The sequence below is a fragment of the Trematomus bernacchii genome, unplaced genomic scaffold (assembly GCF_902827165.1).
Source record: "Trematomus bernacchii unplaced genomic scaffold, fTreBer1.1, whole genome shotgun sequence".
Classification (NCBI taxonomy): Eukaryota; Metazoa; Chordata; class Actinopteri; order Perciformes; family Nototheniidae; genus Trematomus; species Trematomus bernacchii.
In genome coordinates, this window is record NW_022987724.1 from 134,880 (window position 1) to 279,058 (window position 144,179).

Sequence of the window (144,179 nt, forward strand, 5' to 3'; positions counted from 1 at the left end):
CAGTAATTGTGAAACTTACTGAAACAGTTTCTCTACAGATTATTAAGCTGCTGTGAGAAAGTTCATCATATTTTTGCATCGACTCCCACATGTGTGTCAAATAATTAATTTCAAATCGCCAATGTTTGTTTGTAACCCACTGATTTGAATGCAGCCAAGTTGGATTACATTCATGCAGAGGTGGAAGAAGAAGCAATACTGCATTCAAAATCTTACCACATATACTTTCAATATCAAAGTATACTTAACATACAGTCGTTAGATCATAATCATTGATGCTTTTATTTTGTTAATCACTAAAATGTTGCAGGTGCTAAAGGGTTAGCCAGTTTTAATCATTTTATATTCTGCCGGGTAGCTTTTGAATTTTACTCCCAGGGATCAATAAAGTCTAAATGTGATCTAAAGTTATCAAGTAAATAAAGTACAGTAAAAAGTACAGTTTTTGTCTCTGAAATGTACTATAGTAAAGTATGAAGTACTACTGTAAAAAGCTCCTGTGCAAGTTAAAATGACACTTCCAATGAAAGCAAGTTTAAAAATACATCATCACAGAATTTAAATGATTGATGAAAATAATACTCTATCATATGACGAGCACTTTGAATTGCCTTGTGGGAAAGTGTTATATACTGTAAACTTGCATTGCAAACAGTTCACAATTTAAGGAGAGGGGAGAGTATGCACTAGATTTGAACCAGCAACCCTCATGAGTTTGTGCTCATGTTTTCTGGCCATTTTTGTTTCCTTCTTCTTCCCATGGTTGGAAAGTGTCTCCTACATATTTCAGAGCGTCTGTGCGAGAAGTCAGAGATGGCAGACAAACTCAAGCCTTGTTTGACTTGGATGCCTTTCAGTCGTGGGCCCTCAATCAAAACAAATACTCTCATGTACACACACACACACACACACACACACACACACACACACACACACACACACACACACACACACACACACACACACACACACACACACACACACACACACACACACACACACACACACACACACACACACACACACACACACACACCCACACACTTAAACAGATTCATGTAACCCAAACACTGTTGGTCGGGGTAAGAACAGGTCAAGCATCCGAATCTTTATGGGAATTGTCAGGGGAGGAAAGCCCAAATTGGGCACCATTAAGGGAAAAATGTCGCAGCAGACCTTTTGGATAAAGAAAGGATCCCATGAAAACCAGTAAGATTGCACAGATTCAAAACACCCAATCAGAGCAACTGTGCTACGGTAAACCATCGTCATTAAGGCTAACTTACTGTTGGGACCTGGCACAAGCTCAACTATTTAGGAGGAGAAATGTCAGATAAATAAACACTGTGGTAAGCTGCAATTTCCTTGGCAACTGGGTAATTGTTTGTCAGGGAGTTTGTGTCCGCTGCTATGGAAACCGTTAGTTCCTCAAAAACAGGAAATGAAGAGGCCGCGTGTTTCTGAGGATGCCGTGTGATCATTTCCTTTCAGAGACATGAAAGAAAAGTCTCTTTCGAGTCACTTAAAGTCAAATGTGATTCGTAAGACACATGTTGAATACATCAGAAAGAAGAAACGGATTATAGATAGATCAGTGGGGAATTCACAACGTGCGCATTAGTGTCTGCCTCAGCTTAAATTCAAAAGTTATGCGTTAATGATATAACAGTGCAAGCATGCCCATAAAGTTTTGCAGCTGAGTGCAATTTGCCCTTTTTTTGTGTCTGATTGCAATTATCAATGTTGCAAAGTACTGTGTAAATGTTGCCTTTGCCTCAAAAATGCACAGTCGTGAGAACAATGGGGTGAAAAAGAACAATTCATATTTCAGACCAAACTACAGGTGCTGACAGACAAGGTGCAGAGGCATTCCCCAAAATGTTAGCCAGCCAGACAAACCGTAAATATGATTCCTATTATGCTTTTTGGGGTTTCTCTTTCCTGATTTTTCCCATATCGGTTTTTGTGCATGTAAACGGTCTGCAAAGGCTAAAATCTCAAAGTTTCCTCCAGAGTGAGTTGCTCTCCCACACACTGCCGGCCTGAACCGCCTCTGTTGGACTCCTTTTTTTACTTTTGGGACATAGGGAAATCATAATGTAACACTCATGCTCCTATTGGTTAGCGCTCCAACACATTGTTTGTGATAGGCTAAGGGGCGGGACATCTCTAAGCGGTTGACCACAACAGAACCGGCCAGCTAACCAATCAGAGCAGACTGGGCTCTGGTTTCAGATAGAGGGTGAAAAGAGGTGCTGCAGCACAGGCAGTATGAGTAAAGCATGGAGACATGTCCCAGTAGAGACACAGACACATATGAATCTGAAAATGAGCATAATTTGTCCTCTTAAAATATGTTAGGTCCACTGTAAAGTCTTGGTGTCACCCTCCTTGTGTCTTTGTTTTTAAAATGAGGCAGATTTGCATAGAAGGAAACCAATTTTGCACCAAATACATATTTTCTTATTAAGGTATACGTGCATATAGCACAGGACCAAGTGCTTAGTTTTAACAAGGACATACTGTAGGACTCAAAACATTCTAGTAAATTATCAATTGAAACCTCCACACTGTTCCAATGTGGACATTTTGACAGTCATCTCCGTGAATCAGCACAAAACACAGACAAAATACAGACTCTGAAGGAAAACCAAGTAAAAATGTAGTTGTGTAGTCGAAATATTTTCCACCATAAATCTGTGAAATAAAGAATTGGATGTGTGCTTCAGTAAAACAAGTAGCCTGCTGCTTGGGTGCTTTAGATAATTTATTTTACCCAGGAGGGCCTGTATGTCATTAACATCTGGTTTTACCACTGCAGTATTTATCTTCCCTGTTTTCCCCTGACCCTCATTTGGCGCTTTAAGATTTGTTGAACATGCGTGCCTATACATCGCACCGTAACCTTCACATAGTATGTTTTCTGACTAAGAGAAACATCATTTTTCACTCTTAACTACGTCTTTTTCTTGGATCACTGCAGCATCTTAGTTCAAGTGTTTCTCACACAGTCTGATGTTTTGCTTGTTGACAGAAGGTTTCTTGTGATCATCTGCGTTTATTCTAATTGTCGACATACTACAGACCTGTTTATTTGCTGGTTTTTGAACCTCAGTTGTACAATATCACCTTGAATTCACTGTCTAAAGCGGCCTTTGCTGGAACTCATTTGCTGAATCGTTACCAGGCATGCTGGATGAAAACTAAGGGTGTTTTATTCTGAAGAGCATGACTCAAAGGCAGACCATTTTCTTTATATAAAATGGCTGTGAGACTTAAAGTGGGATATTATTTTGAATCAAAGCAGAAAATAAAGACTGTGGATGTTTAAATGATGTTAGATGTTTATTCTTGTTTTTTTAATCACTTCATCAAAGGGATTCCTGCCTCATGTTTGCAAGATGGCTTATTATCATGCCTTTCTTTTTGCATTTTATGTTATTTTATTCAAATATTTCTATTCTTTTTACCTATTACTTTCACTTTACGCAGCTCCCTTCAACACCATGAGCGTGTTCAGTGTCTTCCAACTCAATCTATACCACCACTCTCATCTCTCATCTAGTTTTCAGCTGTTTCCAGCAAGAAACCCACCTAGTATTAAACAGTTGACAGCAGAGTTAGCAACTAGCTAGTCAAAACAATGGATTTAGCAGCTAAAAAGCCAGATATTCTCCTCACGAGTCGACCAGGACAAGTAAATATTGAACTTGGATTCATCAGATCGACACCAAAGCGACTTCAAATCAATGATTATATTGCACTATTTCATGTTTGCTACCTTTACAACAAGAAGCTGATCATATCTCAATGCTGTGTTTACAGCTTGTTGCCCAGGAGCAAAACATCAAAGCTTTAATGACATGTCTGGTTAAATAATTATTACCATTTTATTTATTGCCACTTGGACACAGTTGCTTTAGTATCCTGCCATGAAGCTTTCTCTTTTGGCTTCTTTTTCTGATTGCAAATCTGAGCTTTGGTTTTCCACTTGAATGAGAAAATAGTCAGCAGAAATATGTCCAACACTGTTGGTTAAATATTTACACTTTGTTTAACTTGGCAAGGGTTTCCTCCCTAACCTCAATAAATGATCAAAAGACTCAATCGCCTCCTTGTTTCCTGGCGTCCACAACTTCTGCTGCGTACAGCCGGTAAATCAAGGTTCTCCTCGGCAGCCTTGGAGGCGATTCACAGCAGAGCAGAGCAGCCTTCTTCCATTAACCTCCATCGTCACTGTAGATCAAACCACTTTTGACTGAAAGGCGTCAAATATCTCTTGACCACGGCCCTGTAATGTTGCACCTGTTGACAGTCTCTCATGACTTTCCCTCTGAATGTGTTAAGATTTCTGCTCATTAGAGCGCAGTTCTGGCTGTGATACCAAGTCACGCTGCTTTATTTCAGCACCATCGGGCCTATTAAGAGTAAGAGAAATGTCAGGAGAGAGATTTTAATATTTGTTGGCACATGAATGGCGATACTTTAATGCAAACAAGGGGCTTGTAGTTGCTACATCAAGAGTCATTTGTCAGTTTTGAGGAACTTGGTGGGATGGTATCACCTCCTTGTAGACTTGGCACAGAGCCAGAACAAACAAGTCGAAAGATATTTCCCACTGAGCAGCTACAAGCATGCTTTATTTTCTATTTCTTGGCCAAAGTTTGCAGTCTGTGGGCATGATGGACTGCTCCAGGTTTAGACTTGTACAAAAGATGGCTCGTAAATCTATCTTCTGCAACACTGGGCTACAATTTCTATGTCCAAAATCTGTTATGGTGCCAAGTTGGACGTCATGATTAGACTCTGTGGAGAATACTAAAAACTTCTGCAGGCTTCTGCAATGGTGACAAAAGATTGAGCATTGTTCTTCGAATGGCTGTTACCTTTATAAGTTTGGCTAAAAACTGTCACCTGCAAACTGTGATGGGTCTATGTTAAAATCCAACATTACTTTATAAAGAATAAATGGCATTTAAAAAATATTACTCTCAGCAATAAAGTGTTTGACAAAATGTTGAAATAACTTCTAAGTGGTCCAGGCTTCAAGTTCAGGTGGTTACTAATATTTTTACTGCACTTTAAGGAGTGGTAACCACACACATTGACTTTCACAAAGTTAGCAGGTCTTAAAATTACTCTTCCAGACCAATTCAAGCAGCTCGCTTCGTCCACCGCTCCTATTTTCATCACACAGCGGTTTCCTTTTGATTCTTTTAAAAGCTTCATGGTTGGTTACCATCTCCGCTGAAACTGCACTTAAAACCCAAACACTTTCAGCAATCATCGACTGAAAATGCTATGGATAGTTACATTTCCATCCTGTAAATGCCATATAAATCCCATTTCCGATCAGTCACTGCACTAATCATTCATAAAGTGCATGAAATGACATGCGTGTGCTCTACTTCTCCTCATAAGTCATTTTGAAGAGTCCCAGCAGGAACAGTGACCAGTGACAGACTGTACATTTTACTCTGATTTCATGGTCGTTCAATAACTGAGATATTTACTAGGATGGTAAAAAAATAATTTATGGTTTATTGAGCTCATAATATAAACATACAATTTATACCACCGACTGGAGAACAGGACACATGACGTTGTTAAATGTTTTGTGAACAAAATTAAAGCAGCATGGATATATTCACAACTTAATGAACCAGCTGTGTAACTGTTTACCCTTAATGTAAGCCACTTCAATAAATCAGAGTTCACCCCAAAGGAATGCTTACATCTACAAAGCTGTCTAAATTATCTTGTTTGATGTTTAACAGTTTTATTTTCCGCTATTGCACACTTTCCCATATGCTGTTTTTAGCGCAGTAGTGGGCTATAATGACCGAATGCTGGTATTTGGAAAATGACCAGTACAGTGTTCGCTGTGCAACTGGAGAATGCATTAAGTGAATGGGAAAAAATAGATCTCATGATATTTATGACTAAATGCCTTTCGTTCAGACAGAAAATGTGTGCCAGTGAATGTCATCAGTCGGACAGCCATTTATCATCGATCATGCATGTCTATTCTGTCTGTAATTCCATGAAAACCTCATAAAGTTGGTTCAACTACAAGAATTATAATACTGTACTTACAGTAGATGTTAAGCGTTTGAGGTAGGCAATTGGCCTAATGCAATTGCTTTCGAAAAAAAACAATAGTAACTTTATTTAGACAGTTTCTTTGTACACTGTGCACCGTCTCATTTCTAATAAGTATAAATCTCATTCGGAGAGAGCAGACCTACAGCAAGGCCAATGGTTCAGATGCTTTTCTAAAATGGTCCCAATTCCAGAGTTGGGAAGTCGTTTCTAACTTAGGTGTGTTCATGAGCATTACTTTAAGTTGTTATGTGGAAAAATAAGGGGTTTTATTTAATTGCTCAGGGCTTTTAAACAACATGTTTCAGATGATTTTGAGTTGTTGTTCCTACTTCAGGGGTGCATTCAGGTGATTTTTTTCCAGTCGGTAACTAATGTTTCCCATTTTACTTAAATCACACGAGGCAATAAATGCAGCACGATGCAGCACACATGTCCTTATTTCAGTCAGACAACTCACGTGTTTTTTTAACATGTTTATTAGAAGCAGCATATAGTTGAGTTTGGCGTCTAGGCTCGGGCCTCATCACTCCACAGATATACATAGCACGATGAGTGATGATTAAATAACTAACCCCCCGAGCCTACAGGTGGAAGCTGGGGGGGTGGTGGGGCAGGCAAGCAGCAGCGACGTGGAAGTAGCTGCAGCAATAACAGCAGCAAGCAATGCATAGAGAGAGATCTGGCAGGTTCAATAGAGCGGCACATTAAGGAGACTCTGTTTGGTTGGTTGTAGAGTGGCAAGGGGCGTTATGTATGAATGCTGCATAAGTGCTCGAGTTGACTGCCTGAACTAGCTCGCAGGCTTTGCCCCATATCTATATGTTAACTAGAGTAAAACATAGTTTGTGCGTGAGCCCTGTGATTCGGATCCATCCAAAATGTATTGGGTTTCTTTCTTGGCCCATGCTACACCCTTTAAGCAAGTTTCATGATAATTGGGCCTGAATAAGTTTTTCCGTTATCCTGCTGACAGACAAATAAACTGAGGCGTAAACATAACCTCCTTGTTTGACGTCATGTGTGTACTCCTTATGAAATACACACAGTTTGAAAGAATTTATGAAACTTGACTCTGACTGTATATTTTGTTTACCGTATATAAGTATGGCGGGAGGCCATTGTTTATGTTCTTCTGTTTAGGATTGTTGTTGTTCTCTCCAAGATTGTGGCAAAGACCAGTAATTCAAGAGGTGATTTTGATCTATGTGTAATGTAGTGTAATTTAATTGGAAACATTCACACAAGGATCAAATTTAAGCATTTACAATATCAACTGTCAGTGTGGCCCATAGTGTATTTACGTTGTCGTCAATGTTTAAGCTTTTAGTCAATGGTCTGACAGTATGCAGACCAATGAGGCTCACCTACAGAAAAAATTCCCCCTCTTTCACTCCTTTTCATTTCTTTCAAATCGGTGGTGTAGTTTCAGTATCGTGTGTGATGTGGTCCACTTCTGGGAGCTTGGTGAGGCCCCTGTGAGAGCTGTATCTCAGCGCGGGATGTGATGTTGCATTGAACAGATCACCAGACACCAAGATGTGTTTTGAAGTGGGTGTAGATGTAAATGTATTCTGTCAAAGCCTAGCAAGCAAATTGGATCCATCGGGGCGTGTTTTTTCGGGGTCCTTTAATGTCCAGGAAAGTCAGACTGTTATTCATTGGTGACATAATCACACAGAGTGGTAGAAAAAAGATAAAAAGAGCTCCCAGAAGTAAATGTTTTTTTTATTTGAGCTGCTGCACTGGAGGAAGTGGTGTCCAAGGTTTGGCAGCTTGTGTCCCTGTTACACAGTTAAACAGCTTATAAAAGAACATTCTTGCACGGCACAGCTTACAATGACAATTGTCCCAGATTTTCCATTTAAATTATTTTAAACAATGGGTCTTTTATTTCAGATATAGAGGCAGACAAAACCAGACTCGTAGCCATCAGTATCAGCTGCTAAGACAACTATTGCTTGTAGCTTTGTGCAGCTATAGCTAACTTGCAAATTATGCTAACGTTAGCTCCATTCGTTGGGTGAAAACACTCTGGCTGACCTTTTGTTTACTGCAGAAAAGCCTATTAAAGTATTAACTATGAAGAATGATAAGGAAAGATTTAAAAGCATACTGTTGTAGGCTATAATTCAAATATAACCCTCTTTAGTTGCTTGGTTATTTTCACATGCTTTTGTATTTTCAAACAGTATATGTATTTGCTAAATGTGATATAGCTATCTAGATTTTGCTTCAACACAGTAGGAACAGGTATTTTTAACCTAACCTCTCACCTGATAAATTAATGTAGACTAGTTTATTTATGATATGCTCCTTGTCTTAGTAAATAACAACAGCTTAGCCCTGTAAGTAGCCTACAGCTAGTTAGCCTAACATGCTAACGTTTGCAGTTTACGTTATAGCAGATAAACTTACTGTTTATCCATTCGTTAAACTATTCCTTGGTCTTTTGGAAAGTCTAAAAATAGAGTCACCACTCTTCTAAACTCTTTATAGCAAGTTTTATTTTAGTATTTTACGACTGCTCAAATAGGCTTTGTGGAGAAATCCAAAGCTTGGCAACCTTGAAAATGTTGTGCTGCTTCCCAGCAACAACACACAGCAAAGCAGCAATAAAATACAGAAATATATTACATGGCAACGATAGGAGCTGATCAGCCATGCTCATCACTTGTACTCTAAAAGACATTTTCCTAAATATTGTAGAGTGTATTTTTTTTTTGGGTAAACCACGCTCTTTTCTATTGAAGGGAACCATAACAACCTTGTGGTTTTCCCTGATACATTTCTACTTGCACTAAATCAAATAAAGGTTTTTGTGGCAGGGGGTTTTGGAGCCACATTTCTTGGCAACCCCACCAAGCCTGTCCACCCACAGACCAATGAATAATCAAACACTAATAACATGTTATACCTATATTAAGTATGATTCTTCAGACATCTTTGCATCTGAAGTGGGCTCATTTTCTGTCCACCACGTCCTCTACCACTTAGAGCAAAATGGAGTCATTTCCTGCTCGGAGATGTGTTTTAGCAGCAGAGTAAAGCTCTCCAGATCATACACAAAGTGAGATATGTTCAAAATAACTTGGAATGCTGCTTGTCTGAGAAAACTGCGTCTCCTTGGCAACCGCCTCCCCCAAAACACAAACAGGCCTCGAATCCCTCGCCAGACAAGTAAAAGGCGATTGCAGAAAAAATGTTTTCCCAAGTGATTGGCTCTGGAGGGTCCCTGTGGTGGGCTTTCACTATGTGGGAACGCTCTGAGACCACTGAAGAAGTCTGTGAAATATTATCAGATCAACAGCTGGGGTCTTTGCAGGCTGAAGTGTGCAGAATCAAGATCCTTTAAAGATTTACTCTGGTTTGTTGACCATCTGTTGTCTCGTGTGTTGGCACTTGGACTGGCTTAAAGTGCACATGTAAAACTTCCCAAGTTAGTCACCGGCAACAAAACAGGATCTGAAATAAATTATTGTTCTTGCTTTTATTTAATTGGGCCCTATTGTGCTTGTTGTGGTTTCCCCTTCCATGTAGTGTGTATAGGTTTTAGTGCATGAAAATGGTCTGCAAAAGCTAAAATCCAAAGTTTCCTCCAGAGGGAGTTTCTCTCCGACACATGCCTGCATTGGACTCTTTTGTTTACTTCGATTTTTGTGGAAACAATGTTTAAACTTTGATTCTCTATCTGGGCGATTCAGTTCCTGTACAGCGTTGCCAACTCTTGCCAACGCTCCCAAATCGCTTAAAGTCAACATTTACTCAACCTGTATCCTCTCTACTTTTGTTGTCTCCCTCCCTACCTATCATCCCCTCTCATTGACATTCCTGTCATCCCTCATCCTCCTCCACAAGTGACTACAAACCGCTCGCAGCTCTGTTAGCTCAGCGCCCCTCCTCACTTGTTTTCCATCTCAGTCTGGCAGCCTGCACACTGGGTCCATTGTACAAAGAGAGGCTTTGCCCATGTACTGGATACTTGACAATGAGTGTGACGACATCAGGCGTGGCCGTCAAATGCAGACAGACTTTATTTATATCTTTGACATAACTGAAAATATCAAAATGTACAGTAAAGCAACTGCGAGAACCCAAAATAAATCACATTAGCAGCTCAATGTCGGCATCTTGTTTCTCTTCTGCAACCGTTTTCTTAGTAGTTTTGTGTGCACAGTGGCTTCAGGCCCGGCGATTAGGTCATTGTTTTTATATCTGAGCTCAATTAAAGATAAGAATTAGGTGGAGTTACTCATGGCAGCTGCTGCATTCACAGACATTCAATCATGCAAACTTCAGGATAACTGAATGATTACTACTTTCACACCCAAGAGGATTTTGTGGATCAAGGGTCAAACAGCTTATTACAATCACATTATATTTATCATTTTTGAGTTGGTACACATTTTTAACGCGCTGGCTACTTAATTCATCCCTCTTAGTTCTTAGCAAGTTAACACAACCTTGACATATTATTACAATAAAGAGAAAATTGTGAATTTGCCTTCCTGCAGTAGTGAAATCTGCTGCTTTGAAAAGAACAGTAATACGGGGCAAAAACATTAATTTGACAGGCTGTACAATTTAAACAATGAGCTAAAAGACCTACAAGTCTCCGTAGCTGTTTGTATAGCTGCCTTACTTTAATTGAGAAACTGATCTGGGATGGTATTGGAGGACTTTTCAAAAACAGTGTCGTGAAATGTAGACGGACTTCTGACATTCATACAATGATGAGAGCCAAAAGTGTCAGAAACATTTATTCTTCTTGGACGTATTTCTTCCAAGTTGCTCAACCCTTTTCTTCTCAATGAACGTTTCATAGCAGAATATTGGATCTGAGTGCAGCAGCCCACGTAAAACCCTGGGATCGAGTCCCACCGAACTCTCTGTGCTGTCTCTACGCTCTCAGCTTTCCAAATGGGAAAACAGAACATTACACAAAATGCTAAGAAGTGAATGGAGCGCCAACTTTCCTTTTTTTAAAGCATTGCAATTTTCCAAATGTATTTTATTCTTTCCATTATTCACCTCTGATCTTAACACTCAATAACCTTTTCTTTGTATATTGTGTATGTATGCACAGTATACGCCATCAAATATGCACGATGGAAGACTGCAGTAAAGAGCAGAAAAACAGGAAAAGGTGACAAAAGAAGGAAAAGCCCGCCGTCCCATGTGATCGGTTTTACAGCTGCGTCCTGCCCGTTGGAAGGGAGTAGCTGAACATTATGTTACTAATCCAGCATCAGTTAAAACACAAAAGCTCATTTTTAGAGATGAGGTGACTGACTTTAGTGCCTCTAGTTGCATCAGATACTGCAGAGAGGACTGATCTCACATGATTTAATTTAGGCAATGATGTTCAAGGCAAACATCTAAGTTTAGCCAGAACTGCAAAAGCATCCTTTGTCCATCAGTTGTAAAGAAATCTTCTGTGTTTATTATCTCACTTCTAGTTCTATCTGTTCAGTTCTTCCTGACCAAGTTCATCGCAAGCCCTGCTGTTGCTATTGGATTTGCAATCAAAGGGACCGTCCTTGTATACCTGGTTAACTTATCCGTGATGTGTTTTGGCTGCTTCAACGAGGGCTGAGCCAAAACACAGCTTATCCTCGCTGTCATCGACCCCCAATTGCCCCTTGCCCTGCCATGTAGTATCACAGCTCAGACACAGATACTGTACGTGTGAGATTACCTGGAACGGCTGCTTGTCACTTTGAGTTACTGATTTAAAAAAAAAAAATGGAGCTTGCTTTACTGAAAGCATGATACAAATCCCTTCATCGTGGGCTGTGCAGGCCCTCGAGGGACTGGTGGGAGAGCGGGACACAGAGGATACAGAGCGTAGGAGACAAAGAGAGGGAATGCCTTGGCTCCAGGCCCGGGCAGTGGCAGCTTGCCATGGTTTCATGTCTCCTCACTGCTCTCGACAATGTGAAACAGCAGACGGCCCACCTGTGCTGAGGGATTGTTCATGTAGGGGTAGATTATAGACCTCGGTTTGGGCCGTCGGGGTAGCAGGGAGGTTCTGGGGTTCAGCTTTTCAGCAACTTTATCCTGCTCCACATTTTTATATCTCAAAATGCACGTCCATCTGGCTGTGTTCAGGCGGCCACAGGGAGGATGTTACGAGCAGACGGAGGGAGAGGCTGTTTTGTGATTAAACTCTCGCATCTGCTTCTCACCGATTCCTAGATGTTGATAACTGCCACATTAAAAAAATATAGTATGCAGGCGTTTTTCGAGGTGTGACAGCATCTGAAGGTTCGGAAAAACCATCAGGCCCAGTGGAAGGATGGGGATACAGATGGCATTGTCTCTGTGATGAAGAGGACAATGCTTATAAAGCCCCTGACGCCTTTTACTAATACGTAGGATCTGATGTAACTGTACTGTTAAACCAGGCTTGTGGCGGCACGTGTGATTCATTTATTAGTTATTAACTGGGTACCTCCCATCAGATGTTTTGCTTAACTCTTGGCAGGACAAATAGTGATCGGAAAAATCGTACTCATTACTTCAATGTTAATTTCTTGTGATTAGACAGTCACAATAAGCGTTTTGAGTTGTGAAATTTAATTAGAAGAAGGCGCCACAATAATTAATTCAGCCTGGTTAACTGAATGGGGAAACAAAGCAGTGATTTCCTAGCAGCCACCCTCCTGACTGTGGCTGAAGTTAAGCCAACATGAGATCAAGAGAGAGAGCTCTGAACAGCTGCTTCACGGCGTCAGACTGACACCTGACTAATACGAATCGTCTGTTATTGAAGTTGCAGCACAGGATGCACAGCTAATACATTGGAAAACCTATTTTCTCAATCAGCTTCCTACTATGAGAGTTTGGACCCTTTCATGAACACAATATCTGCTGCCAAATTTCCATCACTTTGGTTTTTTTCTGTTGAGAGAAGTCTGAACTCCCTTCCACTGGTTTAATGTGGGCAGGGTGGTGATGTCATGTATGTCTGTGCACCAATCAGGACTCGGCTTTATTTGAATCAAAATCTGAAGATGGATAGTATGGTGTTTGCTCATGTTGCTTAGATGGTGTCAGTCAAATGTGATCAACAAATACATGGTGTTAAAATATGTATCAATACCAATGCAGTTAAGTGCTTTTATTACTTTTGAGAATACAATCATGTCAATCAAAGCATTCAGTTTTGTAAAATGACACCACCACTTCTCCCCATTTAAAACATACATCAACACGTTTTGGTGGATTCTCGGTATGCATGCCGCACATCAGCCAAAGACCGTACATCTATATCAATTTTAGGGTTGATCATGTGACGACCAACTCTGTTATCATGCTTTCCCATTAACTTGCATTCCATATAACGTCTGAATTAAGAATATATAAAGACGTGTGTTCGATCAAAACGTTATAAATGTGTTGCATATAAAGTAATGAATATGTTAAGAGGCTCAAGGTAGCACCTGTACTGTGAATTGTGTACTGTACTGTAAAGCACTTTGTACATCCGTGTTGAGAAGGGTGCTATATAAATAAAGTTTTACTTACTTACTTACTTACTTACCTCAACTCTGTCAAATTACCCAACAAATGTATTATATTTCTTCGCAACAAAACCCAAACAACTTTTTGGACATTTGAAGTCGCTGCTTTATGTGTGACTGGTGTACAATGACAAGTGACAAGACATCCCCAGAGAGTCCTGGCTCCATTAAAGTGACGTTTATTCTCTTCCAATATCGCTGCTTAGGTTACTACGATGAAGCTTTCGGACATCTGCTGGATCCGTTGAGTCCGTTCACATCGCCGGTATGCAAGTTTCTATTTAGGGAATAACTGTAGATGCTGGAAATATTGTTTTATGATGTGAGACAATGTCTCGCTCCCCTCAATGAAGAGGGACTGGAATAAGGAATTGATATCCCCTTATAATGGAAAAGCAGTTATGGATTACACAACGAGCAGATATTTCCAAATCGGACACCTCCAGTCCAGAATCACTTCATTTGCTGAGTGGTGTTCACAGAAGGTTTCTTTAATCGGTGTTGGAGCTGTGGCTGTTGGGAATGTCATTTGTTAATTATTAAGGCCTAAACCAAAATAGGCCTCACAGGAGTTTTGATCTGATGACACGGTAGACAAAAGTCAAAGCATTAGAAAAAGTTATTAGAGTTTATCCTGTGGATGTCGGTACACATTTGAATGGCAGTCAGATATTTCAGTTTGGATGGAAATGGTTTCTGGAACCACTTTGTTCAGGGTGTTTAAGTCAGAGGCACTAACATCACATGTTACATAACATTGTTCTCCCTTGGAAGCATTTGTAGGGTCTCAACCTCAATTACAGAGTCCACCAAAAAAATGTCTTTGCACAAGTGACAATGAAGGAGGAACAAATCCAACCTCATCTCCTTAATAGTCTTCATCTATTGTACGTGTAACTCATCTGAAATCCTTATTAAACACATATTGAAATTCTGTCAATAAGATAAGATATTACTTTATTGATCCCAATTTGGGAAATGTTTGTGTTGCAGCAGCATAAAAAGACATGGCATTGTACAAGAAATATTAAAAGACAAGAAATAAACAAGAAAGTAGAAAATATACATATACAAATTAACAATAACAAGATTACATATACATAAGAATGTGACAGATGGAATATTAAATATTAAACTGAATATATAAGTGTAAAATGTACAGTGAAGAGAGAAACTATGGAGCAGAGAGTTTCACCTTTACCAAGAAAACAACACATTTTTTTGTTTTGTGTAAAGAAATCAATACCTTCAAAATGAGCAAACAAATAACTTCACATACAATGTAAGAGACAACATTTCCACATTCAGTATTGAAGCCGTTGACTATTCCTTCCTGAGGCCAACACTTCCTACAGGTGGTGACAATTGTTTTCCCTGGAAGTCACATGAGTCTCATTTTGCAACAGATGGTTTCATTTTGCACTCTCCATCACAAGACCACAGTCAGTCCAAGGTGTGTGTGCATGAATATGTGTGTGTCTTATTTGAAGACAATAAAGAGTTCACATGTAGGCGGCCGTGTGACGCCATACATACATACATACACTGACATCTGTTTGGTATCCAGGCAACTGCACTGTGTTTCCCCGGGTGCGGCTCAGCACAAAGTTTCCACATGGTTATTAAAAGTGACCAAATGTGGGACAAATGGTCGTTCATACTTTGATTTTTATGACTTCAATGATGACATAGCGTGCAGCCTGCATGTGCACGAGCGAAGCTACTGTACCCATCTTACACTTCTTTAAAGTGATGCAAGGCTGAAACTGTGCAGCAGTGAAGCAACTGTTCCTGCTGTCAGTCATGATGTTTCGATATGTGTGTGAAGTGCAACACAATGAGCTTAGTGTTGCCACAGTGCTAACTAAGCTTGGTCTATTTTCTTTAGGTTTCTGAGCGCTGTCACATCTAACAAAACGAGTTAATCCCCATTATGAGACCTGTCACTGTTGCATGTTAGGTCGTTACTTGCTTAAGGGAAAACACAAAAGAGAAGATTTCCTATTATTTACTGGCGTGAGATCTAAGGTTTATTGTCAGTCAACAGTAGATCAGCAGAACATGCAAGATAGTAACATGTTTTTAAAAAATGTAGGTGATATTAAAGCTGTAAATCACAGCATAGAGAGGAATTCAACCAGTGTTGGGAATCATATTATCCCAATATTGATTAATATTTACTTTTATTTGGTGTTGTTGACGTTAAGTCCCTTGTATGGGTGACTATTACAACAAATAAATGCATCACTCAATAAATCAAATAAGGCCTCAACTTCCAAATAAATGTGCAGGTAATTTTTAAATATGTAATCTATATTATTGCACTTTTTAAGGCAGCATACTTTATGAACTTGAAGGTGTTTCAAAGGAGGAATTAGTTGTTGTAGTATTAACATAACCATTCCTTTTAAATTCAAACCTAATATCAAAGTTGTTTCATTAAAACGTCAGAGGAAATCATTAGGAATTAAGGGACCTATGAAATAGAGCGTGACCAAAACAGTGTGCAGTTTAGACCGGACTAAAATACTAAGAAGCCCATCATGCAGCTTGTATCACATCTCACGCTTTCCTGCCTCATAAAGCATAATGCGTCACAGTTATAACCGCCCTGATATGAATGAGCCAAGTGATTCATTCAGAGAAGGGCTCAGATTTTGTGATGACGTTTCTCTGAAGCTAGCTGGCAGGCCTGCACTTTATAGCAGGGATTGATCATTTGTACATCACTGTTTCTCATTATAGTTGAAAAGTATATTAGAATGATCATGGTGTGATTGATTAAGAGGATCTTTACAAAAACTAAGATGTTTTCTTAAGTCTAAATTGGTAGATCGGGATATCTCTGTAGCTCCACAATGCTTTGGAAAATGCACTAGTCCGTATAGCGATTTCATTAAAATGTGTGATTAATCACGCAGACCTACTAGCTATTTTTCTTCTTATGGCCGTAGGGAAATTAGTTTCCCCTGCTCTCAATCGTAGTAATGAGGTTTAGAATTCATTAAAAAAAAATGCTTAATTATTCTTTTTGGTAATACTTTGTATGAGTTTTTACTTTCCACCTCGTCTAATAGCAACAAATTAACGAATAATTAGACAAGGAATCCACAAACTCAAACCGCATGTAGTCAAGGCCGGATTAACCACAGGGCACACTCGGCACGTGCCCAGGGGCCCTTGAGCAAGAGAGGGCCCTCAGTGACAAGAGAAAAATGTTTTTTTTGGCACAACCTCACTCATCATACATGGTTTTTTTCTCTTTCTTTCTCTTTCTCTCTTTCTCTCTTTCTCTCTCTCTCTCTCTCTTTCTCTCTTTCTCTCTTTCTCTCTCGCTCTCTCGCTCTCTCGCTCTCTCGCTCTCTCGCTCTCTCGCTCTCTCGCTCTCTCGCTCTCTCGCTCTCTCGCTCTCTCGCTCTCTCGCTCTCTCTCTCTCATATACTGATCACTTAGTTGAGCTACCACATACTTTCAATACATGTTTTACTTAACTCTCAATGGTTGTGACTAATAGAACTCCTTGTGTACTTGTACAGCCAGCCAGTCATATTTTGGCATTTTAAGTAGGGTGCTGCTCTGAGGTTTTGAGTGATATTAAGGTCTTCTTGAGCCATACACTGTCTTGAGATCTTATCCATTGTATCCTTGTCTTGTGATTTTTGACTGAAAGGGCAAAAGGCTAGACCTACTTTGGTTGAACTATGTGGCTGCGTCCCTGCTTTTGAGAAATAGGTGTGCGATTGACATGCCAGATTGAAAATGTTAAATATTGGTCATGTTGGGTAGGCGTGTTGTTACGTGTTGGGTTGGCGTGTTGTTACGTGTTGGGTTGAGGGGCCCCGAGCTCTCAGTGCCCAGGGGTCCCTGGAGGTACTAATCCGGCCTTACATGTAGTGTTTGTTTATTGCAATTCATGAACAGGAAAAAGGAGTTAAAAAGATCTGTCAATAACTGTAACAACACGGAAGAAGAGTTGATTACATATTTATTCAAGGGATTAAAAAGACAAAATGCAGCAGGGCTGAAGTGCAGCGTCTCATTCTACAAACAGTGAGCCCTACGATGTACGACAGGTATTAAACAAACACAGTAACAGTCTTACGATAATACTAGGATGCACATTCTCACAGAATGACTTGTCTGCAGTGTGTCTACGAGCTAAGCTACTGTCTCTGCCAACGGCAACAAATACTTCAAATAGCGCGTCATTTCTCGGAAAATAACAGCCGGGTTATTTATTTATAATTAACAATAAAACATCTTAGTTGTAGAGATTTTATACAGCTTACATTGACCTCCTTCACAATCAGTCCCATAAAGGGCAGCAGTACAATGGCTAATTCAATTTGAAGGACTTAATTTGAAGCAAAAGAGACTTGCTCTTATCCGGCAACCCACATTCCTCCATTTAGAAAACCCCATCCACATTCTGCCTTATTTTGAAAATGGATGGTTTTGTTGTTTATTAGCACATAAACCAGATGTTGACATTAAACAGGTTAATAACATATGCTTATAATTTGAATAAATTCATGTTGACTCAATACAGCGTTGTGGATGTGTTGGAAGTCATGTAACAGTCGCCTAACAGGTCCACTTTCCCACCTTTTTTGCAATATGTTGGGATTTTTTTTTAATTTCTTTTAAAATAAGGAATGTTGACAGGCGGGCAAAAGGTAAATATGGCATTTTTAAAATACACATTTATTGGCAACCTGATTCTGAGCACCACCTGTGCCTCCAAGGCGTAATTCCTCCGACTGTCAACGCGCTACACCTCCACCTCCAGCCAGAAGGCACTTCTCCACACCCAAGAATCAATCTCTGTCACATTTTTGTTAAACACAAGTCACCTCAAACCGGATATCCTCAATCACACTTGTCAGGCTACAAAATTGAAATATAGGACCTTCATATTTGACTGTGGTGACATTGAATGTGTTCTCATACGTTTATAAATGTGTAAACATGGCATTAAATTACTTGTAATACCTGTGGGAATGCTTGGTGTGGCTCTCCCGGAGCAAATGTATATACAACACATGTTTAGGCCATTTTAAATAATTCCTCCTGGTGCTAAATCAGCTGGGAGCGGGTCAGAATAAAGGAGAAAAGGGATAATTTGTCTCAGGTATGAGCGCCAGGTGGGAGGAAGAGGACGAATAATACTGTGGTTGATGGTCAGTGTTGTGTAGAGAAGAGGAGGGATGAAGCTGAGGGGACAAAAGGTTCAAGGCTGGGTCACTGCACTGGGCTCCTTCTCATAGATGTAGCTGCCAACACCACCAGTGTTCACGCCTGGAGAAACCACAGGGACAAGGGGGGAGTCAGGGGGGGAGGAGAGAGGGGGAGAGAAGGAACAACATGAGCAGGAGAGGTTGCAAAACATTTCCTCCAGAAGCTGCTGCAGTGTTGCAGACAATGCTATGATGAAATGACTCTTGAGTAACATCGAGTAATGTGCAACGTGTGCAGCGTGGCTCAATGCTCGGACATTTTGACATTCTGTTATAAAGTGCAGCTGATAATGGGTGGGTGGACAGCGCCCCCTAGCGGATACCTTTGGGCCCGAAGAGAACAGCGTAGCAGGGTTTGTGGCAGTAGGGCTGGCCGTCATGCTGCAATTGGATCAAATGCAAACATTAACACATGAAGGCATACATTTCTTGTATGGTCAGGCAGACAGGTGGAAAGGACTATTATAAACAAATACTTTTGTTTATTCTGTCTAGGTGATTATTTTTGATTGTTTTAGTGACGTTCATTTCCATTCTTCTTGTGTCATTCCCTTGTTTGCTGTGTTGTTTTATTTATATACATTTTTTTTGGATCCTTTAACTTGTAGAGGTCATATATAACTCAAAAGAATTGTCTTTGCAAACATATATGTTTTTACCATTACACTGAAAAAAAACTGAAATTGTTGACTTTAACTAAATATATCATGTCAACAGATTTCACATAACTGCATTAAGTTAGTTCAAAGCAATAATATTGAGTTTAAATTAATATATAAGGTTTCAACTTAATATTATTGCTTTCAACTAACATGATACGGTTATCTGAAATCTGTTGACTTCATATATTTAATTAAAGTCAACGTTCCAGTTTTTTCATATACAACACAGTGTATGTTTGTTGTTGATTTGAGTGTTGTTTACAGTTATAATGATGAAGCCAGATTTGCCTGTGATATATTATAAACGCTTTGTCAGTCAAAAATCCAATATTGAATTTAAAATGTTATATACATCTATATATTTGAGAGGCTTGAAACAGTATTTTCTGCCATTGGTGCGATTATTATTATTAATAATTTAAATATCAAAATGGTTAGCGCTAAAAAAAAGTATGTGACTCAGCTAATCATTGCAGCACTAATCTATTATAAACATGGATGTGAATGTTTGGAAATAACTAAATTGCAATTATTTTTGACTGATATTGCAATTGCGAAATGATTCTCCATATAAGAGGGAATGATCATTTTTGAAACATTATTCACATTATCATTAAAAAAATATATTTTAATGATCATTAGTGATTTTTCAAGAGGAACTGTTCCAAACAAAGTAAAATATTGTTTGCAAACCGGGACTTCTCTGCAGCACCACAATACTTTATCCCAATATTGTCACATATATTGCTCTTACTGCTATTTGGAGATTGTACTCGTCAAGGTTTTGCAATTCTTATCAAATTTATATTTATTGTGCAACCCTAGTAGTTATTTTCTTCTTCGCAGTATTCCTCCATCTTTGTTTTTTCTCAGTATTCTCCTCACCTCTGCATGGCTGCCAGGAGTCAGAGTCTTGCTGCACCTCTCACAGCGCAGACAGGGTCGATGCCAGTCCTTACCCAGTGATGTCACCTTCTCAGCTATTGAGAGAGAGAGAGAGACACACACACACACACACTGATTATCTGGCAAACATTTCAAAATCCATCAAGTCAACTGTCAATTCCTCCCAGTTCTTATTAAGCTCATGTTAATGCTGCCATTGCTTCATACTTGAAATGTAACCAGGAAGAACACTTAGTTGCATTAATTAATTGGTTGTACCAAATAAAACACACACACACACACCTGTGAGACACCATGGCAACCACTTTGCAGGTTCACACCTTTCCAAAACCTTTTTCCATCTCACCTTTTGTCCCTGAATGTGTTAACTACTCACCAAAATACACCTTCTTGCTGCATCGGGGACACAGGTTGGCCTCTCCAGAAAAGGTGGTGATGCTTCCAGCAGCTAAAACATTACACACAAACACAAATTAAATTACTGGAAAGGCAAGAGAAACTATTGAATAATAATGACCACCAATCTTTCGAGTTAGGTGTGAAAAACAGGGTGCTAATAATTAAACCAAATGAAATTGAGCTTAATATTTAACAGTTTTTATATGTTACAACAGGGAATAATTAAGTTAAGAGGCTAATTACGACAATTTGAGATATTCTGGTTGCCAGGATACTTCATTTACTCCATCTTTAAAACAGCCAATCGGGAGAGTCATCGGAGGTTTAGTGAACATGTAGTGTTGTTTTCAGACAGCAGGTGGCGCCAAAAAGCAAAGACACTGGTTTGGTGTTATTCTGTCATAAAACAACCTATTTACAACACTTTTTTTCACCAACATATTAATAAAGAATAAATAAAAGCACAAAGATTAAATGATACTGAAAACTTGAGCACATAGAAACTAAAACCTTAAACAAATGATAAATAGCATGAAAACTAGGTGTTATGATTAAAACTCGAACATGACACTTGGAAGTTTAAATAATATTTCTACAGTAGTCCTGGCTTTCATCAAATCTTGTCAACATTCAATGCTTGAAAATGATGGTAGTTAATTTATTACATATTATACTAATTGTATAAAAAGACATTCATCCATCTTTCCTGTTTATTTGATTAGATAAAAGCTTTTCAACACTTTAAAGTATTCCAAAGATTGTATGTTATATGGCAAGTTATTTGAAAAAAAGTTAGCCCTTGCACATTGAAGGGTTTTATGTCCAGAGAACGAACAAAAAATCCTTAACCTTTGCTGAGTCTTCTAGCTTAAAAAACCAAGTGAGTAGAAAAAAGCCATTAACAGAAAAGTGCACAGCGGAGACCAATTGAAGAAAAAACAGATAAAGGGTTTTTGTTCCTGCTGACAGGGGAAACACACCCGATCTGACACGTCTGAGAAAATCCTCCTGAGGTCCCAAAAGACTTTGTGTATCGACGTTCTTATCATTGAGTCAGCAACAGCTTTCCTTTGACTTACAACACAACAAATCTAAAGGGGAAAACGAACCTATGAACTATCTTTCTCCCTGCTAGTCAACGCTCGCTGATAGATCCACAAATATAGTACACACTGTACGAATAACATGCTTCTGAGTTACCTTTGGGTGCTGCCTTGGGGACAAACACTCGCTTCTCTTCAGCTTTTGGGGCTGAATCCACGCTGGTGGGGTTGTTGTTGGCGGGAGCATCGTACACATAAGAGCCAGCTCCACCGATGTTCACTCCTGAAACAAAATCATTAACACAAGAGAAAATATTTTATATCTGACATAAATACATTTTTTTGAATAGAATATTACAAAATGAATACCTTCCATAAATACTTTATTGATGAATAAATACATACATATTGTTAAATAAAAAGATTGCAGCTATCTAACAGCAGTTGAACAAGTCAAAGAATATATAGACACGTGAATACAAAAATAGATACATGTAGTTTTTGTAAAAATAAAATGCACTCTTTGTTATTGGTTTGTTATTTTATTTATTAATCACACTACTGATCTATTTGTGTTTTGATTTTTTTTAAATTGTATTTACTTATCTATTTATTGGTGATTAAGTATTTTTTGTGCCTCCATTCTAAAAACCTTTTACAATATAGTCAATAAACAAACCAAGTAACACAATACTAGAGAGTACACAACAAATCCAGTTAATATACTGTAAGAGAGTACAATCAAAGTCTAGTAAAGATGCTAAAACAGGTGAATGTAGTCATTTATGCTGAATAAAAGTACATGAGTATTACCTTTTGGCCCAAAGAGGGCAGCATAGCACGGTTTGTGGCAGTAGGGCCGTCCATCGTGCTGTGGGAGAGACAGAAAAACATCAGTGACATTTATATAAAATAAACGTACTCAATGGGCATGAAAGGATAGAAAAAACCCTGATGACGCAAATGGGAAAAGGCAACCATGACATGTTAAAGTAGTCATTTTTCACACTTTTTCTGACATCATATATTTTGGTTTGGGGAGAAGATGGAAAGATTTAGTCCAAAAACGTATACAAGACTCTTTCTTTCCATTTCAACACATAATAATGACGCCGGCTGTATCCAAGAAACAGGACTCTGTTGATGAGCCAGCACCGAGTGGACGTGTCCCTACCCCACCTGAGGGGTCAGTGTGAGACATAGATGGCTTGCTGCTGATGCATGCTGGGAATGTGGCGGTCATTGCAGGAGCATGTGACCAGCTTGGGAAGGGGATCAGGGCCGAGGGCCACTGGTCCAGAGCCCGATGCCCATAGAAGAGAAGAAACAAGCGAATGACACGGGAACGATGCCAGAGCCTGGGTGGTGAGGGAAAACCCTCCAGGAAGAGAGCCAGGCTTTAAAGTCGGGCTTCAAAATCATATATTATGATATTTTTAAACACATATCTTTATGGATACTGTAGAGATATTGTAGGGTTGACCATGGATAATTACAGTGTGTAACCAGGTAAAATAGTTTTTACCCTCCTGAATTCATTTGACAAAACCGGTACCAGCCGACTGAGCGCTGGGATTCAAGAAAAACTCATAGGGGCCCATAGGATGCGAAAAAAGTGATTTTGTATTAAAAAGGCCAATTGTACTCCACGAGCCACCGAACAACTTTCATAGGAATGAATTGGCCCTGCCTCCAATGCTGTATCTAGTTATCTTTGTAATCTTGTATTAGATAAAAAGGGACAAACTACCCACAGTCCCTTCTACTTTGGCCACATGAGCTCCGTTACCTCAGAAGACTGTAAGGCAGAGTAGAGGATTCTTCTCTCACGTTAAATAATGAATTAACCGTGACAGGATCAGCTACCGTTAAAGCACTCTCTCACTTCCTGTTTGACATTTATGAGATCCTTGAAGGTCCGGACAGCGCTGCCGTGACTAAGCACTGATGACTTTCTCAGGACAGGACACACACAGGGCTTCATTGTCAAGTGAAGGGAGATGTCTGTTAACAGTCTACTGTACAGTACTGGCTCTGGCTGTGAAGCAGAGGGACCCTAAAAATGGATTATCCATCTTTACACACAGCCCACTCTCTTCTCACTTCCCACATCCTGACATCTAAATCTGTTTTCTCCATCTTTTTCGTTCCTGTCGTCATCCTCATCTTAATCTCCGTGCCCCATTGCTTCGAACTCTGCCCACGCACTTTGCTGGGCTTCAGCCACTGGACAAGAGACCAGAATGCTAGTGGATTAACTTTGTACCACTAGCTGATTTTGATCTGCTTTTTTTACTTTTAGTCACTTCATGTCTTAACAGGTAGCTATTTTAAAAGAAAGATGTATCATATCAAGTTATGGCCAGACAGTTCAATTAAAACGGCGATGTTTCCCTCTTAGATTTTATCATTTGAAGGATTTTTTAGAGCCCAAAATAATTGAAAGCATTGAGTCTTTTTCCTTAGAAAAATAACTTTTGTGTATCCACCAATTTTACTTAAGAAGTCACTTTACAGGTCTTAGTGAGTACTACTTCACATGTGAGCAACATGAGCCACCATACTGTATAGCTCACTTGGTAGAGCTTGAGGCCCATATACTGGGGCTGAGGACCCGGGGTCAAATCTGGCCAGTGACCATTTGCCACGTGTCATCCCCTCTGTCACCCCCCTTTTAACACTGTCACTTCAATAAAAGGCACTGGTTAAATAAATTGGGGGTGTGGAGTTAGAAAGAAGTGAGTTTAACAGATCTTTGTATCCCACTCCTCATCTTTGGCTCTTGGCTCCATTAGCGGCTACCAGCATAGCAATCCAGAATCTCTGACCAAAATGTTGGCTAAAAAGCATGGAATTAAAAAAGGCTATATCTGCGGTTCAGCTGCATAGATTTTTATCCTTTTCTCAAAAGATTTATCCGAAAAGTATTTCATTCAAGCACAATTTCATGGCTGTTGGGATTCATAAATATTTATCACTGGAGAAAATGTTTCCCTGAACTCAAAATCTCCCGTCTGTACGTTCAGATTTCACTCCGTTAAGACTCTGACAAGTCGATCTGCATTCAAATACAATCTTGGTCTTTAAGGGGCAACAATGGAGGACTTGTCACCTTTTCCTTTCTGCAGCCTGGCTCTCTGCCCAGGCGGCTGCCCTCATTCACTCTCAGACGACAGGCCACGGTCGCCAGTTTCCTTTTAAAGAAGCAGTCAGTATTTCTCTGAGGGTCTTAACCTTCTGCATACCAGGTCTGAGATGACATCAAGCACCCGCAGTCCCCTTTACATGCTTTAAAACAAAAAAAAATCTACATCTCTAAACCTTGCTCTGTTTCCATGACGATGATTAAGTATTGATTTTTTGCCTAGTAAAGTCAGGCTCGTGGCACGGTGCTGCAGCCCGGGGCAGCATGTGGATGCTGTCCATGGAGAGAGAGAGAGAGAGAGAGAGAGAGGGCAGAGAGAGATTGTGTGACTACATTACTGTAATCATGCAGAGATTAAACAGCAGCAGCATCCTTTGGGGTCTGCAGGGATTTTGCTTTTGTGTACAAAAACGCTGAGATCACATCCTCTGTGTGTTGAGAAAAGAGCGGGAAAGTCATCCAATAACAGAAATGGCGAGGATGAGATTGAAGTGCTGGCTGGGTCACAGAGGGCAACATAAAAAAGGGCTTGATAAGAAAACCTCCGGTGGGCGGGGGTCTATATGTTGAGACGTGATACTGCAGTGTGATTATGCAACAGAGAGGAAGAAGAGTGCTCATCCTGGAGGGGTTAAAATTCCCAAAAGGACATCTCATATTGACAGATGCAGCCAGACACACAACAAGGAAGGGAAAAAGGCATGAACTCAGCAATTTCCTGTGCAGAAAGCACACGTTCTGTGGGGTGAAATGAAAGGAAAGAACATCATATCTTTGCAAAGCAGAAAAACACTTCCAGTCTTAAGAGCCGGTCTCACCAGCGTTCATTTTCATCATTGTTGGTTTCACTTTGGTAAGGTTTTTCACATTAATGCCACCGATGGCCAATAGGAAGCCGTCTTAATGGTGCTGACGAAGAGCCTAAGAGTTCAACACAGAGGAAGGTATTGTAGCTTATTAGCTAAGTGGCTTCACTCACTTTCATTTAACCTTCTGTGTTGCAGTAAAAACTGTCTCACAAAAAAAGGGATGATTTACTGACTATGAGACAAGAGTCATTGGTTCAAAAACATCCTCCCCTTCACTAAATAAGTCCTTATTGGATTCATTTACGAACAATCCTGAGAGGGAACATGAGGGAGTAAACGACACAGAGAAGAGAAAATAGAAGGAAGCTATAAAAACAGGAAGCGACTAACAATACTATGTTCTTCGCTGGCTAGCATGTTAGCGGTTAGCATCTCCAGCCACTGTAGATCACAAACGAGGTCTGAATGTAGTCTCTAGCATACATTACCAATATATTTTCAATATAAGACATTACTCTTGAGTACTGAACATACATTCATGACATACATCATTCGTCATAATGCCAATCGCTGAAACGTGCTAACGGTTTCCTAAAAGCATTAACATTAGCATAGCTGTTAGCATGTTTCGTTGAGGATCCACTGTAGAGGCATTCTGTCAATAAGTCAATACATGACCAGGCAGAACTGGCTTCCCCTTTTTAGATTTCACAACTAAAGTCAATGAACTGAACAGGAATTTTGTCATGCAGTTTGTTTGACCTCGTGAGATCAACCGACTGTGCTGATATTTCATACAGAAAGACAACATAACTTCCTAAAATAGAAGTTGCATTAACAGTGGAAAGCCCTTAAAGTCCATTCAGAGAAGCCATTTGTGTGACACTTTCAGCCGCAGTGCTTCACAGCAGCACTGAGTGCATATAATGTGAGCATGAATGGCCTCAGTGGGAAGTGAACTCCTACCCGAGGCAATGTGAGAGATGTGCTCCATACACAGAGCCACTATACAGCATAGAAAGAGTCCATAACACTGCCCCAGTTACAGAGTATAGTACATATCTCTTCATCCTGGTTTCCCTTTGAAAGATTCACCATTCATTTACACTGATAATAGAGGCTGTGTTTAGACCCTGCTATGTGCCTTTAAGCAAGAAGCTGAAGTAGTGTAATTTACAATTTTTCGATTATTTAACTCCGATAGGTTGTTTTATGGCATAGTTTGAAAGTTAAATGAGTAGATGAATACTAAGAAAACTTGAGTAGATGTACTAAGTTGCTTTTCTCTACTATGGTTTCCATCTATTTTACTTTTCACATGTTTATAATTGTGTATGTTATTAAACGATTATATAAAATGTGCTATTTTTGGTATATTTCCATTTGTTTATTTCACCTTTTCTAATCTCTCCGTTATTCACGTTGCGCACTGCCTTGACGCAACAACATTTGACATACTTCTACATTCATGCAACAAATACAATCACATCTCTGGAGATCTCACTAGTTGCAGCACCAGAGAAGACAGATTAGTATCAGATGCCTTTAATTTCAGCAGTGAGAGGACAGTGTTGTACAGTTAGTGGTGGCGTCCTACTGACCTCAGCGTGGCCTCCGGCGTTCAGGAGCTTGTTGCAGCGGTCGCACTTGAGACACATCTTGTGCCAGTCCTTCCCCAGTGATGACACCTTTTCAGCTGCACATGAAAGACAAAAGAGATGAGGGATGAGTGCAAACATTCACATAAAGCAGCTTTTATACACATTACTATGCCCAACAACCATCAATTGTTTCACGCTTTGTTTGCGTTATAATGTGGCGTTCAAATCACTCATCGCTGAGAGGAATGACGCGCCCTCGTTGCTTCACTCCCCAGAATAATGATTAGCTTGTACTGTATTTGTGGGCTGATTCCCCTCGGGGAAATTGTGCCAACCGAGAGACTGGGGGGGTGGGAGATACTGTGCAAAGGCCTGTGTACCACCACAGGATGCAGTAATGATGTCATTGCGGGATAAACAGAGTGGCGTGACGTGAGCCCCCGTCCAGCTGGAACAGCAGGGGGGTTCCCACATCTAACCCAGATCCTTTGTATCCCCTCTCCTAAAACACACACACACACACCCCTCCCCCAGTTTACAGTATACCCATCCTGCTGCAGACGGCCCTTCAACCCCATTTCCGTCCCCTTTTCTCTCCCAGACAAGCGAGGGACCCCTAATTATACCCTTTCCAACAATAAATCTCTGCTGCTTCCACACAATGGACCCCAAGGAGTCGTGCAGGCATCAGAGGAAACACCTTCTCTTATCAAGGCAGGGCACAAATAATAGGCGGATGCTGGAGTCTGTTTCCTTCATACCTCCAGTCACAAACACACACAAACAAACAGCATGAATGCAGACACACAGACGATCACTTCCTGCTGCACGTCGTCTCTCTGGCTGCTTTCACACATGTACCATAACCTGTATAACTGCTGTCAAATTCCTGCGTCAGCGTCATGTCAGGAGGCACAGGAAATCACACATCACAGAGTCAGTCAGTCAGTCATGGAATTTAAAGAACAAGAAAAATAAGGCTGTACGATATGATGAAAATGCATTAACAGTGTTGAATGTAGCGAGACTAATATTGCTTGATACATTAACTGATATTCAAATTGCTTGTTGAACCAAAAAAAAAGTGAGGGAGATAGATTTGATTATCCCTTTTTTGCACTGCTGAACATTACACGGAAAAGAAAAGACCAAATTAAAAGATAATTACATTTGAAGGTGCAATTTCCACTGATCTTTTACAATGTTTTTACGAGTTTACGTTGCAATGATGGTCAAATAACACATTCTTCAGCCGTACCAAAACAATTCTGAAATAATAATGAAATGTAGACTTAATATAAAATGTCACGAAAGGTAAAACATTAATTTAAGGTGCATAAAAGAACTGGTTAATCAAGTATGAAAATAGCTAAAATGTAAGTGGTAAAGTAATTATTTTGGGTTTATGACTTTTCAAAACCAGAAAAAGGAAAAAGCAAGCATGAGCCATTGCCAACGTGAGTTTGAGAGACTTTAATATTGTTCCTTTTATGGATTGTGTGTATTCTCATTTTAGCGTTGACCTAATAAGTGCCATGATTTTGTTCAGAAATGTAATTTAATTCGATGTGAAAATTATGTTATGGGTATCATATTCTGGAAAATGCTTCTCGGGATTGCTTTAGGAGATCAGACTACTCCCTGCAGAGCTTTCTGTTTGCTCTCCCATCAGCTCTCCTTGTCAATTATAAAAACACAGAGACAAATGGCCAAACAAGGCCCTGGAGATGAGCTGGAGACAAGGAGCGTGACCTCCCATCAACACTTCAGTAGAGGAATGCTGACTTGGACATTACATTACATTACATTTAGCTGACGCTTTTATCCTAAGCGACTTACAATAAGTGCATTCGACCAAGAAGATACAAACTAGAAGAAAACAGAATCATATAAGTACATCAGGTTTCATAGAGCCAAAACATTTCAAGTGCTACTCAACTAGCTTTAGATAAGCCAGTCCTTTGTTAGTATATAAGTGCTTTGTTAGTCAGACATAGCAAATTGCCGGAAATGCTAAATCACTCTTAAAGATACTGTTATTCAGAGTAAGCTGACAATTAATCATTCTTTAAAATCAATAATATGCTCTTAAATCAGATGACCACAAAACCTTTAGAGACAGCCAGTTGAGTTAAAAGGACGCCATCGCTGGTTATACTCAAGCAAAATGAGTTTGTACATGTTGTCCAACCACATCAGTTATGTTAAATGTGTTTATAGTTTGCATCATTCTAAGGTGGAGTGAAAAGCAGGTCATAATTGAGAGGGAGGGAAATGGCACATATTGTCTCCTGAAAGTCATTCATAGTGCTGCACTTAGTTGTTCACATATAAAGTGACAGAAATAGTGTAAAAAATGTAATCGACATTTAATTTAAAATTCAGTTTACAAAAGATTTTCCTCTTGCTCTTTGGTTTGTTTCACTTAAGCTCACTTTTAATTCACCTAATAAGTTGACATAACTAAGTTTGAGTTTCCAGAAGCCTTTCCAGTCATTACCACCACACAGGGCAGAAGTATTAGTTACTAAATCATCTGAAAATGCAATGAATACACTCTCCTATTGAAGCAATAGAATTTGTGGTGGATACATTGATTTATTGTCTGACTGCAAGTTATGGAAAGTAACAAAGAAGATCAGAGTCAGACACAGTAACTTTTGCCTTCTCTATTCCCTTTTATATCAACAGAGCAAACCTTAAAACACCTTTCCAGTATGTCATGTTTACATAGAGAACAAACCTGGAACCAGCAGTAGTTTAACCGGTCTGCTCTGGTCTTCAAAATACTGCCAGCGATTGCATTTTTTCTGTGTGTGTGTGTGTGTGTGTGTGTGTGTGTGTGTGTGTGTGTGTGTGTGTGTGTGTGTGTGTGTGTGTGTGTGTGTGTGTGTGTGTGTGTGTGTGTGTGTGTGTGTGTGTGTGTGTGTGTGTGTGTGTGTGTGTGTGTGTGTGTGTGTGTGTGTGTGTGTGTGTGTGTGTGTGTGCTTGTTGTTGACTGACTCACGAACAGACACACCTCCACACAGCTTTGACAATCAGTGTATGAGTGGACGTCAGAGCCTTGTCTCTGAAGGAGTGTGTCCTCATTCAGTCTGCCTCATTCAGTCTGTGACTGTGTGTGTATAAACAAGTCCACTGTTTAACAGCTATGTTTTAAAGGCCAGTTGTTGTTATTATAAGAGGGGTGAGTCTGTCTGTATTATGTGCTGTAGGAGTTATAGAGTGGGGGAGGTGGAGGGGATCTGCCTATGGTCCAGATGTTTATACCCACCCAGCTGCAAGCAAGCCTCTATCCTTATTATCCTTCATGCTGTGCAGCTTGACCAGTGAAATTAAGCCAGAAAATGTGCAATTGGTTTGACATTTCTTATGATCTAATAAGAAAAATCGAACTCACTGCACCCGTGGACCCACATTGAGCTCTTTGTCTCCTAAAATAGTAACGTGTGGGCTCAAATTAAGCAACTGAAATGTCACCATGTCCTCCTTCACCTCGTTACAGCAACAACCTGAGGGTGAAAGCACCCACTTGTGTAAACAAACAAACTGCTGTTCACAGGGAAGTCTCTCCGGATATTCACATTTACATTGTCAACATCGATGAGGATGTGCCAAATCCTTTTAGCCAATTCTGTTTTCTCTCTCACGACAAAATCAGTCACAAGCACACAACAAAGGATTCCCCTGTTGGTGCGACGTAAACAGTGGGACAGCTTTGGGGAATCACTGCTAACGAATTGTAGTTGAAAAGAGTTGTAAGACTATTAAACACCTGCACTTTGAAACAACATCCATAACATTAATCTGGCTGCTACTTAGAAATGATTTATCTAATACATCATATTGCAATAACTTGTAAAGACTCTTATTGCACTATTTCACTTTTTTTTTTACTATTTTTATTTTTGTATTTACTATTTACTTGCACTATTTTTCAGTTTTATTGTGTTGCTCTGTTGGAGGAGCCTGTGACCTAAGATTTTCATCGTCATAACTACACTGTAGCTACGTTCGTATGACTAATAAAAGCCTTGAACATCAAACCTGACATGTGCGTAAAACTGTAAACCAACTTTAAGAGATACTTCAAATAAGCAGAAGCACACTTTTCCACAAACAGTAAACGCCATATATTTAATGCGAGTATGACTCCTGTTTAGGATGTAATCTCCAAACTAAACGGATCACAAGACGAGATAAGTCAGTATCTGGGAGGCTTAACATCTCGGGTGAACCATTTCCTGAGGGAAAAGCTGCAATAGCAATCCATCTTCAGTGAATATATATCATGCCAAAAATATCAGACGAGGTCCATCCGTGAGGTTTGACCTGATTGTTTGGGATTGGTCCAAGGGATTGCAAAACAGATCATATAGATTTGAAAAACATGTGTAAATATTAACCTTGTGTTATAAGAGAGAACATGGATCTTTGGAATAGATTTAAAAAGTCCAAGAAAATAAGTTAATAAAAGTGTTTTAAGGTTTTTTTAAATGTGTGGGGTTGCTGGCATTGATAAAGTGTTTAATTTAATTCTTCTAAGTAAAAATATCCTGACATGTGTTGTATTCAAATGTACTTGCTTCAGAGGTCCAAAAAACATCTTGATTTGTGGGACTTCCTCACATTCATGTCATCATTTAAATCATAGGGCAAAAACGTTATGGCTGCCAAGGGGTGGGGACTCTTTTGCATCGACAAATAAATGTTCATTAGCCAGAGTGACAGACAATGTGACTGCAGGAACACTGAGCTCCAGGTGAGAGGATGGCGTAATAATGAAAGCAGAGGTCTGGGCAGAGATCAGAGGTCATCACCATCCCCCATTTGATACCTGCACCCGTATAAGCTGCTTAGCTTCATTTGTAAATTCCTCATCTAAGCTCTGCAGTCTGCGGCCGGATTCTCTTATTGCGCTGTCAATATGGTTTAAATCACTGAGACAGCCTGCTGTGGACTCTTCTTTTCTGACTTAGCTCAGCGGTTTTAATTACTTGTTTCGCTTTCAGTATATTCCTGAGCATTATCAAAGGAAAGGAGGCTGAGGTCTAGAGCCACAACATTGCAGTCAGAGCTTGCATTTGTAATGAAGAAACACGAGCACAATTTAATGTGGAAAACGAGTTCTGAAACTGTGCACACGGCACCACCTGATGTTCATAAACACTTCCCCAGCAGTGGCACTCAACCCAGCTCGGCCAATTTAAGTTCATTTGGCATTTGACTTGACGCCCAATAAAAGAGGTATTACGACATTAGCGGAAATTAAGGGGCAGCATCTCATCTAAAGATATTACTTTGTGCCATTCAAAACTCAAAGCAGTTGTACGTAAATGGAAAAAGCATTTCAAGTGAGAGTGGCTCATGCCTTTTGAACTAATAAGGTCAGACATATTCACACTTAATACAGCCATAATGTAATTCATAGCTTCAAACATACTTTGAACGTCATAACTAATGAGAAAAGGGCTGTTTTCTCTCACTTGGTTTTAAGTCTTTCTACTGTTCTCCTGACATATTATCCATATACACCCATAAGACAAATATTTACTAAAAGCTGATGCAACAGGGTTAGATGGGGTCGCCATCCTTTATTAGGCCTAACTTTATTAGCGCAAAAGTGCAGTAGGAGTCACAAGACATCTTAGGCAGCGTATAAAAGCAGCAATTAAACATCAAATGACTGCGGTTTATATTCAGTTAGTGCGAGTATCAGTTCTGCTTCCAAAGATGAGAGGCACATCAGAAAACTTCAAGCCGTTTATAATTCAATTTAAATGTCATTTCTGTGACATGATTCACTTACACTTCAGATCATATTAGGAGTGAAACCAATTATGCGCAGACAGACTGTAAGGGGAGCCGCATGGGAGCAGCAAACGGTCCTCAAAACACACTGTAATTGGACAGAACATTAAGAAACAGAAATTTAACGAGTTGTCTTCAGAGGGGAAACATTAACGGCCAATTTCTCCAAACGACTTAATTATGGGCGCTTTACTGTGAACAGTGACAGGGCAGCTGCACCCAAAAAACACCCAGAGATTCAGCTTCAGGTCAGGGGGAAATTCATCCTTTCTGTCTTAAAGAAGAAGTTCTGAACAACATTTGTACAGCTGAACTCCCAGCATGCAACGCAGCAGGAATGTCCACCGGGTGGGTTGGGCTCTGAAATCTCATATGGGTGCTCTCTTATCACTCAATAATTAGATTGGGTTAGGACAGAGGGAGATCTAATGTGTAGGAAGTTCTGCAGGAGGAGCCATAACTGTGAAGCTGCTGTTTGAGTTCAACTGCTTTAAGAGAAGTGTGAATAGTACGGGTGGAGGGACACATTGATTAATTCAAGATAAACAACATTGGTATCTCCCAAGATGCTTAAAACAATTCATAATAATAATAATTCACTACAAGTTTTTTTTAATTGTGTGCCAATTTTGAAATTAGTAAGTTTCTAAGAGATAAAAGGTACTAGCCTAAGCACCAATTTTATTTATGCAACAGGCGGCTTTTTCATTTTTAATATTCCTTGGAGTTATTATCCTCAAAGTCACTAAGGACTAAGAAATACTAATATTTATTTCCGGAAGTTTTAGCTTGAAGAACTGTTGCCTTTCGTCTAATGTTTGCCTTTGTGTGATTACATTAGTTAATATACGTTTTTCAAATTTAAAACCCCTTAATTGTACTGTAAGCAAACTTGACTTTGCCTTCATGTCAAAATGTGCCTTTTATAAACACTTTGACAGCAAACAGCGGACTGGAGTAAATTCTGAAACGAGAACCAATGTGGTACCAAATCGATAATCGATTAGAATCGATCGTGACCACAATAACCTAATCTAATGAAAGGTTGATAGTAAATTGATGTAGTACACTTTAATGGAGCATCGAAGACCTCATTGCGATTTAAAAATGTACAATTTATAACCATCTCAATCAGTTTGTCACAGTTAAGGCTGATGTTAAATCGCAAGTGGATTTTTATGAGTATTTTTTATATTCATGTCACATTTTTACACCAAATGAAGCTCTATTTTCTTTGTAATGTTCATGATGTAACCAATGCTATCATTTCTAAATCACGCCTGGCTGGGTTTTGTTTCATTGCACCCTCTGGTAACATGGACCCATCTGTTCAGCTCTTCCTACCATACACACACACACACACACACACACACACACACACACACACACACACACACACACACACACACACACACACACACACACACACACACACACACACACACACACACACACACACACACACACACACACACACACACACACACACACACACACACACACACACACACACACACACACACACACACACACACACACACACACACACACACACACACACACACACACACACACACACACACACACACACACACACACACACACACACACACACACACACACACACACACACACACACACACACACACACACACACACACACACACCTCTCCCTCCGTCCTCTCTTTCTCATTCTCATTCTCCATCAGTGGCAGCTGAGTCCACGCGGGTGTTTCTCTGTGTTTGGCTGCAGCAGTGTGATAACTGCACGTCCTGATAAACACTCTGCACCTGATTAACTAAAGGCCCAGGAGGCAAAGCCGGACCCGAACATGAGAGGAACATTTAGTAAAAAAAAAAAATCTTGCATCTCTAGAGAAATGTATGAAGGGAAAAAACAAGCAGCCTGCGTTTCCTCCTCTGCATCCTCTTCTCTGGAGTACAAACACCCTCAAGGACTGGTGACCTTTTACTAAACTTTAAAGACAATCGCCATTCAGTCCGGGCACATGGGGGATTCAACCTCACCAAGGGAAGGGGCTTTGGAGGAATTTTCCACTTGTTCATTTACTACTCAACCTATAAGTGTCATTTATTAATTTCTGGAAAAAAAATCTGTGACAATTTCTATAATGGCCAAGATACAGGTTTACTTTATTCCACAAATAATAGTAATATTCCAAAAGTACTTGATAGTTATAGTTCATATGATTATTTTTGGAGCACTTTTTCTTTGTTTATAGTCAAAGACGCATTGGCAAAGTAATTAGATGTTTACAGTCAATGTGCAAAACCTATTTTATAGGACTAAACTATAAACAAATGTTTGTTTTCATTATTGAAATAATGTATAGATTATTTGTACATGATGGTTGCAGCCAACGATTCTTTCCATCATTGATTAACCTGACGTTTCACAGCTTTTTCTACAAAATTGGGAAAAATTAACATTATAATTTCCCAGAACCAAAGATTATTTAGCTATCTCCTTTTGTCCATCCAAGAGTTCAACACCCCAATATATTGTATACAATAATTCTATAGAGAAAATAAGCAAATAAAGCATCAACTCACTTTAAGATCTGTACATTTATTTTGTAAACTGCAATATTCAACTTCAGTAAACATCCACCTGTACCTAAATAAGGTACTAGCAGATGTATTAAATGTCACAGAACTTGTAAAGATAAACCTCTGCTCATAGTGAGGGAAGTGAGAGTGAGTTGACCGTGGCAGTGGTTTAGTAAACAGTGGAATTATTTGAATGGTCAGTGTGTGCTGCGGTGCTCACAGTGCAGGGTGGGGATGCTGAAGAGCGACCAGGAAACATGCTTTTGGTTTCCCCGTCCTGTGGCTGATGCAACCCCGTGGCAAAACTTAGCTCTGGAGGTCGTCTGTCGCCTCAGCCAAGGCGAGGTTTCCTCCCCAGGCGTTCTCCCTCTCTCTCCCCCCTTTCCCTCGGAGAATAAAAGAGGCCGACCTCGTGAATCCCGCTGGCTGACGTAAGTGGGCTGCAGTTAACTCGCATCCTGTCTGCGCTGCTCACAGGGGCCGCAGCCAAAGCACCCAACGTCCCTCCCTGGACCCGGGGGCCAAGCTTGCCCCACACTGCCTCTCATCTCTAACGGGTCAGGACACTGTGTCCCGGCTACAGTCAGGGACTTCAAAAGCATGTAGTCTGCACGATTAGCCTGCAGAGAAGTGGACCATGTCTTCAAAAGAGAGGCAGGACTGTATGACTAGAATGGCACCTTCAGATGAAGCCTGTGTAATTGGATAATCAGCCCTTGAGGGGCAGACATCATATGACAGAGGCATTAAATGTTTAAAATGCTTAGACCACTTTGAGTGAAGTCATCTGAGTCGTTTAGGAGGCGTTACTGCATGGTAGTCCCCTTTGAACGTGTAGAAAATAATCTAGTTTTTAAGCCTGAGAGTTATTTTTTTAATCCTGAACTGATGGTTCTGGCAAGGATTCTTTCGTAAAGTAGAGTCCCTGGAAACACAAAAGAAGAATGGAAACATTCATATTGAGTTTTAATAAAAGAGACGGCACTAAAGAGTGATACAGAATAAGCTAAATGAAATGAAATACATGCAGTATTTATTTGTCTTCGGCATCATGTTTACTACCAACATGCTTTGTTTTCTGTGATCTAGGCGTGGGTAAATGCTGTCACTTATTATCCGGAGTTTTAGCTACCATTCATAATTAAATAAGCTGTAATTATCTGGTCGAATAAAAAATTCATGGCCAACAACACAACAGTTTGTGCATTGTACTCCAGAGAGGAGGAAATCTAGGCTATTGTTAGTTTTTTCACTAACTGAGAACAGAGAACATTTGCCATTTGCCCCATCTGACAATGTGTTGATACATTTTGAACAAAGGTAAGGATGTTGCCTGACAGATACTGCCGAGTTACATTAACGTCTTATTTATGCTATTATGGTTGTGTTCTAAAGGAATTAGGAAAAAATACCTTTGATACTTTTAGAAAACTGAGTGAGTGTGAGTTTATACAATTGAATATGTAAAATGTTCTCTAGCTGCTATTTAAGGTTATGTGCTGGTATTCAATCTAGTTTGCTTTCAATTTTTCCAAAAAGTCTGCACTATTTAAGTTTCATCTTTACTGATTTGTAATCTAACATAAAATTGTCTGCGATTTGTTCTAAATGCTTCCTGTAAGAACTTTTAAAGGTCAACTGGCATAGCTATACACAGCAGGGCAGAGGACTATTATCAGGGTATATGCAGGAATCCTGAAGTCCAATGTAATACCTTTTAAGACCTTTTTTAAGACCCTTTCCATACATTTTAAGACCTCATCGCCACTTCGAGTTTTAACCGGTTACATTGGCGACACACTTTACCTCACATTTACTATATACAGTATTGATTGTCCTTCCTCCTTATCTTCCAACCATTTGGACGCAGACTTGCATTTCCCCATAACGATGTTGTTTAACAACCGGCGTAAACGGACCTTCGCGCGCTATCAAGCAGTGAGCGTGCGATGTCCTGTTCAGATGACGTCAAATCCAACGGGATGCCATAAATAAACTACAAATAATCACACTACACACCTACGCAATGATTACATTCAGGCAAACTGTAGAATACAACCTCTTTGGACAATTTATATACTTATTGAAAACAAGCTACAAAATGTAATACCTTGGAAAATGCCGTTTAATACTTTTTAATAGCCTTCATTTTTGCTAAATTGATTTATCAACTTTTAATACTTTTTAAGACCCCGCGGACACCCTGATTATATATAGAGGCAAACACTCTTTATCGCAAAAGAATATCATACAAAATTAGATTTGACATAATGAGGATCCTATGGTTTATAACTTTAAAGTTCAAGCCATCTGAATGGACTACAGAGCCCCTTTGTTCCCTCTGCTGTTATGCAACAGGTCATTCTGCTGCAAGGTGGAATACTTTCACCTGTGAGAGGGCTGACTTTCAGCACCGAGCTAAGTGCCATCTCCATTAGGGGATCATATTTGAGCCTAAAAAGCCAGGGAAAAAGGATCCTCATTGACTGGTGAACAGTGGCTGGCAGGTTATGCAATGAAAGTGAGCGGGAGGCAAGGACTCAAGAAATGTTGTTACATAACCAGAAAGGCACATTCACACAGCCCACTGGGCAGCCGAGTGGAAAACAGGGTACTCCAGCGCTGACAGAGGAGATGGAAAGGGAAAAACAGCTTTTGTGTGGATGTTTGGGGTAAAAGTGGGATAGAGAGAGGTGTGTGGGAAACCCATCGTCGGGCTGAGAGAGACGAAGGTATTCTGCCTCGCTGGAAGCAACAAACGTGCGAGGAGACAAAAAGAGCTTTGTGTGAATAGACTTGTCGTTTCTCATTATAATGCATGAGGCGCTTTGAGAGTCTCCTGTTAAAATAAAGGCAAGCCATTTCACCCCATTTCCACCATTCCTCCTAGTTTGGGAAAGAGGAATTTGGAGCCTGAGGCGAGAGCAAGTGGTCGAAGAAGTAGAGGAAAGAGAGCCAGAGTGAGAGGAATTGGTGGATGAATGAGAGGAACTCACAACAGAGCACCATTAGTTTCTCGTTTGTTCACTTAGCCACACAAAGATGCTTTGCTCCAATTTGTCATGCAGAGTTGTGGCTGGATGGCTGAGCTGAATTTGGGTCTGGAGCTGAGAGAGATTTAGTGAGCCATGCTGTGTTGTGTCCCGTATGAACTCTATCACACGCTAACTACGTATTCCCACTGGGCCTCGTCACATGTCAGCCAATAGTCCCTGGTGTATTCTAAGCATCTCTGTACCACAGGAACGAACAGATGTGTGGCCGCAACGTGGACGCTTGGAATTCAAATGCAGCCAACCCAACAATTAAAAAGCAAGAGGTTCACGTTCTCTTAACACAAGCAACAACTGAAGCTTTCCATCTTTTTGGTGTTGTTAAACATGGTCTCACGCAAAGCTAAATAAACGGCACGCTATTTTTAAATGCATTTTTAATGTCATGTGACGCATTTTTCCTAACCCAACTGGTCACATATGGAACCAAGGTTATAGTATTAAACACGTGTCTAACGTTGTAAATTCAAATAAAACTACTTGGTTAGGTTTAGTAAAAGATCATGGTTTGGGTTTCTTTTTTTAAACACTTTTTAAAAAGGAGTTTAAGTTACGTAAATAGGTTAAGTACTCGACGTAAAGAAGTCTAAGATGGACTTTTGGTTGCATATGAACAGCGGTCTCCTGGGTAAAAGTCATGGGTTTCTTTGACAAATCCATCCAACCCAACCGATCAAAATGAAAGCGCAAAGTTAAAATGCATAGTGATAGCATGCAAAAATAGCTTAACGGTAGGGTAGGTAATTCACTTCAGAAACACTTTTTGTTATATTCCATGGAATGCCCTCAACATCCCGATAGCAATGAATACATTAAAACATTTCATCTGTGGAAGCCGTGGTGCTGTAAAAAGCACGACCAATCATCTGAGCCGGCCTGGCTAAAATAACTGGATGGCCTACCTGCCTGTCAGCCTTCCATCTGGTGCACAAACTTATCTCGTGCCCTCATTGGTCATGTGCGCGTTCGTGTGTGTTGGAGGAGGGGCTCTGTAAGGAAGTCTGAAGGAAGGGGCAGATTTCTTTCGGCTGCGTACTTTCAAATTCTAGCTCACTCGAGCTGGTTTCTCCTTTCTTACCTACCCTACCTTTAAGGAATTGGCATGTTGTTCATACTCCATTTGGTGATGCCAGGCGGTGGCATGTAATTTGACTTTTTCTTGGAAAAAGAAAAAACCTGCACAACCAAAGACAACGTCAGCAACAGTCAACACTTGCTTTTAGTGGCAATGAAATTAAACCACGCCGACCATAACACAGCTGTTCATTAAAGTAACGAACGGAAAAAAGAAATAAAAAAGAAATTCAAAAGTACTCCTATCCACACACCACAGCCACTTTAAATGACGTTCTTTTAAGAGGAGAGTCAAGTGTAGAAAACATTTGCCTAATTAATCTAATATAGGGCGACAGCAGATGCAGGACCAGGTTGGAAACAGCAGGGTGGGCCAATCACTGCTGTGTATAGCTACACCACGAACCACCACCACAAGGGGAGAAAATGGGACGGGAAATAGACAATTTTCTCCATCAATAACACATGTCCCGGTGTAGATCAGAAGCATTTTACACCCTCATTCATGCAACTTTAACGGTATGCAGACCTGAGAAGGAGTTCTGAAAGGCCAAGTATCTGAGAGGAGGATGCATGTAGGTGGAGCTGCTGAGCTCATATCTGAATACATCATGTTGATGCTTCAGGCTGTGGGCAGCAGCACATGCAGATATTTTTCTCCCACCCTTGACCTCTCCCATGCTTGTCATATGTGCTACCCTCCCTTGTAATGACTTTAATAATGTTAAAACCTCCCTCACTTTCTACATCCTCCCTGTGCATCTAACTCCACCCATGTTCCTTCCTTGCAGCCATTCATCATCTTTTTACAGGCGACTCAGCCACGGGCACTCTCCACCCAATAAGACACACCCCAACCAAAAATAACTCCACTAGGATGAATCTCAGTACGTTACGTAAAAAAATAACATACACATCACAGAGGAGCTGTGACTCACTCGCTGCAGCGAATTAAGGTTACAGTATAAATGAATACTCAGACATGCATAACATTTGTAATGGAGGAAATAAAATCGTATTTGCACAGATATTTATTCCATGCCAGTGACTCTGGACGCATACTAAGAGCAGCAGCTGTGGTGTTTGCTGCCACTGTTACGTAAGAGGACTTGCATCCACTCACATAATTGATTTTGACCCCCGTGACAGCTCTGTTTTGTGCTGTGAAGTGGAGGAAAGATCAGCCGCGCAGAAGAACACATTTTTTGTTTTCAGCATGCAGACAAACATAAACACAGGATTATGTAAACAGGAGAACAGGAGCATGTGTCCTAAGGATACACTGAACTGGGTGCATAGCAAGTGCAGCCTTCAGATTGAAAGCATTCATGTAAATGTGTGTTTATCTTCATGAACTGAGCTCCTTTAATCCTCTGCTCTGTTCTCATCCGAGAGCATTTCTTCACTGTAAACATCTGTTACAGTAAATATTATATGCAATCGCCGTGACTAAGTGTTACTCTTCGCTCAAGTAGGTGTTTTGTACTCCCATATTTGTTTACTGAGATGCAAAAGATGCATGTTTACATGTTTTCATAGCACTGACGCAGCATGATGTTCCTGTGCTTCTTCGTGAGTGGGCAATCTCAGCATATGGCATTTCTGTACTCTTGGCAGTGGCCTCCATCAGCAACCCTCTAAAGCCAACTGCCAAGCTTGGATGTTTACCAAACACAACAAATTAAAAATGGCACAGATCAGTATCAAAATAAATCAAATCATTGATTTTGTTTTTGTGAATTCAGTGCAGACGGGGCATGGTTCTCTCACGCACATTAAAAGCACTTTATATGTTATAAATAGAAGGGATTTGTTGAAATATTTGCTCTTTTGTTTACATTGACCTCTTTCTCCTCTCCAGCTGTTGGCTTTCCCCAAAGTTTGTCTCTGTAAATCATTCACTCTGCAAGTCACTCTTTCCCTTAAAATAATGATTAATCTAAGGAATGCTTTACTTCTGTGAGAAATTCCTTTGGGTAAAATTAGGAATGGTTGGCATTTTTCCCACCACTGAACATAAAAAGCCTAAAGCAATATTGATCTTTGTGGATCCAATATTGGGCTACTGTCAACCATACAAATACTTGTTATACCCTATTGTATGTTGAGATATTGTAACTTAAGCAAATGCATACGTTCAGAACTATTTTTGAAAAATAGGCATTTTTAATATACGTAAATTCTGTAATTCAACACATGCTTAATTGTAGTTTTTTGACACGCTTGTTTTTTTCAATGAATGAGAATGAACTCCTTTTGTCTGAATAGGAATCTTTCTCATTAAATGTGTAAACAATGGTTAGTGTAACGTTACAAAAACAGTGGAACACGTTGTCCCCAAAAGATCGATATTTTGGCTTAAGAGTCGCAAAAAACACCATCATCATGACCTAAAAGCAATTTCAAAAAGCTGGGACTAAATAAATAGGGTAACACTTACCGAAATACACCGTCTTCTCACACTTGGGGCACTTTGAAGACATGTTGGATGTTGTGGGTGAAAGTGATCTGTTTTGTTTGTCCGGAGCTGCGTTCACTGGCTCTTCTCTGCACAGCAAGTGTCCTCGCACCGCTCACAGGAGCCCGAGCATCTATTCACTCCACGAGACTCATTTGCATAGTCCCGCCCCCTCCACGATTCCGTCCTCATGTCCCCTTCACATGCTGTGGGAAATGTCAAACTTTACAGAAAATTGTCGAGAAACATAGTAGAAGAATATTGACCATCATCTACTTTCTTTGAGTGATTGTTTCCAGATACAAACAGTATATTTTATGACAAGTTGTTGGTGTTTTTTTACATAATTTCTGTATTTTTTTAATTTATTTTTAATCCCAAAGTGTCGGGGTTCAGTTAGAAAATAATATTTGATCGCACCCATTTAAATATAGCACAACATTTGAATGAAAATGTGATTACGCCATGTAACTTTTAATCTTAGTGTACTGTCATAGAGATATAATTGTATTGGAATCCAACATTAGTGAAATGTATTTAGACTAGCAACTATTTGAGATACATTAGCCCTTTAGTGAAGTAGCTAGCATGAGTTCAGCTTTAATAAAAAAAAAATCAAATGGCTACAATTAATCATAAAAAAAACAATGATGTAAGTTTTCATTGTTTTATATTCTAGATATATAATGGAGACTATTTCATTTTGTTAAATTATTCTCTTTTGTGAAAGTTCGGGCTAATTATTGTTCATTTTGCTTAACACCTATCAACCTGTTAATGTTTAAGGGGGGCAAAAAATGAACAAGACAAGCTTTCATTTTTGTCTGGCACCATTTCATTGACTCTATGAGCATTGATGCCCCATTTGGATTTGAAGCGCTATCTATTTAGAGATGACATTTGGATGTAACTGACAAACTGACAATCTTATTTCATGCATGATTCACCAAGGGATATACAGTTAAAAGTAAACAAAAGCTTTGTCCTTTTGGGGAATTTCTAGCTTGTTTCTTTGCCTACATGTGGTCATTTGGAAAAGCTATAAACCCTTTAACCTTTAGATGTAGTTGACTAACATATCCTACAACCAGGTTTGTTTTAATCAGGCAATGGCCTTTAGAATAGCTGTGTGGTCTATATTTTACGAGCAGCACCTGAATGCAGCATTGCTATATAGGCCAGACTGTGGTCTTGTCATAGCCAGGCGGGAAAGCTTTTTTGATCAACAGTGAACACACATGCACTCCCATTTCCCTTTTCCCCTCATTTCCACAAGAGGAGTAGGAGTAGTGTTTGGTTGAATCACAATGCTCTCTTTCAGAGTGAGTGACTCGTAGGAATTTGTTAGGCTAAAGGAAGAAGCAGAAACGTGGCTCTGCTGGATCGGCTTTCTCCTAAGAAGGCTGCTGGCTTTGTGACAAATTAGGCCTCCTGAAGGGAGGAAGGCGTATCAGAAAAACAGCTTTTGAAATGTTTCACGTGCCAGATTGACAAGTCGTTGTTGCATTTACTTATGATGACTAATTTAAAGACATTATCAGTGCCTACTACAGGTTTGTCTGCTTCTTTCTACTCAGGCCTCTTCAGAGTGACTGAGATCATCTTTCTCACACATGGGTGCTGTCTGGTGTGTCTGCTCAGTGACACAGTGCAGGGCCAGGAACAGACTCTGATATTTCCCACATCTGTGTCCCGGCTGATTAGCAACCGTCAGCATGCCTGTAAACGGTTCCTCCTTATCTCTTAGTCTGAGCTCACTGTTTTAAAAAAACATCTAACGGTCAACTTGAGACTCGAAGGCATCTTAACTGTACACTGGGCAAGTTGGGGGAATCATATGACACCTTATAAGAGCTTTAAAGGTAATTTATTTCTTCTTTTTTATCTGGTAAGGTGAGTTTTTTTCTATTTATTATTTTACTTATAGTGGCCATAATAAGCTTCCATAAAATCCTGATCCGCAGCACATTCAATGGCTCTATGTTGGGAGACTGTTGATTTTTCATTGCTAACAGACTGAAGCTATTGTGCATTTGAGATAGCTTCAGCGATGTTGTTAGCAATGACAATGTAGTCCCAACAGTGCAATTTACAATATACATACACAAAATAGTGCACATGATACAATGGTGCAAGTGAAATGCAGGAATGAGCAAACTCTTTGCATGGAAAGACAAATAAGATAAGACAGAATGTAAATAGTAAATGCTGCAAAGTCCAGGTACATGTTTCCCAGCATTTCAGTGTTCAGTTGGAGGACAGAGTCTTCCTGCCTCTGCGCACCTGGTGTGTGTTTCACAGAGGACAAGCGTTCATTACCGTTCACCTCCAGTTGTTTGCTGTGGTTGCAGGTTTGTTGCAATTTCTGCTGCGGCGCACAATCAGACTCAAACCTGCTGAGAGCAAGAGGAGGAGGTCAAATACACCACAGAGCGAAACAAAATGGAGGCAGGGGATGGAAAGGGAAAGGACAATGTTCTCTGAAATGCTCGGCTCACTGAACACATGCGATAAAGAAGAAAGGAAGGGTATATTATTCCAGCTATCTGTAATATAAAACATTTATGTGAGGCTGGAAAGGAGACTGTAGAATCAGCAAACCTCTTGGAAAGAGTTTAAAAGCTGAATTTGTCAGGGTTTGGGATAAATGGAGCCAAATGAGTGATAGGTGAGGGAGCAGATGCCGCTGACAGGCTGGTACTCTGAGGTGCGTCTTGATGTTTCTGAGGAGAGTGGGAAATCCCATGGAGACTGAAGTGGACGTATCCAGGCCACTAGTTTTACTTTTAACTTGTTTTTAATCTGGTGCTGCTTGGTTCAGACCCTTTTTCTTCTCAAGCAGATCAAGCATTTAGCCCCAATGGGATAGAGAAAGACAGGAATAGAAAGAGAGAAGGGTGAGGCGGTCCTCAGGGCTTAAAAACATGTCGGTCATTTATTTTGTAGACCTACCATGGGAATACAAGGGTGAAAAAAATACATCAAAATGTGCTACATCCTAATCTTTTCTTTATCAAATACATAGTTTAAAGCCACTGAAAAAAGTTTTTCAGATCCTATTTATATCTCTATGACAGTAAATTAAACTGACATTTTTTAAATGAACATGCCGTCATCACATTTTCGTAACCCTCCTATTGTCTTCGTTTTCCCCCCCCCCCTTACTTTGGTGTTCGCGGTCAAATTTGACCGGTCCTGTTTTAACTGCTATTACATTAACACAAAAACCATTCATCATCACCAAATTTAATTTAACACCCTTTCAAACTGTAGATATTGTATCAGACTACTGGTATACATGAAAAACTGCAGTAAATATACAAATAATAGACACTGAACATGTATTGCGTGTGCCAGGTGTGATCCATGTACCTGATGGGCACATAAGAGTGGGAAATGTTTCAAATTGTTCTGTGTGTGCCAGGTGTGATTCACATGGAGGGATGGGCACATAAGAGGGGGGAACACTTCTAGAGTATGTGTGTGTGTTTTATCTGATCTGGATGGTTACTAATTCCTTTTCTTTATGGCGGTAATTTTTGACCGGGAACACCATGGGTGTTACAAAGTTGACTTAAATCATCCAAAATTCAATGAAAGTGGTGATCAGCAATTTTATATGTTCAAATGTCTACTGTGAATGATATCATAAAGCCTTAATGCAATCGAATGTAAAACAAAAAAGTTATGATTGAGGAAAGTATAAATCGGTCAAATTTGACCCGAAGACAACAGGAGGGTTAAATGTTTTGCTAAATTTGGATTGGTGTGATCAAATACTTTTTTCTAACTGAGCCGTGGCCGTTTGAGAGCAAAAAAGAAATGAGAAAAATATAGAAATTATGTTGAAATAACCCAAATTGTTAACCAAAAATCAGGAACCCATCACTACTGTAAGTAGCTGATTAAAATGTTTTGTTTTTAAAGCCTTTAATAAGTCTTTACGTCTCTGGCGTGCATGTGTTAGGGCTCGGCCCTCTGTCCAGCAGGCTGATAAATTCCAGCTGCACACCCACATGTCTCACACACCACTCACCCCTACATACATTATATAAGCCCTGCATACCCGGGGCTGAACAGGTGCCAAAGCTGCATTTAACCCCAGACAGTTACTTCCTTCCTCCCTCTTACACAAAAACTCACACATCCAGGCTCCACAGATACAAATCCAGACCTAATCCACATGAGCCATGTGTCGTTGCTCTAGGGAAGCACAACTATACGAAATGTTATCAAAATCGCAATATCCAGATCAAAGGCAACATTTGTTGTAATATCATTCTGTACACATTTTTCCAGGCCTGCAAACTTTATTCTACAGACAAAAAAAAACTTGTTTGGTAAAGATCCTCTTAAAAAACCCACACCGTGATCACATTAATATATATATATCTATGTTAATGCGAATAATGATCATTCCCTCAACATATTGCAATTGTAAAATCAGTCAAATTAATCGCAATAAGTTACTTTTTTCTAAATCCCGCAGCCCTTGTTTGCTCTGAAGATGCCCACAGTTGGCAAGTCTCAGCCCGACACCACAACACACTGCTTCTCTCAGCCAGCGGGCACAAGAGCTGAAAGGGGGAAACATGATGATTTGGGTCGGATTGAAGGGTTCAGAGGCCTCTTTCTAAATCGGACAAGCACCTCATTTAAAAGACCTCAGACAGCTGTGGTGGGCTCTGTGAAAATCGAACAGAAGTGTTTGTATGTGCGGCACGTGGGTACGCATGTGAGTGTCCCTGAGTAAGAGACAGAGAGGAAAAAAGAGCCTGAATTAATTATTGAAATGTTCCCAAAGCACCGGCTCCAAAGCGGCGATTATTTTAGAAACAGAAGCCTAAGTTTAGCCGAGCTCGGAGACAGGGGTAAGATTAAACAGTCTCAGCAGAAGATATGTCGAGTGTTCAGTGAGATTTTAATAGACAGCAGATACTCTATCTTTTTTGATAAGACCAAGAAAACCAAACAGCAGGGCCGGTTTTATCTGCTTTCTGCCTATGTAAAAATGTACACAGAATTTAAAGGAATAATCCTCATGGCTTTAAACATCCCCAGTTCATTACCTACATTGATTCCATTACTTATTGTCTGTTAAGTTTAATTATGCAAATGAGGCCTTTTCTGATTAGATCACCCAAAATGTAAAATGTATCCTCTTTAATGTACCATGAAAGCACAATAATAACACAGAAAATAGAGGATTTCTACGTGCTATAAGATGGGACAAGATCAGGTTATAATGCAGGGATTTCCTCGGTTAATATTGTACATTGATGGTGCAAATCTTAATCACATTTTCAATAAATACAATCTCCAAAAGTGATTGAAATGTGTGACTTTTGGGGCCCTTTTTTGTTCTTTAGCAGATGGCCATTTGCCTATTCTATGAGAAGTTGTAGTCCAACATAAAAGCTAGAACGTCAATGTATTTATTTATTGAATAACATTTGAATAGTATCCTTGCAGCAAAGCCAGCAGACTATTCATTTTGAAAAACACTTAATTTGGACATGACTTACCCTGATATTTATAAGCTATCTGACTTTATGTATGCTACTGTTTGTAAAAGCCCCCTTCAGGGTCTCACTGGGACTTTTAACCCCGCCCTGAGGTGGCTTTTTACAGACAAAACAAAAGACTGTCGGTAACTCCATTACAGTCTGTTTCTAAAGCAGATGGCAGAGTGCTCTTGTCTTTTCTTTAGTCATGGACATTCAGTTTTTAAGTATTTTACTCCCAGTTGGACTATGAGGCATTTAGATTCCACTGGATGCCATTTTTAGGGATGTGGGTGTATTGTTTAACTTGGCAGACGTCTTGCCCCTGAGGGTCACTGTTGGTCGAGGTTCCTCTGTTTTCCCTTTCCCTGCTCCCATGTCTTCTTTGGAAGCCTAAATATAGTGTAATCTAGTGTATATTCAATAAATCTGTCATTTTAATTTCTGCTCTGCGTTTGTTTACGACATAGAGCAAGGGTTTTTCGGGGCACATGTGCTGCGGCGCTGAGGCGTGTTGACGGAGGGTGTGGTCGCGGCAGCTGGCAGAATTTTTCTGAGGTTTTTGATGTCTCCATCTTCCCGTCCTGTGATCCTCCCACAAACTCAGCTCCATAACATTTCATAGGGAATCTCTCAAGGGTAGTTAGATTTTAAACACAGACAACCTGCATGTCCTGATTTTTTAATTAAAATATTATAATTAGGAGGATAATTACCACTTCAAAAACCTACTTGAAGGTGATTTAAAGGTGGATGAACCACTATAAGTAAGCCCTTTTAAGTAATATGTAAGACACGTACATTTTTCTAAATCTCTGCACTTTTTGTAATCACACTAAACGCCCTACTCAAGGCTTTTCTGTTTGTGCGGCAGCATGTTGTTAAAGTGAAACTGATTAATGATCAATTTGTCCTGAAGACTCCATCCTACTCAGCGGATGTATCAGTGGTGAATGTGCTCTGTGAGGTTCACTCAGTCAGCTTCAATCAGCAGAACTGACAACTGAAACACTTGTATCAATCAAGTAGTTTAGATTTTTAAAGAGGCCTTATTATGCTTTTGGGGTTTTCTCTTTACTGTTGTGGGTTCTAGAGGTTTTTGTTCATGTAAATGGTCTGCAAAGGCTAAAATCCCAAAGTCCCCTCCAGAGGGAGTTTCTCTCCCACAAACTCCCCCCTGCGACGCCATGTTGTCCTTTTTTTACTTCCATGACAAAGTGACACCATTGCGTAACACTCACGCTTTATACTGGCTAGCGTCCCAACCCGTTGTACGTGATAGGCCAAGTGGCGGGACATCTCTAAGCAGACTGAGCTCTGGTTTCAGACAGAGGGTGAAAAGAGGTGCACATCAGTATGAGAACAATTAAGAGCTTTTTGAATATTAAAAGCATGTAAACATGTCACGGTAGAGGAGCAAAATACAAATATGAACCTGAAAATGATACACTTTATCACTTTCTTGCAGAGTTATCTGAGAAGATCCATAGCTACCACTCATCATATCATAGGTCCTCTCATCTTATTTTGGCAAGAAAGGTCACACATATTATTTTGATATCATGCAGTGGAAAATGTCTTGCACATGCACATCAAGAAAGCTAACACTACTCAAGAACAACAAAACATACTCTGGTATTAGTTTCTAGAATAACATTTCGAGTTTTTGTAATGACAACAATTTGGAGCTAATGTTGTTTTCCAATATTCAAGGTTATGAGAACATTTAAAGTATTTGAAATGATGCTGGAAATCCCTGAGAGAAACTGCCTATTCGTGCACATATACTCAAACTGACAGGCGCTCCCTTGCTTAGTCTGTGCACAAACAATGTCACTCACTGTGACAAGGACTTGCATGCATGCCCATATTTTATATATATATATATATATATAAGAAAAAATCAGCACTGGAAAAACTGTCTTTACCTCAAAATTGAACAAAGTGAGTCTGTTCCTTTCACACGAGCAGGGACATTTCACATGGACCTGCCCTACGCAGTAAGGACTAACTGGTCACATTCATTACATAAAAAGTTTTGTTCCAGTCGATGTAAAGAATCACACGAGTTTAGCTCTTGTGGTGTATAATTAGACCCTCTGAACATGGGTGGCGCTGCAATGGAAAACAAAGCACACTACCAGACCCCGTCCTGGTTTAGGTGCTCCTAGAGGCCTTCAAGAGACAAACCCTGATTTGAACTTACACTGCTAGGTTAAAAAGGTTTAATGTCTTCATCCCTACTGACAGCATACATCATAGGACCTCTCGTCAATCCCTTCATCTGTGTTTCACTTACATCAATCATGTGTTATGGTGGTCGTAATGACCTCTGGGCCATCATGGGGTCTACTGAAGAAAAGCCTGTGTGCAGAAATATTTAACAACCTGACCTGGCAGTACAATGAAATAATTATCTTGCTGTTATGGCGCGTTTCCACTACAGCGCGGAGCACGGTTTAAGAGGGCTGTGACGTCAGCGGCCCGTCTTTGGTTGCGTTTCCACTTGGCCTAGTACCGGCCGGCGGGTCCTAATTCACAGTTTTTCTGGCCTCATAAAATCGTGGGTCTAGGGCCAGAGACAACGAGGCTGAGTATGCTAAACTAGAGAGAGCATCGCTGGCAAGGGGGCTACAACTACAACAAGATGGACATATTTGACCGTGATTTAATTGTAATACACGTTTCAAAATTATGCCGAAGTAACAACATACTGATACCGGTTAGTAAAAACCATGAATTAATGCTTTGACAAGTCTGCAGACAGACGGCAGGCGAAAAACCTTTTAAAATGCGTGTATTCTAAATGGAGATTGGCTAAGCTAACGCAGTATATGCTCCGACCGTCCACACTCACAACAACGGCCTATACAGACATAAATAAAGCAGTAACTGTATTCGCCATGACACAGGCAGTCTGTGGTTTGTACTTGTTTAACCTTTGTCTAGTTTCTGAACATATATGAGGAGCTGTGAGCTCTGAGTGCTAACAGCTAACGGCTGTGTTGTTTTTCTGGGGTTCTCATTGAAGATGACGTCACGGCTCCGCCTACACTGCGTTACTATAGATCAGGGGTCGGCAACCCCTGGCACGCGTGCCACCAATGGCACGCGGCACCGTAACCAGTGGCACACTAGGAATAAGTGGAATAAGTGTACAAAATATTTATTTTATTTTCGGATCCTGAACGAGACCGCCGCCAGAGCGCGTCTCCCCGTTACCTGCAGAAGGAAGCCATGCACGCAACGCAGCCCCACTCAAAAAGGCCGATCGCGAGACGTAACATACATGACACTTTTCTCTGTGTGCGGCAAAACAAGCTCGCCAAAATCGCTTCACCAGTCTGGCAGTATTTTAAGGTGTCCGAAAAAGACAATAAAATAGCGGTATACAACGTGTGTGAAGCAGAAATCCTGCAGCTCCACCCGCTGTGACGGACCGGTGAGCGGAGCAGAACACACAAGAGTTAGACCTAACACACTTAGCTATTTGATCTACCTTTGGAACTAGTTATAAATATATTTATTCTTCACTGTCACTCATTACTGGATCAGTGAGCTGCATGAGATACTGACAGGCTGTCAGGAGAGAGAGAGAGGGGGAGAGAGGAAAAGAGAGCGCTTCCGCTCATTTCCCCCGTGTTATTATCCAAAGTTAATGTAAACTAGAATAATGTAGGCTACTAAATTTGAATGTAACAATTATGTAGGTTGTTGTTTGTGGAAGCGCCAGTGAATGAGCCCCATGTTTTAAACCTCACTTTTCACGAGTGTTTTCGTCGAGCTCTTCAACCCCCCCCCCCCCCCCTTGATAATTCACGATCGTCGGCACGCTGATAATTTTTTTTTTTTAGAATGGCACTTCATATCAAAAAGGTTGCCGACCCCTGCTATAGATACTACCCCAGTTCCTAAACTGTAATGGAAATGCGCCATAAAGTGAGCCAGTCCTAACGAGGCCTAGCCATACCGAGCGAGGCCGAGCGAGGCCGTGTAGTGGAAATGCGCCATAGATGGTTACTCTTAGACCCTCTACAGGGTTTGTACTATATCTTGAAAGTTTGGAGGAACTTTTCTCCAATCCTCATTTTATTTATTGGATTGAATATATATTCCTTGTTTTCATCTACACAAAACTAATAATTGAATGGAAACATGTATTTAGATTTGTATCATTTTATGTAATCTCCTGGCATCTCACAATAGTGACAATATACATTAATTGCTGTGGGATTTTTTTTTTCTGCTAACCTACATTTTTTCGTTTTGCTATTTGCTTCTACTTATAATTTAGATGTGATGATTAAGGCTTTTGGACTTAGAAATGTTAGTTTAGATACCTTAAGAGTGCTAGAAAAGCTTAATGAACCATGTTTCTAGTGAGCTAACAATACAATTAATTCAGTAAAGAAGAATTCATTTCATACATATAATCAACTTTTTCTCAAAAAAAGTCTCAAAAAGACTCAACAGCCTACAAGAAAATGACCAAGCAAAGTGTATCCACATATATTATAACTGCCTGAAGGTCTCTTACATTAAAAGCTCTTATCAAATAACGTTGAGGCTCAAAGTTAATCGGGTTTCTTTCAAAAGCAGGAGCATAAAAAGATGAAATATCTAATTAGCAGACTATTCTGAAATCAGCAGCTTTCTGTGTTTTGTCTGCGGCACTCAGGATATAAACCTCAGTAATACATCACTTGAGAGGCCTTTAGTGTGTTTAGTCTCTGACTTTAATGGTATTTACACCTGGCGTTTCTCTCTGCTGTATTTCAAATGAATACCATAAAGCATTTAAGATTTTATAATTCATTGTTGAACGATAGCATGGTAGCTCCTAGTCTTGAATTATAAGCTATTTTTTTATAAATAAAAATACTGTTATCCTTAGAATATTATACCTTGTACGATCCCTACTAAAGTCACTTGATGTTATCAATAGATCGTTGTTGTATGTCTTGAATTAACATTGAAATTGTAGCAATACTTACTATTTTAGCTATTTTATTTTATTTATGCATATTTTTATTCACTTTTTTGTTTTTATTTTATTTTATTTATTGTCTTTCGTATTTGCAGTTGTGCTTTAGCAACACATGTCATATTTAATGCCAAGAAAGTCTATTGTATTGATGTTGAACTAAAAATGTGTACATATTGAAGAGCAAGTTTATGCATGTGTGTATTTGTGGTGATCAGACATGAAAGAAATGTGCTGCATTTCTGTTCATTAAGCTTCTTGACATCAGCTGGTGCAGCTCTGAGGGTATTAACCAATAAAATGCCAAACATTTCCACTGGAGAGTCAAGACGAGACTTTCTGAAGCCATTTGCCATTCCAGTGATTCCTTCTTCATGTCTGAGTGCTGGGTGGGTTTCCCCCACATGGCACAATCCTCACACCAACTGCCAGCGCCTCTCCTCTCTCTGAAGATGGAGACACATTTGGCGTTTCACCATCTGTTTCATGAAAAAAATGTGTTGCTCTCGTCTGACGGCTCCTGGCCTTTTGGCATATGATCCTGTGGTGGAGTGTGTACACTTGGCAGCAGGATTCTCTTACAAGGTGTGGCCAGGGACCTAGGAAGGCGTCTTTTGGGTGCCACATTTTCAACTGTCTGCATCGACAGTCTTTCTTCAAAGTCTGATGGTTATTCCACGTTTATTCTGCGAAGGTCACATTATCAATAACCCGCAAGTGTGATATGGATAATCCCTTTGGATTAGGGCCAAGCGTTTTTATGAAGCCTTCAAAGTATGGCTGAGTGTTTCCATGTCTGCAGTAATAGATGACCTCTAAAAGGAACACACACGCTATATAAACCACATGTTGGCCACTCTAGCTGAGAGACAGTGATGAGGAAATGACACAGTTTGATTTATTTGATCCTTGAGCTGTACAGTCAATATTTGTGTGTGCCAGCCTTGATGCTGCTCACTGGCATTGTCCCCAGAATTCATGATAACTCACTGAAGTGTAATTTCTTCTTTCAGGGATGGCCCCTTTTCCTAATGCTACATCACTGCTTTGTAAGGGCGCAACCCAGGACAAAAGAAAAGAGTGCGAGTGATGCTCCCTGCTGGAGGGATGAGGTTAGTACAATATATAGCATCTTAAAAAAAAAAATCAAGATCCAAAATGTAAGATTCAAAGGCTTTATTGTCATAGTTATAGCATGACTGTCAGGACCTCGACACAAACTGATGAACCCAAATGCACGACCCAGAGACAAAGTCTTGAATGTAATAAAAAAAAAGTGTATTTATTTTTAACAGATCAGGTAATCCCTCTTAAAGGTGGGGTAGGTAATTTTGGAGAAACCAGCTCGAGTGCGCTAGAATTTGAAAATACACAGCCGGGAAAAATCTGCCACTTCCTTACAGAGCCCCTCCTCCAACACACACATGACCAATGAGGGCACGAGATAAGTTTGTGCACAGATGGAAGGCTGACAGGCAGGTAGGCCATCCAGTTAGCCGGGCCGGCTCAGATGATTGGTCGTGCTTTTTACAGTACTACGGCTTCCACAGATGACTTTTTTTTATGGATTTTTTGTCAAAGCACTTAAGATATTCATTGCTATCAGGATGTTAAGAGCATTCCATGGAATATAACAAGTGTATCTCGAGCCAGTTTCTCAAACTTACCTACCCCACCTTTAACAGAATAGGTAGTGGAAATAACAAAAAGCGCTCACAAGGAGGAAAAAATTAGCGTAACAAAAAGAGGACTTAATAAAAACTTAAGCCTAACAAAATAAACAAACATAACAAAACCTGACATGAGTGAAAAGCGATCCTTTCAGAGCTGAGGCTTGGCACGACCATTCGGGGACACAAACAAGACGAACTGACACAGGACAGGGGAGAGACAGGACTATTTAAACATGAGGTGAGTGGGAACAGGTGGAAACAATCAGGGGCGGGGCAGACACTGATGATGGCGGGAAAAACACACAAGGGGAGGAAGAAAACAGGGCCTGAAATGAAAGACAAGAGGTGAATACAAAATAAAACAGGAAATGACAGACAAACTACATAAACATAACTAACACATTTGACGAGACACAACAATGACAATCTTAAGTCCCAGTCTCTTACAACAATGTAACATATACTCAAGTCATAGAAATAGTGCAAGAAGATATAGAACTTTTTATAATTTCAGGCATTGCTGTTAACATTTGTGTAGGTTTCTTATTTTCCTCAGAGATATCACTGCAAATCCAACTATGCATGGCCATAAAGCAGCTGCCCCTTTGTCTCAACTACACACGTTTTCAAAAGCAAGACATTAGCTCCCCCTGTGGTCTGATATTGATAAATGCAAGCTGTGTGTCGGCTTTAAGATAATTTTGAGGTAGTGTGTTAATTCAGTTACTGATGTTTTTAGCTGTGAAATTAGTTTGACAGATCCCCTGCAGCAGAGATTCCCAATTAAAAAAGTCAGCGCTGCCTCGTGTCAAAGCTTTCAGAGCGGTAGAAACAAAATGAAGCGGAGAACTGTCATGTTCAGGACCTGAAAAGAATAAAGACAGACAATACAAAACACTTTGTGACATGATAGAATCCATCTTTTATTTTTATTTTCTGTGATCCGGTGGTGATGCCTCTTCATTTGAGCTTGAGTAAGAATGACAATAATATGTTTAACTATTTTGATAATTAAAATAAATGTTAGTTGCAGCCGCATTCAATTCACTTTACCTTATACCTTTACCTTATACATACCTATCCTGTTTTATTGTCGTCTTTGTATTGCTTTTACTTTACTTATTCTTTTGTATTTGTATTAATAATTTATAATACATTTGTCTCGGTTTTGTTTAGCTTTCTGATATCTTTTGAGTATCCTGCCTCTGCTTGGTCTATCCAAGCACTTTGTAAAAATTCTGCTTTTAAAGGTGGGGTAGGTAAGTTTGAGAAACCGGCTCGAGATACACTTTTTGTTATATTCCATGGAATGCTCTTAACATCCCGATAGCAATGAATATCTTAAGTGCTTTGACAAAAAATCCATTAAAAAAAGTCATCTGTGGAAGCCGTAATACTGTAAAAAGCACGACCAATCATTTTAGCCGGCCCGGCTAAAATAACTGGATGGCCTACCTGCCTGTCAGCCTTCCATCTGTGCACAAACTTATCTCGTGCCCTCATTGGTCATGTGCGCGTTCGTGTGTGTTGGAGGAGGGGCTCTGTAAGGAAGTGGCAGATTTTTTCCGGCTGTGTATTTTCAAATTCTAGCACACTCGAGCTGGTTTCTCCAAAATTACCTACCCCACCTTTAATGGGTGCTATACTGTATATAAATAAAGTTATTATTCTTACAATCTACAACATGAGTAAGAGCCTGTCAATGCCAATGAAAGACACCTGTCACTAACCTGGCTGACTCTGTAGGTTGTAAGAAACACTGATTGTTGTTCCACAATAAAAACGAGTGAGAAATCCCAATGTTTTTCAAGAATTACAAGAATGTACAGTTAGGTGCTGAGAAGAGAGCTCTCTAACAATAGTCCTTTATAGCTGTACCTCCCATAGTGTCTTTGGATCCAACCACAACCCCCAGTGAGCGAACAAACGAGAAGGCGCAATCAAAAATGTGGAAACGTTCTCTGCCAGGAAAACAGGCCTAATTGATTTCCTATGTGTCTTTGTCTCTCCTGTGTAGCCGTGGAGGAAAGAGGATGGGGGAAGAAATAGGAGAAAGAAAGAAAAAAGGCCATCAGAGGTCATCCTCTGGGACTGCAACCAAACCCGAGGGGAGTTTCTGCAGACGCCCTGTGTCTCGAACCAATCCCTCTCCACAGATTCACCAGGGGAGAACACCTGCACCGCTCTGCATTGTATTCTGCCTGCCTGCTACTCTGCCTGTCTTCATGACTGCAGCAACATCTGGTAGAGGAGCAAGTGGATTCAAATAGAACATCTGCACAGCAGCGAGCAGCCAAGTCAACAAACACTCCTAATGAAGGTAGTCACAGTTCCCAAACACAAGGCTACATTGTGTTTGGGAACCTATTTTTCTTTAATTGAGACCATATTAAGTATTGGCACGGTTTCCCTCATTACAACAGCGATGAAGACCGCTCACTTGTGCCAGTCGCTGTATGACATATAACACACACTGTGCAGGGATATGCTGTGAGATATGCTGCAATACTTTTTTTTGAAAACAATTAGCAAGGTATGCAAATGAAATAAAGTGAAAAACAGGGAGCAATGTTCTAAACAGCAAGCGGCAACATTTTGTCAGATAATTGCTTTGTTGTATGCATAAATGCATCATATGTTGCCAAAAAGCAGTGAGCAGCATAATGTATAATGGGCAATAGATATATAATATGCAAAAACATCTACTGGTAATGATGCTGTTTCATTTTTCATAGTTATTTTGTTCCCAATTTACAGATTGTCATTGAAAAATGTTCAAAATCTCACTGCACTTTCTCTCATTTCTGTTTCATAAAAGAGCCTGAGACACAATGCAGAATCCCTCCAATGCAGCACAGTTCCAACATTGAGACTGCACACTTGAGCAGGAGTGCATACTGTAAGTACACACGATTGGCTTGCGGTGGTCATGTGACTGCAGGCTGTAGTCCCTTGTGTTAGAAAACGGTAATTGAGGCTTCCATATGGTATAGATCAGATGTAGCCCTCACCACAGCATTCCTCCTCCAGCACAGAGGCTCTATGCTTGTTTCCACAGTGAAAAATGGAGCTAATCAGACTACTATTGTCAAAAGACAATACTATATATTCTCCCTCTTGTCATAACATACCTCACTTATTCGACACCTTCTGCTAAACACTATTTTTTTTACTGAAAACAAAAGCTGGGCTCTTCTATGTTTTTTAGAAGGAGATATGTATTTAAATGATGATATACTGCAATACTTATTGCCATATTCAAGGAGAATATCTGTGTTTGCGATGGGTGATGAACAGGAAAACATTGCTAGTGGTCTTTGCAGTACAAAACATGCCCTTTTTCTATGGCAGATTATGCCAAACTACTAAATCCTGCCCATTTTCCATCATCCCTCATGTATGCCTGTACATTCATTTAACTAAGTGGGTGATTGTATTTAGTTTGATAGTCCTACACTTCCCTGTGATGCTGCCCGATTCCTGTATATCCCATAATAGCATTACTGCCCTTGTGCTGCCCTCAATGCACACTGCGTACATGATTTTTTATAATTGTTTGCTTTACAGTTATCAAAAAATTAGCTAAATTATATGTGAATGTGAACTATACAGAACAGTGTTTGATGTTTAAATCTGCATTGTAGTATTTCAAAAAAATACAGCTTTATTCATAATACCCTAAAATGTAATATGGACACAGTTCTTTATTAGATAAATGCACAAATTAAATGGTAAGATAAATTAACAGAATGAATAACATAATTAGTTTTGACATTATTACTGAGCAGATGTAAAAACTCTCCATGTAAGAAAAAAGAGGAAATGTTCCACGGTCACATGACAATCTTATCTAGATCAAATAAATGGAAATAAAATACAAAATACCATGTCGGTCCAAATACATTTTAGTAACAACTTAACCAAAAGCCCCCTAACAGGCAGGTCAGGTTTCCTACCTTATTTGTAAAGTAATCCTTATCATGTATGGTTATAGCTACTTTCACAGCAGTGAGGGACACACCTGTGAGTTAGTGACCATTCTTCCATGCACTAATAAATGTTATAAATGTTAAAAAGCCTATTCCATTTAACCCCATGGGGCCCTACCCCTGTTGGTTCATGAACTTCACTCCACAGAGCTTAGGGATTTGGGATCACGACATTTGGTTTTAGGCATGGGACAGGAAGTTTCTCAACCTTGAGGCCTTTTATTAGCAAACTCTTCAAATGTGTAGTTGAATATTGAAATATTTTTGAATTTGGCCCATTAACTGGAAAAAATAAAGCTTCAACTAGGTTAGTTGCACTGCTTAATGACATTTGATCTAGCTTTTAAGCCAGTTTCTTTGCGAGGCTAAAGGTCAGTTTAGTGAAAAAGGTGTAGGCCTAGGCCTACATATTTCAAAAAATGTTCACAGTTTATCATGGAAACTAATATTGACATTTGTAAATAAACTAAATAAAGTAATAGTACTTTTAATATAAACATTTATAATTAAACATTTAAGAATATAACACTTTTTAAAAGCAAATCATTTGAATTCATCGACGTCTGTAACGTCTGTCATGTTTTGAAAAATGCTGATGGCTGACGGTAACAACATAAAACTAGAAATAAAATGAGTAATTTCTTTCAAAACTTGAAACCAAACCAAATTACAGCCACCAACATGAGTGTACAACTTGAGCTTCGCCTTAACATATGGAAATATGTCAGTGTTTAACCCATAGGCTATCTATAAATAAAAAAATTCTACCAGGTTAGTTACACTGCTCCAAGACATTTGATCTAGCTTTCAAGCCATTTTCTGTACTACATAATGTGGGAATATTTCCACATTATGTAGTACAGAAAACGTTAACGTTAAAAATATGTTTATTTGTTCTCTGTTTATCATGTAAACTAGTCGTTTCATTAGTAAATAAACTCAATAAAACTAAACAATATAAGAATAATTAGGGTAAGTGAATGGGATAACCGTTGGTGTTGGATGGATCAGTGACGTCACTTGTGGAACTACATCAACGTCTGTAACGTTTGCCTTGTTTAGAAAATGCTAGTAGCTAACGGCAACAACACAAAACTTGAAATATATTAAGTAGTTTCATACAAAACTTGAAACCAAACCAAATCTCAGCCGCCGAACTTGAGTTTTTAAGTGTGGGAGAAAAAAATAGTGCGCTGTCTCTTTAAGGTCCCTCAGCTAGTCTGTTTCGTATTGATCAATCCACCATTTTCCAACACACAGCGGCGGCAGTGCTAACATAGCTCCGGCAGCGAGAGAGAGAAGAGAGCCTCCCCTCTACCTGGAGAGGAAGCCAGGGACCGGGGCAGTCATGGCAGCGAACATGTACCGGGTTGGAGGTAAGGTGGAGGGGGGGAACATTTCACAAGCTTCCCGTAGTGTGTTTATGGCGGACGTGAACAACCGTGGGTCTTTTTTAAAACAGAGCGTGGTCCGTAGTCTTTTATTTCCCTAAAGCTAAAGAGCCTTGTGCTTCACAGATGATGAGGGTGGTGAAGAGGAGGATGGTGATGAAGAGTAGTCTGGTTTCCCTCGTTTCTTTTGTGTTTCTTGTAACTTGCGACGCTCTCCTGACAACTAATTCGACAAGCTGATGCACCTACAGTCACATGCATTGTGTTTCTATGCATTTAAGGGGACATGGGGAACGTATTGTAAAAGTTTTTGCGTACCATTCAACTACTCTTTCATGAGGGGAACTAACATCATGAGTAAACCTGCAGAAACCCCGTAAGATGTGCAGAGTAGATGCAGTAATGTGGTAGTATTCCCTTAGTGCAGAGAAACAAACTAGGATTTTAAAAATATTAAGAAAGTTTAAGCTGAAATGGGTAAATGTGTTTTTCCTTGCATGCTCAAAGATGCATTTTCACACATTTCAATCAGAGGTATTTCTCCTCATTTCCTTCAGGCATCTCCAGTTAATACCTAATGAAGATTCCTGTTTCCCCCTCCCACTCGTTTTTTGCTCATTGCTCTGATTCATATCCTGTAGGTAATGTGTAAAAAAACAGGCACATGAAAGTTAGTGCATTAGAGTTTAAATAAGGCAATGTTTTTTGAAAGGGGGATGGACATGAGAAAGCACAATAATTGACAGGCAAATAATCAGATGCCTTGCATTCAATTCATTATGGTTGCAGAATTTTGACTATTTCTCACATGTTGTTTTTCAAAAATGTTACTGTCAAAGTGTCAGAACAACCAAAATAAGGTGGGCCATGATATAGTATAATGTAGTTTATGGCAGGTGTCATTGTTTAGAGGTTAGTTCAGTAGGTTAGTCTGTAGATCCCTCAAGCCTACATTTCCATTCATGTTTTTTTATTGCAGTCCAAGTTTTTCCTTGTTATAGTTGTTTACAAAATTGCATACTTCTTCCTAACTCAAAGTAAACGTGTGTATGGAAAATTGAGCAAGAGTCACTGAAGATACATTGACATGCCATTGCTGACAATTGTCTAGTGAAACAGGAATGCTGATGATGACTCTCTTTGGCATTGTACCCGCAATAAAAATAGCCTGTAGTGAACGTCATAGCCCTCTTATTTAGTCAAATGAAACGGGGCCTACCTGAGTGAGAGCAGGATTATGTCCAGAACAGGGCAGAAAGTTAACACTTCAGCAGCCACATGTTGTTGAATTAAATACAGCTCATTACACTGTCGGCCTCACTTGCTGAGATGCTTACTAGGTGGTCTTATGTGTCTCTTTTTACCAAATTTCCCTGCCGGTCTGCCTACTTGGTAGCTTTTAAGATGTTGTATTTTGACGTGATACTGGACCCATCTGCAGTTAACAGTGAAAAAAGGAAACCCATTAATACCATAACAAATATCAACATATATCCAAGTTGTTCTGTTTGTTTAAAATCTTAGAGTCGTAATAAGTCCACGCATAACTGTGGGACCTCCTGGAGTAATATAATGTCTCTGACCGTCAGCAGTCAGGGTTTAGATCAGCTCACACCACTATTTACTCCTGCGACTGTTGTTATGGATGACATACAGGGTAGGATTTTATTGTGACTCACACAATGTTGGTGTTTTTAAATTCTTTATTCACTGACCTTATCGGCTATCTTGATAATAATTGGGATCATTTCCGCAATCCACTTTTATTATGTTCAGGATAATCGTAACATGAATGATTGCTAGAATGGGCTGCATCACAGTCCTTCTTATTGATCATATTTACCAAACAAGTTATTCTTTGCCCTTATTAGGTGAAATTATAAACAAATAGGCCTAAGTGTGTAATAACCAAACTAATGTAAAACCATAAAGCGTGAACTCTCATCACTTAATTAAAGTAACCATTATAATATATTTTATTATTTTTTGCCATAGAGATAAAAAATGAGGCCTATATTAAGCCTATTAATTGGCTGAATTCTCCTAAGACCAATTCAACTTAACAACAGGACAAAGCGGGACCCTTGGAAAGATGGCCGCCTCTTTGCAAGACAATGCAGGATCATCTTGAAAAAGCAATGACTTCCCTTGTGTTTGAACCGTGAACAAAAGCTGCTCCGTGGGCCCTGCTGTCTTTGTTTTTATCGTGCAGGCCACACGCCACTCTTCCTGCAGCGCTCCGTCCCAGTGCTTTCCCCTCCAAACACAGGAAAGTGTTGTGACTAAGTGTAGGCTATATCATAAGTCTTATCATCTTAATGGTGGGAAAGGAAGACAGGCTCGCTTAGACCTTTTGTGCTCTGGCCACAGAAGTTTCAAAACTCTGAACCTATAAACAAGAGTCACCAAGGCTGGCTGCAAACCTGTTCACACAAAAATGACTCTCAAAAGACAATAGGAAAATATGTAGTTGTGTTAAGGTCTTGTTTTGAATGATAGGTTCACAAAGTCTGTGCTGCAACAACTCTGAAGTGTCCGTGCGAAAATGTTCTTCTTAAAGATGGTTATAAGCTCTTTTCCCAAAGCACTTGCAATCAGGAATTTTAGATATAGATATCGAGAAAGCAAAACTCTCAAAAAATGTTGATCGTGGTGAATTTCCTTTATCGGGATAATCGTAAATATCCTCACCAGTAAAAAAGCGATATAACTTGCTATTATGGCAGTGAGGGGAACAAAAGCGCTTGATTTAAAAAAAATACAGATTTATAATGTAAGAAAACACTCTCAAAAACGTTCTTGAAAAAGTTTGACTTTGAGTTAAGTTTTTTTTTTTTTTTTTATCAAAATGTGAGGTAAAGGGATTCAAGTTTTTTTTTTTTTGGCATTTTAAAAATAATCATAATTTTGGTGATTAACAGTTTAATATATTTTCATATCAACTACTTCCATTTCAAGTGAACAAAATCCTAAGGCCTCGTTCTGTAGAAAAAATTAATTCCTAACTTCATCTGGAGCAAATACGAGGTTTAGCAGTCTCCATCTTACTCCACGACAATCACAGAGTAAACATTGAAAATATTTAATTGGCCATTGCAGTGCCATGCTGGATGATGCTGAGTATTGACAAAAGTTGAGCCAGGTTAACATTTTTAGCCGAATGACCATATGTTTTTGTTCTGGCTTAAGCCCTCCACATTGGCACCTCCAATACATTACTGAAATTAGTAAATGACTGTAAAAGCAGCCTCACTATAGAAACAGAGACAGACTTATAAATGAAAACCTACCTCAATATTCCCTCAAATATGTTTTATGTGCCGAGCTGCAGTGAAGGGATGATAACAAAAAGAAGGGAAATTAGTTTTAAGAAGACTAACCTTAAAAGATGCACACGTGATTTGTATAACAAAGACCACTTAAGCTTGACAGAGATTAAGGTAAATGTTGTCATGTATTTTTGCAGGACAAGGAATGTAGACAGAGGGGATCTTTTTAAGGCAAGTAAAAACAGGAGGAGTGATTATAGCTATCTTCATATCGGCTCCTGACTATTGTTTTAAAGCAGGCTTGAAAAGATGTGAAGCTAGCCTTAAAATAAACACTTGTAATGAGGATGTCGGAGTGTGACAACTCTTGTACAGAATGTGCTAAATGTGTTGTAGTTACTAACTTTAAAAAGTGAAAAACTTTATTGCCAGTGCCCATATTTTTGTGGTTGTTGGCTGTCCATGCTGCCAGTTATGATCCAGACCCTGCTTAAAGGTGTTGTAATGTTTACAAATCCACAAAATGACTAAGGTACAAACTTTGACAGTGCCCACACTTTTTCTGGCTGGTGGTTGGTGTTAATTTCCCACGCTGGCAGTTGCCTCTCTCGCAGGTCTTGTGGGTGTAATTACAGTTTTGCGACCTGCTTACTGCCTTCCTGCCAAATTCAGGATTGGGCAAATGCATGACAAGTGTCCCTATCCCATCATCACATTTCTACAGAGGCCAAACTACACATACATCCATCACAATAAAAAGTATTTGACGCAAGCTAGATTCCTTGTGGCGTCTTTGCGGCTCCGCAGCTATTTGGATTTCTAGATCTGGTCTCCTAAACTCCCCTAAAATAGTTTTTTCAGAGAGATTTGTTGTGTAAAACCTGCACACGTTTGCTGATTAGTCACATATGAATAACAAGAACAAGCCGCACTGATGGTCGAGGCACAAGTGCCAAACAGATGCATGCTGGGAGGGAAGTTGATGCCACTTTTAATGAGATCAAAAATCTCTCTTTGCCTTAACTGATTTACTGACTTTATGAAAAAGGCCCATTTTTATGAATTTTTTTTTCTGTTTATGTTTGCATGAGGTGTGTAATGTGGATTATTTCCGAGGTCAGTAGACAGTTGTAGAACATAAAGTCAAAGAGATGAATCTACTGTATTATCTTAAAGTAGCGTTCACCATCTTCAGCCAGGAGTTATGCTAGAGAAATGCTGCCAGGTAGGGATATCAAAGTGTTGGGATGAACTCTGAAGATTAAACTACCTGCCATTACCACAGAAATCTCCATCCATACTGTGACAGTCTAAGCCATAATCCGAATCACTGCGACAGACACGCCTCTCAGTGGGAGTGTGTGAGTAAGCTTTGGGTGGGGTGTGGGGTATCTGCGCATGGACAAGAGTGGGTGGATGTTCAAATGTGCTGCTTCCTGCTTTTCTATCTCCCATCTCTAGCCTCTAGCCTTTTCATTACTGTCCTACATGGTTTACTGTACAAGTATTACACACCACAACTGTCTTTTCTATAGTCGCATATGGAGACTGAATCCTAAATGAAGTGTCTCCGCACATCATTGAAAACTGTCATGCACATAATGACGGCTTCATGTTGTTGTTTTTTCCCTCTGATCACAGTTTGCTTACTTGAGTTGCGTAGATAGTATCAAGATGACTTTAACAGGGCTGCCATTGATCACGATAACTACAAAATTTGACCTATCTTGTTTTGTTTTTTTAATCTTTTTTTGTTACATGGTGGATCTTTGACGGCGGCGAATAAGTAGGGGAAGCTCCCTCAATGACGCAACTTGACATCATTCATCTGCATGTTATGCCCACGCTGCTTAACAAAAAGCTGGTTAAAAATCTTCAGTTTTCTTTTGAGAAACTTTTAGGACTTCAATGATTGGAGAAATGTATTTCTAATCATCGAGTTTCCCCCCATAGTGTACTCGCGTTCCCTGACCATTGCACTAATATGTGGTAGAAATGTACAAATATTAGATATGATATACTTTCAACAACCCTCTGACAGTCTTTACAAATCTTACATTTGTCCTCAGACTACTTGCAAGTGTCTGCATAAATGGTGAAGGATATAACTGCTTCTATTCAGATAGAAGAAGTTTAACACAGGAAAAACTGTCTTAGGTACAGGATCATTTAAGCGCGTAGTTTGGAGAGGTATCATTGAGTTTTATTTTTTTGTATGGTCATATATTTTTCTCCACCTCAATGTCAATAATGGACCTCGGTTCATTTTGTCTCATTTAGGATGTTTGCTCCTGGTTTAACAGTTTCACCAACTAATTTGCCAACTTAACATTTCTGCTCAGCTTTGTAATTCTTTTTTGTCCATTTTGGTCCCCGAGTCCATCCGCTATCTCATGTTTTCCCCTCTCTCATCCTCGCGTCTCTCTCTGGCCTGGTTTGAATCAGCCCAGCAGACTCTCTCTTTTGAGGCTCGGTAACATGCCTTGATTGGCTCGCACAACATTCGACTGCACCGTGACATCACAGTCGCCGGTGCTGGCGGATTGGCTGGCGTTGGGAGCGGGGGATGGAGAGTGGTGGAGGGGAGGGGAGGTTATACGCGGATTGAGGCGGCGGGAGGGCTGATGGGAAAATGGAGAGACTGAGTGACGCTGCTCAGTGCCTACAGGCCCTCTCTCTTTCTTTCTCTCTCTCTCTCTCTCTGTTGCTCTCATTTTGAGTTCCTCTCCAGCTCGCTCTCTACCAGGCTTCAGCTCCTCACATGGTGGAAACTCCCACTCTTCATTTCCCTGTTTTCTTGCAATTTTTGTTATTCTTCTCGCCATAGGTGGCAAGGAAAGGACATGGGTTGTACTTAAAAGTGAATCCATTTTTGGTAACTTAGGTTCCCGAGCCAAGAAAAAGAAAATTGGTGAACCGAGCCCAAAATCCCACCTTCGCAGTGACGCTTAATGCAGGACTACGAGGAGACATGTTCCTGTCACCAACCCACCCCAAAATAACATACCTCGTGGCTGCCATTCACACCCAACCTCACTCCAAAGCCGAATGTTTGACATGTGGTTCTGCTTCGGTTTGAAACGTTCATGACGCATTTTAAGTCTCGCTTAATTGGTCCCTCCGAGCTTGGGAACGTTGAAGGCCAAGAAAAAAACGTCAACATTTTCTCTGTGGTTTATCATAAGACCCCTCCATGTTTTGAAGCCAGGAACTACATTTTGATCAGGGTTTTTTTTTTTTTTTGCTGCAATTAGTTTGAATTATTCAGTGTGTCCAGCTGAAGTATGTTTTTTCAAATTTGTACCGAAACTATGAGGCGAGTCAATTAGTCTATTAGTTGATTCATATCTTTGTAACAGTCCTTTTTTGGACAAAATAAGCAACTTAAAGATCTCCTTGTACTCAACACCTTTTTTTCCATTGTATAGAATAATGACTCAAATTTGAGAGTGGTGAATTAGCGTCAGGATTTTTATTTATCAGGTTCTTTATTATTAGACACATTTTTGTTTTATTATAAAGAAGGACATATTAAACAAAAGATCCTTGGAAAATCATATATTTTCAGCTTGATGTCAACAAATTGTAATTTGAGGCACCAGTCCAACGTTTAAAAAATACTCAGTTTTCTTGGATTAATGATGTGAAAAAGCAGAAAATCCTTACATTTGGGAAGCTGGTGCCTGTCTCTGCTGTGGTTCATCACTAAGTGGGATGGAGTCTCACTCACTTTTCCCCACTCACAGTTTTTCAGCCAGCCTCTGACCCCCAGGTCTGCCTGAAAATGAGCAAGTCCGATATCTTGTCTTTATTTTCTGTCTCAGGAACGCTCAATTTCAAGTTGGCCTATTTGATATTCAGCAGCAGGACGAAGATGTCACAGTGGCAGCAGAGTCTAGTAACAAGCTGTTTCAGGGTGAAGAGTAGACAGGCGTGATGTGACGATCTCTTCTCGCCTCGTAGCGAAGTTGAGTTGGGAGTATGTAAGGTTGCCAAAATACACTGATATAGAAATGACACTCTACATGCTTCCTGAACTACTGTTAGTGCCTGGGTTCACCCTTAACCCACAAGGAAAGAAGTATACAGTTCTTACTTCTTCAGATAAATGTTCATATTAGGAGTAATTGTATTGAATTGAAGACAAATTACATTTGCGCCTCCTTCCAAAGAGTGGCTGTGAATCTGTTTGGTTTAGTTGTGTGAGTGTGGGTGGAGAGAGGAATACCAATAGGGAGAGTTGAGCAAAAGGTTTTTTAGTCAAAGGTTTGTCTGTTTGAGATACATTTGCGTGTCTTCCTCCGCTGTCTCTGAGATTTCTTGATTGTTTTTGTTGGCAGTTAATCAGCAGATGTTATGTTTGACTATTTATAGATCTGAAAGTAACACTTTAGTCTATAAATTGTTGGAAGATGATAAAGAAAATGCCTATCAAAGTTTCCTGGAGACCAAGGTGATGTCTTATACATTTTATAGTAAAAACGATTACCTTATGTAGTAGGAAAATAATCATTAGTTGCAATCCTAAACGATGAATCGAGATTTGAGTACTACAAACTAAAGATATTCGATTCAGCACCATATTAAGCAAAGAAAGCTGCCTTTTTCTTACATTTTAAGAAGCTGGAAACGGAGACGGTTTGGATCTTTTAGCTTCACACACCTACCAAAATGTTTTTTTCCTTTTCAATTTACTGTATTCTTATTCAACCATGTTACAATGTCTGGAAGTATTTGCACCAAAAAAAGTGGTTTGCCCACAACAAGATGCATAACAGATGATGTTTTTTTAGAGTATTTAAGTGTTTGTAGGTGGATTTTTCTATTTATGTCAAGATAGTTGTGGATGTCGGTGCAGATCCGAAATGTTGCGATCATGATGAGTCTATGCCTAAACCAGTTAGTGTTAGACACAGGAGGTGCAGGAAATAAAAGCAGGAGTCGGTGTGTTTCGAGGTTGTGCTGGTGACGATCTCTGGCCTAGTCGGTCATGAAGACGGGGCCCGTAGGAGGGTGGGGGATGGGCGGGTGAGGTTCAGGGTGAAGGGAGGATAGCTCCAGCTCCAGGCAGCCAACCAAGTGTGGGGTATAATCTGACAGCACTCAGCCAAGACACATGCAGGGCTAAGACCAGGCACCCTACCAAGAGTGGGGCCTGTGGGGACATCCTGGTGAGAGCTAAGCCTCCAATGGGCCTGGAGCAGTGCCAGGAGCCACACACACACACACACATACACACACACCACACACAGAAATGCATAGTTAAGTCACACATGCGTAGAAATGCTTGTGCAGTCTTCTACACACCCTCTCAAAATGCAGACAAACCGTGCATGCAAACAACAAACGCACATGGGGAGGATGAAGGGTGATAAGACAAAGAAAACATGAGGAAATACAAGGCTGTAGTCTGAATGGAGAGCTTTAGAGAGACACATTTATTGTGCGGCAACGTCTCATTTAGTCAGACCTTCAGACTACAACGGGATCTCCTATTTATAAAAAATGGACTCACTGAATCGTTCCAAGACGTTCAAGATCATGATGTGAAGATGATGTCTTTTTCATTCAGTTCATGCCCAGTATGTCTGCACAATTTTCGATAAAGATTACACGTCATTATTTTTAAGTATTAAGCTATTCCTAGAATTAGATGACAGTGTTGCGTACTAGTATTGTAGCCGAATTGCTTGAGTGTTGTGAAGTCAATGAGATGGATGTAATCATTTCTAAAAGACATGTTTTTATCTAACAAATTACCCAACCCAATTTTCACTGTTTTGCTCTTGCACATGTTGCACGTTATCTCAGATCAAAATATGTATCTGCATCATTTTCATGCCAACGACTGTAGAAAGGTCACACAGTTTAAAATCAAAGTTTAAAAATAACAGGCTGACAAATAATCCGACGAATCCCTTCATTCAACTTGAAGAGACGTTTTTTTAAATTAGTTTTGGTGGAATGACGTCATCAAATATGAAGCTTCCTTTGAAAAACATCAATAATGACATTCAGTAGTCAGTGCAAAATGAATTTTTATAAAGATGTCAGTGTTGTTCAACTGGAAAGCACCCTGAACATTTGGATGAACCTGAAATGCTGACTGACGTTTCTCTTCCCTCTTTTCCTTTCTCTTTCCATTCCCCTCTCCCTCCTCCTCCTCCTCCTCCTCCTTCTCGCTGTTCCTCTGCAGATTATGTTTATTTTGAGAACTCGTCCAGTAACCCACTGCTGATCAGGAGGATAGAGGAGTTGAACAAGGTGAGTGTGCTTGAATGCAGCACAGATCTGAAAGCTACACATCACATTACATGCCTCTGTCTGAAGCCTTTAAAACCCACTCTACTCCCGTCTGATTTGTTAGATATTAAACCGAAAAAATCTTTACTTTAATAACTAAAGTAAATGTTTAACTGTAAAATATATACTCGCCCTTTTGGGTTCTCATAAAGCTTAGTTTGGATCTTTTACCATACACCCTGGACTGTTCAATATCAGACTTTTATATGGGGATAAGGTCAAATATCAATACTGTGTTAAACTCTTTGTCTTTTCCAGTTGTTTTATCCATCTTATGAAACTCAAGATTTGGGGATTTCAGCAAACTGAAGATCACAGATTTTTAGATTTCAGATTGTTAGGGAAACGTATATTACTTTTATTGAGTTTTTAGACCTAATTATTTATTGAATAATGGAGAAATTATCAACACAATCATTTATAATGAAAACATTTGTTATTTGTAGCTTTACAAGTTCCTAACCTAAAGTTAAACGGAAAATGCGGTTGTCAAAAATCTGTTTTGGGTTATTTAACAGCTTTTTTGTGTCTTATACCAATGTTTTGTTTAACAGTAATCATCTATGACCAGCTTGTTGATATGCTTATAACATAATGGTGATATTGATAGTTGTTGCTATGAATAATACACTTGCAATTTACCACTTTAAAGTAAAGGAAACGTGTGGTTCTAAAAGGCCATATCTGTATTGCCTTTAAAGCCGTAAAAACAGTGTTTGTATTGAGATGTCACACCGAAGATAATAATGTTGCTCAGGATGCTGTCAGGTAAACCCCAGCCTGCCATCTTGCACATTGTTCAGTCGAGGAAGCAGAAAAAGAGTCCCGTCTCTGCGGACTGGTTACAGGTGCCCGTGTCTGTCCCCTGTCCCGGCCTGTGTGGATAACTTGCCGGCTGCCTGATGTGAGTGACACGGAGAGCAGAGCGAGCCTCTGTTCTGCCGTCACTGTCAGTCTCTCCGCCCCGCAGGGAGCGCCGGCTTTCTCTAACATAAAGTTTGAGATGCGTGTTTAGAAAGTATAAAACGGTAAAGGGAAAAGTCCGGACAACCAGCAGCTGTTTAAAACGGCTAAAAAACACATTGGATCCTTTATGCGTAATGTCTTTTTACATTGTGCCCCAAAATTAGGATTTTAAAGATACAAATGTACAATTTAAACATGCAAATGATTGGCTGCCATTAATACTTCCATGCTTTGTTATTCTTTTGGTCCTTAAAGTGGAAGAAAAGAGCGAAGTATGTGCCAAATAATGTTGTCAGACTCTTACATGACTTACTTAAATATCACATCAGACAAGAAAATAACATAATGAAAGTTGGAACTGAAGTATATTTAAACATGTTTCCTTAAAAAAACTGACCGAAACAATTGATTGGTTAACAAATAGTTTCTGATAATTTCTCTGCCATTACTTTGACGTTGCAAACGGTGATAAATGAACTAATATCAGCAAGGAACATGTATTCACTCGGCTGCTTGAGTGCCAGATGCTTAAACTACACCTCAACGCCTCCCTGTGATAACAGATCCATTCTTCATCTTCCTCTCTCTCGCTGCCCTCGCCACTCTCTCATTGTCTCCTGTTTTGTTTTGCTTTAAGTTAATTTTACAGTTAACTTTCCTGCACATATAAATATGTATGCATGAATCCAATTTTAGTGAAATGAATCACCGAAAAGAAAACATTTGGTTAAATGGAACACCTTTTAGCCCAGGTACTGAAGTGATTCAGAAGATTTACATTTAATTTCATTTTCCAATCTGCTTAGCTGCTGTTGTTTAACCTTGAAATAACTCTCATACTCATAACAAAATGCTGACTATTAATATATGACCTTTTATTCTTTTGTATTACGCTCTGTTTTCAAACACAGAAATGTGGGAAATTAGATTTTTAATTGTTCTCTGATTGGAAAAGTATAAAATGTTTTTATAATGTAAAGAAATGTGACATGTTGGATGTGTTGGCTTTTTCTCCATCCTTCTTCTACTTGCATTATATTTAACTAGAGCGATTCATGAGAAAAATCCTAATCCAATTTACCCGGCCTATAATAAGATTCAAACTCATTGTGTCTTTTTTTTTGTTGCAAAGTACTACAAATCAATTTATCAATGAGTCTTATTGCTTTAACTGTTCTACCTAGAGTTTTATTGTTAAGGTATCGTTCAATAAAGTCAATAACAAACCATGCAGCTCTTCATTAAAAACAAATATCATCATACCTATATAGTATTATGAGGAAAAAACAACTAACAAAACGGACGACCCCTGAACACACCGCTCTGTCCCGATAACTGCGACACTTAAAGTGATTTTGGGAGAATTAGCTGGAGCCTCACACTGAGTTTTTTCAGCCATAGTTAAGAACTCTCCTCATCTAAGGTTCTTTTTTAATCATCTGTGTGTGTGTGTGTGCGTGTGTGGGTGCTCTGTGTGCGGCACCACTTGTTGCCGTGGTAACGCCGATTGTCTCTGGTTTGCAGACAGCCAATGGGAACGTGGAGGCCAAAGTGGTGTGTTTTTACCGACGCAGGGACATCTCCGGCACACTCATCGCCCTGGCAGACAAACATGCAAGTGAGTGACCGACCGTTACCCCGCCTGCAAAACACACCATCAAGAAAACAAAAAAAAACAGGATTTCAAACATTTCTTTCTGAGCAACACGCTTCAGTTATTTTCCACTGCAAAGGTATAGTGCCTCGGTCAAATTTAAGAAGATTTCCCTGAACTTTAAAATACAATTTGTTATTTGGCTGGATTGGGAGGCTTGTTTGCACAGCAGGGGTGATACAAAATTGAATTGAGTTTTTGTTACCGAGCTGAGAGAAACAGTCCAGACTGCAGCAGCCCCCCCTCCCTCCTCCTCCGACAGGCCTGAGTGCAGACAGCATTCGATCTGTTGGGTGTATCAATAGGAAGACACCTGTGTGTGTGTGTGTGTGTGCGTCTATGCATATGTGCTCTAAAGCGTGGGTGTGAGGCGTGTTCTTGAATGTGGTGTTCTTCTCCAGAGCTTGGAGCTAAACACTGCAGTGTCTGGAACAGCTGGCAGACTGGGCTCCAGCAGCCTTTTAATGTTATGGGTACCAGGGTGTTTTTCACAGAGAAAGACATTAAAACAATGTTTTTTTAATGATGGGGAAGGAATAATGGGAAATACAGAAGCCCAGAAGGATCAAGATGGTCAGTTTTAAAAGGTTGTCGAAATACGAGGCTGGTAAAGTTGCTGGTAACAAAAGTGTGTCTTTTTTTAAAGGCCAGAGACGATCTTAAATGTCCCGGCTGTCCCCCAAGGGGTCGGTGGCAAAATATGCCTTCAAGGCACTGCTCCAGAGGGCCTGGATTTGAAAGAAGAGCAGCAGAGTGGGATTTATTCCTGCCTCAGAATATTTATTTATTGGTTTTTTTGGTTTTCCGTCTGTCTCTTTGTCATTAACGCTTTTATCTCAGGAACAACTTGAGGGAATTTCTTCAGATTTGGCACAAACTTTAAATCAAGTATGATGTGAATCAGAAACAGGTTTATTACCAGGTAGGTTTACACGTACGAGAAATTTGACTTGGTGTCGTGGTGCATAAAACAAGAATTAAAAACACGGATAGAGAACTAGAAAAATATAACAGTATTTACATTGCAATGGAATAGAAGGAATAAAATATGGACAAAAAATCTGCAGTAATACAAAATATTGTTGTGCATTAATGTAATGCATAGAGTCTGCGTTGTGGCTGAGGTAAAGTGTCAGTGGGGGGGGCCGGGCCTTGTTGATGAGGCCGGTAGCGGAGGGGAAGAAACTGTTCAGGTGGCGAGAGGTTTTGGTCCTGATGGAGCGCAGCCTCCTGCCAGAGGGGAGGGGGGTGAACACTTTGTGTCCAGGGTGGGAGGTGTCGGCCACTATCTTCCCTGCCCGCCTCAGGGTCCTGGATTTGACTGACTTCACAAAACACGTTATAATGTATACACTAATTACGACCAAAATAATGAAATGATGACAATGATATTGTGTAAAAAAACGTTACCACCATTACTCCGGAACAGAAGGGGAGGTTGTGACATTATTTCACATTTGGTAGGGTACTGTTATAGTGACACAGATGTTGGGTGTCCCTTCCTGAGTCTGGACACATATGGATGGAAATTGTACATTTTAGAGTGGTTGGCTGAGGCATAACATGTGTGTTATAACAACAGGTGATCTCTGTTTTGGATTTATAAACTTACAACAGTCATTTAAAAGAACTCTTTCTAAGCATCTGTTCTCTTGGGCAACTGATGGTTATCCATCTTCAGTATAATGTTAGTGGTAAAATACCACCACCAACCACAACCACCCACATCCTGACAGACTCTGGTCGTAATTGTTAAATTACTCATCCTTACCAGCCACATCAAAAAATGCAAAAAATGAAGAGGAGAATCCTTTTAGAGTCGTGATGATTCATGAGTGGTGTGCACGTAGGATTAACAATAATAAATAATGGCTTTATTAAAATGTTGTGCATGACTTGTTCTTATATGTATTCAGTGGACCACTTTCTGAAAATATGCAGATGTGATGACTTGCAGTAAGGATAAACATGACTCAGTTCAAGATTCAATTATTGTTGAGGTGGATATTTGAGGTCGAAGCAAAACAAAAAGTGTATTTCAATAGAAATATTTACATAGTTTTGCTTCAAACTGAATTAAATTTGTACATTTTTGTAAATACCAAAATGTGTGGAGGCGTGTGGTGCAGTGGGTTGTGCGTTGGTGTTCGGATAAGGTGGTCACAGGTTCAAACCCCACTATAGTCAGCATGTCGTTGTGTCCCTGAGACACTTCACCCCAAATTGCTCCTGTGGGGATTGCCCACAGTATTGAGTATGTAAGTCGCTTTGGATAAAAGCATCTAACAAGTGACATGTAATGTAATGTGTAAAGATGAAGCTAATCACATCAATGGTAAAAAATATGTTTTTAGATTTAACTCCCTCCACCATTCATAGTAGTGCTGTCGTACTAACAATAAAAACACCAGCCTGCAGTCCTGGCAAAACCAAGCATCAGACTTTGACTGGGTGTGGCAGGCTAAATGATGGCTCTTGGGGTGTATATGTATATATATATATATATATATATATATATATATATATATATATATATATATATATATATATATATATATATATATATATATATATATATATATATATATATATATATCTATAGATATATATCTATATATATATCTATCTATCTATATATCTATCTATCTATCTCTATCTATATCTATATATATATATATATATTGTGTGTGTGAGAGAGAGAGCTAACAAGTGTCCCGTTTGAAGATTGTGTGTGTGTGTAAGGCCTGTGGGGTGTAACTATGGCAGGAGGGGGATTGTTTTGTTCTGTTGGACCACACAGCATCAGTGTGTCAGTGTGTGTCCCTGTAAGACTGTTTTTTTTCCCTTCTTACTCAATTATTATTTCTCCAAGCAAATGTGTGAGGCTTCCGGTTTTCAACCCAAAACAATTATAGGTTTGTTTTTTTCTTTAATCTTCATTTCTGTCAAGTTTATCCTAAAAATAAATTAAAAAAAGAACCTTTTAACTCACCTTGAGCTTAAGGAACCCTGATTATTTTTTTGTTTTTATAGGCCGTTCCTCTACAGGCCTTTTAGTTTTTGGCTTTGCTCTCTTTGCCATCTGCAGTTCGGCAAGGGGCTTCCAGACATTTGCAATATGTAAAAAATGCATGGCAGAATTGGCTACGCACTGCATGGGTGTGGGCTGTATCCTGTCTGTGTTTCTGTAGCTGCAGCTCCCCGTGTGTGTGTGTGTGTTTGCATGCGTACGTTTGCATGCGTGTGTGTTTGCATGCGTGTGTTTGCATGCTTTGGTCTGCTCTTATATAGGCATGATGACTTGATTTTTTTAGCTCTGTCACAGAAGTCACTTAAGGGGTGCATTTAGGTAATTTTCCTTTGGTGTGTGTGTGTGTGTGTGCGTGTGTGCCTGCCTGCCTGTGTGTCTTTATGCGTGTCTGCTGTGAGTCATTGATCAAATATTTTGCTTGCAGAGATTCTGTGCACTCCCTCAATGGGGCCTCCGTCTCCAGCTTTAGCCCCTCCCCTCTGAGCGGAGCTGCCTCCTGAGTGGTCAGCTTCTGTGGCGGACTTGGCATTTTTACCTCCCTGGCCCCTCCCTTCAAACGTTTGAATTTGCCATGACTCAAACCTTTTTTTTCTATTTTTGAGATGCGGCTCCTAGCTCCCATAAACAATGGACAATAATACTGCCAGTGACCTGATGCTCAAAAAGTGGAACCAGTGAAGGGGTGCTGGTCGTGGCGCAGTATATTAAAAACCACTCATTTCCTTTGCTTAGGTCATAAACATGTCACATCCCTTTTTTTTTGTATGCTTTAACTACCTTTTTATAACTTAATTCACTTGCAGGATGGCACTTCTTCCTAGTTGTTGAATCAATGGAGCTGCACCGTGGCACTATATTTGACCTGAGATTATATCCTACAGTCAGAGGATGAATTTCTCATTTGCATCCGCAGCTGCAGAGCTTTATTAGCTGTGTCCTTATCAGCCCTAATGATTAGAAAGTGGAGAAGGCAACGTCCTCGCCGCATGTCGACACAGTTGTTATGCCTTGTTATGGTGCACAAAGAGATTTCACTTATTGCAGCAGCTTTGACGTCTTATTCGTTTAAATATTTTTTTAAAATGTACTTACTTTGTATGTTTTTCAGTATGTGAAGGAGGAAATTATGCTTAAAAAGTTTGCATTATTAGTGGGATATTAGTTAAGTTTAACTTAAAGTGGACCTATCATGCTATATTTGAAAAATATATTGTAGGGCCATACCTATATAAAACATGTCTGTGAAGTTTTTTTTTCAAAATACCAAACAGATCACCCATTGTAGCCATGCCTCATACTGCTCAACCCCTCTTTTGAAGCCCTGTTTTTCGGGATGTGAAGGAGGAATTTATGCTTAAAAAGTTTGCATTATTAGTGGGATATTAGTTAATTTGAATTTAACTTGATTTCATATGCACTCCAAAAAACTGGTTTCTGGGACATTGAGTCAGGAAATGGGAAAACAAGTTTGATCAGTACTGAAGTCTGATTACTGTAAGACTTATATTTACATACATATACATACCAGCCTACTAACTTAAACCAATTACAGACTTTGTTTTTTGTTTGTCACATTTTTTTAAATTTGACTACAGTTACTTAAAGGGGAATCCCAGGGATTAAACCAATTCAAATGTGTTTATGAGGAGAACGATTCAGCTTGTGAAAACAGCTGTTTAATGTCTTCTGTTTATCTGGAGGAAGCTTTGTTATGTCTGGGGGAAATATCCCTTGTGAGGTAAACAAAGTTATCTGGGCTTGGGATAGAGACCGTACATTTTGAGTTTTGCAAAAATGATTTGTTTACATAAACTAGAAGGAGCGGGGGGTATGTTGAGACAAAATGTCACAATAATACCACAACCAAACTCCCAGATGGTGTCTTCTCTTATCCAGTATTGATTTTACATTGACAGATATTCCCGCTTTAGAAGGATCCATGAGTGAACTGTTTCTCAATGGTTTTTGAGCAGAAGCATGTAGCTGTCTGCTCCACTGCCTCTCAAACGCTCACTGTATCATGGAGGCACAGTCAGTCTGTTAAGGGGATAACGGTCTGCGGTGCTCTCCTCACCCTCAGGCCTGCCCTCTCCTCTCCTTCCCCCTCCCCTTGCCGTCTCTCAGCCCTGTAAGGCGACCCATTCATCAATAATTGATAATTGGCTGGGACAGGTGAGATGGAGAGGCAATTTGTAGAGAGTATGGTGTGGGTGCAGTGCCAGGAGATTGGCTCAGAGGAGCAGAGGAGAAGGACTGAGGTTGGGGAGTTGAGTTGCTACTCAAGGACGCTCAGCCAGGGTCCAGATGGAGGAGATGATGAACCACACAGTCTGGATACTGTGTGTAAAACCATGCATATATGCATATTTTTTCTTGCCGGTCAAATGTCCGGAAACAATTTATTTTACCGGACAAATTTGAAACTTACCGATCATGTTTCAATAATAATAATAATAATTGTGTAGCAGAGTTTCCATTAGCAGGTAATTACCGGACTATGACCGGATGTGCTGATGTTTAAAACTCAGTTAATGGGGCTCATTTTTATATTGCTTCAGTTTATAATCGTAACAGATTGAAAAGTTCAGATTAATTTTTCAATAAATGATGCGCTTCCACAAACAACAAACATAATTATTACATTCAAACAAACTACTTATAGTAGATGAAGTACATTATTCAAAAGTTTACATTAACTTTGGATAATAACACGGGAGAAACGGAGCCTCTCTTTTCCTCTCTCCTGACAGCCCGTCAGTTTCTCATGCAGCTTGCTAAACAGTGGGCGGGGCTTCAGGTGATCATGCAGAGCTGCTTGTCTCCGTCAGACTCAGCAGCAGCTGATCGATCGGAGCATCCCTAATTATTACCGGACATTTTGACCGGCAGGTTTTTAATTTACCGGTTTTTAATAAATGTTACCAGCTAAAAACCGGTAATTACCGGCTAATGGAAACCCTGGTACGTACAGAGATGCAGACCCTGTATTGGGATAAAAAACAAAAAAAATAACCTTTACTGAGTTATTAAAGGGGGAAACCTCAAACAGCTGCTGACGAACATACATGCAGTATATTTTGTTCAAACACAGTAGACAGAACAAATCATATTTTAAAGTTTTAGTCTAAAAAAATGTCCTCCTTTTTTGTCAAGTAAAAAAAAATGCCTCCTCGGATAAACATCAGAGCAACTGGTACATCTCCTCCGTGCTTAAGGTATTTTCTTTAAGTTAAAATAATATACTCTTGTCTGCATTTGTATAATTTCCTTTTTATAATCTATGGTCGGTGCGAGCTTATATATATTTTTTTTTTGTTCGCAGTGTTTGTAAGTACATTGCCTGAAACAGTTTATTAGCTTTTCAGAAATATTATATATACTTTTTTTATATATATATATATATATATGCTTTATTAGGCAGTTGAGGCATCACACAGAAAACAGAACCTATTAAAGGGATGTTAACCTGTTAAGCCCCAAAGACCCCGTCGGCGGGTCTTTTTTTTTTCTTTAAAAAAAAAAAAAAAAACGTTAATTTTTTTTTACATTTTAATTTTGTTTTCTTTGGATGGAATGAATACCTATGGTGATAATTCAATGTAATACACAATTTTTATAGTCTGGTACCTGAAAAAGGTCAAATGGCACTGATGGAACCAGATGTACCCAAATGTGCCGAAAGCTTATTCCGCCTGGAACTTTTTTTTGCTAAACCTCTCTAAAAAGGTCAAATTTAACTTGTTTTGCCTCAATCTTGATACAGGGTACTTATTATATGTTATATTTTGGATTCCTAAAGCTTTTAGTCTACCATCCCATCATTCAAGGGTGGTTTTCACTAAGTAATGTTTTTTCTTTAGGCGGAGGTAAGAATTTACCTTTTTTTGCTATGTTCCATCTGAATTTACTCTGACTGAGAAAAATCTATATTGATTCTGACACTTCTACATCCAACTCACAGATGTAACCTTACTTTGATAAAATAAATTATTCATATAACCCTTTTAGAAGTTAAGTTGTAGTCATTTGTTTTGGACATGTCATTTTCGAGCCTGAAACCTGAAAAACAGGCTCTGGGCTTAACAGGTTAAGGTGCCGGACATAAAGCGTAACGTCCCCAGTTTGTGTCATGTTCTATTTAAGTCTATGCTGATGGCTTTCAAATAAAGTTCCCCCAAAATTCAGAACATCATAATAAGAAAACTAATTGTTGCCGCATAAATCATCTGACGTGTCAGGACCTGTCTGATTCAGCTCAGCAGATGAGTGATTAATGCATCATATTGTACCTTCACTTTGCAGTAATTAATCAAAGCAGCACATCTTAATAACAAACGAGAGAGAGAGAGAGGAAAACAAACTTTAGAGTTTTAACATGATAGGAAAATGGTGACAACAACCCTAACTCTCTGTCAGATGGGCAGCACTCTCTAGCTCTGCTAACCAATTTCCTGCAGGAAAGCCTGGATTAAAAGTGTTTACTCTAAAATTGTACATCTTGCCATCAGTCTGCTTGAGAGCTGTTGTTTAGCTCTATTTAAAACTCGTCTCTGTTAGAAGGACAGACTGCGACAAAGTTCCCGTATAACTTAACGAACGCTGTCCTTCAGTTGTCTTTTCATTCATGTTTAAACTGATTCTCTGTCAAAAAATGCACACAAATATCCTCCTCTTGGTTATATTTTGCAGGGACTAGTGTGTAAGTCTCATCCCTACGCCCCCCCTCTCAGTAAAAGCTAGTTTGGCCAATAATGAATTCACTTCTTTTGCGATGTGATTCAGTTTGCAGTTTTATAGATTTTCATGCCTAATGTAGGGGAAACTCCACCGGCAGCACCAGTCAGGAGCTCATTATGAGCCGCTGAGCCGGATTACTACTGGAACATGAACCTTAAAATGTCAATTTAAATATGTACGAGCACAAAATGTAATATTTAGCTACTCGCATGTTTTTATCATGTTGCACACACATAGATGCATTTCTAACACACACTTCATGTTTGTCTCCCCACTTCACCTTCTTGTTCCCTTTTGTAATGTTGTTTTTCCCTTTTATTAATAACCTTAGTCCATATTTGTTTGTGTGTGTGTGTGTGTGTGTGTGTGTGTGTGTGTGTGTGTGTGTGTGTGTGTGTGTGTGTGTGTGTGTGTGTGTGTGTGTGTGTGTGTGTGTGTGTGTGTGTGTGTGTGGTGTGTGTGTGTGTGTGTGTGTGTGTGTGTGTGTGTGTGTGTGTGTGTGTGTGTGTGTGTGTGTGTGTGTGTGTGTGTGTGTGTGTGTGGCACGTGTGTGTGTGGCACGTGTGTGTGTGGCACGTGTGTGTGTGGCACGTGTGTGTGGTGTGTGTGTGTGTGTGTGTGTGTGTGTGGCACGTGTGTGTGTGGCACGTGTGTGTGTGGCACGTGTGTGTGTGGCACGTGTGTGTGTGTTGCACTGATAGTGTGTCTTCTGAGTGCTGGGCAGAGTGAGTGAAGGAGTACTTATTGATTTTGGCCACACATCTCTTCTCCTGAAAATCCCTTGATTGCTTTTGTTCTGCTCCCCGTCTCCCTCTTTCTGTCTCGCTTCCTCTAATGAAACTCCAAATGAATTGGAGCACGTACTGACTGCTCTTCCTCCTCTCTGTTGCACTTACTCTCTCTCTGGCTCCCCCCCCTGTTTTCCCTGCTGATTTCTCTATTGCTCCCCTTCCTCCCCTCTTCCTCGCTGTCTCTCTGTCTTCCTCCCTTTGTATTCTCCAATGTGTCTCTCTGTTGATCTCTTTTCCTGTCCATCTCGCTTTCTTTTATCTCCTCTTTCCTCTTCTCCCACCTCCATTTCCTCCTCATCCTCATATGAGGAAGCGTCGGTGATGTTGCCTACAAGCAGCGGTTAAATCTATTCTTATAGGATGACTCAGACACATAGCCGACTCAAATGGGCTGATAGCCCTTCAACTGCCGCTCTGTCCATCCGTTTTCAGACCGATTATCCAAGAGAGTTTTTCACCAGCGATTCTTTTTGTCCAGGTAACCAGGATACTCAAGGTTACACCTGCAATAAAAAAAAAAAATCTTGGAAATTCATGCTCCTGACACAATGCTCTGGTGAATTAGTAACAATTAATTCAAGATCACCAGCCTGAAAGGAAACTATGCAAGTTTTGCAAAGAATGTGAAAACATATTTTTTTTTAGGCGTCAAATTGTGTGTGACATCCTTAGTTGAGTGTTTTAAATGTTTTGTAAGTGATTCAGCAGCATGTAAATTACTTTCAACTCCATTGCACTGGGGTGACAGCAAACATGACTGAAACTGATACCTCACAGATATTTCTCACAGGCTTAAACTAAAATGTGTTCTTGTTAAGATATAAGAGCAGACATTGTACAAAGACCTTTCTAGTCTCCTACTGTGCTCCTACAGAGCTGCAGCCAGGATTGGTTCATACTGAATGCACACAAATCCAAGCAGACCTAAAATTTCTGTTCATTTGGTTATTTTTGCCATTATTAATTCATTGCAACTGTTTGCTCCAAGTAATTCACATGATTAAAAGTATTAATAAATCAATTCTGCTGGGAAAATCTGCTTAATTTGAGTTTTTAATTATTTATGTTTCTTCAAATTTCAACACGGCAAGTCTCAAAAAGTAGATCTCTCCATCTTTGAAAAAACAGCTTTGTGTTCAACTTTTCTCAATGGAAGCTACAGGATCCCCTGCTGTGTCCTTTTGCTGCTCTAAATGGATAACAACAGAAGAGTACACTCTACAATGGTGATTTCTTTTTTTACTTTACAAATGTGAAATACATGAGATTACCTAAATAATAGTGCAATGGAAACACAGTTGGTGGGCATTAAAATGATGGAGAATCCTGAGTGGTGTGGCATGACTTTTGTATTCAAGTTGTGAAATACAGTAATGGAGGAGAAACCCTTAGCCATATTCATATCGCAGGTCACATGAAGACATAATCAGCGGGATAAATGTAAAATTCCTGTGCGCATACACGAGTCCCTTTCCCCCCGAGGTCTCTATTGTTCCGGCTCATAAAGTGTGCATCATGTGCTTTAAATCTCGTCGTGCATCTGAGACTGTTTGTTGCTGCAGCCGATACATTTACATCGCCTCCCACTCTCCTGTTTCCCCTGCGGACGTCATTCTTCCACCTCATTCGATGGGTATACGTTTGACCTTTGACCCTCTCTAACCCCCAGGGGAGCTGGAAGAGGAGATGGAGAATCCAGAGATGGCGGACCTCCCCGAGAAACACAAACACCAGCTCAGACACCGAGAGCTCTTCCTGTCCCGCCAACTGGAGTCTTTACCTGCCACACACATCAGGTACGCTGCCCCTGCTCCACAAACCATCTGTTTCACTTCAGTCTGTTTTGCTTTCTTTTGAGAGTTTTGGTCCCACACAGAGCGCTGTTTTGATAACACATACCTATACCAAGCTGTGACTGAAGCAATTCCTTTGGGCTACTAGTGGCTCCCAAAACATTCCCCCCCCCCCAAAAAAAAACCTTCCTTGAAATTGATTGTAAACAAACTCAAAACAAGTCAAAAAAAATGTGGTAACGGCAAAAAATACAATTAACTTGTATCAATGTCGGAATACTTTTCACTTGATTTAAAAAATAATAAAAAAAACATTATAGTCATTTAGACTGTTAAATTTACATTTTAAATTGTCCTCCTTAAAGTGGACATATCATGCTATATTTGAATATAGTGTACCTATATAAGGCATATTTATACTTTTTATTTTTCAAAATACCAAACAGATCATGCATTTTAGCCATGCCTCATTTCGCTCAATTTGCACTTATTTAGCTCTGTTTTTGCAAGGGCTGATTCTGTGAGAACAGCACCACCTACAGGCCTGGCATATGTACTACAGCGTCTCCAGCGCTTTCGAACGGCAATGCCGTGGTTGTCTCCTCCTGATTGGTGGAGTTGGCCCAATAGCCGTAGCGCCACCGTCCTGACGTCAGGACAGTGTTCAAATCTGGATCAGTTTTTATCAGATCCGTTGCAGCCCCTTTTTTAGAGATTTGGGTATGGAGGAAAATAGAGAGGGTTGTGTTTTCTGACACTTGGTGAGTTCCCTGGAACACCGGGGACACATATTCATGTATAAAAGACGTACAAAAGTGCATTTTGCATGATAGGTCCCCTTTAAGATTTACAGTCCTGGTTTATTTGTCTGTACCACAGAAAATACTCATTTACCTTGAGCAGCAAATGCATTATGACAAGTGTGTTCATCGATACCAGGGGTCTGCAACCTTTTTGACCAAAAGAGCCATTTTGCCCCCTTTTCCAACAATTTGTTTTGTCTGGAGCCGCAAAACATATTTGATAGCTTATAAAGTTGTATTTATTGTTATATCATAGACAAAAAACTACAGTTCTTTTGCATTTATTATTCATTACATTATAAAATTGTTGACCTCTAATAAGAAACAAAGAACTCTTATAAGGAGAATAAAATACACAGGCCTACTTTAAAATAAATCAACACAGCACTTGGGGAGTCCTCTGCACATTTGAAGGAAAAAAAATACAATTAAAATAGGCCCACTCTGAAATAAATAAAACGTATAGCTGCACCCTAAAAATAGTTGTGATTGAATTATGACTGAAGATCGTCAGCGGTCTTCCTCTTCCGTGTTTTTCCTCCATACGTAAAGGCTGCAGCAACTTTGACAACTTCTCTCCACATATCAAACATACCGGTAAGCCAGCATCGTTTGCTGTGAAAGCATAACTCTAACCACGCAGAATTAAACCCTCTGTGTTCCTCCGATACTTTTATTTTTTTTTATTTATCCATAGTTCGCTCATCGAGCCGGGGGTCCGGTTATTCACCTGCAAGACGAGGCGCTAGCGCGGGACCGTAGCAGGATGTGACGCATATTTTAGTTGACCTAATTAAAACCGTTTTGTTTTTTATTTGTGTCACAGTATCACCTCAAAATACAAGATACGAAACATTTTCAACCGTGCAACAAAATATAAATAGTCCTACAAATACTTTTATTTTATTTCCTTCTTATTTGTGTCTAAACTCAAGCAGAGGGCTTAAAGAGCCGCGGGTTGCCGACTCCTGATCTATACGGATGTTAACGGAGCAGTCAGTCAAACTCACATTTCTCTGATAACGGGTCAATACTTAGCATGCACAGGGTTATTTCTTTAAATGTCTTGTTTTTTCCAACTACAAACCCAAAAGCAACAAAAAACCCTTTCTTTTACTACAATCTAGGATCAGGACGAGCAGCATGTTCTAACATTTCAGAACTTTTGTTACTAAAATCGATGAATACCTTTTTGAAAGTAGATCATTTTTCGCTCGATTTTAGACTGATTTACATAACGCTGCAGCTCTATTGGGAACAAAATCCCAGGTAGCATTAATGCAGCAAATGCTACTTTCATCTCGATCATACTGTGTTTTTAATGAACTTTGACAAATTAGTCAAACACTTTGTGTGGCTGTGAAAACGTCACTCCTTCACTTGGAGGATGAGGATGATGAGATTATTTATTGATTCCTTCACTTACATTATCTGCTACACATATATGACGGCCGAAAGATAGTTTGGAATCAGCTTTCAGTCTCAAACTCAGACATAAAACAATCCTCTGAAATTCAGGGAGCACAATGAGCACTAAATGTCAACAGAGAGCTGTGTCTACATATAGAAATGTTCTGCTCATCAGGGAGCAGCTCCAGGCAAACCCACATAATCATTACCACCTTATTACTTGACATTTCTGAGGAGTGGCTGGGAGAGCAAACTGACATCTGCTTGAATAAAAATAACTGTGATGAGTCGTTTGGTTTAGAGAGGATTCAAATCTTGATTTAAGTTCTCTAAGTTGACACCTCGCTCCGTGCTGCAGCAGCGAGGTTACAGAAGGTGTTCCAGTTTATCACCCTGTTCGCCCGGGGCTAGAGAGGTATGAATACCTCGCTGGTAAATAATTTGGAGACACACCGTAGTGTCAACACACTCGAATGAACGGGCTCGGCCAGCTGAAACCAAATCCAGTGTTGTTGCTACGTACGCTTCCTTTGTATCTAAAGCTTTCAAATCAAGCAGTTAACTCACTTTTGTTCACTCCCTGGTGAGGGAGTGAACAAAATGAGACTAAATGCTCGTACTGCAACAAGAGCAACCCTCTTTCACTGGTTTAATTTCAACAATCACACAGCCACTGACGGATTCTATGTTCACAGACATGTTGATGACATCCCGATATATGAATCAAAATGTTAATTTAATTCATATGTGTAGGTTATTTTATTTTATTATGATTTAATTCCCTCTTTTATATGGTCTCTTTAAATAAAATAAAAACAATTATGTAGGGGGGCGTGTGGCGCAGTGGATTAGTGCGTTGGTGTTCGGATCAGTCAGCATGTCGTTGTGTCCCTGAGACACTTCACCCCAAATTGCTCCTGTGAGGATTGTCCACAGTATTGAGTATGTAAGTCGCTTTGGATAAAAACGTCTAACATGTAATGTAAATTAAAATATTGAAAGTATTGAAATCAAACACATTTATCATTCCAATATGTCCAAAAAAAATCACACTTATTTTCCTTTTTTGGGTGTTGTGCAAAACAAAAAAACAACACTGCATTGAAAACGTTTCCATCGCACTACAAATCAATGTAATTGTTGCTGCTTGTTAATGCATCCTACACCGAGGAGTTCTCTCAGACAGGGTACACAAGTCCTGTGTTTCACATGTAAAAAATGTTCCCTCTTTCATTCTCCATGTTCTTTCCCTTCTCTTTTTCCCTTTCTTCCTTTCCTTACATCCCTTCTGGACTCCAGGGGGAAGTGCTGTGTGACTCTGCTGAACGAGACAGAAGCCCTGAAGTCTTACCTGGACAGAGAGGTACGTACCATCAGATCTTCACGCTAAAAATAATAAGACAGGATCTCCTAAACTTTGATTAGGTGGGCGAGATAACTGATTATTTAAGAGTGTGTCTGTGAGAAACGTATGAGTTAAGAGATTCTTGTTTCCAGATGAATTATTCAACGTGTTGACCCAGAATGTTCTTTTCACATACAGTAATGAGGAGACGAGAGACTAGCAGAGGGGAAGATACACACGCACACGCACACACACTCCTCTCTTTCGCCTCTCCGTTTGCCCGTCTCGCTTCCTGTTTCTTTCATACCATCCTCACGCCTTCCTGCCATCTGTATTTCCCAGGATGCCTTCTTCTACTCGCTGGTGTATGACCCTCAGCAGAAGACCCTGCTGGCTGATAAGGGGGAGATCCGCGTCGGGAACAAGTACCAGGCCGACATCACCGACCTCCTGAAAGAAGGTACAATATACTTCAATTATTTTTGTTTAATTGACACAGTTTTCCTAGAGAAGCTTATTCACAGAGCAACACATTATAATGCTCTTCCTTCAGGGGTCTTTTTACCCTCCTGGGTACTGAATGATCGTTTGGAGCAATCTATCCTCAACTCAAATTAACTTGTTAACTTTTCATGTTTTTGTTGCTGTTCAATTCTCAGGGAAATTTCATTAACTGTATGCAACCTTTTTCTGCCCCAAGCTTCCTTACGAACTCACTTTTTGAAAAAAACTAACCTTGGTTTCCATGGCTACTAAACGGCACAATTAAATGATAAAAAGCATTTAGAAGAACTGATTAATGTTAATGTGCTGCACATTTTAATGTCACCCCACCAGTATTGAAAGGATGGGGTGCCTCATTTGAATTGAAAATATATTTTATTGTAACTTTTACTAGAAAACTGGTTCAAGTTCCCATTTCCCTATTTATAGAGAGGTGAAAGATTATCTTTCGATCCCGTTTGAATTGTGCCACGAATTACACGTATGATGTTTGTCAATTTAAAAGATAATTTTGCAAGTCAAAAAAATTAAAATGTGAAGTAACACTTTTTTAGCTCAATGAGCTACATCTCCCGTCTCGCACCACACACCAAGACGGCCGTGACGTTAGCACATTTCACTTCTTTCTTTCAGAGTGAGGCGAAAAGTATTAAAAGAGGTGAAAATCACTACAAGCATGTTGAGAGCTGTACATACACACAAGGGGACCGGACCGGGATTCTGGGATTTGTAGTCTTTCTAGTTGCGTATTTTTCATAGTCTTATATTTCAACAGTTTTACGACAAACACTGACCTTTTTGACTTGGAAATGATTTTTTAAGATTGACAAACATCATATGTGTAATTCATGGCACAATTGAAACGGGATCAAAAGATAATCTTTCTCTCCCCATTGACTTCAATACATCATTTTTCCAAAATAAATTCCCATGGGTCGGAAGTAGATGGGCGGGACTTCGCCTCTCTATAAAGGGCAACCTGTACGCCTGCATGCAAGCTGTAGCTGAATCATCTGACTATAATGAGCCCTGTACTCAAATATTGTTGGCAAACACAACATTTATATCCACATGACAGCTGTTTAGTTTTAAGCCTTAATCTGAAGGTGCTCTCATAAAGTCTACTCCCAGTAATCTCATTCTACGGGTAAACATAGTAACTCTTATCTTAAAATAGAAGAAATGGGTATTACTGTACAATAAATAAAGCAGCTTTTACTAACTAGTGTCATTAAGGTCGATACTGTCTTTTCTCCATTAATCCCTCTGAATCATTTAGAGAATCGGAAACAGTCAAATTAGCTCATGTTTTGTTTCCCTCGTCAAGCTTTTATGTTTTAACGTTTTTTAAGTTGAAAACGTTGAACCGTCACAAAATGCATGATAGAGTGCAGAAAATACCTGTCCTGTGTGCATTCATAAACGGCTGCCACTGAGCTTGGTTTACATCGATAACAATGGAAGCTGCTTCTCGCTGTCTGAAAGCATCTGAAAGCTGAAAGTAATGCGTATTAGGGATGGGAACGATTAATCGAATATTCGAAATTATTCAGGTATGAGAATATGAGTTATGAATATTTTTATTGTAATTTCTTCTTCTTTTTTTTGGGAGGGGTGCCTAAGTTGATTACATATTATCAAATGGAATAATTCAATGTATACGACAGTGCCATAGCTAAGTGTGTTAGGTCTAAAGGTGTGTTTTGCTCCGCTCTCCGGTCACAGAGGGCAGAGCTGCAGGTGCTGATCTCTCTCTCTCTCGCGTCCGGTTATACTTCACTCGCGTTTATGTCCAAATCCATCAGATCTAGCTAGTTCTCGCTAATGATATGGCTGCTGCCCCTCCCTACACGCAGATCACGCAGACTCAAACCTCATCTTATGCCCAAATGCGCTCCGCAGTTACCCCGTTGCGAGGTTCCGGCGCTAACAGTTCACGAGCGGGCTCCCGCCCCCCGTCAACGCTCGCGACACATGAGTGGGCAGCCTAAACAACAATGAGTTATGCATGAAAGCAGGCCTATAGCCGTCCACTGTTCAAACTGTGATCACCAGGTCAATACATTTGACAAATTCGACTTGGTTTCTATACTTATTTGAACATGTATTTATTTATTTTGAAAAATAAAAATTGTAAACATTTTTCCCCCCAAACATTTTTTTATAGGATATGTACATTTCGGTTAATCGGTTAACCGTTTTTTGGGGGTCGAATATTCAAATATACATTTGCTTTCAAATTCCCATCCCTAATGCGTATGTGGCCTAATTATAATTTGGCTAATGAGATTACCCCTTACGACGAGTGTTTCTTCTTTGTAACTTCCATAATATACTTAAGCAATAGCTCACGACAGGCCGTGGTATATGGCCATTATATCACAGTTAAGGGGCGTGGTTCGGCCCGACGCGAAGCGGAGGGTCGACAACCCCCTTAACTGTGATATAATGGCCATATATCACGGCCTGAAGTGAGCTATTGCTTTTATAAAACGGTTACCAAGTGTGGCAATATGAATGAAAAATACACACTCTAATTTAAATAGTTGTTATTATTAAATAATGATGTTCAAAATAAAATAGTCCCTCCGTTGCCTTCTGCACAAAACATAGTGCGAGGTGGTTGCTATGCAACAACACTAACAACAGCAAGCGAACAGAGAGCGTTGATCCATTATTTGGCTATTTATTTACATTAATTTGTATGTTGCCGTTTATTGTGCACCCACTGAAAAACTGTCCAGCATCAGTAGCATGGCTTACGTGGTTACTTGTATAGGCTGAGGTTGTTCTAGGCTGTTGCTTGGCGTGGCGAGAATATTGCTCCACTTTCTCCGGTCCCCGAGATTCGGCTTCCAGTAGCTCTGGAGAGAGCTTTCGCACCTGTGGCCACTAACGGTCATAATTTCTCTGCTTTGTTTCAAGACCCGCATCAGAAAGCTTTTGAATGGTGATACTTTTCCAGTTGGCCTACCTGCTCTTCACGTAGCTCTGCATGTCGTCGTTTAGGTGCTTTTAGTTCTGGAGATAGGCACTCCTCAATCCACTCCTCCATAGTTTGCTTTTCAGCCCAACTGTATACTGTTTATCTCAGACGCGGAGGGATACTGACTTGTTGTGAAAAGTAACTTACAATTCTACCCGTGGTATACGCTCAGTATACCACGGCTAAGAACCAATCAGATTGCTTGATTTGACTTGTCCGTTTTATACAAAAAAATAAATCTTATCCTAGCAAGTCTGAAAGATATGTTGTGCCAGTATTGTGTTTAGATATTCAGCATTTCAATTGTGATTATTTCTCAGCCAGATCGTGTTTAAGTGTTTTGCCATAATCGTATTCTTAGCATTTAGGAAAACCTCTGAAATTAGAATTAGGCACTGTTGGGACACCGAGCTCTCTAATTAAAACCATGTTAGTGAAATTCTGTTGCTTTTTTTTAGAAGTTCTGATAGACCCACCTATTCAACTGTGGGATTCATTATAGCTTTGCACAACTCAAGTGATTTGAAAAGAGGGAAAAACAGGAAGAAAATCAAACATCAGGGAATTTGCACATTTTTGTTGCACATGTGTGGTCAGTAAGAAGCATTGCAGCCTTGAAAAGTGAAGGAGAAGTAACTGTGTCTTTAACTGTGTCTGTGTGTGCAGGTGAGGAAGATGGCAGAGACTTGGAGAAACTAGAGGAGAAGGTCTGGGACTATACCAGCCTACTGACGGAGAAACAGATCGACCAGTTCTTAGTAGTAGCTCGGTAAGTCATCACAAAAGTGCAAAAGATTACAAATAATCCAAAAAAGAGAGAGAAGAAAATATACATACATAATGCTCTGTGGCTGGGAGTTAGTTGAGAAAATGGACTCTCATATACAGTATATTTATGATGAATATAAAGCCTCATCCAAGAGAATTTAGCCTGCAAAGCATAAGGACTGAAACAAGTGTTAATCCGCCCACCAACACCTCGAATGCGCGTTAATTAATATGTTACCTTGCTCTAAATTTCAGCTGTATAATTTGGTTGCAGTTACATTTTTCTGTGATGACAAAACTTAAGGTAGTTTTACCCACATTCTCATGTTGAACCTTAACATGTCTTTTTCACACTTTCTTACAGATTAGACAAAAATATATGGTTAGCTTTAGATGCCCTAGTGGGTGAATTGGTTACCTTGCAGCAGAGTTGGCTAGCTGCTTCCAGTCTTTATGCAAAGCTAAGCTAACCATATCATGGCTCCAGCCTCGTATTTAAGAGCTTTGTCTATTCATTAAAGAAAATACGCATATTCCTTCAAATGAGAGGTTGTTACGTTTTTCAGAGCTCCTCATAGCACCAAGTTACTGCTTTGGCAGTAGCAGACATCATTTCTTACCTTTTATGTTCGTAGACTGCTACCAGCCGGAAAGTCCTGTGAAAAGTTTCCATGTGTCCTATTCCTCATTAAAGTGGACCTATCATGCTATTTTTAGGCAATAGCATAGGTCTCAGATAAATAAATAAAAAACATGTCTATGAAGTGTTTTGCTCAAAATACCAAACAGATCACCCATTCTAGCCATGCCTCATATCCCTCTATTTCACTTCCTGTTTCAAAAGTAATGATTTGGGGTATAAAGCTTTAAAAAAATAAGGAGGGGACTGAGCTCATGCAGGACCCGGCAGCTACGGTCTAAACTAAATACTGCGGTGATGAAACGCCATATCATGGATTATCAAGGATTATTTCTGAAACAGTATGGAGCCCAAAGGCTTTCTCTCTTGCCGGTTATACCACAAGGTGAGTTCCTTTTTATATCCAGCTTCTTCACACACATGCTCTCCAGTAGAGGTTAGCTCTGAGTGTTAGCGATGCTAATGTAAACACCGACCATATTACGTCCAAAACAGTCGGGCATTGTTTCTGATAGCAACGTTTCTGATAGGGCCGTGGGTGTAAAGCCAGCCTACATTTCCGATATTACGTCACATCGGCTGCAAATCTGGATCAGCTCCGTTGTAGCCCCGTTTTTAGAGATTTGGGTACGGAGGAAAAGAGAGAGGATTTTGTTTTCTGACGCTGCGTGAGTTCCCCGACACACCGGGGACACATTTATGTATAAAAGACATCCAAAAGTGTATTTTGCATGATTGGTCCTCTTTAAAACATTTGCCTTTTATTGGCCTTGCAATTTTTCCCGGTGTGTGCTTGCTAGTCCGATTCTCTTGACAGTGATTTCATGATGGCGCTTTGAGATAACTTTTGAAAATGTGGCCCGAAGTCAACTTGGACTCAAGGAGAAACTGATAGATAGATAGATAGATAGATTTTAGTGGACAAAGGTCGAGGTAAATGTGACCTCACAAAACAAATATTTTTTGGCCACAACTTAAGAAAGCAGAAGCTTATTATGACAATTTCGCCATGCGTCCTAGGATAAAATGACGAACTGATGACATGGAACTTAACTATTCAGTGTTGGGGAAATATTTTCATGGGCCCATACATTTGACCCAGTTTATCAGTCTGTACTGCCCTCAATGAGCACAGGCCTGCAACCTTGGGCTGCTCTCAGTGTTTTGTCTCCCTGTTCCAGCCTGTTGGTGTCAGCTGATAGAGGTTATACACATAGTCATACTGCTTTATCTTGTTATGCACAATGTTGATTCTTCTCTCAGAACTAGCTAAACACATGGGTCTGGGGTAGAGATCTTCAGAGTTGGATTGGCAGCCGCTGTGTCACCTCGTGGCACACGACATGTCTTGTGAATTCTCCAGCCAAAGCTCCAAATAAACGATCAGTGTTTGCCATCAAAGTTCCTGCTCTCCCCGTGTCTCTCTGAGTCTCCGTTGCTTCAGAGGTTTCCATCACAGTCAGTGATTCTGGTTTTGAGCTAGATATGGTTGCTTAGCAGTATCATCACATTCAGTTCAAATTGGCTGCAGTTCCACTTGCTCTGCAACACTACAACACTGAATATTTAATCATGAAGCACTGGACATCCTTTCTTGCTGTGCACAAATGGTTCAGAAAAAGGCAGACAGAAAGAACTACATCGATGACTAAATGGAGATGGTGAAAGTAAAACCAAAAGTAGATTCTCTATCATTCTATGTGTACATTTTCTTTATAATTTACATCATATCTGTGTCCTGTAGGTCGGTAGGAACCTTCGCCAGAGCGTTGGACTGCAGTAGTTCAGTCCGGCAGCCCAGCCTGCACATGAGCGCAGCTGCAGCCTCCAGAGACATCACCTTGGTGAGAAACTCATACACACACACACACACACACATCAAAGCGGCCTTGGGTTGAATCAGAATCACACTATAGAGGGAAAATGTAGCAGTTGTGCTAATCAGAGAAAGCTCTTGTAATGCACGTGTGTGTTAGTGATTCTAGAGCCTTGTGTGTAGTTATCCTCAACAAGCGCTTGGCCCCAGAAGCCCGGTGTGGATCTATTCTGCCCTAGATCTCATTCTCATATATAAAACATAGATGAGAGGCTTCAAGCTACACACACACACACACACACACACACACACACACGCACACACGCACACGCTCTCAGCCCAAAGCCTTTGAACAAGGGGCTGCATATACAGTCCATGGACTCAGTCATCCTCCTCCCAACAAGTCAACAGAGAAGTTTCAAACAACACTAACGGGTCATGAGACTAACATGTGTTCATATGTTGTGTTCAGTTTCACGCTATGGACACCCTCCACGCCACGGGCTACGACATGACCCGGGCCATCTCAGCGCTGGTGCCTCAGGGAGGGCCCGTCCTCTGCAGGGATGAGATGGAGGAGTGGAGCGCCTCGGAAGCAAACCTGTTCGAGGAGGCGCTGGAGAAATACGGCAAAGACTTCACCGACATCCAGCAGGACTTTGTGAGTAGCTGACCGATATTTAAAGGAATGGTTTGATATATTGGAGGTTGCAAGATAATGTCCAGGCACATTAACAGCTGTTGTTTGGACTATTTTGGTGCTGGTAGGTGTTGTTGCCAAAACTATATCCTAAAGCTGGGATTTTGTCAATGGATTTATTTTATTACAATCTCAGAAATCATAAAATATCTTACGTCAGAACCACCAATTGGTTGCTAGATGAAATCATCATGATTATCAGGTTGCGTGTCGAATCATTTCTTAAAATCATAAAGTGCAATTACTTATTTGATTGTGTCCATTAACTACAACAGACATTAAGATTCAATCAAATGCATTGGTTTAAATTAAGTCAATATTTTTAGAACATTAGTTGTGGTAACAGATAAAGAGTGGTATTGATTGCAGCAAGAAATGGAGCAAGATGTTGAATTGTTCTCACTATGTCTATGTGGCTAGGGCCTTTTTTTTTAAAGACTGTTTTTGCTTATCTAATTAAATATATTTAATTAAAACTGTACGCGGTGTGTATATAGTGCCCCATTTATTGCTGCTTCTGAACGCAGTAACCACAGTATTAAGGCCTTACTGTTCCTGATCTTCATTGAGTTATTTAGCTGACGTTACACAGATTATCTATTAAGCACAATAGTCGTCTTATAAACTAAGATTGCAGCTAGCCCACAGTAAAGAGTGAAAACATTTGGAAGCCAAGCACAATGAGCATTTATCCCGAGAAACATTCCACAGAAATATCTTTAAGACGTAAAGAAAACAGTTAATGTAAAGCCAAGAGGTTGTGTGTGTGTGTGTGTTGTGTGTGTGTGTGTGTGTGTGTGTGTGTTGTGTGTTGTGTGTGTGTGTGTGTGTGTGTGTGTGTGTGTGTGTGTGTGTGTGTGTGTGTGTGTGTGTGTGTGTGTGTGTGTGTGTGTGTGTGTGTGTGTGTGTGTGTGTGTGTGTGTGTGTGTTGTGTGTGTGTGTGTGTGTGTGTGTGTGTGTGTGTGTGTGTGTGTGTGTGTGTTGTGTGTGTGTGTGTGTGTGTGTGTGTGTGTGTGTGTGTGTGTGTGTGTGTGTGTGTGTGTGTGTGTGTGTGTGTGTGTGTGTGTGTGTTGTGTGTGTGTGTGTGTGTGTTGTGTGTGTGTGTGTGTGTGTGTGGTGTGTGTGTGTGTGTGTGTGTGTGTGTTGTGTGTGTGTGTGTGTGTGTGTGTGTGTGTGTGTGTGTGTGTGTGTGTGTGTGTGTGTGTGTGTGTGTGTGTGTGTCCGACTCCTCCACCTGGTGGCCGGATGCTGTCAGTGCGGCTCACTCTGGCTTCCTCCCCGGCCTTCTCTCCAACAACAGGACTACAGCACCATGTTGGGTGGGGCCTCCACTTGACAGATCATGTTCCTTTCAAACTTCTCACAGGGAACTTTACGGTGCAGCTCCAGTGGGTTCAAACACATCATGTGACCAGTGGTTATACAAAGGAACTCTTGACGGATGATTACAATTCAGTTGAAGTGCAGTCAGGGCTCCTGCACTTTAGATCGACCTCTCTGAAGAGATCAGGGCGGCCATCTCTCTAAAATCACTTTCAAAAACCCTCATTTTTTTTTAAATTGCTTTTCTGTGATTTTGAATTATGTTTTACTTCGATTTGTCGGTTTTACTCTGGGTTTTATTATGTGTGTTGCTGCTTTGTGCTTTCAAACAAGACCTGTTTTCACTGCAAAGGGCTTTTCTAACTGTATTTGAAAGGTGCCATTTAATAAAGTTTGTTATAAAGTCATAGTATTTTCACGTGGGAGATCAAATGTAATAGTGACCTTTCTGAAAGTATGTTTACTTTGTGCCCTCTCCTCTCTTTTTCTCCAGCTGCCCTGGAAGTCCCTGACGAGTATTATTGAGTATTACTACATGTGGAAGACCACAGACAGATATGTACAGCAGGTAAAAACATCTATTATATCTCAGGCATTTAAGACAAATCTGAATCAATATTTTATCAATTATAGTAAACTGTATATTTTGTATTCTTTAAAGCAAAACAAGTGTAACACATTGATGTTTTTGTTCATTCCTGATGTCCGATTATCTTCTTTTAACTAATTTACATTTGACTAGTGTTTTTCATCCTTTTTCTCGCCCAATTTAAGGCCCAAAAATAATCCTGTCCTTACATTTTTTTTTTACTTTTTTATTCTCCCTTCACAGTTTGGCGTGTTTCAGCTCGAGTATGTCTGTCGTCAGATTTTCTTTATATTAGAATATAAGTCAGTTTAACTCTCTTGAAATCGATGTAATCCATATGGGGTATTGTTGAAGATAACCTCACCTTCTCTCTCTTCTCTCTCCTCCTCCTCACCCCCTGTCTCCGCTCCAGAAACGATTAAAAGCAGCCGAGGCCGAGAGCAAGTTGAAGCAGGTCTACATCCCTAACTAGTGAGTACTCTGCACGTTTCTATGCGGTTCAATACAAATACATCAGAGATCATTGTGTTATCTAAATACATGGATACATCAACAAGGGTCGTACACAGTCCAGTTTTGGAAAATGGTCAATCTTAACTATGATGTTTTTTAAGGTTAAGGATACGTTTGCCTGCTTGACTTTCAACCTAATCTGGTGGACTTACAGTCACTCATACAAACGAATAATGTTTTAGTATTTGAAATGAAACAAGCACATTGATTTCTCCTGCCGTATTACACCATTAATGTGATGCACAGATTTCATTTGGCATATTGTCAGTGGATGGCTGAACCATTGCTGTAATGGCTAGGAAAGATGTGTCATTAAAATAGCAAGGCTTAATCAAACTTGGAGTAATTCTTAAATATTTAGCAGTAATAGGATTGGGTCCAGACTTGGGCTCGGTTGGCTTATAAGTGTCAAAGTGAAACATCTGCTTCTGTTGTCAGAGCTAGCGACACTTCACTTGCAGTAGAATATGAGTTTAACTGCAGTCTCTGGCAGAAGATTAGTGGCCTGTACTTTGAATGGTTTGGCTTATTTGAAGCTGATGTAAAACTACATGTGCTCTAATGTGTATATATTTACTGGTCTGACCCTCTCCCTGTTTCTGTGCCCGCTCCAGCAACAAGCCCAACCCCAACCAGCTGAGCAACAATTTAAAACCAGCTCTGGTCAATGGAGTGGCGGTTGCAGGTGTACCAGGGGTGCAGGGGGTCCCGGGGGTCCCAGCGATGCAAGGTGTCCCAGGGGTCCCAACGGTGCAAGGTGTCCTGGGTGTCCCAGGTTTGCCAGGGGTCCCAGGTTTGCCAGGGGTCCCAGGTTTGCCAGGTGTCCCAGGGGTCCCAGGAGTCCCAGGAGTCCCAGGGGTCCCAGGGGCTCCAGGCACAGCGCAGATCCCCGCCCTCGGCAGAGCCTGTGAAAGCTGCTACAGTAAGTCACTGACCTGTGGGACCCTGCTGTCATGTTCCTGCAACACATGCTGCTTCTTTTGCTGCTTGAAATCTAAAACAAACATCGGGGCTTATTCATAAGATTCCTATAATTGTCGTAATAATTCTGTAGAATTCACAATTGCAATTATATTTAAAAGAGTCGTAACAAAACATGCGCTATAATCAGCTGTATGAAATGTAAAATGTCAGAGAGAGTTTGAGGCGGTTGTCCTCTTTTTAATTAACCAACACACCAGGTCGGTCTTTTATCCACTCTGGAAAATGTGGTGGAAAAACAGATTGAGAAAATTGCTGGTTTAATGTGGAGACAGGAACAAAACAAAGAGAACTTTTTTAGTTTAACCAGTTTAAATTAAATGTACTCTGCTATAAATGTGGGGATGTGTTCTTTCTACCTGTAAAAACACGAGTTAAGCATCTTAAGTATTATACATAGTTTCAGTGTATGTCAAACGTATGACATTTTATTCCGATGTTTAACTTAACATACAACAACCAAATACTGAACTGATCCAACAGGGATTAAGCGGGGGTATCTATTGACCCATTATATTTTATGTCGTAGAACAAAACGTGAACATCTTGGAAGCTTGTGTCAACCACAGACCTTATTACAAACTCGTTCAGAAAACCATTGACTTGGAGACGAGGGAAGTGTTTTCTGGGTTAAGGACTCATTACTGAACCACTCTATTAACATTTTCAATTGAAAAACGATGTTCTCAGATCCACGCTGTATTCTTTATATGTGGCACACACATATTGGATTTACAAAATACAGAGGAGAGAGGACAGCATTACGTGCCCTGCAGTGTTATTTGGGTTATTTTAGAGGCTGTAGTTAATTCAGTGATGAATGATTAAAGGTTGTGTTTTCGCCTGCATGCACATGAGCACATATTCATGATTATGTGTTGTTACACTGCGCTCACTGTCCTCTGTCTCTGCTTGTGTGTGTGTGTGTGTGTGTGTGCGTGTGTGTGTGTGTGTGTGTGTAGCCAGCAGCTCCTACCAGTGGTACTCGTGGGGACCTCCCAACATGCAGTGTCGTCTCTGTGCTTCCTGTTGGACTTACTGGAAGAAGTACGGCGGGCTGAAGATGCCCACAAGACTGGATGGAGAGAGACCTGGACCTAACCGCAGCAGCATGGTACAATCACACACACACACACACACACACACGCTTTACTAGAAATTGAATTTATTTATTCTACAAACAACAGCCTTACAGTTTGCCTAAAGCTTTCCCCTGCCTTTAAAGGAGTAGTTCATCCTCCTGAGAAAAACCTTTCCTTTTATCCTCTTGTAATCTAAGGTAAAGTTTGTACGTCATTAGGGCATCTTATTTTCATTAACGCTTAAAAAAAAAAGTATGTTTTCATCCAACCAACTGTTTCAAACTCAAAGATAATCTGTTTGTTATCATGTATACCAAAGAAAAGCTTTTATTCCTTGTTGTTTTTGTTGGAAAATTAAACTTCTTCTTGTACTCATTAGCCATGTAAATGGTTATATATGAATATTCTTGCTGACGGTTGTGTATCTGTTGTCCCTGCAGAGCCCCCACGGCATCCCCATGCGTCACAGCGGCAGCCCCAAATGTGCAGTGAAGACGCGACAAGCTTTCTACCTGCAGACCACCGGCCTGACGCAGATGGCACGGCGCATCTGCCATGACATCATCAGGCCGCGGTTTCTGGCCAGGCACCCCTACCTCCCTGTCAACACAGCAGCCATAAAGGCAGAGTGTAAGCGTTTCCCTCCGTCCTCCATGTAGACTACGTCATTCTTTACGTTTTTACTCACTGTTTCTTTTATGTCTGCAGGTGCCATGCTGTTGCCAGATGAGAAGAAAAAGCCTGCACCACTGAAACCTGTGGACCGTAAACCCCTGGAGTCAGTGGTGCGGTATTTAGGTAACTTTATGTGGAGTTTCTATTTTCAGTCAGTTTTGCTCAAAATTCAAAACAAAGACATTAGCAATTTGATATCTTTCAATTCTGTCGCTTATGATACCGTTATTCCTTTTTGTCAGGGTTTGTAAGTGTCTTCAAATGTTGAAAAATGCTCATGAATCAGTTTTCCTTGGAGGTGATTACCACCCTGTGTCATCCTCTGGTATCTTTTTTACTCTCCGTTTCTTCCTTTTTCTTTCTGCCTCCACCTCTCTTCCCGTTTCCTCTACTCTCCCTCTCTCCCTAACAGAAGCACATCCCCGTCCAGCCAAACCAGACCCTCCGTTCCGTGGAGCGTCCATCTCCACAGGCAGCCTGACGCCCATTAAGGCCTCCCCCATCCTCAACAACGGCTCCCCCACCATCCTGGGCAAACGCAGCTACGAACAGCACAACGGACTCGATGGTGAGTGACAGGAGAGGAACTTCTTAGTATATATTTATATTTATGTTTCCTTACTGCCTTCGCTTCCACATATTTAACTTTCACTGAGCTCCATATGTTAAATCCTGATTATTTTGAACAGCGCCGCCCCTCCCTACACGCAGATCACGCGCCTCATCTCGCGGAGGGGGCCTCATCCGAAGCGCTAATGCAGCGCACCTTTTATGCGCTTATGCGGCGCAATTACTGCAAGCGTGCCACAGTTTCGCTGCTGCGAGGCTCCGGCGCGTGCTCCACTAGCACATGTCACATCACATAACTTTGCGTGGGGCCTCAAGTCGGCCAGGGGCGGCCCTGATTTTGAACACTATGGTACTGTAGTAGAGCTCTTTTGGTCGTTAAAGTCTTGACTTTATCTTGCACTCAATATAAAACATCACATTTTATTGGAGTGGAAAAACTGCATAATATCCTTCATAAGAAATGTATTTTCACCCTCAAATATGATTTATACTTGTCACCTGAAATATTACTACCTGGAAGCAGAACAATGTTTTAATTTAGGAAAGAAAATACTTGGATCTGGACCGGAAACAAGGCAGAGGGAAACCGTTTTAAAACTCAATTTAACATATTTTTTCATGACAAAGCTTCATATAAATTATTATTATTAACTGCTGTCATACAAATTAAACATTTATTAAATACACATCAATTGAAGCTTTTGATACCTTTCCCAAAAACATGATTATTTGAATGTATAGAAGAGCGTAAAGGCATGTCTGAGCTTCATGTCTACTCGCCGGCTCCAGAGTTTGTGTTGGGGTTTACATTTTTTTTGGGTTGTGTCCCACTTTCCCCTCTCCCCCGTGAAAAGAGAGAGGGGGAAGAAACAGACTGAGATCAAGAGAGGGAGAGACTGCTAGAGAGAGAGAAGAAGAGGGAGGGAGAGAGACGAAGAGGGAGGAAGAGGGAGGAAGAGAGAGAGACGAAGAGGAAGGAAGAGGATCATCCTCCTCGCTGCTTTGGCTGGAGGCTACAGTCTGTGTTGTCATGGTAACAGAGAGGAGAGGAGGAGGAGGAAGTGTGTCCTGAGGGAGAGGAGCTTCTTCACCGGTCTGTGAGCCGAGCCGTCCTCAGGCCCAGGCCGGGGGGGGGGGGGGGATTAGGATGGGATCAAGTATGAGCAATTAGTTTTTATTCATTCATATTTTTCACCACCAATTTACTAACTCAGTCATTTATGTCAGGTTTGAATTGACAGAAGGCCTCCATCATGTTTCCTGTTATCAGTCATTATAAGTGTGGCATTGTTTTAGTTTGTTTCCATAGACCTCAAATTGATCTTATTTACTCTAACTCTAATGGACTGAGGCTGAAACGTAGAATAGTTCCTCAATTTATAGAAGTTTTACATTTGATAGGAAATGGACTCAATGACAGAGAGTGAGTTTTTAGTCGGTGGTCGAAAAGTCCAACAAATAATGTAGTATGTTCCCGAATAACTTCTCTTGACCGTGTTGTGAAAACGAGTAAATGCTGGGGTTGTTAAGTGACAGCGAGTCTGTGCAGTGGAGCCAGAACAAAAGGTGTTTTTAACCATGTAATGTTGTACAGCTAACCAATGAAGGTTTCTGAGGACTGGAGTTGCGTGGTCTGATCTTTTTGTTCTGGCAGAAATGTAAAAATAGCCTGCTCTCACCTGCTATCCTTTTGTTTTGGATCAATGTCAGCATTTCATGAAGCTGTTTTCATTACCCGCCATGTCAGACCAAAGCACATGGGGTAAAAAAGTGAGAAATACAGCTTACAATGGTTGTTTGCAGACAAGCTTTGTAAGTGAAGTGCGAAATTATGAACTAGCTTTTGTGATTTTCAGATTATCAACAACATAATTTTCTGAATGACTATTGTGAAGTGGTATTTACTCAAAACAGGCTGCTGTTGTTTCTGTACAAATCAAATGAAGAGGAGAGTGTTTTAACTGTTTCTGTTGTTATAAATAGCTTTTTAAGGGTTATTTTAAAACTAAGGTTAGAGTAGTTTAAAGAATGCAGCAACAACGGACCTGAATATGAAGGTTTATTCATGAGACATCACTACTCTATGGAGCCAGCAGGGGGCAGAAGAGGTTCTCCTGTGTGTGACCAACCAACATCTCTTCTTCTTCTCTCTTCATCCTCTGCAGGCTCTAAATCCAAAATGCTGACTCCACAGTGGGACATCATGGCCAAGCGTCTGAGCGAGGGTCCGCGGCCCTCCGTCTCCCTGCAGGACGAGGTGCACGAGCTGGACTGAGAGCTCTGAGGGAGCGACGTCTGCTCGAACTCAGTGAGGTGAGGGTTCGTTTACCTCTGTGTTGGGCCGTAGCTCTAGGCTTTGAAACTTCATTTATAACGTTCACACATTGCTAAATCAACATTTTAATAAGTGTTAAGTTAATAACATTTAGTATTAGTATAGTAGTTTTATCATTTTTGTAGCGTAGGATTTTTTTAAAAACTTGTGTGGTTACATTTCTTTGTCAAATTTCTTCCTTTTTTTACGTTTCTTTCCTTTTTTAAATTTATTTTGCAACTTGTTTTTTTATGTATACATATTCATACAGATTTGGAATATTCCTATCTTACATTTTTTGTTTAATTTCTAATTGGTTATTTACATTTCTGATTTTTTCATCTCTTTAGTTGAATTTGTATATTTTTTTTTAAGGTTTATTTTTCTATTCTTTTTCACTCGAAATCTCCAAATATAGACGTATTTACCTATGAACATCAACATGTCTAGGATTGGGAATTTAAACTTGTATTAACGGGACATTTTAATTAACAAAACTGTGCAAAAGGAAAACATACACACAGTACCCGATAGGGATGGGAATTTGAAAGCAAATGTATATTTTAATATTCGACCCCCAAAAAAACGGTTAACCGAAATGTACATATTCTATAATAATTAAAAAATTTAAAAAAGAGAGTTGTAATGATAAATACATTGTGTTTGTTGTGTAGGACTCTCCGTTAGAGTGTAACGTTCAGGGGTTATGTTGGGATTTGATATAACCCCTGGGAACGTTACACGTGTTTTTAGTTTTGTTGATATTTTTCTTAAGATATTTAAAATGGCACTGTCGTATGCATTTAATTCATATTCGAATACCTGAATCATTTAGAATATTCGATTAATCATTCCCATCCCTACGATTAATCGAATATTCGAAATTATTCAGGTATTCGAATATGAGAATATGAGTTATGAATATTTTTATTGTAATTCTTTTTTTTTTGGGAGGGGTGCCTAGTTTGATTACATATTATCAAATGGAATAATTCAATGTATACCACAGTGCCATAGCTAAGTGTGTTAGGTCTAAAGGTGTGTTTTGCTCCGCTCTCCGGTCACAGCGGGCAGAGCTGCAGGTGCGGTCCCTCTCTCTCGCGTCCGGTTATACTTCACTCGCGTTTATGTCCAAATCCATCAGATCTAGCTAGTTCTAGCTAATGATATGGCTGCTGCCCCTCCCTACACGCAGATCACGCAGACTCAAACCTCATCTTATGCCCAAATTCCAGCTGAGAGGATCTTCTCTACAGCTGGCCTGATTGTGAATCGCCTCCGCACCCGCCTCTCCCCTGAGTAGACATGCTCATATTCTTAAACAAGAATGAATATTGAATAGCTGCATTCTGTGCATAGGCCCTGTTATAGGTTGTTGATCTCTGTTGTAATAGGGTTAGGTTACCCTAACAGGTTATGTTGTTCGTGTATGATCCCCCTTAATTTAAAAACAAGTTATGTTTTAAGCATGAAAGCTGTAGGCCTATAGCTGTCAACTGTTCAAACTGTGATCACCAGTTCAATACATTTGACAAATTCGACTTGGTTTCTATACTTATTTGAACATGTATTTATTTTTTTTGGGGAAAAAGATTCCCACATTTTTTTTTTTTTTTTTATAGGATATGTACATTTCGGTTAATCGGCTAACCGTTTTTTTGGGGGTCGAATATTCGAATATACATTTGCTTTCAAATTCCCATCCCTCCCTAGTACCCGAGTAAACTAAAACGGTTACACCAAGAACACCGCTCCTAACCACTTCTCTCTGTGTGTTTCCGCAGCAGAGGGCGAGGCGTTTCCTCTGATCGCAGCGAGGCAGCTGAGCAGACGGCAGCGTCGAGTCGCTCTGCTGGAGACCGACGTAGACATCAGACGTTTGGCTGCGGTCATTCACAAGATGAGCCTGACTGTACAGGACTGTGTTTATTACTTACAATTCTCGTTATTACTGTCATTGTAATTATTGTTATTGTTATTATAATTTTTTTTTTTACCAACTATAACTCTGCTTATTGTTTGTCGATCAAACGATGGAACTTGTGAAGTTTCAGGAAAATGTGCTTGCAGAGCCCTGTGGAAAAGGGTGGAAGGACTGTAACATAAGCCACACGCATCTTCTATGTTTGTCTTGGTTTCTTAACAAGTTAAATTCAACAAGGAGGCCTACTTTTAATTTCAGCGAGTTAACTCCTTGTCTTTTGTTTCAACAAATTTGAATGCTTTACGGGAAATCTTCAGTTTTGTGAGCCGGCCCCGCTCTTCGGCCAGAGAGGTTTAACTTATTGAGAAAGACTTGCTGTTTTTTCTACCTTTTTCACAAGTAATGCATCTATGCTTAGATAATGTAATTAAAAAAGATAATTGATTTTCCCTCTTCTTTTGGTGTCTGTGCACAGAGGTGAAAAGTGTTTTCTTACTCACACACGTATGCAAACAGGGTATATGCAAAGTGGATTGCAAATTGCTTTATATGTTTGAATCTGAAAAATGATCAGTATTAGGAACAAGATTAAATGCGAAAATACAGCCATGTTTTGTAAGAAATCTTCAAAAACAACCAAAAGCCAAGAATGTGTTCTGCTTTCATGTCCAGTCATTTTGTCAATGTGTTTATTTTTATGTTCATAAGTAGCTTGTCTTGATATAAACATCAACCATAGGTCGTTATAAGAAAATACAAAGATCCAAACATCTGCTGACAAGTTATTTTTGTTGTATCCATCTATGTTATTTAGATATGGACCGTTCATTCTTGACTTTGCAATATGATAAGAAACCTACACATTTCTTTATCTGTAAAATGTAAATAAAACACATCAGCACATTGATTGAAATATAATAGATTAAAATACCAAACCATCAAATAAGAGGTGACACATAAATATCTTTAAACTGAAGGGTCAAACAAACTGGTGACGTCAATAAAAGGATTTTCTTAGAAAGATTGGTTTTAAAAAGTGATTTGAAGAAATGTAACGTTTTTAAATGCATTTTCCCTAAAACATTTGTAAAGATGAACTTTGCTTAAACTAGCCATCTGAAAAATATAATGTGTAAACTCTAAAACAAATATTGTGCTCTGCTCAGTTATATCAAAGCTTCTTTTTAATTAACTTTTCTTTTCACACAGAACTTTCAGCATCTTTTAGATTGGTCTGCACCATTCAAACATTTGAAATTGAAACCTAAGGTGTAACCTTTTGTAAAAGTGTATCTGGCTAGTTATTAAGAATAACAACTGGATTACAATTCAGTGTAAAAATACTTGAGAACACTAAATGAAGTCTATACCTCAATCACATTTAGGGTGGTTTACGCTAATAACCAACTTCACACATTGCAAGTGTTTTACTCCAGGACCATGACAGGTGTACACTGTACCTTTAGGTAGCTGTGTGGTGCAGGTTGTGCGTTGGTGTTCGGATCAGGGTTCAAACCCCACTGCAGTCAGCATGTCGTTGTGTCCCTGGGCAAGACACTTCACCCCAAATTGCTCCTGTGGGGATTGCCCACAGTATTGAGTATGTAAGTCGCTTTGGATAAAAGCGTCTAACAAGTAACATGTAATGTAGTTACTCAAAATTACTCTTTCTCCCTCGTATAACCACTGCTAACACCCTGGGAAATACCTTTACGTATAATATGGAATTGAAGGATCAACCATAGTCAGGAATCAAGGTCAAATAGATCCTTAAATCAATTTATCAAATCAATCCTGCACATAAAATATTGTTGGTTTCTCTCAGTTTTCCTTTCGAAATTCTCTCCAACTGTCAGATTGTATGTAAATAATCTGCATGTCTCTAAATATGTTCTCATCCAGACTTCGGCTTTTAGCTTCAATCTCTGCCTAAGATTGTTAGTGCTCTGGAGAAACTCAATATTTATAGTATCTGCTCGCACTTGAACGCCCTGTGCTGTTATTTTCTCTTTCAGTCCACTCATCCGTAGGTCGATGCTGATTGCTAACGTAATGATTCTGAGCGAGCACCCCTCCTGTCTTTACGAGGCTCTCTGGAAAATGTAAGGTAATCTTTAGTATCCACCATTAACGGCCGATCGAAAATCATATCTGCCTAGTGAGCATTCACATAACGTTATTACAATGCTCTTCAAATCTCTAAACAACTACTCATGTCCTGTTGAAAGGGACAACTTCCTTTTGAAGACCACTTAAACAAGAAAGAACAAACGGTGTTATCAGGTTCGATATTTCAGTTGCATCCTGTATAGCATTATCATATTTCATCAGGTTTATTATTTTATCCGATGTACTTTTGACTACTGCATACATTATCAGAAAGGGCACGGCGATTTCTACCTTAAATCCATTATGGAGTAACATTGAGTAATGTTTAAAGTACAATTTTGAGTTACTTGATGCTTCTACTCCAGTAGGCCTACATCTATTTGGTAAATAAAATACTTTTTACTGCACAATTTTTCCAACAACTTATGATCATAGCATATTCAGATCAATATTACTCATTGGACAAAATTGACACCATTTTAACCCTTTTGGCAGAATATATAAGAGAAAACAGGAGTGTCTCAAATTGTTTTCTGTCACTTTTAATTATCACATTCTATAAGCACTTGTTTGTAACTTATTCAAGCAGAAACACACCATATGATTACTTTAATTTGATGAAAGTGTGTTTTGAGAGTAAATGTATAGTGAGTGATACAGTATCACTGATAATAATATAGTGGTTTCTGGCTGTTAAACTTAAACACCAGTCCTTGATTTCTTTAAAACGGTCTATAAAAAGAGTTCACTATTTGCTCAGGTGTCACTTGTGTCACTGGATATGTGTGAAGGATCACACCTGTTCTTCAAAGTCCTAAAATATTTATCCCACTGGAAGCCCAGTGAGGTTAAACCAATTACTAAAAAGGTCTGAAAGTGTCAGGAAACAAGGTCTTTTAAAAATGATGTAAAGGGAATAGGAAAATTGGATGCTGATAGGCTATGTTTTGTATTGTAATTGTACATGTTCTATATCTCCTTTACAAATAGCTATTAATGACATAAAACCAATATATTAAACAATTTTATGACATGATAAACGCATAACATAAAACTAGCTTAACTACATTTTGAATTCTGCATGGCAACAGCTGATGCTAGGCTAGGGCTAGGCTAGCTTTCAGTTTGATGATTTCGCTGAGACAGGATTTTGCTACTACCTTATTCAATACTTATTTGTCAATATGTGAGTTCATTATCATTTACATGTTTAATCACAGGATACAACTTGAATAGAAAAAAGTCAGTTAATGTTGTTTAAGCCAAAGCTAGCTGTGGCCATTTCACTATGCTATTGCTATTGTCGTGTTCTTTTATTCCAGGAAAGACAAACAACTTCTAAGTTTAACTATTCATTATAAGAGAGCAAAATATATATATTCACTTGGCCAAGGACTCGTCACGTCATAGAAATCACAGGCAGCAAAGCTGTTATCTGTGTGGGTCAATACATTGTAGGCTATTACACAGGGCTCTGCCAATACATTTATGATTGGTTAAGACTAGATGGAAAGAAACCGTGTTTTAGACATTGGTTCTCTGGTAGGCGCACAGACAAAAGTCTCTTGGCAACACGATCTCCAATCAGCATTCGGCCGGCCGGTGATGTCCCTCCCTACTCTGTCGCTATCCTACGTAATTTGTTTTTGCTAAAGTTTCTTTGCAGACAGTGGAATCCTCCATTCACACTGATTCCCAGTTATGCGGGGGCGTTGAGCACACACACGCGGCCAAGGCCAGAGCCCATAGACTGTATATAGCCAGAGCCTCAATAACTCATTGTCTCTACAGTGTGCACCTGGCTTTTGCTACATTAATATTGCAAGCTAAAACTTTCTTCTATGACTTTTCCCTTTGTTTCCTATCCAACCCATCAAAACTTGGGATTGGTGATTTTGTCTATTTATTCCAAAGTCATAGCAACATCTCATGAGCACAATAAGCATATAATGTAATAATAAGAATCCCTCTTGTAATGTTATATAAAATAGACTCCACACTATCTTGATTTGTCTCGAGCTGTGAAGGTTTGATTTATATTTTTATTTAAGCAATTTTCTTATTTGAACAAATATATTTTGGATATCAAACACCAACAGATGTCAGATAAAAGTATTAAACTTTGCTACCACTCATATCAATATAGCCTACATGTGAAGCTAGCAGCTAAGCTGTTTGAAAAAAACTAACATTTTTGTTTGTTTTGTGTACAAATTAGACGAAACTATAACATGTTATGCTTCTAGTCATTATGCTAAATTAAGCTAGCTAAGTGTAAGCTAAAATAATGTGTAATTTATCGTTTTTCTCAAAAGTTGCAACTGCTGGAAGCCCATTTACCAGTGAAAAAATAGAAGAAAAATAGCCTTTTAGTCATTATAATGACAAACTTTCCACAAAATAATGACCTTCTGTGGCAACATAATGAAATGAAGTTTTTGAAAATATTGACTTACTATCTCAAATAAATGACTTGATGTCATAAAATACTGAAGCTATTTAATCTTGAAAAGACGTTGTAATTAATTATTTTTTAGATTTGTAGTCATTATTTTTTGAAAAACTTCATTATTTTGAGATTAGAGATTATTATAATATTTTTTCTCATTATAATGACCTTTTTCTGGAGGAAATGGGCTTCCAGGGTTAACAACTAGGCTACATAAGTGGGGTAAATTAAAGTTTTAAGGTGAGTCATTAATTCTTCACTAACCTATGTGTTTAATATTTAGGATGCGCTTAAATATTAACTAAGCCTATTCAGCACCCTGTGGATCCACACAGACCGAGGGGACCTCCAGTGAGTCTGCAGGCTGAGCTGCGGGATAGAAAGGGTTAACGAAAGATGCAAGAAGTGCGTGAGTCTGTCTGAGCATGTGCTGCTGCTGCTGCTGCTGCAGTGAAGTAAAATGTGTCAATTTCCACCGGACAGCAGAGACACGGTGAAGGAAGGAGAACCGGGGACACCAGCCGAGCTGCAGACCGCCACCGCGACATCCTGGACCATCTTCCCCGGTGAATGTGTGTGATCCTCCGGGTGTATTCTGAGGGAGACACCGCACAGCTCAAAGGTAAAAAATAACCTGCACTGCCACTGAGGATGATTCATGTCCGTCTGCAGAGCCGACATGAAGCCGACATGAAGCCGACATGAAGCCAACATGTTATCATGGCTTTTCATGAGAACAATATATGTTTGTGTAGTTTTTAAAGTGATCAAATGTGTTCTTATTATATCTGGATTGGAAATAGCGGTTCGGTTATCCTTAATGAGTGTTTGCTTGCAAGTTGGCAGCTTTAAAAGCATGTTTTAACTGTAACCTAAACTAAACGCATTTTAAGCCAATGAATGCATAGTTAATATCTGCATATAGTTTATAAGAACAGGATGCATATCTCTTCATTTTGGCGTGTTTTCTGTGCACAGTTGGGCTGTTACACCTGTTCAAATATGGATGGGACAGTCGAAATAAGCTCAGAAAGAGCAAAGAGGACACAAGTGGTAGTAACCCGTGTGTGTGTACTTTTTTTGTATAGGTTAGTGATGCTTTTTAAGAAACGTCTGTTTTAGATCCCCTTTGGTCACATTTCAGAGGGCTGATTTGAATGTTTGGTAGAGGATAATCGTACCGCACTGCTCAGTGGGAAGGAGCGTGATGCTGCAGCGGAGTCCCAGCAGCCGAGCATGCGCAGTAGCCCCTAGTTTCCAGGGACAAAATATGATGACTTTGGCCATCTAGCGTAATTACAACCCTCTGCAGTCTTATTTACAGAGCCGATTCATTCCCATGATGATTTCATTTCTAGGTCACATTATGAATGCTTAAAAAAATGCTTGCAATATCTGGCTGTGGTTTGGCTTTTTTTAAATCCCTCATTGATTTATTCCATATAAGGCCTTTCCCCCTCAGTTTTGCACTGGCTGTATCGACATGTTTGACCTATTTATAACCTGAGCACCAGCGTAAACATCGAAGAATCCCAAAAGGATCCCTATGACAGAGGCACTGGTTTAAAAAAACATTCAGCCCATCTCAGCTGTGTGGACACTTGGTCTGAGTTATTGTAGTATTAAGTATGCCTGTTCTAATCGGTCCTAATGCAGGTTTTTCAGCTCCTGCTTCTCATTGTAACAAACCTTATAAGGTATGTTGGTAATGCCTTTTTGAACAGCAGGTTAAAGACACATAAAAGGTCATCGTCGAAGCAGAGGAGAGTTTCTAAAACAAAACGGTCCTGCGTGTGTTCACAAAGTTATATAAACTGATCATTCCAATTTGGAAGTATGGAAATGCTGATTATGTCGGATGTAGTTTGGAAACTTTCTGACATGACCTTTTTCTGTAAGAGGACTGAAAAGTTTAACTTAAACAGGAAAATAGTTATTCTACGTACATATTGTTCACAGTTCTCTCATAACCAAATTACATGTTATCACCCACATTGCACATCCTACACCAAACTCATAATCTACATATTTATCATACCTTTTATTGTATTCTTTTCACTTTTTATCATCATTTCTATTCCTGTATTTTCTGTACTTAATTCCTCTTAAAATGTCTTTGTTTATTGTATGCAACAAAACACCAATGCAAATTCCATGAAAACCTACTTGACAATAAACCTAACTCTGATACACAAATGTAGGTGTTACTTATATACAAATATTGGACTTAAAAATCAACTATCAGTCTGGCTTTAAAGTTTAAATGGATTTTTTTGTGTGTGATACAATTAGATTTTTCTTCTGCACCTAAAAAGCCCTCTATGCTTTATACAGACCTTTTGTTTTGCAAAGATCATTCTTTCCTAATTCTTCACAGAGCCTCCATGATACATTATGCATTGACAACCATTGATTATAAAGCTTTTTTGTGTGATACCAGATTAACGATCACATGCATCCCTCCATTAGAGGCATTACTCTCCGCTGCACTATGATGACCATGTCAGTAAATCTCCTGCTTTCTCTGTAGCTGCTCCAAGATTTTCTAATCTACAGTATGAGGCATGACCCGCGTGCTTTTAGCGACAGAGGGCTTAGCTCCCATTTCTCGGGGCCTTTCATTAAACTGGAAAGAGCTCAAGAGCTGTAATGAGTGGGTCAGGGAGTGAAATACCGTGAGGGAGATAGAAGAGACTTTCCGAGAAGGTTTGTAACTGTAAAGGTCAGTCTGTTTAAAGGACATGTTGTGAGTATTAATGGGTGATAAATAGGCTTGTAAACTGGCAGAAAGACAGTATATTACTGAGAAGAAAAGGTACAACACAATACCTCCCCCCCAAAGCAGCTTAGATGACTCAGAATAGATTAAAAGTCAGAGTTGATTGTGCACCCGCTCCCAAAGATAAGACAACATACGGACATCTCTCTGTTCCCTCAGTGTGTGTGATGTGAAGGTCGCAGTGACAGAGAGGTTTTATTGCAGCATCAGCAGAAAGTGATGCTTCATCAGAAATGCATGTCTCTTGATTGAATAACTTCAACACACAGCACATTTTGTTCTGTAAAATCTGCTTTAGTTTGAGGTGAACCAATTCCACTTTCTTCTACATCCCAGCACCTATAATAGCCCGGAGGATATTGGATGATACTGCGTTCCCTTGTGAAACCAAACTTGATTTGTCATTGTGTTTGAGGAGTTGTTCTTCCTCTTTATCATATACCAGCAAACAAAGACACATTTTATTAATGTTTATGTTATTTTTGGTTTTTATTTCTCTGTCCTGAGAGAAAATATAAAAAAGATACTTACATTTTGCAGTGTTAAGCTCTTGTCATGTTATACTTAGATGGTATACTAATACAGTATGATAGTAGTATATCTGTTTGCCTGTTTTTAACAACACTTGATATCTTATTAAAGTTAGCAGCCCGATGCTAGTATGTTGGATTAGCAACGTGCCTTTTTAAATCTTTTTAAAGGTCATAAAGTAATATGAAAAAACATCTTGTATACAATGTTAGTGGACAAAGAGGAATAAGTGTCAGTGAAACCTTTTAGATATGAACTCTCGAGAGGGCAGATCCTACCACTCTCTGTACCCATCACTCAGCTTGTTTTGTCGGACAATAGATAGAGGGAGGCCTCCTGTAAAGTCGAATGAGGCTCTGTGTTGGATGTGCTGCGTGCAGGCTTTTAGTCTCAGCCCTCACGGCGTCTCTCCAGCTCGATCAGAAGCTGTACTCCTTTGTGGTTCTCAGATACTTTATGTGTATCTGAGTGAATGTATGGATTTAGGAGTGGGGAGGGAGACGTGTATTCGTTTGAAACAATGCAATGGCTAGTAGCACGGAAATGGAATAAGTACTTTTATTATGAACTCCTTTTGCCTATCACACATATTTGTTATAAATCACCTAACACTGAAGTTGTTGCAACATGGCATTATACCATCTGACAAAATGACCCCCTTTTAAAGACGATGTTACAGCTATTTTTCATATTTTATAGAGCAAAATGTACAATTAACCATTATTTCCATTGTTGAATAATTTTCCGATTATTTTCTCATTAATCGTTTGGTCTATATTTAATGTCAAATTATAAGGAAAAGGGTCAATTCCAGTTTATCGAAAGTCCAAGATGGTGTCTTATCATTATAAAGTCCAAGATGATGTCTAATTATCAGCCCAGAGATATTCAGTTTAATGTGATACAAACAGGATAGCAGGAATATTTGAGATGCAGTGATAATGGGCAGGTTCGGCTACGAGACGTTAAATTCAAAATGTGATCGGATTGTGAAAAAAAGTTGCTGCAACTTAGATTTTAGACTTAGCAAATGTGCAGATATTTAAACAGTTATTGCGTCCCGTCTCTATGTGAGGTCAGGCTTTTTGTACCTTTCATTGACCGTGAACAGTAATAAATGTTTTGCCCAGTAAGAGGACATTACAATCAAATATTTTGTCAAGGATATTTGGGCACTAACAACTCTATTTGCTTCAAATGGTGAAGGAGACTATTTAAGATTAGAGCCAGGTGGCTGTTTCTCTGTTGCAATTGATCGACATCCGTTTATTTTGTGCTGCTTCGGAAAAAAGTCCCCCTTCCCCCAAACCTTCCTCCCTCCCCCTTACCTTACACACACTTCTCGTCAATCACTAAATAAATTGCTCATCACCCATCCAAGAAAGCAAATTCAATCAGGATCAATTTGTGGTGACTCAGGAAGCTATAAACTTCTAACAGTCTGTGCAGCATTAGGCTTTTAGGTTAGTAGTGCTGCTTGGAAATCATCTGTAGATGTCTTGTCTTTAATCATTTTATAAATATATCAAAGAAAAAAGCTAATTCCCATATTTTTAGAGGCTAGAATGCACAAATCCTTGAGAATGACTAATTTCAATAAATATATTAGCAGATTTCTTGGTGTTAAGTTATCTGTCCGCCAAATCACTGGCACTTAACCACATTGGATGCTTCTGGTTCTCTACGCCGTGCTGCAGCGTCACAGTGACCTTCCTAAAGTCTGCACTGGCCTTGGATCTGTGCCACAGCCACAGCCACAGCCAGAGCTACAGTACATGAACAGGGATTATGGCGCATGTGAGGTCAGAAATGCGTTATGGGTGATTTAATCACAGTCAGAGTTCACAGCTGTCAGCAGGCTGGCGGCAGAGTAGAGGCACCACTTTGTTTCTGTTTGTTTTTCAATTCAACCTTGGGTCACTCACATTGCTGTGTTTTCTTTATGCTTGTGTTCGTCTAAGTGACAGCCTTGTTTTCAACCTTAGTTCTTACACTCCCTTTATCTGAATCGTACTCTTTATGTGTCATTTAAGAAACACACACTCATTTGGTGTCTTCCCTCAGACAAAACTCTTCCCTCCCCCTCAGTTCAGACAGCACCCTGCCTCTGTTGTGTCTCCCCGTGGTTAACGTGAGGTCAACAAAGCAGCTCTGCCACATTCACCACTCTGATGGCCCCCCCCCCTGCTGCCATGTCCCGTAGCGGGGTTCAATACAATGCGATGGCGAAGCAGGTCGACGCAGCAAAAGCTGGCTGAAATCAATACATAAGAGCTGGGGGGTGCTGGGCGATATACTAAAACAGCTGCAACAACAACAACAACAGAATCAAACAGCACCCAGTGTGTGAAATGTGTCATACTGGGGCAACGGGTCGAGAGATGTGCCTCAGTGTGACACAGAAAGGACAAGTGGGAGAAGGCTGGCGTTTTCGGGTTTAAGACGCTGACCATGTAATCACACATCGCCAGCTTGAGTCTGAATGAGGACTTTTGTTGAATATCATCCACGATAAACATTCAATTATGTAGTAAAGTTAAAGCAAAATATCAGAACACAGAATGAGATTACTCTCCCATTTAAATTGATTTTTTTTGTCACTGTTTTAAATCACATTTCAAACCTTATTCATATCAGAAGCAGAGAATATAAAGCTCTGGTTTCACTTCATTAAATCTTAACTACATTTAAAGTGCACCATGCATTCACTCTTATACATCTCTCTTTACAGAAACTCAGTAACCTGCTCTGTTACAACACGCTCTCTTCCTGTTTCGTGACATAATCAAATCTTCCTTAGCACAGTAAACAATAGGAGGGATGTCTAATGGTTGTATTGCTAATGTAAAAGGCAGTGTCAAGACTTCTGCCAAACTTCTTAAGGAGTTTGTCATAATTATTACATCAGGATGTCTCGGACAAAGACACAATGCTTTCAGGACAGATGTATGTTTATTGAACATTTAAAAATCTACACTTGTGCGTGTAGACCAAAGATGAAAAGACTGACATTAACAGAAATACTTAAAATTATACAAAACACATACCTCTAAATCTGTGATCTTAAGAGGTGCTGTTACAGTCTACATGCCAGGCTAAGCTATCAGGTATCATTCTACTCATTTAAATCGACGTAGAAGGCAATAAGCGCATATCTTGGCTTTAAAGATCTTCATTGATACTAATGTGAGGTTCACAGGGAAAAGTCTAGCATGCTTTACGTTAACTGGCCACTAATCTTAGGTTTTTCTGATGTAGTGAACCTATTTTACTGCTTCGAGTTCTCTTAAATGAATAAAGCATTATGCTCAAAATATTCTGCAAACCTGTTTGACCTAAGTGTGCTTTGATAGATGAGAGGGAGCGTTTCCCATGCAGGCAGTAAAAAGATGGTATGAGGGTTTACGGAGGTCAGCTGGTCCATCGCTGTGGCCCAGGTCCTCACATGAAACCCTTGTTCCTTGTTTTGGAGAAATGTGCTAATCCCCATGGGCCCACTCTGCGCCCCAGCAGTTCTTTGAAGACCAAAAGATCCAACAAAAAAATCAGCTTTTGTACTTCAAACACAATATTGTACTCCTAACCTCTCTGAGCTTTGTATTTTGCAGAGCGTTTATGATCCATTATATAATGGTTGCCATTATGACACAGTTTCCTCTGGAGGCATTGTATAGTAGAAGATATACACTCTCAACCATGTGGTCTTTGAACTCCTCGGCGTGATGCTGTTTGCCTCCAGTGTTTTTTATTAGACATGCGGCGTGATAAATAGAGTTGGAAGAAGGATCCGACCTTGCGTGGGCCTCCTGACACCTGACACCAAAGCCTGTGTGCGTCAAGCTGCGGGATTTGGAAAAAGAGCACATGATATAGGCAGTCAGATGATAAAGCTATACCTTACGTAAGAGACCCCCTCAGACAGTGTGTAAATAGCATCAGGAGAGCGAAGGCCTTAGAGGTGAAGTCCTCTGAAGCCCCGCCGGCTCCAATTTCATCTTTGTGACGTCAATCAAGGGTTTACTGCCTTGTCCTGAATTCAACTTTGGATAGACACCATTAAGATTTCAATCCTTGTCGATTTGTGCAGGTCAAGTCTACAGCAAACACTCGGCAGGTACTTTGAAAGAAAAGCCAATGGAGTATCCGTTTGCAATGTGTCAAAAAGAGGTGTTTAATACAGAAGTCTAATAAGAAGAAGAAGAAGAAGAAGAATATGTAGGATAACAATAGGTTCCTCGCACTTCGTGCTAGGACGCCGTTGGGTCCTAGCGCTACGTGCTCGGGCCCTAATAATAATGCATGAGACTTGTATAGCGCTTTTCTAGAAACTCAAAGACGCTTTGACAGAGAATAAAATACAAAAAAATACAAAAAGAGATAAACAAAACAGAAAATAGGGTGGGGGTGGTCAGTGGTTGAATGTAGTGTTGAACAGGTGGGTTTTGAGGGATGTTTTGAATGCTGTGAGGGAGGAAGAATCTCTGATGGATTGGGGTAGTGAGTTCCAGAGGGTGGGTGCAGCAACGGAGAAGGCTCTGCCGCCCCAGGACTTGAGGTTGGTCCGGGTGGGGAGGGACAGGAGGTTGGCAGCAGCAGAGGGAGGGGGTGGGAGTGTGTCTGTGGAGGAGGTCAGTCAGGTAGGATGGGGCCAGGTTATGGAGGGCTTTGTATGTCATTAGGAGGATTTTGTACTGAATTCTCTGGGGGATGGGGAGCCAGTGGAGCTTGATGAGGACGGGGGTAATGTGTTCACGGATTTGGGTGTGGGTGAGTAGACTGGCATAATAATATGCTTTTTCCCCATTATTTCAACCGTGATAATCTCATTCTGTGCACACCATAAGTCATTTTCCAACAACAGGACACTGTTAAATGATTTTGTTACTAGCTGAGGAGTTGGACATGTACAGCTTTTTACACTCAACTGAACTGCTGTAGTCTTGTTTTTGGATGCATTTTCGATTAAATATCATGGTTAGCAATTACAAAGATGACACATGCATTTCCTTTTCCGTGTCTTCTTCAAAATAAAAATCACCCCTTTGTGTTTCCATTGGAAAGCTGTAATGTGAAGCAGCAGCAGGAGGATGCTTATTTGGATTTACCAGTAACTTAATACAGCTTTGACAGTGAGATTGATGTCAGTGAGATAAAATGACACTAGATTATTAGAGGACATAATGTAAAAACTTTAGATGTGTATAACAGAAAAATACCAAGCATAAATAGCATCAAAAATGTTAGAGAAATGTGGGTAATTTTACACATTTTAACAGACAAGTGGGAAAAAACATAAAAATACACATGTATACCTTTATTTGAATTACTTTGCATCTTCTCATAAATTCACCAGAAGAAAATACACAATGTGCATATTTGAACAATTCAGAAAATGTGTAATTCAAAAAGGAATATTCTTAATGTAAATAATACATTGGGGAAGTTTCATGATGGTTTCCATTTGTTAAAATTCTGACCCTATTCACCTTCAATGTCTCCCCTGAAAGTGGATGCAGTTGACATATTATGTCCCTTTCTAACAACCTTTCTTTGCTCCTTTCTCCTCAGACCTGCCACACATTATAACAGATAGAACATCAGTGTGAGAGCATCAGTAAGGATGGTGACCGTGGCGACCCCCGAGGCTCCCGTCCCTCTCACAGCTCTGTCCCGCTGGTACCTTTACGCCATCCACGGCTACTTCTGCGAGGTCATGTTCACCGCCGCCTGGGAGTTTGTGGTCAACTGCAACTGGAAGTTCCCGGGCGTTACCAGCGTGTGGGCGCTCTTCATCTACGGCACCTGCATCCTCATCGTGGAGCAGATGTACCTGCAGCTGCGCGGCCGCTGCCCCGTGCTGCTGCGCTGCGTCATCTACACCTTATGGACGTACATTTGGGAGTTTGGCACGGGGCTGCTGCTGCGACAGTTCAACGCCTGTCCATGGGACTACTCCGAGTTTCGCTACAACTTCAAGGGACTGATCACGGCTGAGTACGCAGTGCCCTGGTTCTGCGCCTCCTTCATCGTGGAGCGCTTTGTCATCCACAAAACGCTGCGGCTGCGGTTCCACGAGGGGCCCGAGGACGGCTGGTCAGGTGGAGGGAGGAGGAGCTTAGGGACGGAAAATGATGCTAATGGACACTTTAAAGGAGAATGAATGAAGGATTAACACAATCTGATCGCCTCGCCCACTAACTGTGAGGGGTGAAGACACACACAGCTGTGTACACTGGGCTGGTGTGCAGAGGTGTGTCAGAACAGACAGAAAACGAAATCACTCCTCGTGCTCTCTGCTGTCCACAGAGACACAATGCTGCTGCATCTCATAACCAACACACGCATTTCTATGTGGGGTTGACCTTAGGGAGATCAAGGTTTTAAATGATCCGGATTACACACTTACAATATCTCCTGTCCCACAGACTGCAAAGACCTCTAAATAAAAAACAAACACTTGTTTAGTGTTATCATCCGGGGAGGAAGTTAGTTCAAGAGCAATACTTGTTTTTCAAGGGCACACATTTATCTGAAAGCAGAATGCTTGCTGCATAGAAATCCTCATAAAAAGTAGCTACAGCTGTAACACGTTCTTTTTCAAATGTACATATTGTCCTTTAGTATTATTCAAAGTACTGTAGTAATGTAGCTACACAATGCTCTATAAGAACAAACCCACCATCCTAGTGTGTCATGAAGAATGTTTTAGTGAATATTGACAATGCCTCGGAAAAAAATGCATGAAAAAAGATGTCTTCCAATATAATATACATTTTTAGAAAGCGCATTCAGCAGTCATACTGTGTGTGTGTGTGTGTGTGTGTGTGTGTGTGTGTGTGTGTGTGTGTGTGTGTGTGTGTGTGTGTGTGTGTGTGTGTGTGTGTGTGTGTGTGTGTGTGTGTGTGTGTGTGTGTGTGTGTGTGGTGTGTGTGTGTGTGTGTGGTGTGTGTGTGTGTGTGTGTGTGTGTGTGTGTGTGTTGTGTGTGTGTGTGTGTGTGTGTGTGTGTTGGAGAGCTCGGGGTGTAGAGAGCCGGTTGACCACAGATCAGTTCCTGGTTGTTACTGTCTTGAAAGCATGTTATTATAAGTGTCCTCGAGCAAGGTACCTAAACCACTGTTCGCGGTGAGCAGCATCACAACCCTGCATGGCAGTATGAATGGGTGTGTGTTAAGGCTAATGTGAGATATTTTGAGGCGCTACAATGATGCAGTCCATTTCCCATAATAGCAGGGGCGCTTTTTCTTTTATTTGAAATAATGATGAGTCATTGGCAGCAGCATAAAGCACCAAAGAAAAGCATTTCATGTCTGGGTGTCCAATTTGTCCAGTTTGTCCATTGAAAAAGTAGCAATAGTACATTTGGAGTGTCACAAAAAGACAATGTTTCGGGGTTTTCGATTTCAGTTTTTCCATTTGAAAAATACGTTTTGAGAACAAATGTCACATTCACAAGTTTTCACCATCAAAGTGTTGTTTGTCGTCAGGTTTTCACCCCAATGTTCATTACCCCCACTTTATTTTAAATCATTATATTATAGTTATTTGTGTGAAGGAAATGTTTGTGAGGAAATGTGCAGCAGTGTGTGGTGATTATTTATTTTTTAATGAAAGAAAACACGTTTTTTTCTCTTGACATATAAAGTATTATAATTTGCTGCTCATTTATTTTTAACATTAATGATCTGTGAGTCACAATCGATTTTGTTTCCGTGGCAAATAATGACCTCTGTGAAATTTTACTTTACTATGACTGTCATCTGACACAACCAAGAAATGCAACTTTTTAACCATGATATGATTAAACTACTCTGAATGCTCAAAATAAACTCAATCACACAGAAATGATAAACGTTCAAGTAACCCTAGATTAACTGTAACTGGATTTCTGACTTCAAAATTACATGAAAACCTCAAAAAGTCGGCTACGCCAGGCATGCATAATGCAAATATTGGTTTCCCCCTCAAATGTAACGCTTAAAGTTGATTCTGAGACTTCCTGTGTTTTCTGAGCAGAAAGCTAAGTGACTGTAAGATCAACTTCATGCATACAGAAGCTGACAGTCATTGTTGGATATGGTGCTGCTGAGTCAAGCATACAACGGGTTCGTACTGTAACTCTTTTCACAGTGCATCCAAGATACCAAGGGATTGACATTACACAATAAATGGAAATGTGTTTGCTTGTTCCTCAAGAGCACCGTCCGTTTATATTGCTGACTCAATCCCAACATCTACTGTAGACAATAGTAGTTGGATGATTACAATTCAGCTTTTCCCGAATTCTCATGGAAAAAAGGAAAGTCCATTTTTCCACAACACAACTGGACTCTGTAATCCTGTGACCTTCATCATTGTGGCTGCAATGGCATGCAACGTTTTCCCCCTCACTGTCACCCCTGCAAGTCCGGAGGGTGCATGGCAGGAGGCTGTAACACGTGATAAAGTGCTGCCACCCTGTGGATACACTGGAAAATACAGCTGGAAAACATGTTTTATTAAGCTTGGACAAGTAACACTCATTATTGTCAAGAATCCATAATAGGATAAAAATAGAACAATGTTTATTTATTTGTTGTATTATTATTATAATTGAATTATTATTTATATATTATACATGATTTTATTGATGTCATACATGAATCAAAAGGCCTAAAAGCAATAAAGGGTTCTGACAGCAATGATTATTTAGCTCAAGGCCCTTAACCTTTCTCTTAATACATTTAATAAACTACATTTTGATGAATGATATGAAGCTAAAATCTCTATCTAGTCACTGTCTAATCACGTTTTCTCTGTGTGTATGTGCATGTACCATTATAAACTTCTGTTCTGGTATTTTTACCTTGAGGTGTGTCCAATTCTTCCTCCGAACTGATTTTATCCAAACACAAACAAATAATGCACACAATGTTTTTATTTTTTAATTCTGTCTGTCTGTCGGTTGCTCGGTCGGTCGTAAACATATGTCTATTGCCTAGACTGATCCAATATGCGTTTTAAATATGTTATTTCACTTGAGAGGTAGAAGATTGTTGTCCACCCATTAAGGAACACTTCGTACTTCAGTTCAAATGGACTGCATTTATATAGTGCTTTGACACTATTTAAGACTACTCAAAGCACTTTTTACAAAGCATTCACACATTCATATAGAGGCAGAGGCTGCCATGCAAGGTGGCATCTTCTTGGGGAAACCAACATTCACACACCGTTGGCCATCAGTAGCAACTTGGGGTTAGGTTTCTTGGCCAAGAACACTGCAACATAAAAACCCCGCCAATACACATAAACATTACAAACAATACATTTGGAAATACATGTTGTTTTTCACTGGACAGAAATAAGATGAAAAACTGTAATCTAAAAAATAAACTGTCAAACAAATGTAGTAGAGTATATTCCCATTTGACGTGGTAGAGAAGAAGTATAATGTTGCAGAAAATGGAAATACTTCAGTAAAATAACTCAAATGTTATCCCAAGAAGCCTAGTCTAGAGTAGGACTACTTGATTACATGAAGCCTACTTACTGTACACCCCACAGCAGATTAATATATGTTTTTAAAATAAACAAGCTTTTGCTGCTTTTTGGAACAAATTAATCTTCTATATGCTCTTCCTGCTGAACTGTTGAAAGGAAGATGAACCTTTAGTGCACTCACTAGGTAAATAATTTCCTTTGGTGTGCGTAAATGTCATATGCACATTTATTAAACTTAACAAGGTTTGGGGGTTTGGTGAAAGGGTCACCCAAATCAACATCAAACTGTGGACTTAAATGGATAAAAACAATTATTATATTACTAGGGCGCTGTTTTATAACTTTGGTGATTGAAAAGCCACTATTTATTTAAAACAAATAAATTAAATAAAACAAAGTTTCAAGTTTGAATAAAAGGTTTTCCTTCGTTTGCCAACTCCCCATCAAAACAAAGATGGCGGTCCAACGGCAGGAAGTAGAACTCCAGCTTTGGGATGTAAATCGTTTTTTATCCTTCAGCGGACAATTTTTATTCATCCAGATGTTCAGAGAAGTCTAAAAGGCATCTAAAAGTTTCGTCAGAGCAGCGGTAAGTGTTTCTAAAATAACTTCTATGTTATCTTAGAAACTACACAACAATTTTAGTTTGCCAACGTTAGCTTTCAAGCTAAGATCGGTAATGGAATAACTGTTGCTAACCTGGCGTGAGTAGCTCCGTGAGCTTGGTAGCTAATTGACCTAGCATACATTTAGAGAAAGACAACGCTATTTGTATTTTTTATGTGATAATTTGATGTTGAAACCGAGAAACACAATGAAATTCTGCTGGTGTAACAATTGTTTTTGGTGGACCATAATTGTTAAGATAGTATTTGAGTCATTCCTAGCATTCGGTGCCATTTCAGCTAGGTTAATAAAAAAAATACAATTTTCCATGTTTTTTTTAAATTTAATCTGAATGATGGCTTGTTAAAGTATAAGAAAAATATTTTGGTCAAGCTCAGGATATTATGTTTAAAAAAATCATTTTTTAACATCCCCAGAACTGTGAGTCCACCCTGTTAATGTGAAAAATAGTAACAGGGTGGACATTTAATGCTAAACTTGGCTATTGCTACATGTGTGATGATAATCAAGCTAGCACTTGGTGACAACAGAAACACATATTTGATAGATATATTTACCATATTTTCTAAATGTAAAACAAATTATCAGTTTCCACTAAAAATGAGCATAACAGGGTGGACATTTATGCTTTACCGCAACAGTTAAGTTCTTTAAAAACGTTAAAAAAACGTTGAAGGAAGAATGCATACACTCTGCTTCTTGAAGATGATTTTCCCACTCAAAATCATAGACTGTATATATAAATGTATCCTTCTTCTTGAGTCATACAAATAGTAGAATAGTAAAGGGGCGTGTCCAGAGGGATTCAAATCAGAGTAACAGGGGGGACATTCAAACCTTTAATATATACAGTCTATGATTCAAACAGGGGACACACACTTTACATTTTTATATCTGTTACAGAAGTTGAGCAAACATGATTTGGGACACAACAATTTGGCCTACTTGTGCTAAAATCTGAGTAATTATTTAGAATTTTGAATATCCTGGGTAAATAACATTGTTGTTTTATGGTAGAGGGGGATACACATTTAAAACCAAGCTTTAAAAAAATAAGCATTAGACCTTTTAAATACAAAATATATGATATAATGTGTTGGGGACCTAAATGGCACCGAATGCTAGGAAGGACTCATTTAGCAGCCGTACACATGCTAATAAGACTAACGTTGCTGCATAGCTAAAAACATTGACAATACAATTAGTAATTAGTAATTTTGCTGCGGGTGCAACTAATAGTTAAACATTACAAACATTTATTGTCTGCCTACAATTTATGTGTGAGTTGCTGTTAAAATGTTTCATTACAGCAAGAGGTTTTTGTCATTTCAAACTCTTGATGTGACATTTCAATGCGTGATGTAGTTCAGAAATTCTGTCAGATATAATATTTTGGGTATTTTCATCCATTCGCTTTCGAAAGGACATAACTAGATCACAGCTCCTAAAAGAAACACATAGACAGTAACAACTTAAGCTTCAGGACCTTCATTTGGCCACTTGATGGCTCTTTTTCACCAGAAAAGACAAACCAGCTGGATTCATTCAGCATGAGGACACAGGTTGATCCTGAGTCATCAGTCTTCATTTACAGGATCAGTAGACTGTTTTTATTACTGTGCTAACTAAGCAATGAGACAGAGATTGGCTTACAATATGACTTTGTATGTAGGACAGTTGTACCTCTTTATGTGAACCAACATGCACACTCACTTCAGTCAATATGCAAATGTTACTTTTTATAAAAACTTGTCATGCATTTGCCAGGTTATGAGTTCACGATTAAACAAGCATAATAACAAATCAACTCATTTAATTATATTAATGATTCGATGACAGATTTCTATTTGTTTTACAGTAAAGGCCTCAAGCTAAAACTTCCGCCTCCTCCCTCTCTTGCTGCCACACCTTGTGTTGAGTAGTGAGAATCTGGGTTACGTGTCTTGGCAAATCCTTTAATTGCTCCGATTCCCCTGTGGCCCTAGGGCCTTCCACTAAAGCAAAGCCCACCTACATAAGGGTGTGTCCACTTCACACACTCAGCTGCACTAATGGCATGAACCTACTGTGCCCCTGCCTCATTTGGCACTGTCAACATGTGGCTTTATGGCGTCTCCTCCAATCAGTCACTCGCACTCCAAATATGGAGATTCACAACCTGTAATCTGTTCTCTGGTAGTGTCCTCCCCGAGGCAGATTTTAGGGCCTGTTTTGTGAGTGTGTTGTGTGCATGCTGTCATGTGTTTTTAGTTTCACCAGGCTTTTCTTGTGTGACTTCATTGTTCTCATTGACAGGTTTCCAAGTTGTGTAACAGGAAGTGCAGATGGATTGATGTCCAGGGATTAATATAAAATGTGTTAAACAGTTTCAACTCATTCAAACTAAATGTTGAGGAAAATCCAAACAATTTTAACACACTTACACATTTTATAGCGTCACGTTATGATGCCGCTGTTAGCAATAAATGCGTTGACAAAGACAAACATAAAACAAACTAAAACTTTTTTTTAAATAACAAATCATTGCTTGGTGAGTTAAGCATTTGATTTTAGAAGAAGTATTCAGATCCTTTACTTAGGTAAAGCAAAGTGTAAGTAAAACATTTAAAGTACAAATATCTTGTTATACAAAACAATTCCCCGTAAAGGACACATTATTACATAATTAGATTGTATATACATGCATCAATGTATTTTATTGTTGTGGCTGGTTGAGGTGGAGCTAGTATTAAGTACTATACAGTGCTAACAAGCGATATAGCATTTGAAAGGCTTTTTTAATAGTGCACAGCTTGCTTCACATACATTTACTAATGTTACATCACTTTCTGCAAACTTTTACAAACAGCATCAAATATATTTTTTAACTCAATATTCTCTGGTTTAGCTCTAAACACAAAAACACTGAATCCGTAGGTTCCATGTCAAACATTAACCAACCTGTTGGTTATTTGTCGGCTACCAACAAGATTATCTACACCTATTATTTGATTTAAGCAGTTTAGACACTCTCCTGTCCCATGTTATTACAGACCTGTGAACTAACCACAAACACTTGTATCGGATAGGAATATAGCAGAAACACTGAAATGGATATTTGCCAATATTTTGGGGGGTTCTAGGCCTGTACAGTTATAGGGTAAATATGTCCCCTCTGTGTAAAGAGATTCGCTCTCTTTTCGTCCTGATCCATTTATATAAAAACCTGTCTGAAAATGAGCTGATCAGATTTTGGCCACTTTATGATGTCGTAACGATTTTTTGGCTTGTGTAACCATTAGCCAATCACCAACCAAGGTAACCCCCCCCACCTTATCACCTGAATCTCCTCCTAGAGCACATTGTGTTCTTTTTAACCAAATATCTCTCACGGTGCGTCTACACAGCAGCGTTAAAAAAATCTTGAAACGCTTCTGCCCATTCACTTTGAATGGGGTGACGTCACTTTCCCTCACTTTTCGCCGAAATGCATTGTGGGCAGGCGAGCGGAGATTTTCAGGATTTTCAGGATTCAAAGTTGAACAATGTTCAACTTTTGAAGCTGAGGTGGAAGCGTCAGCCAATCAAATCCCGTGTATGCAAATCTGACAGTTCAAGCTCTAGCCAATCAAACGGCGTGTATGCTGGGAGAGACATACCGCAGGTCATTTCCTCATATTCCAAAAAATGGAGGAGAAATTAGCGGTAGGGAATCACCCGGTGCTTTATGACCAGACCTACCGGGATATAAACCGGAGGAGCCAGGCATGGAGGGAGGTGGCAGAGACAGTGGTATGTTTTCGCCTGTTTTGGGAGTTTATATCCAGTTTATTTCGGGCTTTTTTGCTTTGTATGTCGCGGGCGGGAGATTCATGTGATTGGTTGTTCGTGCCTTGCTCGCAAAAAATCCTCAAGCTTCAGATACGCCCACCTCCAAGATTTTTTTAACGCTGCTGTGTGGACGCACCGTCAGAGGGGCGTAGGGAGTGGCTCCTTATTTTCATCTAAAGTTACAGACAGAGAATCAGCACTTTGGAAACAGGGCTGAAACAGAGGGGATTATGGGATGCTGCAATGATCTGTTTGGAGTTTGGAGCCAAACACTTCAGAGACATGTTTGTATATATCTGAGACCTATAATATATTGATGAAAAACAGTATAATAGGGGACCTTTAAGTCTTTTGGACAGTTGAATGTCAGGTTGGTATTGGAGAGTGATGGGGCGAGTTACGGCGTCATGGTTCATTTGTTGAGCGTCAGTGAGGGTGTGGTGGGGAGGAGGGGGGGCGCAGAGGTTTGGAGGTGGACCGTAAACTGACAAAATGAAAAGTTCCATCAAATCAGGGCAATACTTTAACATTTGCATTTCCACTGAATCAGATCGGGCGAAGAAAGACAGCTCCATTGAGGGGAAACTTGTTTGACGTGTGAATGGGCGAATGCGTCAGGCCCTCGTTGAACACATTCATGGCTTCACAGCTTTGGACAGAGTCTGGGTCTTTCGCTCAGATCCTGCTGGAAAACTCTGGCCTTTTTTAGTCACTTTTTCCCCATGTGTAGGCTGCTTGGCAGGCGAGCCCTCCTGCAGTCAGGGTTGGACTCGCAGCGGCTTTCGTGGCCAACCAACATTGGGTTGATCATTCTCTCTTTGGGGAAACTAATAATACATATTAAAACATTTTGTACACTCTTTTTCTCAACGTTCATCGTACAAACATCCTTTTATACGTCTGTCTGCATTCCTTGAGATGCAAAAAAGTTGACATATTTGTGTATTTTCAACAAACCCCTTACCTTATGCCCCAGTGTATCCCATGAGGTTACTTTAAATCATCCCTATTCCTGTCTCAATAGATTCAAAATAAGATGAGATGTTATGAGAGGACAGATCCCATTATGAAAATTGTTCATATTTGGCACACCTCTCACTTATCCTCTCAACCTGCCAGTTAGTCAAATTAAACATGATATTTGGAAGGGGCTCCTATGTCCACAACAACAGGCAGCAGGCTTGCGCCCATTGTTGACAGTTTGAACGTGTGCAGATGTAGCGTTGCCGTTTTGTTAACGGTCACAGCTTATCTCCTTCGGGGCTTTGCATATCGAGAAGTAGCAGCACTTTCCCACGCTGCTTTACATGCGTTTGCTTCAGGAGTAATTGTTTCAAATAGAAGTGTGTTGAGTGGGAGTTATCACAGCTGCCTTTAATGTAGTATAAATCACTTAACCTGCTGAAGATAACGTGCTATTACCAACGCCTTAATTGAGGTATTATTGAATATAAGGTGAATGTGACTCAGAGGAGTTAAGAGGGCTAGTGCAGGGATCTACAACATAAACAACTCCACAGCTTTTTATTTTCCCTCCAATATCAGTTTAAAGCTCTTGGGAAAAAAAGTGCTTTCATAATCACGCAGCACTGAAGCGGATCTAGGCCTGGGGTCACGGAAAACCTGCCAAGAACAACAAATGTTCCCCCGCCCTTTGTGCTCGCTGCTTTCCATATTCAAACTTTGTTGGCACTGTAAATAATTAACTTATAACATCCTGTATTTCAGTATATCAGATAATAGACAAATGTTTTTGATGCCTGGATTCTGTTTGATTCTCTGGCGCCAGCTGTGTGTTTTGATGCAACCTACTCTTAATATTCACATAACAGAACGGCATTTGTTTTTTGTTTGAAAATGTGGTTAAACTGTTTGCTAAGTTTTGATGGAAACTTGGCCAGTGAGTTGTTAGCAATCTAACCCAAGAGAGATTACTCCTCTAAACCTTTCAGATGGTTTCATTTAAACACGTTTGAGGCCCAGAGAGGTTTAATTATCCAATTTCTCCCAAGAAAAGGCCAGAAAATGAGATGAACATTTGTACAGCAGGAGTGTTCTTTTCTTTGTTTCCCCTTCCACATTAAGCAGGACAAATATTGTTGATACTCTTTGTAAACTTTGATTAAACAGTCACATGCATACAATGTAGGATTTGTACTTGTAATGTATATTTAGTCTTTTACTTGAGTAGATCATCTGATTCTTTCCGCCACTTATTATCCGTCCTGTCCAAATTCTTGTGTTTTCCAGGATTATTAACAGCAGCTCTGCTCTCCAGGTACGCAACAGTGCGTGACTTATGGTAATAACCGCTGGCAGGAGAGAAAATAAGAGCAGTTATTAAAATGAATGTGCTGCTGCTCCTCCTGCGGTCCAGGAGGAGTTTGAACTGGGCTTTGGTGCATTGGGACCAACATCTATCCTTGTTCTCTGTCAGTGTGTGTGTGTGTGTGTGTGTGCTGTGTGTGTGTCATCCCTGCTCAATCTCAAGTCCAGCCTCCTTTCCATTCTGGCCTTTTCAGATGTTTCACTTGTTGGGCACGGATCAGAGTGTCTTACTTGTCCATCGAGCTGATGCCAGCTTCCCCTCCAGCCTGCGTTGTGTCTGAACATGGTTCGCTAAGCTTCAAACAGACGCCACACTGTACTGGAGCCCCGTTGCCTACTTTGAAGTGGGAATCCTTGCACTTAGCACGTTCTAACGTCATCATAGTTTGGTTTTGATGGGATCCAAATGCCGAGGCTGTCTCCTTCTGAGCTTCACCCTTTATCCCACTGTTTCTCCCCAGTAAACATGACCTTAGACACTAATTTGACCACCTAAGCTGCAGGAACTGGGTGGTGATGCTCCCGATGTGTCTGTATGTCTGTTCGCATTAAAAGCAATTGGTCCCATTTAATAATCTCCGGGCTGGGGTAGGAAGTGAACATTTAACAGTACATAACTCAAACCTCAGCCACTTTTCAGCAGTAGCCTTTTCTGGGAAATGATTTCAAATGTGTTTGAACAATTTTTCCAATTAAATAAACTTGAACGTAATTGGATAAAATGAACGTAATGTTTGTGTTTAATCTTCTGTGTGTTTTCATAGCAGCTTATGATTTAAAAGCTAGTTGGAAGTCTTGGCAGAGTTATATGAGCAAAGAGTTTCCATAAAATATCTCAGATCTACTTGATGGATCAGCCTAGAATTTGGTACAGACATTGATATTTCCCAGACAAACAATCCTACTGCCTGTAATGATACTCAATTTTCATCTCGACGACATGGGATTGCTTGCCTTGTTAAATCTACAGTCATGAAGCATATACAAAATAACACTAGTTTCATTTCTGTGTGTCTGCGTAGACGTTTGGAAAGTTCAAGCACAAGGAAACACAAAGTGAAGAATCACATGTTGTTGTTTTGGACAGTTTAAGTCCAGGCACATTTATAAAATAAGTTGGGAAATAACATTTGTCATGGCTATAATTGATTAAACTTACAGACTGAATGGCGTGTATCCGACAGTAGCAAGAAGTGGTAGGCGTTTTTTCCAGCTCATTCCTGCCTCTGTGTGTAACTAAGGTCTGCCATGATTTCTGTGAACAAATTAGCTTCAGGTTCAAACTGTCATTTCCAAGTTTATGCTTAACTGCATTTAACGGATTTCTGTTACATCACCTGTCTGTTTACACTGAAGCTGCGGGTGAGCGTCTGCAAACAATATTTCATAATTCCAACAAGCAAAGATAAGAATCTAACAGTATTACTCATGCCTTTGAGCTAAACTGCAGAAGCTACTTGTTGCATAAGCCTCCCCAGATGATCTGCCCGTCATGTTTTCCGACTGTGGGAGAAAGGCTCTCCTGTAGAGGGAAGTGTTTGGGTTTTCCATGTGAAGCTTCCAAGCCTCCCGCAGCAGTGTGGTGGCCGAGGCTGACACAGGCCTCTTGAGGAGCTCCAGGATGCCATTAGTTTGAGTGACTGGCTGTGGCTGTGGCTGTGTTTGGGTCTCTGTACCTTCCACTCTGAGCAGCAGTGGGCCTTTCTTTTTTAAACCTGATGGGGCATTTAAAGGTCACCTATTATGCAAAATCCACTTTTTGAAGTCTTTTCTACATAAACATGTGAAGAGATTCTGAAGGTTTCAGGAAAAAAGATTTTCTCTCTTTTTGTCTTGATCAATTTATATAAAAACTGAAAAATGAGCTGATCAGATTTTGACCACTTTATGATGTCATATCGATTTTTTTGGCTTGTGTAACCATTAGCCAATCACCAACCAAGGTAGACATGTTTTGTATATATCTGAGACCTATAATATATTGATGAAAAACAGTATAATAGGAGACCTTTAATATAGAAATAGACCAACAGCTGTGTTACTTCAGCTGTGAAGAAAGTATAAGCGCAGTGGTGGAGGGCACCTTCACCTAATTCTGCAGTAGCTGAGCTGTATTGGCTTCTTTGGGGCAGCTGACACAAATTGAGGATAACAATGACATATTAACAGCCTCTACGTTTATATATGAGTTCTTACTGCAGTGGCCTTGGTTCAAATCTAACTCACGGACCTTTGCTGCACGTCATCACCTCTCTTTCCCATTTTTTTGTCTATCGTTAAAGATATTTACAGTGTTTGTATTATATAACAAAGGTAGAATTGTTTATTTATATATCCAACAGCTGACATGTCGGACATTGTAAACAGACTTGTTGTAGAATTGAATTGAATATATCGGCCTCATTGTCACTCTACATGTCAGTAACAATATGTAAACACCAGGAAGAAACAGAGCAACAACTGAGGTAAATATCTGTCTCTTAAGTTGCTTTATAAACCACTATGTTCACCAGCTAGTAGCAAAGTGTGTCTTTCTGCTTCATGGTGGGGAGTGTTTCATTTTTTAGAGCTTATTTTCTGAAACAAACTGCCTGGTGGGGACAAAAACAGTGCTAGGAGATCGTTGACCGTGAACTAAGACAGTAAAGTTGTGGCCCGGACAGATAAACAACGAGCTGAATGTCAATTAAAAGCTCTCTGAACCCTTGGGGATTATGGGATAATTCATTGTTAATTAATCACAATAAGCGGCTGTGAATGTCGTCATTTGATACATTGTTATAGTGAGTACTAGCTATCAATTCCTCTGTACTTTAATTAAAGGATTTTTCTTGAAATGGAGTGTATTGGTATTTTACTTAAGCAATATCATTGGATACCAAAGTCTTTCTGATTTCTGAGACTTTACATCAACATGTTAACCTCACTGATCCCGCCATCTCAGTACCTTTTTATCTCGGTGGGTGAGTAGTGCAGATCATAGCAAAGCCAACTGCTTTTTCTAGTTTTCAGTGTTCAAATTTCCGTTTTATATGCAGAACGTGCGCTAGGCCAAGCATGGTGCATCCTGCTGTACAAAGCGCTGAGGGGCTTGTTGCTGTGTGGATGGAGAGCCGCCGTACAGGAGGCTACAGTGCGGCTGCTGTTTGTGCAGGTGTGCTGCAGTATGACGTCCTATTATGAAATATGCTGGACCTTCATAGACCTTTTTGTTTTTTCAACCATTTGGTGTGTTCAAAAAAGCCCCCGTTTGAGAGTCAAGGAAAACAGTGATTTCCGGCTGGGGGCTCTTCTGTGGTTTTGCCCCCACCTCCATCACCCTCGCTAACTGGTGAAGCTGAAGGCAGAGGGGCAGCGTCAGCGTTTATTTATAGAGAGGCTGCTTTGATGTGTGGACTGACAACTGATATTTCCAAGCTGTGGGCAACCTCTGAACTCTGCAGAGAGCCACCTGTGAGCTGCCTGGTTTCATCTCCTCACAGATGGAGAGCTCTACTGTAGCCGCAATATGTTCATCACAGAGGCAGATGTCTTCATTTGGGGTAAAATGCTCTGTATGATCAACTCCTATCGGTAAATATAAACCACTAAAGACAATTTTACTTTGTTCTTGACATGTAAAATAGAAGGGTTCATGTTAACCCCCCACTTTGGGGTTTATAGGCAGTACTGTATAATAAATAAGATTAATTGTAGTTAGATCTGCAACAAATAATTGTTCTCGATCAACAGAAAACCGTAACTGTTAATATGATGATGGTAACTTTATTTATATACTTTAAAGGGGACCTATCATGCAAAATGCACTTTTGTACGTCTTTTATACATGAATATGTGTCCCCGGTGTTCCAGGGAACTCACCAAGTGTCAGAAAACACAACCCTCTCTATTTTCCTCCATACCCAAATCTCTAAAAAAGGGGCTGCAACGGATCTGATAAAAACTGATTTGTTCAACAGATTTGAACACTTTACTGACGTCAGGACGGTGGCGCTACGGCTATTGGGCCAACTCTCCACCTATCAGGGGAATGTGGGGTTGGGCCACGGCCGGCCATTGCCGCTCCAAAGCGCTGGAGACGCTGTAGTACATATGCCAGGCCTGTAAGTGGCGCTGTAGTCTGCCACAAAAGCAGCGAAGAAGACTTCCCGCCCATAGTTACCATGGTTACCCTTCTGTTTATTCTCCGCTGTGGCTTCTTTTCTCCCTCCTCGAGGCAAGCGTTTGCTCCCGCTGCTTTAATTCAATGCAATCCCTCCCCGTCGAGGCAAGCACTGTAATTCTCTCCGGTTAGTCCACCAGCAGATGACAAACACCCACCTCTCCTCCTCTTCCAAGGAACGAGGGGACCGTGCGGCAGAGTTTCAGTTTCAGTTTCTTTCGCCGGTCAAGATGTCCGTTAAAGTTTAAATCTTCCGGACAAAATTAGAAAAGTGCCGGTCAAAGGTCTTCTTTGTTATTTATTGAGCTTTAAAACAAATGAATAGCGACTCTATAGGCCTATAATAATATAATAAAACACGGAGGAAGGAGATCTATTTTTCTCCCCCTCTTCTGACTTCATCAGAGCACGGCTCCCCTCTCCTGCGTGGTCAGCTGCAGCTCACAGAATCAGACCCGTAGACAGCAAACAGCACATAGAGCGAAATGAGGCATGGCTAAAATGCATGATCTGTTTGGTATTTTGAAAACAGAAACGTATAAATATACCTTATATAGGTATGGCCCTACAATATATCATTTAAATATAGCATGATAGGTCCACTTTAAGTAAGAGCAATGGGGATTAAAAACAGCATTTATTAGAGAACACAAAACAAAAAGTAGAACACAATTATAAGATTGCAAAAACGAAATATGTAAATAAAAACAATACATGGAAAAGAAAAACTGATTAAAGCCATCTTGTGAAATAAATTGTCTTGAATAAAGATTTTGATACTTGATTCATTTATTATTCATTTTTTGAGATTTACCAAACTAGAAAAAAATGAGCAAACTAGATAGTCACAGCTTCTTAAAAAAGAATATAGTGATTTCCCGTTCATTCACATTATCGTAAATTCAACAAATGATCATAAAAATAATCATTTATCAGTGCTAGTCCAAGTGGTAGACTTATCAAATATGTATTCATATTAAACTCTGTATGTTCAAGAAAATGTAAATAATATTAGTTAAATGTATTTTAAAAAGCCATCTCCAGTTGCTGATGAAGTTGTCCAGAGTAATCCCACAAGCTCTCATGTTGTTTTTTAAAATATTTATAAATGGTTGCATTAAAATGCATGGTTGGACATGTTTCCCCGTCTACAAAAAGGGTCGAGTAGCAAATAAGCGTAATTTGGCAGCAACAAAAACAACATCTGCTCGGTGCAGTCATGTTGATGTTGGCGCAGAGCTCAGCGTGGTTTGTGTAGTCCGACTGCGGGCCTCATGGGAGCTTCTCCTTCCTCTCACCCCCTCCTCCACCGCCTCCCTTCTCCCCTTTTGCACTTTATGAAGCAGTTAAGTTATTTTACATCATGTCTGCTCCCCACAACAACCCTTCCCCTTTCTACAAATCTCTCTTGTCATTATGAAAATAGTCCTGTGTTGCAGCTTTGCACGCTAGCGTCTGGTGATAGAATAGCTCCTCTGTGGACGTGGTGTGTTCAGAAGTGTGTGTTAAGGTGTGTGTTTCATGGAATAGGAGAAGGGAGATGAGTGATAGCTCGCAGGTGACTTCAGCACAAGTTGCTGGATAGGAGTGGTTTTGAGTGTGACGGGAACAGTTTCCAACGTCAGGTGTAATTATGAGAAACGGCCGGGGTCACAGCTCAGGTGTTTGTGTAAAAGTCCTGAAAGGAGTACAGATCAATACCAATGCAGGAATAGACTATAATGTATACTCTCATGTCTGTACTCTGTACTAGTAGTAGAAAAGACACTGAATCATTCTGTATAATACTCCCTTCAACCAACACTACTGAAACAAAGAAAAATGTGCATCTATAACAAATATAGTTGCACATTTTATAATCACAATGTTTCTCGACTGCAACTCATTAATAATATGTTTAAGCACCATCAACACATGTGTGCAGAAAGAAAAAGCAGCGGCATGATCCGACCTGTTAGGTGAGCGTGTATGCAGTGTTTCTTTTCTTTTCTAAATCGATGCCAGTTCCTAATAGTCTTTAATCCCTATCCATCATCTTGGCAGGCCCTTCCCTCAATCCAGCTCTGTGATTGGCTGAGAGCCAGTGGCCAGACGGTACTCAGAGTTCACATCCATTGTGATGTAACAGTGGGAACTCACCTGAGGGCTCCCCTTTGTCTCAACTGCTTTCGACCTGTGTGAGTCAGCATGCTTTGCATTTAGTGATTGATATCTACGGCACACACACAAACACACACCCTTCAACCTTTCATTAGCGCTCACAAGCCTGCTTTAATGTTTGCTTGGGCTGTTCTGACATGTCAATCACACAAGCTAGCACACACACACCCACGCACACACACGCACACACACACACACACACACACACACACACACACACACACACACACACACACACACACACACACACACACACCGACTTTGACAAGTGACAGAGGTGGATAAATAGGCTGTGCAAACTGGTATTGCAGGTTTTGGGGGTTTCACCAGCAGCAGTGAGTGTGTGAATGGCTGCCCAATGGTTGGATGAGTAAGCAGGTCTGTCTCATTGTCTGCGAGTTCATCACTGACCTCATTCTTTAATTTCCCTGAAAAACCACTTGGTCAGGCTCACATCGAGCCAACATTAGCAGGTCTAGACAATGACTGTGAAAACCAGCAGGACCTAGTGGTGATGCAAATTACATAGAAGCCATTCATTTAGATTTAAAGAAATAAAAAGATTCAGTGGAGCTTCTGTGGAATATAAACTTTTAGTGAAAGCTGACAGCAGTGAGTAAGATCCGTATTGGCCTCAGTTGTTTCCATATTAGGTTTTTCCGATCCTTCTCCTTAACGATTGAATATAATCAGGACTTCAAAAAAGTCTAAGTGAAACAAATAAAAAAACAATATTTTGTTTAAAAATCCAATTTAATTAATGGAACAAAATAAGAGAAAGCTATGATAGCAGTATGGTGACTAGCTTGTGTTTTCTAATCATTTCTACATTTGAAAACAAGTCAGATTTCCTGTGTATAATCTTTAAAGTTACTTTGTGACTTTGTGGTATGACCCAACCACTACAGCTCAGAAATGTAAATATGTAATTAATTAACATGTTAACGTGAGTTGGCTTGGAAGATTTGATTTGATTTGAATAACTCTAGTGTACTAAAAGCCTCAAGTTAATTCGTTGTTTCCAAAAACAGAATGAGAACTTCGGATTTAAATTCTCATTTTTTTTGCTAAAGTTTTGCTAAAAATTGATTAACAGGAGGAACAGAAAACTACAACTATACAGTAGATGGACATGGAAAATAGTTAAAATAGTAGTTTTACTACGGTCCCCTGTTACTGTTGAAGGACAGAGCAGACTGGTATCACAGAGGTCACGGGGTCACAGGGTTAGGAGTTCACACACACGCACGCACGCACGCACACACACACACACACACACACTGCCCCTACCCTCCCTCCCTCGTGGTCCTGTCCAGAAGGTGCCACAATGTGACCTTGACTGGGGAATCTGGGATGCTGGGAATGTGAGCGTACGTGCGCTGGTCCTCCGGGACGGCGTGAGGCCGATCTGTGTCAGTGCGTCTGTGATCTCTGCGAGTCAGGGCTACTGAGGGTGACAGACTGGACCAGACTGGACCGCGGGTCACTTTCCACCACACTCCCAAAGCCCTTTGATATCTGCTCATCCCTCTCACCGACAGTTGGTGCCTTTCTACATCCCACATTACACTGGCAGACCACCCATATCTGAAAAAATGTGGTGGCAGGTTTAAGTTTTCGAAAGAATGTGGCCCATCTGAGCGTCCCCCGGCCCATCTGGACCCCTCTAGACCTTTTGGTGTGTGGCCCCGTCATTGGGGATAGTTGAGAGCCTCTGTAAACTAATTCCAAAGTCTCAATATCATCTAAAGAAATTCACATGTGCTCACTTGTATGAAGTCGATAAATTCCTCTGAAATTGATATGCACTTGTCTAGTATGAAAAGGAATTTATGCAACTCAAAATACATTTTGGCTTCGATAAGATCAAGTAGTTCTTTGCCTTGTTTAATATTTAGCACACACTTAGAACAGTCAGCTAAATAGAGGGTGATTGATTTGTTTGAGCGGGTTAAAGGGACTTTCCCCTGATTTTTCCTGGTTGGTTTGGTCTACTTTAACCCCTATTAACTTTTACTCACCCAGGACAAAGTCTTCATGAACTTGTTTATTCAGACAAACGGCAAGTGATTGGCTTTGATATGTAAAGCATTTGATAGTGTTTATGAGAGTTTGTCGGAGCAGATGTGAAATGTTAAGGGCTGTTAAAAAGGTAGATGATAGGTAAAGGGCCTGTCTGAGCAGATAAGGCAGAGGGAAGGGCGGGAAGACGGTTATCTGAAACAACCAACCTGACTGTTTGGGTCATGCATCTGTCTGAGTCAGTGTGTCTGTACTGTGTGTGCATGTGTGTTTGTATTTTATTTCTAGCATTACCTGATATGACAGTTTTTGTGCTTTTCACTGACTGGAAGTTTGGAAAAGTCCATTGTTTTCATTATTGAGGTTGTTTTGCACAACTGTTGTACATTTTTATGACCACAACAATGGTAGAAGCTACAACATCCGGTATATGTTGTCTTGATCCCTGCATTGTTTTGAAAGCTAATCTTGTGAGTCACGTTATATGAGTTCTTTCTCATGGAAAAAAGCTGTACAAATGTCAAAAGGCGCTGATATTCCAGTCTTTAATCAGTACGATGGGAGCATTTAGGATAATGGATGTCACAAGAACCGATGATTTGATTTTGATTTGTCGATGACAAAATTATAAAATGTCACATTTCAAAACTACTTGGTTAGTTTGAAGCAACCACATTACTTGGTTAGGCTTAGGAAAATATTGTTTTTTTGGTTAAAATAAGTTATTAGTCATTCACCTAATATAAAGTGAAAACCTGGCAACTTAAATGTGTAATCAGCAATGTAGGTTATCTTAAAAAACTTCAGTAAATGATTGTTCAACCACTAGTAAAGCAACAAGTTACATCTTGAAAACCCTTAATATGAGTGACTTATTTAAAAGTGGTAGCGTTTGATGTTTTTAAATAGGCTTAATGTGTTTTATTGACACCTGCAAGCCAATCAGAAACATTTATTTTCCTTGATATAAAAAAATGTGTACCCATTAATTACAGTTTTTTTATTATGAAGTTTTTTCTTTTTTTACTACATTTTATGCATGCCACTGTATCTTAGAGCCTTTTGTTGTTCTGAAATATGTGCATTTTCTTTTATTAGTCAACACACAATACTTGCCCTGCTGCCAAACCCATTCATGTTGATTCTAGGAAGAACAATAACGTGAGTGTATTATCTCAAACACATAAACTGTACTAGACATGTAATGAGTATTACGGTATGAGTCAGAGGGTCATTGTCTGGGCTTTTTACTGTCACCATTGTTTTGATGTGGCTCCTAATGTGTGTGTCATCTGGTTAAGGCTTTTTTCGTAGTATCACTAGCACCTATAAGCCTTTGGTGATGACAAAATGTTTCAGGGACCTTTGAAACAATAAAACACAATCCAGGATTTTTGATTAACAGATCTATGGTTGTGAAGTACAGACTTATCGAGCACCAAAACAGTCGTTTATACTATTATGAGACAGGATTTCACAACACTGGAAAGTTATCATGACAACAATGGTTTTATCTTTCATTGAGGTGACACCCAGGTAAAGGAAAGAAACATGGCATTCGCCTAACAAAGTAATCTAGCAGGAATGTGTTATTGGATGTATTTTATTGGCCATTAATGCATCTGCCAGGAGACTTTGTACTGCTTTATGGCAAATGTTGAGACAGGGTGTGCAGACCATTTAAAATAATAATAATAATTTTAGTAGGTATGGGTTGTTTCAGGTACTTGTGAAAGGGTTACAAAATATGATCTAGGAAGTGTAATTTAGGTAATAGTTTGAAGGCTTATCAGATGGAAAACACTGAACAGCTGTTTGAATAATTCAATGAAGGATTTTACAACTGTCGAGAGTTATAAAGAGGCCCGTCATTTCATCTTTCGTTGATGTTCTGAAGTTAACAGGAGAGATACAGCGTTTGTTTATCTCTATGTATTTTTCTTCGTTTTTTGGTTTTATTCTCTGTCAAAGCGTCTTTGAGTTTTTAGAAAAGCGTCATTTATTATTATTATTATTATTATTAAATAATCTACCAAGAATGTGTGCGTGCGTGCACATAGTGTATATGTTTGCCTTGTTCTTTGTCTGAACTAGGGCAAATCAATTTTAGACAGTACTTCATGTTTAGAGCTGAAGTGCGATTACATTGCTTAGCGTTGCTAGCTTGATCATCTCTTTAACTGCCAAAACAGCTGTTTTTAAGCATTCAAAAAATCACTAGTTAGCTAACCAGCTAGTTGGCTAGAAAGGTTATTTTAGTTCAGTCTCCAGATGGACTTATTGACAAATATTTGTACAGCTTTACACAGCTGTTGTCTTTGTGTAAGTGCGACAGAACAGGGCAAACCAACTTAGCGGGAGTGTTTACGTGTTCGGAGTAATGATGTACAACGGCCTCGACAACTTCTGTAGTCCTATTCAGCCACTTGTTAACAACCATCGTTTTTCAGACATGTAAACTCTTCAAGAATCACCAGTGGGGTCACTGCTGATGTATTTAATGTCGTAGAACAAAACGTGATCCGTCTCTTAAATGTGTGTCAACCACAGACCTTATTTCAGCTATTTTCCAAAATCCTATGGAGAAATTGCATTGCTTTTTGTCGAAGGAACCGGAAGTGGTAAAATGCTAACTTACTTCCGGGTTTTAGAATGCGTCACTGTGGCACTCTATAGACTAGAGATGTCCCGATCCGATCACGTGATCGGGGATCAGAGCCGATCACGTGATTTTCAAAAGATCGGAATCGGGAGAAAAAAATCGGGGATCGGGAATATTTTTTATTTATTTATTTATTTATTTTTATAAAATATTTTAATTATTTTATTTAATGTTACAAAACAAAAATGACCATGTTCACGTCTTAAAGTCATCCTGAGGCCTTAGTTTTGGTTTAAAATTACACAACATCATGTATGTGTTGCTTCTTTTGGGCTTGTTTTCATAGACCTGGTTGCTTATTTCTCTCAAATCTGGCAACAGAGTGGGCAGGGCGCAGTGTCTAATAGTAGCAGTAAGCTAACAAGAGGCTACGTTCAGCTGGTGCCTCGGGAGTCGGGACAGAGAAAATGTCAGGAGTTTGGAATTATTATAAAATTGAAAGCGAAGGCAGTGTAACACCCAGATGCAATGTTTGCAAGGCGGAGGTTCCGCATGGTGGAAAGAACAGAGCTACGTTCAACACGACCAATCTAATACAAACACCAACAACAACACGACGAGTACACAGCGTCCACTCAGGTAACGGCACTGAAACAACCGACACTTTCAGAGACTTTTAAAAGGAAAGAGAAACTGCCCCAGAACAGTGAAAAGGCCAAAAAAATAACAGCCAAGATAGCTGAATTCATCGCGTTGGATGACCAGCCGTTATCTGTTACCTTTTTTTTCTCTTAATGCATTGCATAAAGATCGGATCGGGAAAAATCGGTATCGGCAGATTGTCAAAATCAAATGATCGGAATCGGATCGGGAGCAAAAAAAGGTGATCGGGACATCCCTACTATAGACTGTATATATACAAACACACCCAACATGTGACCATGCTGCATCAATCAATACATTAAGATGCATTACAGGGATCTGCATAGCTCCGAGAGTTACATCAGCTGTGATTAAAACTGTGTTTAAATTGTTTATTTTTCCATTAAGCCTGTAAGATAAATAGTCTTTTGTCCTGGTTTTATAAGACAAGTAAATTACCCCACAATGTATTCCACACTTTTTCCACTGTATATTTTGTTTAGAGAAGGTGTAAAAACGACCCTCCTGTACAGATCCCACATCACCACCACACACACTCGCACACACACCCTAATGTGGCTTAATAGCGGTTTTAAAAGCCTTTTTACAATAATGCTCACTCCGCAGCTTGCTCACAAAGCTGGCAGGTCAGAGCTTGTGATTGAGTCAATGAAACCATTATGTTCCCAGACTGCAGCCAGAGCTCATAACCTGCTCAACCCACAGTGCTTATGGGCCCATAGGAAAAGCAGAGGAAACTCACACACTTGTTTAAATAAGCACACCAACATCGGCACCTTTAACGTACACCTACTTAGACGAAAACACTTTACATTAAAAATAAAAAAAAGCTTCAGGGTTATGAGTCAAAAACTGTACAGTCATGTTCAGGCCCTCTGGGGTTGTTGAATTTCGCTACACACCAGATGTTCTAGTTAGTAAGATAACAAATATAAACAACAACCTTATTTTAAGTTAGATTGTTATTAATCGTAGGGAAACACATGTAATGCCTGGCCTGAGGGTGGCACCAGAGTAAAAGACAGGGGTCTTCTGTTGGTAATGATCCACTGCATGGGAGACAATCCCGGTTTTTATTGAAAGGTTAAAATGAAGTAACTGCTATGCTTTTTATCTGAGCTGGGGAAGTACGATTCTGCTTTCTTGTGTTTATAAAACCTTTTACACAAACCGTATTTATTCATAATCACTACCTAGAGTTTCTAAGTTCAATTCAGCTCGATTTGGTTGCTGTTAAGTAATATTATTCAACTCTGTTTATGATTTTGCCATTCCCTGAACACAGTGTCCAACATATGAAGGGCCAGTAAATACAATCAGCTTGGTGCTCTATTGGGTCATTGCTCAAAAGAAAAAAAACCTGTCAATGGCATACTCCTTACCCAGACTCGCCTATCTTATTAATCTTCCCATAGTGATTTAAGCTAACAAACACAAAGTTTGCACAGCGATGTTCAGTGCAGAAACGGTGACGATGTCTATTTGTTTAAGAGACAACAAGCTAAATCAACGATATTGTATTCCACAGGTATCTGATACATAGCATTCGGATTTCTGATTTTAATTTGAAACTGAGTTTCGGCTCCCAACCCAGTTTGTTCTCATGCCAAGATGTATGGCATCTTGGCATGAGAAGATATAACAAGCCACACAAAAATAGAACAATGCTTTATCGGATGCGTTTTCAATTGGCATGTTTTGGTTTTGCATGACTGAAGGCTACACTGATGATGACTAACTGATCGGTTTGGCAAACTGACATGGTTGACCTTTCTACCTCAGATAAAGAGCAGTGCACACTCATAAATAATCATACACATATTTACTAGGATTTAATTATTAGTTCATTGTAAGACTTTGATAGCACCACCACTTCTTCCATGCTACCATGCTAATGTTAGCTAGTTAACATTCACATTTAGCAGGAGATCAGCATGAAGCTATACCTCTGGGCAGTAAGAGTGTCTATAGTTGAACAAATATTTCACCAAAGTGTTTGGCTACATTGCTTTCTCTATAGCAGGGGTGCCCACACTTTTTCAGCTTGGGGGCTACTTTTAAAATGACCAAGTCAAAATGATCTACCACCTACATTAAAAATGCTAAACATATATTTATTTATATATATACTGAGTATACCTTATGTTGGTGTACCTTGCATAACTGCATGAACCCGTATGGCACAATACAACTCAGTACATTTTTGGTCATTACGTCAATTTTATACCCTTTCTTTAGTAGAATTGTATAAATTGGAAGGCTAACTAGGTAATCAGCTCGCCGGGGATTTGCAGCTGGCGCGGTTGACCGTGCATGCGTGGTGAACTGCGTGTTAGAAAATATCTCAGACTGGCTTACCTGTACGTCAATCAAGTGGCAAATGCCAGATAGTAAGGATGGATGATAGGCTATTTTTTTTTTCAATGCCATGCGATCTACCCACACTACCGTTGCGATCGACGTATTGGGCAAGTAACAGTTTGATTAGCTCTATGCCAAATATCCAGAATATTACTCATGGATCTAAAGACTTAGGAAATGTATAAATATTGTTTGGTTCTGCCAAAAGTAAAAGGTATAAGATGTTGTGAAGTTCAGGTTTGGATAAACAAAGAGTTTTCTTGAATAGCAGATTCAATGCCCAGTGGTAATCCTAATTATAATACAAGTCATTTAAAATATACGCTGTCTAGCATACACCACTATGTATTATTCTCACATATTTACATACAAGACAGACACTTCAATGGCAGCACAATACACACACAACCGTGGCACAATGGCAGTCCCCAGGGCGCAGGAGCAGTCTCAGGTAGATCAGGTGTCTTTTTTTCTGTGCCTCTACATTCATTGCAACGTATAATCAGGTCATAACCTAGTTAATGTCTTTATGATATAATCTGCTGAACTGCAGGCGAGTACATGTGAAGAGTATAGAGTGGCAGGGTGTCACACGGGGGGGACACAGCAGCTCCTCCGACTCAACCTGAGCGTGGGCGAGTTGTCCTTTTATGTAAAGTATACACATTAGCGTCTATGTAATTACAGAACTAGTGCGGTGTATAATTTGAGTCATCACAGAGAGAGTGAATGAAGGAAAGCCTGGTGTCACTGCAGTGTGGGAAAGAGGTGTGTACTGTTGGGAGGATAGTGTTGTACACCAGGAGGGGGCAGTAGAATAGTTCCCACATCACTGTCAGGATGCAGGTCACACTTATCTCCCCTGTTTCCTTCTCTGTCTTCATATCTTTGCTTTTCTTCCTCTCATCTTGTTTCCTTTTATCCTATTCAGCCTCCCCTTTTCTTTTCACTCGCTGCTTTCTCTTTTTTTATCTCACACAATGGAGATATTTTCAGTACAAACACTTCTACTGCTAACCTAATTACTGTACATGTTTGTAGGCCCACTCACAGAGAGATGTGAGGTCGGCATGTTTCGTAGGCAGAGGATGGAAGAAGTGAGTTGACTACAGTATAGATGGAGGGATAAATCAAATGTCGGGGTGAAAGATACAGCGGAGAGGATATGCTGTATTTGGTGGGAGAGTGTGTGGGCTGTAGGTGAAGTGTTCACGTTCCCGTTGTGTTGACTTTGAAATACAAGATCACATGCTGAGGGTGGACGGCCAGAACCGGTGTCTGGCCAAAGCTTTTCGTTTTCTCCATGAGCGCTGCTGCGGTCTGGGGAAAACTGAAAAGTGTGATGGGGAAGGAATCTGTCTCTGTTCAGTTGTGGTCATTTATGAGGAGAAGGCTGTGAGTGTTTGTGGCTCTTTGTATGTGTGGGTATTGTGCACTATTGAACCTTGAGATTTAAGTAAAAGGAACAATTAAACAATGTGAAGATACTTGCTTCGAGTAAAAGTCCTACTTAAATAAAGGTGGATAGTTAAGCAAACCGTACTAAAGGTTTTAGATGTTAAAAGTACACCTTTTTGTACTAAAATGCAACCTGTGATTTATGTATCATAAATGACAGTTTTTCTAGTAATAATGATGCAGCAATTGGTTTGTGGCACTTTACTTTACTTACATAAGTTTAAACTAGTTTCTACTACTCTTTATACAGGTAATCTAGTCGAGTGGTTCCCAGACTATGGTGTAAGGCCCATATAAAGGGTCACAATATAAATCAGAAGGGTCGTCAACTAATAAGTAGGAAAAAGAAAGGTATGCAACATACATTTGAATTTATGTGTTTGTCTTATCTTGTCTTTTTGATGGAACTGCTTGAACAACTAAATATAACTTTTATTTGTTAAAAGCCACAAACCAAAACGGTTGGAAACCACTAGTTTAATCTTTAACAATATGTTGTGTTTCACATGATGATCATGCCTGTTTCAGTTCCTCATACAAGTAACTGGTAATTACAGCTGTCGGATAGATGTGGCTGAGCAGGCAGTACAACATTCCCTCTCTCTTGTAGTGAAGTATAAGTAGTGCAGTAGTGTAAATTGAATAAATGTACTTCGTTACTTTCCACGACTGGGTGTAAGTCAGCTTTGGAGGCACGTACTGTAGGCCTGTCAAAGTTTAGAGGGCAATTTCTCAAAAGCGATTGGTGGTGTGTTTGTGTCTGAGTCGGTGGGTGGGTGCTGGTGGTTTTTGGGGGGGTGCTTGCATCCATTCCCTGCTGGATGGTGAAAAGTGCAGCGCAGCAGAAATGCATTCCAAGGTGGGGGGAGAGCTGCATGGGTTCCACGACTATCAGGTTCTTTGGCTGGGCTGCGGGTTTGGCTCCATCGCAGCTTAATGGCAGGAAAAGAGGGGAGAGTGTATAGATGATTAGTAGTGAAGGGGCCAAACCAGAGAAAAATGTTTTAGCCCCAACCTTTTATTGTTTATAGATAAAACGCTTCGCCAGAGCCATTAAAAAGGCGAGCGAACGGGAGAAAAATAACAACCTTGGACCATTAAGAACAAAAACTGATTCACTTTAAGAAGAAAAATGTGCCTGTGATGTTGTGTGTGTGTGTGTGTGTGTGTGTGTGTGTGTGTGTGTGTGTGTGTGTGTGTGTGTGTGTGTGT

The 144,179-nt window shown here is 39.9% G+C and overlaps 3 protein-coding genes across 6 annotated transcripts; 2 read left to right on the forward strand and 1 right to left on the reverse strand.

The window, feature by feature from the left end:
* Window positions 1–17,596: 17,596 nt before the first annotated feature.
* Window positions 17,597–42,565, reverse strand: crip2 (cysteine-rich protein 2). Its single transcript, XM_034144480.1, has 8 exons — window positions 42,380–42,565; window positions 27,431–27,525; window positions 22,689–22,746; window positions 22,033–22,158; window positions 20,810–20,881; window positions 20,413–20,507; window positions 19,189–19,246; window positions 17,597–18,926 (listed from the first exon to the last, which is right to left on the reverse strand). Exons 1-8 carry the CDS (start codon window positions 42,420–42,422, stop codon window positions 18,859–18,861), a joined length of 615 nt encoding a protein of 204 aa, XP_034000371.1. The 5' UTR covers window positions 42,423–42,565; the 3' UTR covers window positions 17,597–18,858.
* Window positions 42,566–56,575: 14,010 nt separating this feature from the next.
* On the forward strand, window positions 56,576–104,030 carry mta1 (metastasis associated 1). Of its 2 annotated transcripts, none has more exons than XM_034144492.1 (20): window positions 56,576–56,878; window positions 57,377–57,457; window positions 59,808–59,923; window positions 69,404–69,471; window positions 72,001–72,094; window positions 82,359–82,485; window positions 85,995–86,058; window positions 86,383–86,500; window positions 90,197–90,299; window positions 92,683–92,782; window positions 93,227–93,415; window positions 95,271–95,345; window positions 95,779–95,837; window positions 96,494–96,801; window positions 97,823–97,974; window positions 98,383–98,572; window positions 98,651–98,740; window positions 99,030–99,185; window positions 101,353–101,500; window positions 103,286–104,030. In XM_034144492.1, the coding sequence occupies exons 3-19, from the start codon at window positions 59,896–59,898 to the stop codon at window positions 101,460–101,462; spliced, it is 2,031 nt and encodes a 676-aa protein (XP_034000383.1). In that variant the 5' UTR covers window positions 56,576–56,878; window positions 57,377–57,457; window positions 59,808–59,895; the 3' UTR covers window positions 101,463–101,500; window positions 103,286–104,030. The 2 variants fall into 2 exon arrangements, with proteins under 2 accessions (XP_034000383.1, XP_034000385.1); XM_034144494.1 differs by having other exon boundaries at window positions 103,289–104,030.
* Window positions 104,031–108,296: 4,266 nt separating this feature from the next.
* tmem229b (transmembrane protein 229B) lies at window positions 108,297–118,039 on the forward strand. 3 transcript variants are annotated; one of them, XM_034144507.1, is made up of 3 exons: window positions 108,297–108,388; window positions 108,467–108,605; window positions 116,862–118,039. In XM_034144507.1, exon 3 carries the CDS (start codon window positions 116,914–116,916, stop codon window positions 117,451–117,453), a length of 540 nt encoding a protein of 179 aa, XP_034000398.1. In that variant the 5' UTR covers window positions 108,297–108,388; window positions 108,467–108,605; window positions 116,862–116,913; the 3' UTR covers window positions 117,454–118,039. The 3 variants fall into 3 exon arrangements, with proteins under 3 accessions (XP_034000398.1, XP_034000400.1, XP_034000399.1); XM_034144509.1 differs by having other exon boundaries at window positions 108,304–108,388; window positions 108,470–108,605; XM_034144508.1 differs by lacking the exon at window positions 108,297–108,388 and having other exon boundaries at window positions 108,454–108,605.
* Window positions 118,040–144,179: the final 26,140 nt, after the last annotated feature.

Coding starts and splice junctions, on each gene's coding strand:
- crip2 (XM_034144480.1), bottom strand. CDS start 42,422: ATGTCTTCAAAGTGCCCCAAGTGTGAGAAGACGGTGTATTTCG. Junction 22,159..22,688: donor TGCCCTCTTTGGGCCAAAAG/GTAATACTCATG, acceptor ATTTTGTTTCAG/GAGTGAACATCGGTGGAGCT. Junction 19,247..20,412: donor CTCCTGGCAGCCATGCAGAG/GTGAGGAGAATA, acceptor ATCCAATTGCAG/CATGACGGCCAGCCCTACTG.
- mta1 (XM_034144492.1), top strand. CDS start 59,896: ATGGCAGCGAACATGTACCGGGTTGGAG. Junction 59,924..69,403: donor GAACATGTACCGGGTTGGAG/GTAAGGTGGAGG, acceptor GTTCCTCTGCAG/ATTATGTTTATTTTGAGAAC. Junction 90,300..92,682: donor CAGTTCTTAGTAGTAGCTCG/GTAAGTCATCAC, acceptor TGTGTCCTGTAG/GTCGGTAGGAACCTTCGCCA.
- tmem229b (XM_034144507.1), top strand. CDS start 116,914: ATGGTGACCGTGGCGACCCCCGAGGCTCCCGTCCCTCTCACAGCTCTG.